Source organism: Ruditapes philippinarum, unplaced genomic scaffold (genome assembly GCF_026571515.1).
Source record: "Ruditapes philippinarum isolate M1 unplaced genomic scaffold, ASM2657151v2 ctg2363_1_1_1_1, whole genome shotgun sequence".
NCBI classification, from domain to species: Eukaryota; Metazoa; Mollusca; class Bivalvia; order Venerida; family Veneridae; genus Ruditapes; species Ruditapes philippinarum.
This window is the reverse complement of record NW_026853553.1, coordinates 76,228-220,406: the sequence shown is the minus strand read 5'-3', so window position 1 is coordinate 220,406 and position 144,179 is coordinate 76,228. Positions and strand designations below refer to the sequence as shown.

At 32.3% G+C, this 144,179-nt stretch overlaps 4 protein-coding genes across 4 annotated transcripts; 1 reads left to right on the top strand and 3 right to left on the bottom strand.

The window, feature by feature from the left end:
• The first annotated feature begins 64,329 nt into the window (after positions 1 to 64,329).
• On the top strand, positions 64,330 to 70,750 carry LOC132737181 (uncharacterized). Its single transcript, XM_060724438.1, has 10 exons — positions 64,330 to 64,482; positions 64,995 to 65,132; positions 65,339 to 65,473; positions 66,526 to 66,660; positions 67,316 to 67,401; positions 67,684 to 67,910; positions 68,321 to 68,475; positions 68,982 to 69,132; positions 69,540 to 69,754; positions 70,297 to 70,750. The coding sequence occupies exons 1-10, from the start codon at positions 64,462 to 64,464 to the stop codon at positions 70,483 to 70,485; spliced, it is 1,452 nt and encodes a 483-aa protein (XP_060580421.1). The 5' UTR covers positions 64,330 to 64,461; the 3' UTR covers positions 70,486 to 70,750.
• Positions 70,751 to 71,828: 1,078 nt separating this feature from the next.
• On the bottom strand, positions 71,829 to 75,624 carry LOC132737182 (caspase-3-like). The gene is made up of 4 exons (XM_060724439.1): positions 75,285 to 75,624; positions 74,584 to 74,883; positions 73,847 to 74,030; positions 71,829 to 72,500 (listed from the first exon to the last, which is right to left on the bottom strand). The coding sequence occupies exons 2-4, from the start codon at positions 74,875 to 74,877 to the stop codon at positions 71,866 to 71,868; spliced, it is 1,113 nt and encodes a 370-aa protein (XP_060580422.1). The 5' UTR covers positions 74,878 to 74,883; positions 75,285 to 75,624; the 3' UTR covers positions 71,829 to 71,865.
• A 1,258-nt stretch (positions 75,625 to 76,882) lies between these two features.
• Positions 76,883 to 125,396, bottom strand: LOC132737180 (phosphatidylinositol 4-kinase type 2-alpha-like). The gene is made up of 9 exons (XM_060724437.1): positions 124,971 to 125,396; positions 95,690 to 95,890; positions 94,905 to 95,036; positions 92,778 to 92,931; positions 91,124 to 91,188; positions 89,224 to 89,323; positions 87,035 to 87,168; positions 85,919 to 85,978; positions 76,883 to 83,472 (listed from the first exon to the last, which is right to left on the bottom strand). Exons 1-9 carry the CDS (start codon positions 125,322 to 125,324, stop codon positions 83,314 to 83,316), a joined length of 1,359 nt encoding a protein of 452 aa, XP_060580420.1. The 5' UTR covers positions 125,325 to 125,396; the 3' UTR covers positions 76,883 to 83,313.
• Positions 114,168 to 120,133, bottom strand: LOC132737179 (zinc finger MYM-type protein 1-like). The gene is made up of 6 exons (XM_060724436.1): positions 119,646 to 120,133; positions 118,421 to 119,196; positions 117,534 to 117,909; positions 117,121 to 117,337; positions 115,977 to 116,237; positions 114,168 to 114,695 (listed from the first exon to the last, which is right to left on the bottom strand). Exons 1-6 carry the CDS (start codon positions 119,822 to 119,824, stop codon positions 114,249 to 114,251), a joined length of 2,256 nt encoding a protein of 751 aa, XP_060580419.1. The 5' UTR covers positions 119,825 to 120,133; the 3' UTR covers positions 114,168 to 114,248.
• Positions 125,397 to 144,179: the final 18,783 nt, after the last annotated feature.

Here is a 144,179-nt window from a genome sequence, read left to right as displayed (position 1 = left end):
CATTAATAATCACATATTTAATCACTTGTTGTTGAATGGAATGGAATATGTGCGTATTTACCATTTTGTCATTTAACCTAAATTAGCTTATATATTTTCATATATATACAACAATCTATATTGGTCTGACTTGAGCTTGCGTGAAAATAGACGATGCAATGACAAAAAATAATACAATTTATTTTCGTCATTTATTGATTGGCACATTTACGTGTGAAACTTTAATTTAATTATCATGCAAGGTTTAAAACTTGAACCTTTAGTTACCTTAGAAACAGAGCTATAACGTCAATTTCCTTAATTTTCACGGCACGAGACTCTTTTAGCATTTTAAAATTTTAAATTTTAAGCTGATCTAGATCTACGGACAGCAAAACAGACATAGCTCGAAAATCTAATTTCCCACTTTCAAATGTTTCCCCCCCCCCCCAATAATTTGTTGTTTTAAGCTAATTTAATATTTGTCACAATGTGTAAATGATTGGCTATTTAACTTGTTAAGAACATTGTCACAATATGTAATACATCAAAAAAATAATTTTAGACAAACTCATCAGCAACTGTCTTTAAAATTTGAAAATTTACTTATGGGGCGTCCATGGCTAAATGGTTAAAAGGTCGTTGACATCAAACCATTTGCTGTGGGTTCGAATCCCGACAGGGACTTTGGATTCTTTCATGTAAGGAAGATATCCAGCGAGTCTAAGGAACGTCAGTAGTTCTACTTAGGTGCCCGTTCGTGCCTGAAGGGCACGGCAGGGCACCTGAGGTCTTCCTCCACCAGTAGAGCTGGAACGTCGTCATGTGACCTATACTGTGTCGGTGTGACGTAAAACCTAATTAAACAAAAACAATCAAACAAAATTTTACTTTAAAAATATAAAATACAACATAGAACAAGTCATTGGTCATGAGACATTTTAGAATTAGAAATTTTAAAAAGGAAAGCTTTTATACTTCATAATCAAAGATAATAATATAACAAGAAAATGAGATGTTTTCATAAAAAGTTGAACACAACAGCACAACTTTTCATCTTTCAGAGTTGCTTTAAGACATAAAAGTTATTATTGCGAATTTCCAGGAATACTTTTGCAGTTTGTCAAATTGCACATACATAATTAATTAGTGTAATTGAATCGCCTATCCTTTTCCGAGGCACGAGAAAAGATAATTGAGACAAAAATACCGGGAATGTAATGTCAATAATTTAAGGATGGTTGCAGATCTGTTAGTCCCAATCGACTGTTGTAATCAATCAATAATCAATTTCAGCAAATCTCATTTTTTTTTTCAGGCAATCACCTCTGTTCGTATTAACTATATTTTAGCCTGTTCTGTGTTTAACTTATTAATTCTACATTTCAAATTGTGATTCATCTCTTACGAGATGAGATTCGGTTATCAGACATATAAAACCCATGCACTACATGTACGGCAACCAAAAAATATTACATTTTTCCGAGGGGCTTGGAGAACATACTTTTTCATTATCGCTAAATTAAAATTCATATGATCTAAGCCAATGTGTTTCAATTTGAATGGTTGATCTACAGCTCTGAATATTCTAATTAGTACTAGTTCTGAACATTTTAATTAGTACTAGTTAAAAAGTACCAAAAAATGTAAAGCCATAGAATGTGCTCGTCTTGAAGTAGAAAACTAGAAAACATAGACAGAAGTTGACCATAAAAGGCTACTGTAAGACTTATTATTAAATTAAGAGCAATTTTACGACTTTTTTTCTGCCGCCATGCGTGTTGGCTTTGTGCAATTGCACTATTTGTACATTTGCAAACACATGATTAATTTTCTTTATTGAACTGCATTTCTCTTTCCCCTGGCATGGGAACATAAATTGATACAAAAATCATGATAGCTATATCAACTACGAAGGGATGGATATACAGCTTGTAATTACATTTAATTGTTGTAATCAATCAAAAATCTTAAAACAGAATCCAATTACAGGCGAACTGAATTACGTTTCAGACAAGCAGCTTCTTTTTGATTAGTTTTCACCGACTTTTGAGAGGATTTTGACTTCGCACTTTAAATTGTTTTTTAAATGTATTTAAATATAATAACATTCTAAATGTTTTTTGTTGTTTTTTTTTGTTTTTTGTTTTTTTTTTGTATGAGAAAAGTACAACTTCTTTTTAAATTACATTTCAAGCTAGACAATGTTTTATCTAGTTAAAAAGCTGCGAAATATCACTATATGTGCCGATAAAATCCAAGTATATGGATTGTGAATGAGTGAGTGACGTCATTAGAATGTTCTTGCAGGAACTTCTTTCGAAATATTAGTACTTTCGCTTGAAGACGTATGCAATTAAGTATTTTATAAGAAAAAGAAGTTCCGTGTACTGTAACCAATGTTGCACCTTTATTGCTTCACTGTAATTAATATAATTCTTAGCAATAACTGCTCTGAATCTGAAGTGTATGTTGTTGATTTTATTATTAACTGGTGATAGCAGTCCGTCCTTTTTATTTTTCATGCTAAAAAAACCAAATGTGTGTACGCTGTATGGGCGATATTCCTTTTCGGTTGATTTTAGAAATATTAACAATAGTACAATTGGTACAATGTTTTGTTTTATGTCTTTTAAATACTATATTATCATGTTTCTTTGGATTATCAAGGGAATATTAAGATTTGTCTGATAATCCTTTAAATATATTGTTTTACTGTAATTCTTACCATCTGTAATAGCCGTGCTTCGTTTTTTTTTTCATTGAAATTACAATTTGGTAGGAGATCAAAGATTAATGGATGGACGTACATGATCTCATTTTTATATTTATTCATCATTTTATTATATTTTAGCGTGGAAGGTTAATCTGTCGAATGGACAAACTGACGGAAAGAAACACAAAGTTGTCATAACTAGATACTATGTTTTTGAAGATACGTTCTTATAGGTAAATATATGAAAATCACTGTCTTGAGCTTATAGCATCTTAATGTTTTTTAACGTTTGTTTCCTGTGTTGGATTTATTTGTAAGTAAAAAATGATAAACATTTCCATACCAACAAGGCGATTGAAATTGCAAAACATTATTAAAAAAAAAACAGTTTAACTGATACAATCAAACATTAAGACGATACAGAATCATAACAAATTAAAATAGACGTGTTTTTGATTTTCTAATTAATGTCATTTTCAATAATATTTGCCCAGCATTATGTAGTTCTTACATTTCTATTTCTGTACAACTTTTGTAGTTTTATAAATTGCATGAAAACAGTATTAATTAATAATTGTCACGTTTACCATATTTCAAGGATTGTTTATGAGCTGCTTGTTAAAAATTTGTTAACGTTTTTGAAACAGTATCAAAATGGTTATTTTTATTAAATTTGGGTATTTTTCAAAACCAGCTTTTTGTGAATTTTATTTCTAGTAATATTTTAAATAAACCTATCATATTTTCATTATTGCATGTGAATATGATATAATATTTCTGATCAGTCGAGATTAACAATATTATCGCCAGTTTGAATCCATCGATTTCTTAGAAATTATTTGGTCACAAACGATATTTTTAAAAAATTATATAAGCAAATATATTGTGACCGTGTATTAATTGCTACCTTGAAAAATATAAACGAAACATGCTGTTGTATTTTAATTCAAGTTCCCGTCTACATGCGCATAAATGTTGCATGTATGATCAAACAATGTTATGTATTAGTCTGAAATAAAATTTACTAAAATCACCATGGAAAATAGTGATAATATTTCCTTAAATTACCACAATGATTGACATTGAAAGAATTTCTATTGTTATTATCATGCAAGTTTTGAACTTGAAAATTGTTGTCACCTTGGTATCATGACGTCAGTTTAGTAATGATATTTCCTAAATCGTAGTTGTTTTTTTATGTTTTGCAAAACCAAAAAATAAGTTAATTGAAAGCTAAAATACAACTCTACTGGAAGCACTGAAATATCTAATGCTATTTTAAGGATTTTGTTACAAATTGCCTCCAATTATGACGACTTTGATAATTTGCTCTTTTGCGAAAATGAAAGATAGGTTACCCATTACATAAGTAGAGAATGATTGTCCCCTACTACTTGTTATAGCCTTCCAGCAATTAAAAAAATCTTAATACTCGAATGTAGAGGAAATGATGTTGAAATATTTTTACTAGTTATGAAGAATCCTCCATTTGAATGTCAAGAATAATAAAAATACATTATCATTAAACTGGATTTCTGATTTACCAAACAATATAAAGATACACGAACATAATCTCGTTACAAACCTTTATGTTTCATCAAATTAATTAATCTTGTTTTAATGTTTTAGAGTGATCCAGTTCACGGACAGCTTATCAGGCCAAAAGCCAAACAGACGGAGGGCAAACTCTAGTTCCCATCGTTGTTTAAACAAAAAGGGGATCAATGAGAATTTTGAAGACACGTTCTTATGAGCCCGCAATTACTGTAACTATTTGTATTTCTTACTTATAGGTAAAGAATGTAATGACAAATATTGCCTGAACTTATTTTTTACAACACGCTAAAAACACGTTACAAAAAGTCATATTAACTATTATTATTGTCTGTATAAATATGATGCACTATCAAAAAATTTGTTTGTTTTGGCAACTTGACATTATTTATTTGCACAATGAAAAGAATTAAAAGATTCATAAAGTACATTTCTGATCGAATTTACGATATGGACATTATGATTTCATAAATGTATGTTAATACAACAACAACATTTTACTGGCATAAATAGCTATAAACATGAAATAATGTATACAGTAGTACAGGTTCAAATACAAATAAAAAGATTAGCACAGGAGGTTAAAATAAGAAATGCAAAATAAAGATATTTGCTTAAACCAATTTATTCTCTAAGTGGCGTGGTGGATTTTCATTTTTTTAATGAAGTCCATCTTCAAGTATAATGTTTAAGTTATTTTTTATCTCCTTTCTGTTTGCTTGGGCCAAACCAAAAGAAAATTATTTTTCGACCATTCGAATATATAACATTTATGTACATATCATGACAATTTCATAATGGTATATTAGAGTACATGTCAGAGGTTTACATTTGTCAAACACTAACGTTAACTAACGCTTTCATGTATCAAAAATTGTTCTCGAAAAATAGATTAATAGTGTAGTGAATTTGAACCACAATGTCTGAAATTACTTTTAATGTTCTTAATTTTTATGTTTTTAACAATGCGTTTTATTAATAAACTGTCTTTATAATTTTATAGTAGAGCTGAAAGGAATATTTTCACGTGTATTGGCATTTAAAGGTTAATTCCCTGGCTAATTGTTTCGCTTCTAGTGTAGCATTGTGACAAGACAACATTTTAAAGATAATGCGTGGAAATGTTATTTCAGTAATTGAACAAAAAAATTAAACGAGTTTCACGACCTGATATTTGGAAATAATTGTCATTTATAAAAATGGTTGAAATCATTTCTGGCAAACATTTTCTTTGAGTGTCTGAAAAATGATTGAAACTTTATCAAAATGTTTTTATAACAATGAATATTTAAGTAATTTCGTCTTACATAGAATTTATTCTATTTTTAAACTGTTCATGCTATTGTGTTTAACATCGAAATTCTTTTGATGGGTATCGTTAACAATATAACACGAATCACTAATTATAATTAGGCTCGTAATTGCGCCATTGCACGTACGAGAAAGTACGACAATTTCTTCTTCTAATAATAATAATTATAATAATACTAATACTAATAATGATAATAATAATAGTAATATCTTTATTTAAAGAAGGTTACACATTAAGAAAATACAACATCAATTATATATGTCTTATTTCCAATGTGGCCTTCTGAAATAGGATAACAACAACAGAACATGTACGTATAGGTAGAAAAAAATAATGTATTAATTTGTGAAATTTTTAGAATAAATCAAATCATATACTTTCGACAGACATTCAACATTTCGTTTCAAGATATATGTATATTGCATCATTTGCTCGTACGTTCGTTAGTTCGTTCGTTTATTCATCCATTAATTAATTAATTAATTCATTCATTAATTCATTAATTCATTCATTCATTCATTCATTCATTCATTCATTCATTCATTCATTCATTCATTCATTCATTCATTCATTCACTCACTCATTCATTCATATGAACATCAAGATATGCTTTGTATTTTTCTTTAAAACATTTAAGATTATTAACATTACGAATATTTAAAGGTATATTGTTCCAAGTGTTCATGCCATAATAAAAAAATGTGTTTTCAATATAATTTGTTTTAGGTCTTGTCAATAATACAATATCTTTTCGTGACCTAGATCTTAAGTTATATATTTTGTTGTCGGATAAAGTCATCAGTTCTGTCATATAAGTCGGTGCCATGTTATTTAAAGTTTTAAAAAGAAGCACCGCCGTGTGGTATTTACATCTGTCAAGGAACGGTAACCAGTTAAGAGTTTCGAATAGATTTATTGACGGAGATCTTTGTGGTTGCTGTAAAATGATTTTAGCAATTCGTTTTTGTAATTTACAAACATTATTTATGTAGTTTGTGTTTCCTTAACCCCATATAATACAACAATAGTCCATAATGGGCAATATATACATTGAAAAACAATAATTTCATATCAAAGTGCAAAAAATACGATATTTTTTCAATAAGGCAATTTTTCCGTTAAGTTTTTTACAAACATTGTCAATTTGCAAGTGCCATTTTAAGTTGTTATCTATGCAAATACCCAAGACGTTTTGATCAGTTACATTTTCAAGAGCTATTTCATTAATCTTAAGATACAATTTTCTCATAATATTTACTTTTTGTCTTGTTCCTATTACCATACATTTTGATTTATCTGGATTTAAGGCCATATTATTTATTTTGCACCATTTGTCCATGCTATTTAAATGATCTTGAAGTTTTATTTCTACTTTTGATATATTTTCTCCGGACTTATAAAGAGTAGAATCGTCTGCGTATAAATCAATTTTTATATCATTACCAAAGAAAGCTATGTCATTTATGTATATTAGAAATAATAAAGGTCCTAATATTGAGCCTTGTGGAACAACGGAAATTATTTTCATTGTCTGAGATTGAAGATTACCTATCTCAACCAGTTGTATTCTGTTAGAAAGATATGACTTAAAAAACTTAACGGCATTTTCAGAAAAATGATAAAGTTTAAGTTTATGCAAAAGTATTTCATGGTCAACCAAATCAAAGGCTTTCTTTAAGTCTAAGAATACAATCCCTATATTTTTTCCACTGTCAACATCTTTTAACTATCTTTTCACTTATGAAAGACATTCATGTTGATTCAAATTTGTTGCCCGGCAATATATGTTTTATGATGTTAGTTAAATGTAGGAGTAGGAAACTATTTCATGTATTGATATATTTGAATGTTAATTATAGTCTGATGCAAAAGTGTTGTTTCATGTCTTGTGAACAAATCCTTTGAATCCGTTTATTTCTAACATTTCTTCAATGAACTACCATGAATGTATCGTACATAATCAATTCTCGTAATTGATTTGCCTATCCCTTTTTCCTGGCATGGGAAAAGATAAATGATACAAATTTCCTCCGTGAATGTAACACGTTAACCACATAATTAACGTTATCTGATTGCAACAATATGCCACCATACTATATGTATATACGAAAGATACACAGCTTGGCAAACAAGTAAAACTGAATAAAAATATCAAATGTGAAACTAGTGTTTGTCTTAACTACACACGAGTCTTTTATTTGATCTAAACGATTGTTTCTATCATGTTCATTATTATTCAATAATTGTATTCAATAGATATTTGCATTTTATCTCTAAAATATCTTGAGAAACAATCAAATTTATATATCACAGAAAATCAATATCTCTCTAATATTTTATACTATATTACATTAACACAAAAAATTCCTGTAAATGTTAAGACATTTAAATCTAATGCTATTAATAATGTGAACAAAACGTTAACATAACTAAGCATTCTCTAAACCAATCAGATCATTGTCCTCCCAAATAAACCAAACAATTTCATATTGCAGGGAAGCGAAGACATAGAATTGTGTTAGTTTAAAAGAAATGATATAGAAATATTCAGACAGCACATACTAACAATTTCTTTTCAAACTAAAAAATTCAGTTGTTTAAATATATAATGAAATCATTAAAGTTCATTAATAATCACATATTTAATCACTTTTTGTTGAATGGAATGGAATATTGTGCGTAGTTACCATTTTGTCGTTAAAAATTTAGTTTATATATTTTCATATATACACAACAATTTATATTGGTATGGCTTGAGCTTGCATGTTAATTGACGATGTATCGACAAAAAATAATACTAATTGTTTTCGTCATTTCAACAATTGACACATTTACGTGTGAAACTTTAATTCAATTAGTATGCAAAGTTTTAACTTGAACCTTTAGTTACCTTATTAACAGAGCAATAACGTCAATTTCCTGAATTTTCACGGCACGAGACTCTTTTAGAATTTTAAAAGGAAACGATAAGGCTATAACATTAAGGCGAAATGATACATAATGAAAAAAGGGACAGGGTGATCAGTTTATTTAGTACATTGTGAAATGATTGAATACAATAAAATGAATAAGAATCTCACTAAAATGACATATTCATTTTCTTTAGCGTTTGCTGTGGAATTAAGTTAACCCTAAGTTCGTAAACGTTTTAAAATTATGTATTGCTTAACGATATTTTTTTAATGTTTGATGTTTTAAAATTATATAGTAGTACTTTTTTTATCAAAATACACACGAACCGGAGCTAGCGGTTACATTTAAGATGTACTACAATGAAATATATGGTAGATGTTCGACTTTAAACTTTATACGACCTTTCATTGATTTAAAATAAACAAGTATCGAAGTAATTAATGCTTTTACTATTTCTTGGTTCTCTTAAATGGTATATAGGTCTTATTCTGATATAATGTGTTACAAAAAGTAATGTATTTTATCACTACATAATAGCTACATGGTATTTTACATTGAAGTAAATTGTATGAACTGTTAAAACCAATTTATATACTATTTATATTTGTATATAAGCTGATAACATTACAACTGCATTGACGTAATTACAGTATTTACAATCCATTCATGAACGACAAATGACATGCGTCATTTTGAATTGTCTGATTTAAGCATATTTGAGATAATGTTATCAAACTTGTGGGAGGCCTTGTGTCGCGTTTATGACATTTTCAAACTACAAGCTTTAAGTAATTTTAAATTACTACACAGCCTGTGTTCGCTGCTTCTTTTTAATTGGCATAAAATTACTTGAAAATTACTTAATTATTCATGTGAAACATTATTCAAAAGATGGTTTCATTTGTGTTCTGTAAAGTTGTTACGCACTTGACTAGAAATCAAGGGGTCGAAGGCACTAACAATACTAATGGTCATGATGATACCTTAATAACCAAGGTCCTATGCATAAGTGTTCTGCATTTCCTAGGTTATAGAACCAGGGTCGTCTCTGAAAGTCACTAGGGCGTGGAAGATTTGAACCAACTGAATTTTGTCCGTAAACTGTCAAGGGGAGAATCAATGTACATTATTACATAATTCAAGATTTTAAGTCCTCTATTGAAAAACAAAGTATATTTTTCAACAATCTATTTTTTATTTGACATTATTATGTCTGTTTGTTTGGAAAATGTTTGTATTTTACTTTTCATCAAGGACTTCCTAATAGACAAATCACATTTTTCATTTAACGCTTGGTGATGTCACAACATAGAATGACAATGACTTTAATCGTTATTAGAATTAAGTATCTTTCATCATAAATATGTCGTTTTATTTTAATTTATGTACGACTCAAAGAATATATAAATAAATCATGAACGTTTATCACGTGGGCAAAACGCAATAATGTTTTTATGATATTTCTTTCTCCATGAAATAGCAATTTTAAGGATGGTTAAAATGATTTTACATACATTTTTCATGACTCTTGTCTGAAGCTGAAATGAGATAGTGCCCGTTATTTGATCATCCCACAAATGATTCATTTCTGTAAATGTTTAAGGATAGAACCATAACCTAAAATTGTTTATTCAAAAAGCTATAACTATCAGAAACCAATTTTATGTTTGAGGATAGAAATCTTTTTACATCATACATGAAATTTTTAAGTATCAAAAATTAAAGCTTATTTGTAAAGCTTCACTTTTTCTATTAATAACATAAATGTTACTGTATTGAACATTGACAAATAAATTTATGTGTTTATGTGGAGAAAATAGCAATAACGCAAAACGCGGCACAATATTGAGGTTATAGAAATAATGGTAAATGAAAAGTATTGTTCGAGCTGAGACAAATATAGACCCTTATACATAAACATTGTGTTTATTCAAGACTTTAGATATATTTGCATATATGTTGATACGACGATGGTCATTAAATAAGACACATTTGTGTCTTTCCACTTCGTGTGATTGAATGTTTGTACCATCTACGATATTCATGTCTTTTATAACACCTCTATTTTAATATGAAAAGAAACAACACAAACAATCACCACTTATTACACTGTTTTTTGTGTTTTTAAAAAGAACTCGTCGTTAAATTCGCTTAATTTCTTATCTCATTTTAAAGCTTTTTTTACTAACGGTATTGTTAAACATTATACTATGTGGACCTGTGACGAAGTTTGTAGAGCACTCTCTTTTCTTTTAGACAACATTTATGTCAGGTTTGGTAATACCCTATTTAAACAGATCATAGGAATTCCTATGGGTACTAATTGTGCACCCCTGGTCGCCGATTTGTTTTTGTACTGCTATGAAAGAGACTTTATGTTGAGTCTCTCTGAAGAGAAACAACAAGATGTTATAGTCGCATTTAATAATACTTCCAGATACCTTGATGATATTTTTAATTTAGATAATCCTTATTTTGATCAAATGGTGTCTGACATTTATCCGCATGAACTACAACTTAATAAAACGAACTCTTGAAATTTTAGTACATCATTTTTGGATCTTCATATTACTATCAACAACAATTCTATTCACACGAAAATCTATGATAAAAGAGATGACTTTGACTTTTGTATAGTTAATTATCCACATTTAGATGGAGACGTACCCCATGCAACATCTTACGGGGTTTATGTTTCTCAGTTAATTAGATTCGCTAGAGCTTGTAGCAACATAGTTTCTACATGATCATTTTAGTGTTTTACTTATTTAACCTTTTGTAACCATGACAACTGTTAGAATTTCACTTGGCGGGGATTCATTTTATTTACACTGTCTCGTTTATAGGAACATGGTGGGGCTAAGAGCGAGGTTTGGTGCACCATTAACCGGTTTAAACTCCCCAGCAGTCATTATTATGCTGCTGACCGTTCCAAGGCGGCGCCCCACTGTGTTCCTCAGATGTATGTCTATGTTGTTTCATACTGTTTTGGTGACACTTTTGCTTGTGTCCCTTGTTGTTTTCTCGTCTACGGTAAGTATCTTCCCCATTGCCTCTAGTTTTTATTTCTTTGATTAACCCCCCCCCCCTTCCCCCGGTCTCCTGTCCCCTTCCCCTTTGTGGGCCTATTATTCTTTTCTTTGAATTCCTAATCAGTTACAGATTATTTATCATTTAATGATTTACCTGTCCGTGCTCTGTCTTTGCCCTGTCCTGTTTTTGTTTGGGGTCCGCCTGGGCTCCTTGCCTTTGGTTCTTGTTGCTGGGTCATATGGGGGTTGCGTTCATTGAACGCCGCCTTTCCTTGTTGATCTTGTTTATCATATTTTATTGGTTATTCCATTCTAGTTACTTTTGTTAAGAAATTTAGAATTATCGTTTTGTTGATGGATGTACGTTTTAAGTATTAAACATTAATTCATAATTGTCATACTATACGTACATTACCTTCATGTGACTATAAATCACTATAAATCACAGGAATGAGGTTTTTGAGTAGGAAGTTTGGAAGTTCATCTTCGGACATATGTTGTACTCATTTGTTTAGATTATAAAATAAAGTAAATAAATATAAACTGATACTACAGTCACTTTTAAAACAACTATATATTTGATGAAATTTCATGTATACCCTTACGAAAAGAATCGGAATAAAAATTAAGCTCGGTAGATGATCGATTTATAGCTCATAGCTCTTTATTGTTGTTCTTCATAAAAAGTTACATAACCTCATATTAAAAAATATATTTATATTCAGATAGGGATTTTTTTTTAAAAAAACGTAACAACAATGTTATTTACATTTTCGTGTAAAAGTAACCATGGGTTCTAATATTTATGTCTATTTGAATGGCTATTCTTTTTGAAAGAGTATCTTATTACAAATTCATTAAGAAGTTTTCTCATTTCCGTAAAACTGGTGAAATTTTATTGCTCCTAATGTATTGCTATTGACGTCATAAGACATTCCCTTGCACTAGGAGTGTTTAACAATTACATTTGTATTTCCTGTGAATTACTACGCATGGTTTTAATGATAAACAAAATGTGTTCGGCGGTATACCTTGTGGTCTAGGGTTCAGGAACAGAACAGAACAGTCTAGGGTTCAGGAACAGAACAGAACAGTCTAGGGTTCAGGAACAGAACAGAACAGTCTAGGGTTCAGGAACAGAACAGAACAGTCTAGGGTTCAGGAACAGAACAGAACAGTCTAGGGTTCAGAGAAAGGGTCAGTTCCTTTTTACCTTTCATGTTAATTTACTCATACTGTAATTTAGGCAAATAGTTGGATACTTTTGTTTGTAAAGCGAGTGTTGTTCAATGCATCTTAACATTATTGCAATAAATTAAAATTGATTATAACATAATTGCAATATATTAAAACTGACCTTAAAATTATTGCAACGGTTTAAAAGTATAAAAGTATTAAAACTCAGTTTAAATCAATGCTCAGCATTAAAATTTAGCTTAATATGATTGTACAACGTTAGATACTAAAAAATGTGAAATTTTCAGTACTTGGTTGTTTGCAATACTCTTATCAAAGACTTTCCTAATTCATTAAAGATTAGTATTTTCTGATTAAGATCCAAATTGTTAACTAAATCATTATAAATAAGCCTGTCCAAGAACAATCTCGACGCAGTGACCTCCCCTTCAATGGTCGGCATAGTACTGATAAAGGGAAGTAACCGTTTAGAGGAGTTTGATCCAAGACCAGACTCAATCAAACCGAGTCTGCAATTTGCATGTTATTTTGTTGTGATAAACGCTTTCGAGTGATAACTTTGTTTCCAGATTTTTATTCTGCACAACAGCAGGTTTAAAATGCAGTGTGGCAAGTGAAAAAAGTTGCCCCATACTTCATTTCAGTGTTGTTATATTGTTCTGGTCCTTCGGGATCTTTGATGTCAGCACTATAAAGTGTTGAGAATTGAGAACCTCTCAAGCCGGTGCTACGGAGCCTGAGGGATGTTGCACTTATTCATTATCCCTCATGTACAGACTCAATCAAACCGAGTCTGCAGTTTTCATGTAATTTTATTGTGATTAATGCTTCTAAAGATCACTTTGTTGTCATATTTTTGTTTAATCTACTGTGTTATAATTAGATATATGGCTGTAAAATAATCCTATCATAAAAACATCAGTCATAGCGTACTTGATAAATAGTCATAAATGGTCAACATTGATTTTGTTTTGTTTTTGGCTTCAAGCACTAAATAATCATATATTTCTTTTCTTGACTGTTACACGTAGAGTTGCACATATGACGTTTTATTAATAAATTCAAAAACTGTCTAATAAAAACTTATGAAATATATGTGACTGTATTTTAAGCATTTAATATTCAATTCAATTCAATTCAATTCGTTTATTTGTATATATGGCCTCCGGCCCAAACACAATTTATACAACATCACATATATAATACATACATTCCATGTGAATATTGGACAATTTAAGTTTTAGAAATAGATGAACGGAATGTAAAAGCAGAAAATCTTACGTCAATCATAACGTTCTTAAACAAATCCTATTTAGATGTTACAAAAGCATAATTAGAACTTTTTTACTTCTAATTGGGAGTTTAAAAAGCCTAATAAGGAGAAATAAAAGGCTTAATTGGATATAAGCTCCCAATTTTGTCAAGAAAAGAACAATAAATTAGAACTAATCAGACTTTTATCTCTCCTCATAACATACACTAGCACAAAAAATCATACACAGTAAAGAAATAGGACGGGTACAAACATTTGAATGCCATTGCATCATACAAAAGACCATTATACAAAAAGAGTAAATTATAGTGAATATGAATTGAATGATACAATGCTCTCCTTCGAAAATCATAGACCTTTCGAACAATTATACTAGTATGCTTATTTATGCACCACATCAAAATTGTAAACTGCTGACTTAATTCTAACATGGCTGCGCATATAAAATAATACATTGAATTACTAATAAAGATAAAAAGAAGAAATTAAATTATGCAAATATCAATGATTTATTCCTGACACAGAATACCCGGTGAAAGCAATGATCATTGATTAACATATCGGAAAAAAAACAAGTTCTTTTTGCAATCATCCCTTGATTAACTGCAGTACCATATCATGCTTGAAAGCACGTGTTCTCGTGCCAGAACAAAGGGATAAGTAATTGAATGAAGAGAACATTTGCATTAATAGAGTTATACAAACTGAAAAAATGATCTTTAGAAATAACACTTTCGAATATCGCTGTCCCGGCAACTATATATACATATATGCTCATTCATACAAATGATGTCACAAAATCACAAATGCCATAACTTATCAAGTAAACATTTGACAAATGGTCCCATACATAAATGGTGCTAAATAAGAAAACAGTGTCAAAATGCCCAAAAAAAACTTTCCCCTTAAAATTAAAAATGGGTTTCCCCGGACGGGATATTCGAAAGTTTTTTATCACAAAAGGGATCTTTTTTTTTAAAGTTTTTTCCCACTTTTTTTCATTGCAAAGTAGGTTGTAAAATTTTTTTCCCAAAACGGGTTTAAATTTTAAAAGTGTAAAAGGGATATATTTTTATTACTTTTAGATAAGTTATAATCTTTAAATAAAATACCATTAACAGAACAAGACCAATGCAGTGATAGTGAGAGAATGAATACAAAATAATTTTTGTATCTACTTTTTCAGGTAACAAGCATCTAAGATTTCTCTATAACCATTATCTAAACATTATAAAATTCATGTTGACCCTTTCTTAAGAAGTAAAAATGTATTTGTTTCTGAGCCATAATGTGCATTTAACATGAGTATTCTGGTAATTGTAATAACCATGATAATTGTCTCGTTTTCTGTCATGTTGTTCTGTATGTAGTGGGGGTTTATGTCAATCCAACATTCAATGAGGTTTATATATTTATTCTATTAAGAATAAAACCTGTAACAAATTAAATAACATTAAGACATCACATTACAGAACAAATATTTTACTAGACAAATACATTTCACAAAATACATAATAAAAAATATTATACAACAATTAAAATAACAATAAAAACAATTTCACAAATAATAAATATATACATACCAGGCTTAGTAATAGAAGAAATCTAATGTAATAATTAATAGAAATAAAAAGCAAGTATTTCTATAGAGAAATTACTGCAATGCAGTGAAAAATAAATGTTTACACTTCGAATGCGAGACAAGGAGTGGTCAGTTACCAAGAAATATTAGATCTCCTAGAACCAAATCACCTGAATATAGCTTGCATACCAAAATCAATCATTCATCACTCAACTTGCAAAAGCAGTTCAATCACCCATAACAAAAGGAACACATAAGACCACAATAAATTTGGTCTAGCTTTTAAGGGAAATTACCGTATTTATTATAAAAAGAGAACTCAAGACCATTGTAACCGTATCTACTTTTTCAGGTAACAAGCATCAAATATTTCTCTATCACCATTTACTAAACATGATAAAATTCATGCTTGCACTTTCTAAAGATGTAAACATTTATTTGTTTCTGAGCCATGATGTGCCATCAACATGAGCATTAAGTTTGTTGTAGTATATCACTGTCCCAATGCTAATTATCATTATATTGTTTTTTTTCTGTCATGCTGTTCTGTAAATGAGCCTGACAGAATTAAACGTATATGTTGTTGTTGGTGTTAACAGACGAGATAAATATAACAATCCATATTTCTCCATTATTTTATCGCATTAACTAAAAGGAATATATTTCTGTTTCATTAATTCGAGATTTTTGCATTTTGTAGAATTTTGATACACGTAATGTTTTATTAAAATGATATTTTCTGCATTCATACAATCATAGTATTGAAAATATTTCAAAACTGACGTTTTCAATTTAACATGATGAGTCCCACCAGAGATCATTTTGTTATCGTTACGCTATTTGTTTATCGTTGGTTGCTAGCACACATTGTTTTTAACCATCTGTTACATGTTTAAGATAACGAATCAGTTATTGTGAGATGATATTAGATTCAATGGGAATAACGGATGAAATATTGATATTATTGCAACCATCCCTAAGCCAGACAATTCATGACATTCATTTGATCATGACGGGACGGGATAGGCTAAATGTATCATAATTTATTAAATAACATGAATAAATGTTTTAGATTTGCATTTATCGTATAAAACGAATTGTACATAATTGTGTATTTCATTTAATTGAGAATACATTTGACAAAAATAAATGGTTATTTTCTTAATCGTAAAGCATACAAAATTAGATAATGTGACCAACAAAATATGCTTTACCTATGTCATAAATAAATACAAAACATAATTTGTTTTCGATTTTCCTTAAACGTTTTTTTTTTCGATTTAGCTCCCATGCAAAAGTTCGGTATAATTAGAAACCCAAATTTTACTTTCTTTAATTACACAAAATTTTGGGTTAAATGGGCCCCAAAATGTGGGATTTGGTACTGCCCGTACAAGGGATAGTTCTTTGTTTTTATAAAATATTAAAAGAGATAACTGTTATTTCATATATTATTTTATTTCGCTATGAAGGATCAAATTTTTAAATAATGTGGAATATAGTTAAAGTTTGAACGTGTATCTTTTAAAAGCAAGGGGACTTGAAATGTTAATATTAAGAAGGAAGAATACTACAGGACGGCATGAATAAAAGAGGATTTTTTTATTGTAAATGAAGGTTTAAAGAAAAAAAGGCACTTCTCATTAATGTTAAGTTTACAGGCACAATAAAGCTCAGAAATTCATATTTATTGAAGCATTTAGAAATGTCAAACATATGTTAAATAATGTGTTAATAGTGAATTTAGAGCATGTTAGATGTTAAACAGCCTAGGAAAGAAACGCTGAATGTGCAGTAATGTTTCATAAAGGTAACAAAAAAGTAAACAAAGTTGTATTTTGACTTCCATACACAATACTATTCCTCTATTAGATAATTATATAACTTGCCAAACAAAAAAATTTAAAGGAGCGAAGATAGTTCATCAATATGTCAAATGAGTATGTTTTTGCAAATTATAAGAAGATTCCAAAAATAAACATTTTTTTGTTTGAGAAAATAAACTAATATGTCATTAAAGTAGCAAAATGTAAACAAAGTAGTATTTTGATTTCCATAAAAAATACTAACTCACTGTAATTGTACTTATTACCAAAAAGCAACAGATGAAAAAGATGGTTCAAGTAATTGGCCAATAAGTAATTTATTTGATGCTATAAAAGTAAACAAAAATTTAAAAAAAAAATTGAGAAATAAAAATATTATTGAAAAAAGAAAAAAATGATTGGCTATCAAATTTATTGTTTACAAAGCTGCATGCGTCCGTGTTTCCCGTTATGGAAAATAAAATGACGTCAGTTTAATTTTAATTCTGCTGACAGTACAAACGCTTTCAAAAATACTTTACCTGCATCAGATTAATTCATGCCGTGCTGAGTGACCTTTCAGGTTTCTTTTTCAATAACAGCTTTATGACATTTTTGGTATTTAAACTTATATTTATGAACAGCTGTAACCATACAATTTTCCTTTTTAAGTTTGAATTGACGAAATAAGTGTTATTCTAAATGGGACCCTTATAGAGGTTACATTTGCGTCATATACAAAATTATATCACTTAGCCACAGGAATATTACATTAAATAAAAACACATTTATTTGAATAAATTAAAATCAACGCTTTGTGCAATGTAATAATTTTCGCGTGACAATGGTTATATAAATTTTGGAATTCTATCATGCTTACTAGATAGTAACATGTATTATAAAAGTGATTACTCTCCTTGTATGTGCCTAAGATGTTGCATTTTAAGGGTTAAGACACCTGAATTATAGCCATAGTTTATCCCTGCATGCTGAAAAGAGGCGACTTAATGGGTTCTTCGAAATACTGGGCTGGAGGTTATAAAACTATTTTCCAAGTTCTGTCTCAAATCTTTGAATTTTCGTTGGTCAGTGAACATTTTGTGGCATTTTCTGACCAATCAAACACTTGAGATCTGAGTTTGAGCTCGAAGAATTTCTTTATAATCTTCGACCCAGGTGTCTATGCAATTCAGTTTCAGCAGATGAGGTGGTTTTGACTCGTGGTGTGGCAACAGATTTATAACACCTGATGTTAGACAAAATCATTTTCTTTTTCCTGTTTCGGGCCTTTATGACATATATTGTGTTCGTGCGCCGTTAAGCCATCAAACAAAAAGAGATTGCGATATTGAGAGTAAATAACCCTTGCGACATTTAGCGGTCATGACTTGTGTTCGACATTAAGCATTTGAAGTGCAACAGTTACCGTAGGAGCCATTTCAAAATTTAACGTTCATTGCGACATTTAGCATCAGCCTTGCGACATTTAACGTCAGGCGATGCGATAGTGTTATAGTAAACGCGTTTTTATTTAGTAAGTTATATTGAAATCATGAAGCAATCACCCATATTCACGCCCGTTTAACTCACAACGAGTGAAAAATGTCCATCGGTAAAAATGTTGTGAGCAACTTCCGTTCCTCGTTGTGAGCACCCATCTATGACGTGTGACACGAATAACAATGTGAGTTTTTCATAATTTTTGAAGATTACAGACATTTATGTGAAAATATCGGAATGCAGTTAGCTACCGATGTGTTTTCCGTGTATGCACATGTAAAGATATTGCCTGTTGGTGGACAATTTGATGGAAATACCGTGCGACGCAGTCACTCGGGGTAGCTGGAAAACTGGAGACAACTTCTCTCCGGACCAAATTTAACATTGAAAACGTCGATTCTGGTGACGTTTTTTTTTGCATTCTAACCTTAAACAGATGCCCACAAGTCTTCAGCGTAAATTATCACCTGAAAGTTTTCATAGAAACGAAGATATACCCTGTTTTGCTTTAATCCTCGTTGTGAGCACCATAACCTCGTTGTGAGCAAGACAAGTGCAGTGCGTGTCTGGTTTTAATATGTAATTCAGATGGTGAAAATATAATTTTCAATCTACCAAAGCAATTAAAACTTTTTTGCACAGCAGCATTTCTTTGCAAGACGTTGTGCATACCCCGAAGGAAGACATATAAGTTTTGAACTGTCTATCCGTCAGTCCGTCCGAAAACTTTAACATTGACCATAACTTCCTTATTAGTAAACGGATTTGGTTCATATTTGAACACAAAAATCAAAAGAAAAGTTGGGGTCATGTCTCTTGCAAAAACATTCTTTTCAGTGAAACACACTGTAAAATCAGCTAACCAAAAATTGTACTAGTGGTGTAACACCTAAGAAGTCAAGAAGATTTCTAAAAATGCCACTATTTCTGTATTTCATGATGAAAATGCTTTTTAAATGTCAAACACAGACTGTCATGAGCTTTCTAAGAAAGACAGTGCAACTAAAATCATGAAAAATGCTCTAGCTGAGAACTATTTGAATCTGTTATTATGCGACTATCGTTTTTCGCGGAGGATTACTTATTTAGTGTGTTTATCTTTTAACACTACACAAGTATACTTTCTTAGCGTAATAGATAATGATAAACAAAAAAAAACTTCATATACCTACGATTTTGCAAATGTTTCGCTGTTGGTTCAAATGGTGGTGAACTAATAAGGGGATGTAAATTATTTATTTATTTGCATATTCTTCGTGTGTGTGGTATAAAATAGATAAATACAGAATCCCTAAAGAAAGCCCAACACGGCAAAATTGAAAATGTTGCAGGCTCGGTTTGATTGAGCCTGTTCATGGACGGTACTGGAAAGTGCAAGTTACCGTCCACGCCCCCTAGCACCGGCTTAAGCAGAATTCAACATTTAAACATGAAATAGTAAAATTTTGAATTTAGAAACATCCGCAGATGTGTTCATACGGCATGTATGTAAAACATGCATGTATTTATCCTGAGCTTCATTCATGTTAATAGACTGACCAAGTTATGTAGAAAAAGAACTATTGCAAAGAAATGCTGCTGTGCAAAAACGTTTAAATTGCTTTGGTGGATTGAAAATTATATTTTCACCATCTGAATTACATATTAAAACAAGACATGCACTGCGCTTGTCTTGCTCACAACGAGGTTAAGGTGCTCACAACGAGGATTAGAGCATCTGCTTTCGGTTAGAATGCACAAAACTTCACCAGAATCGACGTTTTCAATGTTAAATTTGTTCCGGAGAGAAGTTGTCTCCAGTTTTCCAGCTACCCCGAGTGACTGCGTCGCACGGTATTTCCGTCAAATTGTCCACCAACAGGCAATATCTTTACATGTGCATACTCGGAAAACACATCGGTAGCTAACTGCATTCCGATATTTTCACATAAATGTCTGTAATCTTCAAAAATTATGAAAAACTCACATTGTTATTCGTGTCACACGCCATAGATGGGTGCTCACAACGAGGAACGGAAGTTGCTCACAACATTTTTACCGATGGACATTTTTCACTCGTTGTGAGTTAAACGGGCGTGATATTGTTATAAAGAAGCCCGTCTTAACGAAACATCTAGGGTATAATTATCATAACGCTTGTATCATAAACAGTATAATCGTTTCTATTTCCTTACGTTCAGTTTCAGTCACATTGACCTTACCAAATGAATGTGTTCAAGGTAAGTAACACCTGTAAGTCAAACATCAATCAAATTGTCCTGATAAACTTGGGTAATTGGTGACTCCTCCGACCACAAGTATAAATCATACAAGTAAACATCAGTATCTAAACAGATTTGAATTTTATTCAACTTTTACCATAAAAAGTGACAAGTTATTTTTACAATATTTACCCCATCTTTGATCAACTCTCTTAAATGAATTAAAATACCACGGCTATCTCGTTAAACTCTCTCAAAATTTCAATGATTATAATGATCTAATGATTAAAACAAATATATCCAACATTATTAATGAAGGGGGACTACAAGTACATCTTTCAGATAAAGATGACACAATGTCATAATTTTATTCAATATCAAAATGTCCTTGTCAGTAATTTCTTTCTTTCGTAAATCCATTACAATTCCAGGCGTCATTCCTCAGTATCCTGTGGTCATTCGTTCGGCGTTACCTCCATTCCACCAACAATAATGTTATTGTGCATGCTCTCAGATTGAAGATAATGCCAGTTCGTTTTGCATTTTCCTCCAAAGCTTGTTCAAATAAATTTAAAAAATATCAACTTTTGTTTCTTCTGAGTTTCTCCTATTTCTTTGCCATAAGACCTATTTTACTTAAAATAGACTGAAACAATGTACGAGTTATGAATTATGTTTGCCTAACAAAAAAGTTATAAGAAAAGTCTACGAATTTTTTGAACGTCCCTCGTATATACATGTATATCAGCATTACTTGGACTGTTTTCGCCGCGGGGATTACTTGACATATTTAGCTTATGTTTCGATAAAAGTTCTAGCTATAATATACTATGACTTTGAGAGTTTGTGTTTGGCGCGATATGATATGGAATGCGTCGATGTGCCATTTAACCCAAACACGCAAACTCTCAGTGTAACAGTTTCAACATCTTAGTACTTTATACACTACTATTTCTATCGCTACCATTGGAACAGTTTCAGTAGCAAGAAAATCAATTGCTAACGGTACTATTACTAGTTCTAGAAAACATAAGTATTTGCATTTTCACTATTACCATATCAACAGCTGTCAATACCAATCCTACTTCTATCACTCCTGACAGAACTTCTACTAGGTCTTCTGTCAATTTTTACTGCTACATTATCAACAAAAAACACTACAAATGCCAACTACCACAGCTTAGGCAAAAATACGACTTCTAAATATAAAAACTAGTTTTAACTCTGAAAATTTGTATGACACAAAATTGCTAATATTTTCTTAAATGTTTGCCTCTCCTCTGCAATAGAAAAAAACTGGGAACATTGCTCAATATTGGTCGTCAAAACGGGGCTAAAAACAAATCCGAAACAACTCTGATTAAAAAGATGAAATACATAGCTTAATAACGTCAACTTGGCGAAACGTCCGTCAGTATATTTTATTATCAGTCCTGTATGTTCGTCTGTCAGTTAGTCAATATGTATGTCTTTCCGATTACATTTATTGCAACATCATCATTGATAAACAGATAAAAATGCTCTATATCTATATTGATGTTAATTCATTTAACTCTTTACCTGTAACAATAATGTCATGGTTAATCAGGTTAAAATATAATTTTAACTAATTTTATAACACATTAATATTGATTGCATTGAGTACAGCAATGAAAAGGCACACACTCGTCGTAAAACGTTCCCGTGTACGAAACGGAACGCAAAATGTTAATATGTGAACAGGGTAACACTCCTTTCCTTGTTGATCTTGTTTATCATATTTTAGTCTCTTGCAACGAACGTTTTGTGGTGTTACGTTGCTGCTATATACGCTATAGAAAATATAAATGCTTGTTTCTCACTTTTCGTAATTTGGGGCTACTTTTTTATTTTAATGAGTTGTTAAGAAAGAAAACGTAAAAAAAATATGGTTATTTTATTATTCCGCATATAAAGTTACGAAAACATTCCATATATCATAAGCTGATCACATTCACTTTGGCTAGCATTTTCACTTTCTGAACAAGATTCATTGGTTTTAGATTCTTACTTTAAAGGATAACGTTAGATATTTATAAAGAACTATGTACCATAATAACTAATTATGAATCAGGTAGCAACGATTTTAACTGCACGAAAGACCTGTGGGGACATTTCAACATCATGAACTCCCGATTTCATCTCCGTGACTTCTTGAAGTCTTGAATTCTTTCTTTATGTTTAAATCGTGAATACGAGCGTATATGAAGTTGAAATTGTGAATTCGTGAAGATGAACCCAAGAATTCAAGAAGTTGAAATGTAACCACCGGTCTTTCGTACAACTGGCATAAAATAAATATGATAATGTATAAGAATACCAAACAAAAATACAATGTGAACTTATTAACAGATTACTCTATTAAAACAGTAATGAATGTCCAAAATTATAATCTGCATATAAAAAAGATCGTCGAAAACTGCGCAATTGACACTCTTGTGACAAAAAGTTACGTCTGAAAACAAAAAATAAACAATACGTATGTGTGATGTCTGAAAGTAGAAATAGTAGAAATAGGAAAAATTTAATTGTTTTTTCCGTGAACAAAGCACAGGGTGAATTCTTTACTAGAATCTAACACCGTAGGGGACGTGCTGTCGTATCGCGCTTTCCGGTTACAGTATAGAATGTTCAAGGAGGTTATTTTTATTTCCGTCCATACTACAAGTAGTAAAGTTTCTTAAAGATGTTTTTGTGCTTCGCTTGTAAGGAGCCGGATCCAAAATGAAGTCATATTGTTCATCAGACCCTGCACCGCAGTATTTCCTCTATATTGGCTCATAAATGTGCATATTTGACAGTTTGAAAAATCAAACCAAGAGACCGACACATTTTTTCTCCCATTCTAAAATCATCTAAGTTAAACCTACAAAACGTTCGTTTTTTGTGTTTAGAAACGATTATAAAAGGATGTGTCCATAATGTAATGGACAAAACCATTTATCATTATAGGGAAAATATTAAAAAAAGTAGGAAAACGCGGAAACTAATGCACGCAAATTTCATTTTTTTCCTCAAGAGTCAGCAATAAACAGTTAAATAAAAGCAATAGCGAAATAGAGAAAACAAGAATCCTAAAGAAAGCTCAACACGACAATGGTGTCGTTCATTGAACGTCGTCTTCCTTTGTTGATCTTGTTTTTCATTTACATGTATTTTGCATGCACTATCAAATAAAGTCTGCAACATTTCAGTTTTGTCGTTTTAACCGTTCTTTAGGGATGCGATCGAATGACAGTCCCTTAGCACCTTCGTAAGCAGAATTCAACATTTAAAATGAAATTGGTGAAATTTTGAATTTAAAAACATCCGCATATGTTAACTTAAACGTTATCTTAGTCGATAATTTAATGAAATATACCGTACAGAAAATGAGTTTTTAAATCATTTGCATACTTGATGACCTTCCTAAAAAGTATTAGTAATACGTATTCCAGAATTTTTTACGTAGGAACCTTCCTATTTCCTTCATTTATTTGAGAATATTGACGTAAATACTTAACACATTTGTACTGATATTAAAACAAATAACCGGACAAGTTAAAGTTCTCGGCTGATAAATACAACATAACTACAAAAGCAAAATATACCTGAAGAAATCTCAACACGGCAGAATTAAACCTGTTGCAGGCACGGTTTGATTTTAGGCTCTTGTTGGACGGTAGTGGTTATTGCAAAGGACCGGTGACCAGTCGCGTCAGTCTAGTCGTGACTGGTCAGTCGGCGGCTCCTCGGAGACAGGTTGGCGTGTGATTGGTGATGTCATGCACTGCTATATATTGTTTTCGATTATTGATCGGTGTTCACTACCAGCAGCCCATTAAATGTTCTTGAACCGATAACTTAACTAAATGAGATGACCGGTTAGGGACCTACCGTCTTGTGTTACAGGCCTTTTGACGAACTTATCATTTACAGAAAGTTTGAAGCAGAAAATAAGATTCATTGATGCATTATATATTATATTTTGTACTCAAAAGTGAATATCTATGAGAAAAAAATAGAAATCAGGCCACATCGATTTCAAATGGCCCGAAACTGTGTTTACCATGTCTTTCAAAGCAATACAGAATCGTCCGCAAGTTTTTTTTTCAATTATCATATTTCCATTAGAATAATTATTTTTATTTTTGAGAATTTTGCAGACGACAATTTATATTTTAATGTAAATGATTGAGTGATTCAAATGTCACTTTAATCTGCCTAGACCCGTATAATTAAAAAATGAATTATTAGGTTCATAAATAAATACTTTGCATATATTTTACAAATTTAAAAACATATTTAATATTATTGAAATTGTAAGAATAAACAATGGTAAGACTTAAACAAAAACCTTTATAGAGAATAAGGAATTAAGTAAAACTGATTTAATATTATGCTTATAAAGATTGTAAAAGTGGAAAGGTAATCTAGAGCATGATATATGTTTTTAAAATTATTTAAATAATACAAAGATATTTTCATTTATCAAAAAAAGAAACGTTTCTAAGTAGAATTTAAAGGGATACTCAATCAAATTAATGACAAAAATATCAAAATTATCTTATGTACTCAAATCACACTAAAATGGCATTTGTTAAAGTCCAATCATGAATTTCTTTATAAATTTTATATATTTTGGGCTTGAAGCGTAAATATATTTTTATATGTTGAACGAAATAAATTACCGAGTATTTTTAAAACAAGCCATGTGACTTTAACAAACCCTGGAAGTTACAAAAACTCAAAAATATTCAGGGTATTATATGACTGAAACAAATCTAAATCTTTCCTTTGACATTTCCAGAGTTCACTATGACAACTATTTGAAATATTAACGCTCCTACCTGACCAATGTTGGTCAAATTAGGAAACCATCATTTCATTCTTTAAGGAGAAAAGTTGTGTTCCTGTGACTGCCTAGTGTATTCATTTTGAGGACATTTACAGATGAATGAATAAAAAATTCAAAACGAAGGAAAGAAAAAAATGCCTGTGTCTCCCTTTAAAACAATATTACACTATATGCCTATACCCATTCAACAACAACCACCAAAGGACTGTCGTGTTGATAAGGATTGCAAAACATATATGTCATTTTGCTGATTAAATTATGATTAAATTTGTAATCAGATTTTATAAGACCGAGGTAAGCGTTTCACATATCAGAAAATAACAAAATGACACAAAGATCCTGTAACACATTTTTTCATGGTTTTATTTCATAAATATGATGCTCAAATAAAGATTTGTCAATATTGTAAGGTTCAATAAGCATTATTTATAAAGATATTACCGAATTTAACATTTCATGTAAATATAGGAAGGTAATTAGAAATTTATTTTCTATAAATTCTAAGTCAAATTTTCCAATAAGAAATGAATGCATATAATTTATTGATTAAGTATAATGTGCACAGATATTTGCAGTACACATTTTACATATTCTTCGATGTTTGAAAATTGTTTTATTTGCAAAATTATATACATATATAATTTTTTGTAAGTGTGGTATACCCACAGTGACAATATCTTAAACCAAACACAAATGATCGCTGTGTATTCTTTGCATACTTTGCAAAACATGTTGTCGATTCTATTTCGCAAAATTACATCGATTTAGTGTAAAAAATTGTATTTTGACTTTTAACATCGTCTTTGACATCTGCCCGAAGATCATTAAAACGAACACTGTCCAAATGATATCTTATTTGTTTTTCTTAAAAATATTAATCGGATTAAACAGTGGATCTTACAGTGTTGATGCTAAACGAGTTTGTTGTGTTTGGTATGATAAAGTTGACGTACAGAATGTTGTTATTTGTATTCAAAATTTTACTTTTTTATGTCTGTTTACATGTTGAATTCTGCTTAATGCCGGTGCTAGGGGGGGGGGGGGGGCGTGCACGGTTACTTGAATTTTCCATTTCCATCCATGAATAGGCTTAATCAAACAGAGCTTGCAGCATCTTTCAATTTTGTCGATTTTTTGTTCTTTAGGGATTCTTTAATTCTCTCTATTTTAACCGTGTTGATGCTGAATTAGTTTGTTTGGTAAAATAAAAATGGCGTACAGAATGTTGTTATGATAAAAGATGTATTCTTAATTAAAAATTTCACCATTTTTATGTTTAAATTTTGAATTTTTCTAAAGCCGCCGCCATGGGGCGTGGACGGTACCTTGCACTTTCCAGTATTCTCAATCAAACCGGACTTGCAAGATTTTTCAATTTGTCTTTTTGGGCGTTCTTCAGGGAATCTGTTTTTCTCTATTTCATTGCTTATATAATGTCATCATAGTAAGGTATTTGTAAAAATGTACGATAAATTTGCATCCCACTACTTATAACAAGAAGAAATTACTAGTACTTCAAAAGAAAATGCAACATGTTTATATTTCACAAAGCAATGCATAGCGGTGTACATGATCTTCATCATCAAAAGATATTAGATTGACAACCGTAAATTTTCACTGTGAGAAAATCGTGTGCAGAGGATCGGCGTAAAAAAGAATCTTTCTTTCTAGAGACTGCAATACAAATCTAGTTCGCAAATGTTATGAAACATCATTATATAAAAAAATCCAACTAGTTATAAAACTTTGAAATGTCACGAAAAACTGTATATCAGGGATCGTCACCTGACATGTCTTTTGAAATGAGTCACGCGCATATTTTCATAAATGTCAATCCCCAGGCAGATTTTGATTAAGTTTTTTTTCTTCAAAGTTATTAACAGTGAGTGATAAATCTAAGGATATGATCTTAGATACATTTCTTTCTTCAACAACTTATTTTGATACATAAACTGATAGTTCGCTTAGGAATAGTCCCAATGCACCACTGTACGAACGCACGCACGCACAAACACATCACGTTTACACAGTACAGGGTAAAAGTGAATTCTAAGACTGTTATCAATTTGAATAAATTATGTAAATGAGAAAAAAGGGTTACTATATTCACATATAATTTCAATACAACACAAAAAGAAAGAGTTTGTTGAATGAGTAGAGTAAATATAGCATGCGAATCTTACAGTGCAGGTATTTAATGTTTTTACAGACGACTTTAAGATGTTCCTATTGCTATAAAACGGGGTGTGGTTGGGGTGATAAATTTCAAAATTTAAACTAAAACAATGGACTTGAAAACAATGTCTGTGCGTACCCAAACCTAGAACCCCGGACATATAATAAAACATATAATGATCCAAACCGTGTATTATAATTTGTATGTTTTTTTTAAAGAACAATATAGAAACAGAAACGTTTAACTAGTTAGAATTATATTATTAACTAAGACAAAACTATTTAATTAAAGTACATTCTGCACATATGTTGTTGTCCAATGAATCATATATATAATCAATGATGTTTATTCTTTATGAAACATCTGGTACCAAAGCACCCTTATTATTATTGATTTTGAGCTAACAGCTATTCAAGAAAGTTTTAAATAAAAACGTTATTTTCTCAATAGGTTCAACTGAATGTCCCGCTGGAATGTTCTACAAGCAAATGTATCAGTAAACGTCAACCACTACATTTGCCTAAACTGAATGTTGAGTGTTACGCCAATAACCGAGCCATGTTAACATTTCAACTGAACATTCAGCGGAATAGCACGGTATAATATACATGTATTATCTTTGAAGCTTATAACGCTATCATTATACATCAAATATACTTGTACACCCTCATATAATTATCATTGTATACCACACATTTTATATACTGATCATTGCGCAGTATCGATTTGACACGATGTATAATAAAAATAAGTAATAATTTGTCAATATGTTATCAAAAATGATCCCAGAAAATTGCAGATTCGGTTTATTTAGTCTGTACATGAAGGATAATGAAAATGTGCAACGTCTTATTTGACCTATGGGCTGCTGAGCTATATTTTGTTCATTAGATATCATCTTAATAAGCAGCATACTTATTTCAAAGTCTGTCCACGAATACCAAAGCTATGCACAAAAATAATCAATTCACAATTATCACATCTGACATACATGCGTGATCTTGACCTTTGAACTGGAATCTGGGCCCTATATCATCATCATGTCCTAAATATTTATGCCAAAATTATTTAAAAATCCATCCAGGAATTCATGACCGGACACAATCACCAATGTACTTTTATGAACAAATTCACAACATGACTTTGGAATATAAGTGTGACCTTGACCTTTCACCCGAGTCCTTCACGCGACACGCGACATGCCATAATTATGTCTAACTATGTCAAACACAATTATGCATTATAAGTTTTAAATCCATTCATTAATGACCGGGCAAATTTCGGACGGAAGGACGGGCAGACAGACGTTACAAAAACTATATGTCTTCCCAATTTGATGGGCATAAAAATGATATGGTATAACTCAAAAACAATGCAAATGATGGTATTTGTGAAAAAGAAAGGTACATGTATGTAAACAACTTATCTCTAGCAAAAGGAACTCCATTGAGATTTTTGTTTACGTAACAGATGTCGAAATTTATTTATCATCTTTGAATCAACGAAAGTGTATAATACTGATTGACCTGACGTTACGCTATATGGACTTTTGTCCGAGTGATGTTCCAGTTAAAAATTCAAGTATCCAAAGGCGAAAAAAACAGGTACAATTCTGCAACTTTTATTATTCACTAATCTTATTGAACTTTTGCAAAAGTTTATTTCCTTCGATTATGAAAGTGGCTGTAATCCCTGAAACAGCAACACCTCATCCACAAGTTGCGGATAGAATTCTTTCATTGTTTTAACAATAAAATATCGCTACAAATCCATATATAGCATGTGGACTTTTTTATTGAAACATACAACAGGAAGAATTACAATACCTTAGCATCCTTCAAGTATAAGGCAAAGTACAAGCCGAAACGAAATATTTGTAATACAAAAGTTTTAATTACACTATATAATAATCCTTGGAGATTAATATTTAGCTTTCTGGTTATATTGTATCGGGAATCAAATGTGATTCTGTTTCAAATATTTTTTTAAAATTCCCATTTACGAAAATAAAAAAGTTATAAGTGCTAAATATTTTTCATTGTCGTTGTGGACATATTCATTTTTGGTTGTTTGTGCTCCGTACACTCTGATCAAAGAAAAATGGCTTCTGTTCTTGTGTAATTTTACTGTGGGAAATGGTATCAGACAAAAACATATTTAAAAGTGTTTAACAAATAAACTACATGTAATTTAAGAACAGCTAGATGACACAATGAATTTGTTTTAAAAGTCAAGTGGATTGAAATAAAATAGAAATAAACCTACTGCGTGGAAAATCCCATCCTGGAAAATAGACATTACGTCATTTGAAAAGAATTACATGTTATTATCTTTAACAATATAATCTTTTTGTCTAAAACCGTCTTAACAAAAATATCACATTTTTGTCGGAAACATATTTCTATGGTTTAATTTGCTATTCACAAAACAGTGGGAGCTGATCATGTTTCTGTTTCAAGTTATGAAATTGTCGTTTATGATAAAAGGTTGACTGTGGTAATAGCATTTAATGTTAGGTTTGAACTTGACCGTGACAGATATTTTATGTAATGCATATGTTTTATCTAAAGTAATAAGTTTAATATGCCATTTGTTGTGAAATATTATTTTTTATTGATTTAGAGAACGCCGTTCTCCCTTGTTCTTTGTTTTCATTTTGTCGTTATTATAGCGTTCATGTTTCACTTGTTTCTTCTATTGAAAAACAAAAGATTTTTAGTTATTCAATGAGTGTCATTATACATCACATTGAATCGGTATTTTACATTTAATAACTTGAATTGACGACTATAACCCCACAAAAGAACAAAATGCTTCAAGTACAGTCATTATTACTAAGTGAATGTCTGCATCCGAGAAAGCAAAATAATTGATCTTGTTAATTAATAAATATTGATTATGATTAAAATTATAAGAATACCTTTCGATTCATGACAAAATGAAGGAAAGCAAGTTACTTGTGATTCTACAATTAAAGATAAGTATTTTATAATAACAACACAATACATATTTGAATAACAACACAATTCATATTTGAATAACAACACAATTCATATTTGAATAACAACACAATTAATATTTGAATAACAACACAATTCATAATTAAATAACAACATAATTCCTATTTAAATAACAACACAATTCATATTTGAATAACAACACAATTGATATTTGAATAACAACACAATTCATATTTGAATAACAACACAATTCATATTTGAATAACAACACAATTCATATTTTAATTACAACACAATTCATATTTGAGTTACAACATAATTCATATTTGAATAACAACACAATTAATATTTGATGTGCACTATCTTGCATGAAGGAAGTAGGGGCGTCCGCGGCCAAGTGGTTTATGTCGTTGACGGCAAACTACTTTCCTCTCACCGTTGTAGGTCAAATCCTGCCAGAGGCTTTGGATTCCATTATGTGAGGAAACTATCCCGCTAGATTACGAAACGTCGGTGGTTCGGTTTACACTCCGCACGTGCCTGAATTAATGCACAGAGGTACACCTGGGGTCTTCCTTTACAGCTAAAATGTCGCCATACCACCTGTATTGGTGCGACTTAAAACCATCAATAAAACAGATAAAATGACTTGTAAATATAGTGTTGGTACTAAAATGAATTAATGGGCAGGACATAAAATGGTTGTACATTTGATTCAAGCGAAAGGAATGGTTGTAAACTTGACAAAATGGCGACCACGGTAATAAATTTTGAATTGCCTAAATATTGATTACTATTATTTTAAGAAATGACACGTTTGTCCGCTAAAAAAATGCATACTATATGACACATAAGTCTGTAAACAAAGTGTGCTTGAACATGCAATTTTTGTGTATTGAACGTTACTTTCGAACATTCGAACTAAACCATTTGTACAGTATTAACAGAAACATTTTGTTTCTTGTTTGATGTACATTAAAACTTACAAAGTCGAATAAATGAGGAGAATAACCGACCAGAATAGTAACTTGTCAAAATATGAACATGACCATTTTATATCATCAATAACTTCGTCAAAACAGAAGCTAGGGTGCTGAAACCTACAACCGAGTGTATCATAAAAAACAACAACATTTACCTGGGAAAAAATCATGCACGCGTTTCATAATTTCACGCCGTGATCGCCATATTGTCAAATTTGCAATTCGCTCGCTTGAACCAAGTGTGCAACCACTTAACGCCCTGCACTTTGTCTCTTGAACGTGTTATGAATAACGTTTAAAAATATTTCATTTTAATAAGAGCACAACATGGTACAAATAAAATAACTTTTTTTTTGTTATTTCGCTTAAAGTTTAATGTCAGGTCACCTAATAATTTAAAAGAGTGTACATTTTTCTTTTCTACTTTAAAAAGTGACCTTTGACCAAAGTTTTACCGAAGTAGATGTATATAAATGTTTCATTAACGGATATTAAAAGTCATATAAATGATCTGGGGGTTTGTCTTACAAATATAACTCGCACTTATTTTCTTGCAATACAAAGTGGTTGAATGAACAATACTATTCCATGACCCTTACAAACAAGTCATACTAATTTTGAACTGACTAACCTTTCCATAAAACTATATACTTTCTTGTTTTTCTTCCATTGTGTTCAGAAAAGCTATGTTATTTTTCTGCCAGTTGTCATAATTGTAACACTATAAGGCTAATAAAGATGACAAGGATTGGCAAGCAACATGTACCAAGTAACCTTTCAATTCCAATATAGGGTCAAATTTTAGAAAAAGTTCTTGCATATTAGAATATGAAAGTTTACATATCAATTGTTGTTATAATTGTCTTTTATGTTCTTAAGCTTCTAAATGTAATTAACATGCTTTATTGGTAGTAATTCACACTGTTCGATATCTCAATAGCACACGATGAAAACTTGTGCCTTATTTCAGATACCGTAAGTTATGGAGGTTCACTTGGTTCTATGACCATAGGCAAACAATACATCATCAATGGTAAATGACTTTATGATAACACACGCTGGAAAGTAAAAATGCGTTTAGATAAGGGATAAAGTATGAGAAATATGGAATATGGCACCCAGAACGATTTGTCTGAAACATGTTGACTACATAAATCTGTCCCTGAGTTACAACACTCGTGATTTTATAACTTTGTGATGCCTGGAACAATACAAAATAAATCCATATTTTGGCATGTGGCCGAGTTACAATAATGCATGCGGATCAGTACTGACATCGGTATTCTCATTTCATGCTATATAACAGGTACAGATTCGAACTCGACTGTGATGAAGAAATATCATAACCTGTGGTTACATCTCGGGTTTTCCGACTTTTCTTCACTGAAAATGGTATCGCCTATTTTGGGTTTACACCCTCGATGTCGCCCCAGGCCATGATATTTCCACATGACAGACTCATCGCTATACTATACTACATGTCCATTTAATTCGTCTTTAGTCAACATAACTATGGGTATAAAAAAAGGAATGTCAAACTATCATGTACATTGCTTGAACTATTTTTCATGCATCCCTAAATTTAATTTGAAAGGGTTTTATATTTTGTTTACTTATGCTTTTTTTTCATTAATAGGGGAAAAGTTGCTGTTACAGCTAGAGAGCTATATCTAATTATCAATATGGTTGTTTAGAATTTATGAAATACTTTTGTTCATCAACAAAAGTTGACAATGAATAATGATAAGTGACAACACTATGAGTTTTTACTGCACATGTAGTTTTGTTTAAAAGCAGCCAAATGCTGGTACATGTATTCAAGAAAAATAAACTTGAGATTAATGACTGGTTTTGCGGTATTTATAAACATATTTCTACTGCCTGACTATCTATAGTCACACAGTAACGGTTATTTTTGCACATTCTCGCTTATAATTTTGGCACTCTTCGTAGACTGCTGTGTCGTTTGAAATGACTGTGTGATTTACTTTCTTTGTTCAGTCTACAATACTTTTTTATACATTTTAGGTTTTAACTGTTTAACGCAGACTTTTTGTATTTATGTGCACTGTCAGGCTTAATCTAAACCATTTACCAATTATTTAAGCATGCACAGTAATGAGAGCCAGTGAAGTACTGGTTATTTTGTTTACTAGTAGCTTTTAACCAAGGCCAAGGCAGGAACACTCTCACTTAATAATACAGTGGAAATTTTCGTTTTCGTATCAAATAAAAAGAAAATAAGAAAGGAAATGAAGTGAAACGGGTACTTACTGTTTGTAGACATTGAATTTCCTCGTGAGCAATAGGTTCATGAAATCTGTCTGGTGTTTCTTGAGGTGTGTCTTTTCTTGAAGACGACTTTTCAACGCCCGCGATTCTTCGTCAGACAGATTAATACTTCACTAGGAATGGTGGAATTGTTCCGCGTGGTAACACTTCATCAGATATATCTGAGAACATGTTAGTGTATGGCTCTGATAACGTCCCTGTCTCATCACATTAATCCAAAATATTTTCACATAAATGATTTTTGTCTTTCTCCGTGTGCGGAGGATTTAACACTTGAATAACCACCTTATTAGGTACACGCCATTACCGGGACGTTGAATGTTTCAAGTAAAGTACGTTGTGGGAACTGTTTTGGTCAGTTGAATTATAAGGTATATTTAGTTGTCTGCATCTCAATCCAGAGATCATTCGTTCGAGTCCCAATCAGGAGACGAACATATCTTCATATGACACCAGTACTGCTTGGTTTCAGGAAGGGGACTCGAAAGTGATTATATAAGTTGCAAGAACTTGTTTTGCAATCGAGCTTAAATAAATATGTTAAACAAACCCAATCAACCATTTGGTATGTTGGTGTATTGTTTGAGGCAGAAAGTTCTCGTATTTGTCCATGTCCGAGAAATAACGAAAACTCGGCCAATATGGGGCCTCGTCTCCATTATTTCTCGGGCGACCTTTCTCACTTGCATACTTCTATTTAGATTTAATTTTGAGATTTTTGAACGGTTTAATGGCCGTATACAAACGATTATTATTTTTTTATTATTATTAGTATATTATATACAAACAGCCGTTTTATAAGGCCATGTGACTTGTTAAAAATCTTACTTTAATGTACTTGTATAGCATTTTTTCTTCCATTTATTCGGTTTTTTTTCAATTCTTGCTTTTTAATCTAATTGTTGACTGAATTGATGATTGTTTCTAACAAAGATCCAACCTACAAAACTATGATGGTTTACTTTTATGTTGTTGTTGCTGTTGTTTATTTGCTTAGTCAAAATGTACTTTAAAAAATTTCCGGTTAAAATTCAACATGTGCTGAATCATTGTGACGTTGGTTAATGACACCAGAACACAATCCTATTGATAAATTGACGTTTTTGAGGTCATGCCCTCACAAAACCTGTGAATTTTGTTTTATAACCATGCTTACTTCCTTTCAATGGCAAGACTTAGTAAACAAGTTGTTTTCTCTCTTTCTCTCTCTTTTTCTGCTGGAATTTCAAAATAGAAACGCTTCGTGATCCAGATATATATTTTCAAGGTGACCTCTGTCTTAAAATTGTTCCAAAATGTGCTTTGTTACTCTATGTGGAAGTTACTTAAGTATTCAAATATATTGAGCATGGAAAAGATGGGCCCTTAAAGGTTAAAATGAATTTAGACAAAGTAGGAAAAGTCTGTGAACGGGAAAGTCAAATAAAAAACTCATTCATTTCTTATTTTACAGTTTCCGTATTAAGGATGTCATTCGGCATTTCATTAACCACTTCCACATTCAATCGGAACACCTCGACAATTATTCTCAAGTCGAAATTTTCGATCGTTCCGTTATCAAAATACCCTGCCGATTAACATTGCGTTACATAATCAAAGCACAGAAGGCGCTGAATTTGTTTGGGTCTCAGAATGTAAGAAAGGTACAGGTTGTGAGATTATATGTAATTGTATAGTGCCACCAATGCTTTCCAGCGTTTTAATTGTAGTAAATTGGCTATAAGATTAATTGCAACACTGATATTCAATCCAATGTTTATTTGACTTAAACAATTTGAAAAAAATTAGTTGCCTTTACTGGGATTTGAACTCCAGACCTCTCGCTTCCTATATAAGCGAGCGCGAAAACCCTTCAGCCACGGTGAATTTATATGTGAACGGCCTGAAGAAAACCATATTATTCTAAAATCAGGGCTTGTACGACTTTAACTGTTGTTTAACACAAATGTAAATAATCCTGGAGTTTACTATAAGGCATGTATATTTATAAAGAATAAAAGGGCTGCAAGTTATGTGGTATTTTCTGATCTTTGCCAATCTAAATCGTACTGTATATCTGTTGTAAGTTTATTTTTATGTATTATAATTCATTTTGCAAAGGCACCAGAGTTTGATACATACGGAATTCTGCATGAACTAGAGTTGCATCAAAAATATTTTATGTTCATTTTTTACGACAGCTACACTTTAATCCTTGCATATCATGGCAACTTCCTTAACAAAGACACTTAAAAAAAGAATTTAAAAAAAAAGTTTCCTCGACTGGGATTTGAACTCCAGACCTCTCACTCACTAAGCGAGCGCGTTTACCCTGCACCACGGAGAAGTTATACAAACAATGTCTGAATATTATTGGGTCATTCTTAATTTAGAACTACCATTGCATTTCGGGTTTGTAATCCTTATATAATTTCGAGGTATTTTGTTCAGGATAAACTGTTGTTTAAATTGAAGTGAATAAATTTAGCGAAAATCTTCTCGCCCCAAACAGTCCGACATGTAGAATCTCATATATTCCACTACTCGGTTTGGTGTAGTATTCGGTAATCGATAGTATTTTCATTGATAAAATCATATTCATCGGCGTAATTTGTGATTGTGCATTTATTGACAATTCTATAAGCCAACGCTAGTTTGACACTTTGAATGCGTTGTAATTTGTTGGATACTTGTAACAAAATGAAAATATTTCTTTCTTTTAAATCGCTAGTTTTAAGCTGTTTTGAGAACTACTTGTTGTTATGCTTGTCGTAAACTTCTGTGTTTAGAATGAATGTCCGCTTTGTATTTACTTATTTTCGATCAGAAAATACAATCAACAATATTAGAAATCTTCAAACATTCGGGAATTATTTTGCTTGAAAATTAATGTGCCTGTCTTTGACCATCTTTACGCAGTGATCTCCCCTGAATTTTTCGACGTTAGTGTACATATAAAGGGAAGTAACCGCTTCAAAAAAAGTGGACTACTTTCGGCATTTGCAATTAACAGCATTAGACTCTGAAATTTCGCTACCATTATTTGTTTGGTCTGACCACGGATTTATATTACAATCCGTGGTCTGACGACCCAAACAAATAAAAATGACGGCGCCCAACTTGAAATGAGACAGAAAATTTCACTAATAGATACAAGTATAGATTTCTATATTTTTTTATATTTGATTTTCTTTTAGATATACATGTCTATAGCAGGACAAGCCAAATCCCGTACTTTGACTTTCCCGTATGAATGAGTTTTGCACTCGCCTGCAGATAATGCAAATTTTACCACAGTATTTGCTGGCAAGTAATTGTATTATGCTTTATGTAAGCATGTGTAAGCACGCTTTTTACTATATGTATTGTTTAAATAATGAACATCAATTACAGGAAAGACAGGCATCGCACCAATGTTACCAATATTATGAAAACTGACGTTCTTATTAACGGAAACAACATGTGCTCGTTTCTTTATTGAACATTTCATCGTTCTTTAATATTTTTCAAACGGACAGTCAATTTAGGTGATGTAATAACTTATAAACGCCTTAATTACGGAATCCCTCAACGGCAAAAATGGAAATGTTGCATGTTTGGATTGAATGAACCTGTTGTAAAAAAATGTATTTATCAAACGAACTTTTAAGAAATGTCAAATAACAAATTACTGCCCACCTTCTGGTTGTCAAATTGACATTAAGTACATGATAGAAATCGGTAGGGTATAATTGCAAAAAAAATATTCTCGACCCAAGGTGTTGACATAATACGCCTCAATTGAAAGATCATATTTCTTTGAAACACATTTAGCGTTTAATTTTGCCTGTAATGAAACAGTAGGGGCATAGCATTTTAGAATAAGCACGTAGTAATGCATTAAGGTGGAAAATGAGATCTATGAATAGTTTGAACTTGACCATGAACATTGTAATTTGGTAACAAACACTTTTTTTAGAATTTGTCACATATTACTGTACATATACAGTACATATTGAAATATATCATTCATTAATTTATATTAGAAATAAATATTGCAAACGAATGCCCAGTTTGTAATTTGTCATTAGTATTTTAATTCTTATGATTTGTTGGCATATTTGATCATAGATTACAAGAATAGTTAGCTTATTAATCTTAAACATTTTTGAACCTTACTTTTAATTTGAGAAAAATATGGTAGTATATGTCCTTAAAAGCAAATAGTGCATGTGCGATTTCATTGCTTTACGATTAAAGCCCTACTTAAAATGGCAACATAATATTTTGTTCTGCGGCATTTCTTTTCTGTTTCCGCACAAAATGCATGTGTGTTAAGCAACAAATTATAGCTTTATCAAGAATAGGCCATAAGATTATGGAAACAATATAATTTTACTGTTGATAAATCTTATAAAATATATTTCATAAGATACTGCTTAATACTTTTTTAAATAATACTCATTTCTGTCTGCTTGAAAGAAAAAAACATTTACAGGAATCCTTAAATACATAATATCAGTATATTAGAAAATAAAGTTGTAAGCATAAATGAAGGTGGTACAAAATATCGGTGTAAATTTAAAACTTTTGAATAATATCAAATAGAGCTTAATCTTTTTTATCTATGCGTAGCGTACAACATTTATACTTTTAAATGGGACATAAAATTTGCATTACCAGAATAATATCGTTGTTGATGCAACACCTGAATTTTACTTGTTTAAATGATTAATCTTTACCATGCCTAATATTTAAAATTGACTAGTCCATTCTGGACAAAACCTTTCATGTAAAAATATTTTTGAAATGCGCACTGATTAAATAGCGAACATATCGTCCATTATTGACGATAATTAGACGGCACGGATGTGCTAACTTGTCTTTGTCAGCACATATCGTATGGGTAGAATCAATTGTCATCAGCAGGCTAAAGGTTAATCAAGATGGAGAAAATAAGAGTCCCTAAAGAAAGTCCAAAACGGCAAAATTGAAAATGTTGCAGGCTCGGTTTCATTGAGCCTGTCCGTGGACGGTACTGTCAAGTGCAAACTATCCTCTACGCCCCCTAGTACCGACTTAAGCAGAACTCAACATTTAAATATGCAAAAGTAAAATTTTGAATTTATAAACATCGGCAGATGTGTTTATACGGCGATTATCATGGAACCTTCAATGCGACACTTCCGTGCCATTCCATACAAAGCGGCGTATGGTCCCCAAGTAAAAGAAAGCGTGTGCTCTTAACGACAAAAGAATTGGCGGGAATTTTGAAAGGGGATCAGAGGTTATGATCCCTGCATATCACAGATAAGACGTCAAAAGTTAAATAGCAGGCAACATATTCTAAGAGCGGTTCAACATTAATCAAGTAGGAATATCACCTAACTAGATAATGCCAAATATTTAAAACAAAAAATACCTAAGCGCAACAACAATGTCGTGCTGAACGTTCTTAAATGATCGGAATAATAACATATACCCTAATTGAATGTACCAGCTTCCACAGGCCACAAACAACGCTGATGTAGCGGCTCTCATTTTCAATTTATTAAACAACCTTTAAGCATATTTTTGTTTTCCTCTTTTACAATTGATCGTTTTGTTTAATAAATATATATTTATTTCTTGATTTGACCAATTGTCTGATTCTATAAACCTTTTTCAACTTATTTTCCTCATATAAAATGTATTGATTTGTAAACTTTTGAAAATGTGCTAATTTGACAGTGAAACTGGTTTACAGTTTTTTACATTTGAACGTATTTAAATGGCGTCAGACGACAATCCCTGTACAGGTATTCTTGCATATCAGACTGTTGTTTCTATTAGTTTTATCCATGCCGGAAATCTCACCCAAACCGCAACAGATGAAAGATATTACTTTTCATCTAGGCCACTCCTTACACACCAAATTATTAAGTGTTTTATATGGTGAAATAGGGGAATGCATTTTCTGACATATACTTAATGTCAAAGAAAATACCTTAGGCAATGGAAAATGATGTAAGCTAGTACTCGTATACATTGACTATTTCATATACATCATAATTATATTCTTATCAGGGAATGAAATGATCAAAAACAAGCCCTGAAGATTTATACATGTATGTACATTCCAAACTGTACAAGCAAGAAGGCATGTCCAATTTAATCACCAGAAACGATGAAACCAGCATATATTAGGGGTATTTACTACTGTTATTCCGTATTAAACTTAACCGACGCCGCATTACAAACGGAATTCAACGTTATTTCCTTTTAACTAATTAGCTGATTTACTCTTACCACGCTCCATATTGTAAAATTGACTTGTCCATTTTTCGTTTATGGTAAATTGCACATCTTTTAATCTAATAAAAACGAACATTCATTACCTTTGGGAAAATTTAAAAATAAGTTCTTGCACTCCATAATCAGTGCCACGCCGGCTGATTTTGGTCTGCAATTTTCGAATGTGCAGATTAAGTTCCCGTGACATAGGCCAGTCATAATAGAAACTATGGTAAAACTAATTCCTTCACAAATGTTTTCACGATTAAATAAAAGATAAACATTATCTACATTTTAAGAAAAAAGTCCTCAAAAAATCTCCTTGCAGAATCCTGAAAAATCGATCATAAAGATTTAGTAAAAATCGATATTTAAATGTGTCTCTTAAATTACACCATACTTTAATGTTATGCACGTTCGGTGACGTCACGCTTATTATATTTTCGTTGAAAGATCTGAAGTAACTTCAATATCAGCATTCCTAGTGCAAAGGTGAGTAATTTTAGTCATTTTTATATTCTTCTGTATAAATTTTAGGGAAAAATATGTCAGTAGATAGATATAATTGACCACCAATCAATCGATTATGCAGATGACAAAATGTGTCATATAATTTCGCGATTTTAAACACAATTTTGCATAAAGTAATCATTAAAAGAGAGTTTATCTTTTACTCACTGTTCTACATTGTTTTCTTTTGTACAATTATCTAAAATGACACTGAATTAACCACACATCTTACTGGGTATTTAAAAAAATGTATATGCACAAGTTATGTAAATTTTTCTTTGCTACGGAAGCGTGTTTTGACCAAAATCACGAAAATCTAGGGATATTTTTAAAATGTTAGATTTGACTTATTTCAAAGTGTTGGCATGTTTTATGAATTGTGGAAATCATAATTAAATCAAATAATATGTTAACTTGATGTAAACAAACGTATTTTGTAATACATTATGTATTTCTAAGCGAAATTATAATATTCCAGCATGTTCTATGAAAAATAGACAGTGTATCCAATAGGGTGTAATCAAGCTAAAACTATTACCTATTAATGAGGAAATTGTTACTGGAACTATATACATTACTTTTACTTCTAAACAGAAGACATGGATTTAAAACCCAAAAAATTATGCCAATTATTTGATTCTTTTGTAGGCTCAATCATATCATATGCATCTGAGAGTATGGGGTTATAGCAAATCAATAGATAATTGAGCATATTCACTTGAAATATTGTAAAAGAATTTTAAATGTTAGAGCCAATACAAGCAATGTTCGTATATACGGCAAACTCGGCCGTTACCCATTGTATATAAATCGATACGTAAGAATAATTAATTTTTGGTGCAAATTGATAAATACTGACAATATAATTTTACGGAAAACATATGAATTAAGTTTATCTGATTTTTATAATTAGGTAAAAAAAAACTGGGTATCAAATGTTAAAGAAATGCTAGATATAGCCCGGGTCTCCACGATACCGGTGTACATATTTTACACAAGGTGTTTTTCAGATAAAATTTTACTGACTTGAAAAAAAGAAGGAATTAATTAACAACTTCATTAACATTTCATCCTCTTAAAAATACATTACATAGTTCTGTTACTTTGAAATTCACGCTCACTACAAATGTAAACAATGGTCGACCATTTTGTATGACGTAGAAAAACAGACATCATGCTACCGGTGCAGTGGTAAAAATGTTGTTTATATGGAAAGCCATTGCACTTTTAATAGCAAAAATATCATTTTAGCTTTCTTGTATTCCTATCTAAAAAATAAGTTTAAAACAACATAGAAACGTGTGTTTAAATAGTTTACTGTTCATCTTTTATTACCCCCAAGGGATCTCTGTATTAGAATCTTACACTCCCAATTACAGGTGTATATTATACCATGTGGCTGGCTTCAAAAATTCCCCCTTCACTTTATTTTAGTGTTGTTGTGATTTTTTGGTCCTTTTATATCATTGAATCTATTTTATTTTTATATGATGAAGATAAAATATCAATATGGCACTTTACACAGGCTTCCTTAACAGACTAAATGAAACTGACTTTTCAATTTTTCACAAACAGTTTTATATGCATCAATGGCTTTCCATAGATTAATTTTTTCCCGCCAAAAATGATGTCAAAAGGTCAATTGACATGTAATGGAGGTAAGAATGACGTCAACACCTGTTATTTTTTATTTTTTTGGGAAAAAATGTGTTTTGTAGAGAGACCGATTTATGCAATGGAAGAAAAGGATAGTAAATAAAAAATAAGGTAGGATATGTAAAATATTTTCTTCAGAAACTCATTAAAATGTTTAAAAACTTTGAAATAGCAAATATTACTAGAGCATGTCAATATAAACACTCGGTAGGTGGCGTTGACAATAATGTCGCGAGATATGTGAATACACCGGTACCGTGTAGCCACCGGTATCATGGGGTTCGAGTATATATGGTTTATCCGAATACTATTTTGAAAATAATATCTTAGATAGTAAATTATTTCCAACAATATTTAAACAAAGAGTTATATTGATAATTATATACAAATATGGCAATCATCTCTAGAAAATAATTCTGTTTTAGAACTTTATAAAAATTAAAAAGAATTATATTCATTCGAAAACTATCTTAACATATTACCAAAGGATCTTAGATTTTACATCACAATAATTAGAATGTCTGCACATATACAAAGAGTACAAACGGGTAGATATGGTCAAAATAGAATCCCAAGGAGTGAAAAATATTGTTAATGTTGTAGTACTATGGATTTAGAAGACGAATACCATTGTTTTGATATGCCCATGCTATGTTGACATAAGGAAAAAAAATATGTGAAACGATATTATTAAAAATGTCCATCAATGTGTAAATTTATTGAACTAATTTCTTCTAATAATAAAATTATACTTACTAATCTAGCTAAATATTTGAGAGAATCGATTAAAATCAGGAACATTATTGTAAGTACTTACAACTGAATTTTGATATTTTGTTACAAATTTATACTGAAAATTCAATTGATTTGTTGTATGCGTAACAAAAATGTTTTATAAGTGGTTAGAATATTCTCTTAATCCATTATTGTTCATTTTCCAGCTTTTACTATATATTAAATCCTATATTATTTGTTAACGTGACATCTTTACAATTTGTGTATTTATATTGTAGTGATGATGCACTATGTACGAATCCAAAATAAAATTCTGTTCTGTTCTTTACAAAGTTTTATATCTAATGTTTTAACTATTTTTTATTCTATCTTTCTAGACAATTTGGATAAGTCTAATAGTCTAATGTCAAAATGCAATAGATTTATCTTACCAAAATGGTTTTAAAACACAAAATTTACTTAAATACTAAAATGACATATTTGAAGAGAAAAATAAAATGAGGTGTTAACAGACCAGACTTCAAAATTGCATTTGATATAGATTTTATAATCATATCTTTTCCGATCCTAAACCATTTTATTAGTCCCCTACCGGTTTAACCGGAGGGGACTTTAGGTTTACCCTCCGTCCGTCTGTCCGTCTGTCTGTCTGTCTGTCTGTCAGTCCGTCCGTCCACAAAACTGGATCCCGCGATAACGCAAAAAGTACTGAAAATATTTTTATGAAACTTGATATATGGATAGATGGCAGTATGGAGATTATGCACGTCTTTTTTTTTCTTCCTATGTTGAAAATTCTGGTTGCTATGGCAACAAATAGTCTGAAAATATGGCAAATTAACACATAAACTGGATCCATGATAACTCAAAAAGTACTGAAAAATATTTTTATGAAACTTGAAATATGGGTAGATGGCAGTCTGGAGATTATGCACATATTTTTCTTTTCTTCTTATGTTGAAAATTCTGGTTGCTATGGCAACAAATAGCCTGAATTTCAAGATTTCTGATTTAAATTTTTCAGCTTTTACACTATATGTTCTTTATTTCTTAAGGTGTTTACTTCAAACTTTAAATATAAGTTTCTGGTCATCAACCACATCATATGTGACAAGGTTTATAACTCTAGCACAAAAAATATCAGTATTACCTCCCTTGAACTTAGATTTTTTAGGGGAAAAAATGTTGTCTTTTTTAAATAACTTCTTTATTTCCTAATGTATCTACTTCAAACTTCATATATATGTTTCTTATTATCACTCGACATTTTTGAGAAGGTTAAATACTCTAGCAAGACTATTTCCAGAATTATGTCCCCTTGAACTTAGATTTTTTTCGAAAAACTGGTATTTTCACTCCAACTTTTTCATTCCTTATAGGATTTTAACTTTAAAATCCACATCGTAATAATATGAAACAAGGTTGTATAAACATAATTTCTTACTAAGCATGGAAACTTAAAACATTACTGTGATATGACAAACTTATTTTATAATGTTTTGTGGTTTGATATTTTCAATACAGACTTCATCCTCAAATTCATTATAAATGGCAATACACAGGAGTGTATGACAATTAAAAGAACTTTTTTGAGGACCGGTAGGGGACTAACTGTATTGCCTGCAATACTATCAAATGCTTGTTCTTATTGTACCATATTAAATCTGCTTAATTGTTTTTCTTTCTAAATGCTGTGTAGCTTGATATCTACCTTATGATACCAGTGCCAGTTGTATGTATTTTTTTAAGTATTGCTTTCCCTGTTGTTGTCAAGCATTTATAGAACAGCTGTTGCATAATTTGTTAGAAGATGGATAGACAAGTTACTTCTACACAAGGGGTAATGGGATGTGAGAGTATACATAGATATATCTTATTGAATGAATGAAAACAAAACAATTGGGTGTCTTTCAGGTTTGTTTATATAACAGAAATTGATATATCAACACAAATTTACATCATTATTTTACAGCATGATTATAATAAATGCACATACAAAATAGTTTGCTCATACCAACATTTTCTTAGGCGATTCCCTATTATATCATTTCAATACTATTTCTTTTTAATATCTTTTTGATAATGTTTAATGGACTTTATATATCTTATTTTCAGAGGAAGGGCTAAACATAGTATGGGATGAATGATTGCAGAAGACAATATTAAGCGAGAGTCCAGCCTTTTTATATTTTGGCGAACATAAATCAATCCGTTGATTGGATGTGGCAAGAGCTTCTCCATATTTCAAGTTAGGAGAAGCTAAATGGGCTCTGTTTGAAAAGATCCAGCATTTCTGAGGTAAATCAATGAAAAACCCTCTATATTTTTAATACACTGTACCAGATTCAATTTTGTGTACTACTGCATAGATAATCTTTCTAAAGGGAATTCACATTTGTAAAAGCTAAATGGTTTTCTTTTAAAAGTGCTTTATTTTAAGTGTCCAAAACTGCAGTTTCCCTACATTCTCGGAATTACTAAGATCAGAGATTTGTTTGTTGGTTTTTATGTCACATCGACACTTTACAGGTCATATAATAACTTTCAAGCTTAACTGGTGAAGGAAAAAGTGTGACATAGGTATTTGTTTTAGCACGTAGAACCACCAATATTCTATAAGCTAGTTTGGGATAGCTATGTCAGATAATAGATTCCAAAAGCCAAGGCAGGACTCGAACCTACATCGTTAACACCGTAAGAAGAAAGTGTTTTGAAGTCAGTGACCTTAAACGCTCGACCAAAACTTCTAATTTAGTTATCTGTATGAAAGTATAGGTGCCGTTTTGTGCAGTATTTCCTACTTATATGGCACATTATGATGTTTCACAGTCAGCGCTTCTTTCAGCCGAATTTACACGCTCTAAATTTGTTATAACAGTATAACATGGAACATATTTTCTGAAAAAGAAAGCTGAGGCACGTTTTTGCTGAGGCTAAACGTGCCTCATTAATGTATAAATTATTTGTAGATAATTCAATATAAAAATATAAACACAATCCTATCTTGCTACATTTTCAGTTATACATAAAATTGTTTTATTTTAAAAGCAGAATGCATAGTTCGCATTTTTATTTATCATATTATGTTGTAACAATTTTACAGATGCGAAACAACGTGTTTCTGTGAAAAGGGCAGGCTAAAGGTTTCAACAGCACCGGCCGAAAAAGTGGAGCTAAAACTTCAGCATTGAACAAGGGCAGGGCAATATGTATATATACATGTGTAGCGTTGTCATACTATATGGATAGTCGGGCCTCGGTGACAAAAAATGATGAAATAACATTGTGTTTTTTCAGTGTCTTAACATTCAGAAGATTTATTTTAAAATGTCTTTTTACAATAATTTTTTTACAAAAATTCCATGGTAAAGGAAGTGCAATTTAGCATTGGTAAGATATTTACTTGAAGGATTGATTTTCAGAACAGAAATGCAAATACAATGTATATAAATAATAATTATTCGTGTAAAATGTATTGCAATTTTGAATTATAATATGAATTTAGATAGATTCATACAACTTTATTCTTCGTAGAGCTAATTTGTAAGAATATTTAATGGAATCTGACTTAAAGTAAAAAAAAAAATTTTATCATTAGTGGGTGGGGTAATGTTTTATACCAGTCTATAGATTATGCAGTGTTGCGACTTTTTGAATGTAATGAACATTGGTTGAAGTGTTTTAGATTAAATAAAGCATGTTTGTGTATTACATGTATTAATGTGTTACTTTGTTAATGACCATATTTGCGTAGAATATCTGGGTTATTTAATTTCACAGATTTTTCTAATTGAAAACACATGATTTCAAAACATGACATTTTTAGCATTTTATACTTCGAATTTTTTTGAGGACTTTTTTCCTGTAGCAACACATATATAGTAGATAACAAATATGCAAATATCTTTTCTGAAGGAATTTGTTTGAGGTTGGGTCTTATTTTTGGCTAAAATGCCTAGCCTAACAGGCTAAGGGTTAATTAACATATTAATAAAAACATCTGAAGCTGTTTTTGTTTGTGAGTTCACACTCAAGTGAATACATATTGATCAATTTATGAACAATAGAGTTACACAAAAGACAGTCTAATGTAAATACAGATTCAGACAACTCATACAGCAAAACTGAGGACATGCTTGTATATAAAAATATTTTGCCCACCTACTGGTAGATCCATTAACATTAAAAATATGGTAGAAATTGGAATGGTTTTATATTTTCCAACACCACGGGATTGTACTTAATTTGAGACAATTAAAAGATCATATTTCTTGGAAACAAATTAGTTTTTAATCTCGCTTGAAATAAAACAGTGGGAGCAGATCTTATTTCCAAAAAACAAGATCTAGAATTGACGAAGTATCATAGTCGGTAAATGATTGTATGTTATGGTTTGAACTTGACCATGAATGTTTTATATGGAAACATAATATTTTTATAATAATCATTATGTCATTTATTACTTTATATAATATTCAATTTTATTGTTATTGTGTTTACATTAAATTCTCAATGTCAATTATTATTGGCGGCGTAGTCTAGAACTCTCATTAAATATAAAATGAGGTCATAACAACCTTGACAGAAATGACATAGGAAGCTAGATAAGTTGCTTTTTATACAAGTCTATCAAAACAAAATAGGAATGATATAAATTTTATTTGCAACTGAACTATCGGCACTTTTCGTATAAATTAAAATACAGTCTCGATTGAAAGCACATATGCCTATGAATTGATACATATATTCTTCTATATGTAATGTTAACATTTGTTTTTTTAATGTTTTTATAATGGATTTAGATAATGCAAGATGATTACCATCTGCATATTGTGTGCTTGAAGGGAAAAAATCTCAGAAAAGTAGCAAAATGAAGTGATATTTTCACTTTCATACATAATTATAGTTGATCACTTTAATTATTTTACAAGTTGGCAAATGCTATAGAAGCAAAATATATCTTAGCTAAATGATCAATGAGTACTCCTTTTGAAAAGAATACCAAAAGGAAAAACCTTTGAAAGTAGAAATTAAAATATTTTTTCGAGCGTCCAGAGCCAAAAATATTTCAAGAAAATCAAACTTAGAAAATGTACATAGATAAACTGAAAATTAAAATGATTCAAGTCTCAAGTAATAATTTACATGTTAACATGTTATGTGCGATAAATGACTGATTTTGCAGTATTTATCACTATATTTCTACTGCCATACTAACTCAGTAACAGCTATTTTTTCAAAGTTTGACCTCTTTTTTGGTACTTTACGTGTGTGGTAAGTGCCGTTTGTAATGTATAAATTATTTCCTTTGTTCACTTCACAATATTTTACCATGAAATACATTTTTAAAACTTTAATGAAAAGCATGAATCTGGAGACATACTGTTTTAATTCTGATTTTGAAATCTTTAATGCGTTCAAAACGAATTTCAGCTATTAAGATTAAGAGACTCAGAATCTGTTATCAAAAACCACTAAGGATTTCATGTCATATTTCTATGATATAAATATGACGTATACACAAAGCTGTCGTAGGGTTAAGCCGGTGCTAAGAGAGTGAGAGATGTTGCGCTTTTACATTAACTGTCATGAACAGAATCAATCAAACCGAGTCTGCAATTGTCATATAAAATTTTCATTCCATTGCTTCCGAGGAATCATCCCTTTTTCAGATTTTTAGTGTAGGAACATCCGCATATGTGTTTGGAATAATTACTGAATCGCAATAGTTATCTTATAATTCGAAAAGCTAATAAAACATGAATATATTTCATTAGAAATCGTCATTCGATAAATTCATGTCAAGGACATTGTGCTTCGAGATGTAACTCCAGCGTTATCTTAAGCAATATTTTGTCAATGAAAAATGCCAATCCTAAAGATGACATTGTTCAAATCAATATAATGGGATTGTCCGAGACTTCCTGGAAGTCATGTTAATATCTGTCAATATGGACAACCTGTTATACTGATTCTATAGCCTTATTATCAAGTCATAGGAAGTGTATGTCACATCGAGTTAAAGAAGAAAATTGTTGTACCAAACAACAAATGCATAAATGGACTGATATTGTTGTTTATAGGTATAATATTATTACTATAATCAAGTTAGCCGATTTGTTGGTATGGTTTATATATGATTGCCTCTACAAAACCTTTATTAAACGTGCTTATTCAGAGGTGTAGCTGTTACTTTTTTGAAGGTATAAACCTGTTAACAGGGGCCAGGAGTGGGAATGGAGTGCTCCAAGTACGTCTTTTACGCGCTTGGTGTGTATTAGTAGTCTATTCAGTCATGCACGTGTAAGCCTGAGTCGACAGGGTATTTTTGGAATAGGACATTCAATTCTTGGAATAGGACTTTGAAATATTCTTTAATAAGTATGCCTGCCTATGCCTGCCTTTTTTCTTAATAAAAACTGACTTCCTGAGTACTTCTTTACATTCTGTTTTATCAGTGTTCTAAAATCCAAACACTTTTATAAATATTGTTTACGTGAAACCTTATTAAGGGTTATAATATGATACTTCAGTATATCACCTCCATTCATTGTTGATTGCTATCAAAATATAGGGAAAATGTGTGCAGCGCTATAAAATCTCTTTAATTACTTTTGATCTTTCGGTCCGTTTGTAAGTGGTTTATTGCGCGTGCGTACGTGTGTGTGTGCGTGCATACATGCGTGTTTTCCCAAATAATTAGTATCGCATAGCCGCGCGAAAACCGTTTCCTGTTGGCCATATTACCTGTCAAATATCTTTAAAACTTATTATTATTATCAATACATGATTGTATCTGATATGTTTAATCCCCTATCCTTAACATGATAGAACAAGGTGTGTTTTATATCAAATATAGTGATAATAACTTACAATATCAGTGTCAAAGTAACAAAGGAAGGAGTGTTAGAAATATTCATCAGGGAATATCAAGCTATAAAAGCAGGCGAATAACTTGTTAAGGTGACAACAAATATTGACAAACACAGGAAGGGGATTTTTTTATAAGTAAACATGTTTTCTTAACTTTTACACCTTTGTACCTCATATACCACTACAATGCAAATGAATGCATTTCCAACATGATTACTTTGCTATACACTCGAAAACAGACAAGCATTTATTAAATGAAGTTAGCTATATAACGTTCCTCCAATTGTGCATTTACTGTATACCAAAATAAAAGTAACAGAAAAGAGAAATTATAACAAAATAGCAAATTATTTTATCCAAGATTCTGTTTTTTTATTTAATTTTCATTTAAAAAGAAATTAATTTTAACTTTCATATTTCGAAACAACACAAAATAAAAATAAAAGGTGTTTCCTTCTTTAAAAACTTATATTACTTTTATTATCATTATTATTATTATTATTATCATCATTGATACAGTATACCTCTTAAAGTATTGTTTGGCCTATTTATAATGGTAACTAGTATGTAGTTGTCTATAAGTCAGGGACACTATCTCGAATATGTTGTTGAACAAACCAGTAATGAGGAATGAGTTTAATGTTTCTTGATCAATTAAATAACGGCTTGCCCCTAACAGGGTATTTCTAGTATCACCATGTTTGGACTAAAATGCCCCCCAAACTCCAAAGAAATTTACAGTTTTGATATTTTTTAATTTTTTCGGAGATTTATTTTAACGGTGTGGTCCAACTTTAGTTACGCATTTCTTTGATGAAGAATAAAATGTCTTGAAGATACCATCGTGTGATACATTTTGAATATTCTAAAGTAGATGTAGGACAAACAGTTGCTAAATGACTTGAATAATGATTGTATAAATTAAATACAAATTTTAGATGCAACCGTCATGTAGTCCTGATTTAACGTACTTTTTGCAGGAAACGTTTTGTGGTGTTTTGGTATGCTCTCTCTGTGTTTTAGGGATTGGGTAAATGTTTTGTGTGTGTGTGGAGGGGGGAGTATGTTCTGTGTTTTTAATTTGTTTTTGTATTTCCTATGATGTTTTTGAATGTTCTGTTGTTGTTTTGTATTTATTTTGTTATTTGTTTTATTGTTTTGTTGTGTTTTATTTTTGGTTTGTTTAGGTTTTGTGTGTGATTGCTTTTTTGCTGTTGTTGTTGTTGTTGTTTTATGTTCTATGTCTATATTCTGAAGGTCAGTTACTAATACATTATATAGATATATGATTTATTACCATAAGTCAATCACATTTAAAACTTTGTTTCCTCCTGAGTGTCTATCTCTTACCCTTTGTTATCCGATTTTATTTCAAGAGCATCCACTCTTGTTTGTTTATTTTATTTTCTTAGGGTCATTGTCTTGTGTTATACAGAAATACAATGCTGTATTTCACTTCAAAGCGGTTTTGTCAACGGAAAATATGATTCTACTTTACCATGTAGGTAGTGCTTTATGAAAGGTGCGTGTTTTTCTGAAGACTTGTCACGTATTCTGCATAGGCTCCGGAAACTTCATAAAGTTATTTTGATGATTAAACTATATGAATTAGAATTAAACAATATGCGAGATGATAATTATTTATCTTTGAGATAGTGAGTGCTACTTACCGAAGTCAAGACTATGTTTTAGTTAAACACCGGATTTGTCTGCATAATCATGAGAGTTAACATATACGGCCCGTCGTGTTCTGCTTTTTTTCAAAATAAAGATAACCGTAATTTTAACATTAAATTGCATACGCAATACCGTAGTCAATAATGTTGTTTTTTCAAACACCATTTCATATTGCAAACCACTACAATTGTAAAATATATGATATGTGGGCTTTTATTTGAACAATCTTTGTAGACACTTACTAGAAGATGTTTCATGTTTATTATCTAAACTCTAGCTATTCGGGTTTTTTCGAAGAAGATTTTTAAGTTTTTGCTATACACATATAAGGAAAATCAATGTCCCCCGGGGCGGGGCCAATTTTGACCCCAGGGCTCTAATTTGAACAAACTTGGTAGACATCCATTAGAACATGTTTCATGCTAAATATCTTAGCTCTAGCTCTATGGGTTCTTAAAAAGAAGATTTTTAAGTTTTTACTATATTCATATAGGGAAAATCAACGACCCCCTGGGGCGCGGCCAATTTTGACCTCATGGCTCTTATTTGAACAAACTTGGTAGACACTCATTAGAAAATGTTTCATGCTAAATATCTTAGCTCTAGATCTTTGGGTTCTTTAAAAGAAGATTTTTTAAGTTTTTACTATATACATATAGGGAAAATCAATGACCCCCTGGGGTGGGGCCAATTTTGACCCAAGGGCTTTTATTTGAACGAACTTGGTAGACACTCACTAGAAGATGTTTCATGCCAAATATCTAAGCTCTAGCTCTTTGGGTTTTTTTTAGAAGAAGATATTTAAAGTTTTTTTCTTTTGGTTGCCATGGCAACCAGAGTTCTGCATGTAATTAAATTCTTTGAACAATTTTTAAAGGTGACCACCAAAGGAACATTCCTGTGAAGTTTGGATGAAATTGGCTTAGTTGTTTATGAGGAGATGTCATTTAAAGTAAAAGTTTACGGACGACGGACGGACGCCGGACGAAAACCGATCACAAAAGCTCACCCTGTCACAAAGTGACAGGTGAGCTAAAAATGTATCAAATGCTTAAAACATATGTGAACCATAGAAGATTAAAATGCTATGAAATAAATCACATTTCATCTATCTTTAGTAAAGTATATGTGTTACATTAATATACACTAGGTTATTACCTATCAAAAGTTTGTTCAGACCTGAATCCCATGATAAACATCTCTCATCTACATCTGATAAGAATGAGATGTGGTTTATAACTAATTAGGTCGTGATGTCCATTTCCCACAGTATCAATGTAATTAAAAAAGGCGTGTCATAAATAAATGGAGCTTTTTAGCCATGACTTTATATATCAAATAGTAGAACTTAGAATTCATTTGCGCCAACTGGCACATCCAATGCGCCAAAAGTATATATTATGTGCCACGATAAAGCCAATTTTCAGCGCTAACTTTTATATAATCTTTTGCAAAATTATTCATTCACATGCAACAATTATTTCCTTTTCCCTTTAAATATCAAAGACTTAATTTTGTCTCTTTCGTTAACCGATTCATAGCAACGCTGCCCCCTACTCACCAAGAAGAGGTAGAAGTATGCCAAAATGTTGCCAAATGACTTGAATGATTATTGTATAAATTAAATACAAATTTTAGTTTCAACCGTCATGTAGTCCTGATTTAACGTTCTTTATACATAAATAATATGTACATTCATCAGTTTATCTTTCAATTGTAATTAGCTAATTGAAATTCATTGAATAAGAATGATGACCAAATATTCCACTAGGGAAAATCAAACTGTGTAAGCAAAGTCGGCAATCAACTTAGCACCAACTTAGAACTCAACACACAAGTTTCAAATTGTTGTATCTTATATGAAACAATCGTTTCAATTACAAATGAAACATATTAAGTTTACACCAATTTATTTTAGTTCGATTGTGTTGAAAGCAATAAGCTTACTTAAACACTCTCAGATCCGTTTCTGGAACCAACTAGTACTAAGCAATGAGTGTTAAGTTTCTTGCTCAAGGAAACAACGGCTTGCCCCTGACGGGATTTGAATCCACTTAGATTACTTCTACGACGCATTAACCACTCCACCACGCCGCCACTCTATATAACATGTTTTTGTCAAAATAGCGTTATATCTTTTCTACATATGCCATCGTAAACTCTATGTTATTGATTAGGTGGAATATACGGTATGTTCTGAAGGCCAATGACATTGTATATTAATCTGACTTTCTCCCAGAAGTCAATAACATATAAAACTTACTATACCCATGCTGGTCTGTCTCTTACCCTTTCTTTTTATCCGATTTTGTTTCAGGGGCATGTACTCTTTTGATCTTTCAAGTACTTTTTAGGGTTCATTGCTCTATTTAATACGATAGAAAATATTTGATTCGAACGCTTTATTGTCATTGAAAATATTTGATTTAACTTCATGGGGTAAAAAGTGTTCAAATTAAGGTGAAAATTATTTGTTTTCTCATGTTACAGAGTTCCTGGAACTTTTGAATATTCCATTAAATCAAAGAATACAACAATGGGAAATGGCAATTGATTGCCTTTGTAAATAGTCAGCGCTTCTTCACCGACATAATTTTCTTTTTATAAAATAAGTACAAGGGTGTTTGCTTATTCATGCACATTGTGGCGCTGTTATATGTCGCAACGACGCGCTAAATGTCCCAATTGTCGTTAAATGTCGCGCTATTGCCGCTATATGAAACAACCGCCGTCAAATGTCGCAAAATATTTTGCCGTTAAATGTCGCACCATATTCCCATATCGTTAAATGTCACAACATTACCTTTAAATGTCGCAATGTCAAAATTTATGTTGAATAACTGGTATAATGTCAATATTAGCTTCATGTAAGTGATTTGGAAACTAACTATCTATCAGATAGGAAAGGACTTGATGTACAAATAATCGGTTTAAATGGAAGTCATCTTAGTCGGTTTTACAAATATGGATCTAACACACCGAAAGATTATTCTAGAAAGATTCAATAAGAATTCAATTTCAGCTCATAATCTGTATAAGTATGTTTGCCTGCGGTTTCATTCGTATTACAGGTATAATACTTTGTGTATTATCATTTTGCCACAATCAGATTACAGTAACTGTTTTACAAATTGTATCATCACTAAATCACAATATTTAATACTGTCATCCGGTTGTTAATCTCCTGCATGGGGGCATGGCAGAGATCTTTATGTATCAACATGCTTGAATGACATAAACGTTTAGACCGCCTCCGTGGTCGAGGGGTTAGAGTCGATGACTTCTAATCCAGTTACCTCTCTGGCGTGGGTTCGATCCCCGGGAGATGCTTTGGTAGTATAGTACGCAGGAAGGTAGTCTAGTACTGGTGTACCTCTCCAGGAACGACGGTTAAGAAACTACCCACCTATATGACTGAAATACTGCTGGAAAAAGGCGTAAAATGAAACACACAAACATGAACGTTAAAATAGCATATTTGATTGGCTTATAATCAAATATATCATCATATATAATAATGATTTTAAATGATAAATGTTTTTAATGTTTTAGAAATTGGTAATGCTTAATTGAAAAGATAGTATTTAAGAAAAAGTAACTGTACCTGCATTTCAAAGCTAAATACAGCTATGTAATACATTGAATACCTACCTAATTTTGTCAAGTAAAACTCTCTTATTTTATTTAATCATTTATTGCACTATGACCTTTGTATCTTAACATTAGACACATCTTCACATTGTCATTCATTTGACATGCTGAAATTTGACCTTGACCCCAAATTCACTTAACACTACTGCATTATGGCAAAGTTCAATTCTATACACTTCTGTTATATTAATGTATATATTTTGTTTCCTTCAAAAGTGACAAATTAAAGGCTTTGATAATTCTGAAAAAAAGGAAAAAGGAAATAATTGTTGCATGTGATAAAATGATTTTCCAAAAGATGATATAATAGTTGGCGCTTAAAGTTGGCTTTATCGTTGCACAAAAGCTAGGCAATGGGATGTGTCCGATCAAACTTTTGATAGGTAATATTCTGGTGTATATTAATGTAACACATAAATTTTATTAACCATAGATTAAATGTTATTTCCTTCATAACATTTTAGTCTTCTATGGTTCACATATGTTTTAAGCATTTTATACATTTTTGACACTACTAGCACATATCATATTTTTTATAATTGTAGTGGTTTTCAGGATGAAATGGTGTTTGAAAAAATACATTATTGACTACGTATTGCGTATGCAATTTAATGTTAAAATTATGGTAATCTTTACTTTGAAAAAAATCATTTTGTTAAAATTTCTCTTTCATTTGGAATTCATTTAATGCACAATTGGAGGAACGTTATATTGCTTGCTAACTTTATTTGATAAACTGCTTGTCTGTTATCGAGTGTATAGCAAAGTTATCAAAATCAGAATTAAAACAGTATGTCTCCAGATTCATGCTTTTCATTAAAGTTTTAAAAAATGTATTTCATGGTAAAATATTGTGAAGTGAACAAAGGAAATAATTTATACATTACAAACGGCACTTACCACACACATAAAGTACCAAACAAAGAGGTCAAACTTTGCAAAAATAGCTGTTACTGCGATAGTAATGCAGTAGAAATATATTGATAAATACTGCAAAATCAGTCATTTATTTCACATAACATGTTTACATGTAAATTATTATTTGAGTCTTGAATCATTTTAACTTTCAGTTTATTTTAAGTACATTTTCTTAAGTTTGATTTTCTTGAAATATTTTGGCCCATCTGGACGCTTTCAGCTTTTAATCCGAAAAAATATTTTAATTTCTACATTTCAAAGGCTTTTCATTTTGGTATTCTATTCATTGATCATTTAGCTAAGATATATTTTGTTTCTAAAGCATTTGCCAACTTGTAAATTAAAGTGATCAACTATAATTCTGTATGAAAGTGAAAATATCACTTCATTTTGCTTCTTTTATGAGAAATTGTTTCCCTTCAAGCACACAATATGCAGATGGTAATCATCTTGCATTATCTAAATCCATTAGAAAAACATTATAAAAACAAATGTTAACGTTAGATATAGAAGAAGATATGTATTAATTCACAGGCATATGTGCTTTCAATCGAGACTGTATTTTACTTTATACGAAAAGTGCCGATAGTTCAGTTGCAAATAAAATTTACATCATTCCTATTTTGTTTTGATAGAGATGTATAAAGAGCAACTTATCTAGCTTCCTATGACATTTCTGTCAAGGTTGTTATGACCTCATTTTATATTAAATGAGAGTTCTAGACTACATCGCCAATAATAATTGACATTGAGAATTTAATGTAAACACAATAACAATTAAATTGTATATAAAGTAATAAATGACATAATTATTTTGTAACTTCTGACAAAGAATATTGTGTTCCCATATTGAACATTCATGGTCAAGTTCAAAACATACATAAATATCATTTCCCACCCTTAATGCATCCTATATATCTTCCTTTTTAGGAAATATGATCTGCTCCCACTGTTTCATTAAAGGCGAAATTCGAAAACTAAATGTGTTTCCAAGAAATATGATCTTTGAATTGTCTCGTTTTAAGTAAACACCTGGTGTTGGGAAATATAATACCGTTCAAATTTCTATCACATTTTTTAATGTCAATTGAATACCAGTAGGTGGGCAAAATATGTTTATATAATAATACATTTCCTCAGTTTTGCGGTATGACTTGTCTGAAACGACGCCCTTTTTGAAAGTAATATATGTTTATATTAGACTTTCTAATGTGTAACTCTAATGTTTATATATTCATAAATATGTACAGACTTGAGTGTGAATTCACAAACAAAAACATAGTTTCAAATGCTATTTTTAATATGCTAATTAACCCTTAACCTGCGACGTAAACTTAATCTACCCATTTGAAAATTGCAGACCAAAATGAGCCGTTGTGGCACTAATCATGGTTGTTCACGGCTTGCTATTCAAGTATTTATTTTGAAATTTTCCAAAAGTAGTAAATTTTCGTTTTTACAAGACTGAAAGATCTGCAACTAAACATGAGCGATAGATGAACAAGTCAAATATGGAACGTGGTTAGAGTTAATCTGTTAATTAAAAGGCCTTGACATGTATAACTTTGGCAATGCGGCGCCGATTAAGTTAAATACGTAATAACTGTACTGGGAGGTATTCGGACAAAACTGCAAGCTCTATCCTTTTAAGTGATTATATTACATAAACCTTGTTGCTTGTACAGTTTGGAATATACGCCTGAACCTTCAGGTATTTTTTATCATTTCAAATTAGGGAATATAATTATGATGTTTATGATATAGTTAATGTATTTACACCGTTCTCGATACGATCGCCAAGGGTATTGTCTTTGACATTAAGGCACATTTTACCTCAGAAATGCTTCTCAAAAGCTTTTTAAATTTTGTGTACTTTCTATAGTATCCGAAATGTTACTCATTGGCCAATTGCCTGAACCATCTTGTTCATCTTATGGTATTTTGCAGTACAGTTATAGTGAATGGAAGTCAAAATACTGCTTTGTTTACATTTTATGACAAATTATTGCACATCTTTTGCTACTTTCTTCATGTAAGAAGCATCTAACATACTCGTAAACCATTCTTTAAACATTATTAAATTAATGTTTGCACTTTCTTAAGAAGTAAAAACAAAATTTACTTCCGAGGCATACTGGACTTTTAAGTATATACAAAAATATACATTCCCGTGTTTCTCTATATAAAACACTTATTTTGTTGCCTAAAGTAAGGTGTGACCTAAACAGGGACTGTCGACTGTCGCCATTAACATTCGTTCAAATGACAACAACGTTCGCCAGTTTCACTGTCAAGTGAGCACATTTTCAAAACTTGGCGAATCAATTCAATTTATACGGTGAAAATAAAGTAGAAATGATCATGTTTTGTCAAATCAAGAAATGAAGATATATTTAATAAACAAAACGATCAATTGGAAAAAAAGTTTGAAAATATGCTTTAAGGCTGTTTAATAAGATGAGAATGAAAGCAGCCGAGTTGTTTAACCTTTAGCCTGCTGGTCTCAACTGGTGCTACCCATGAAACCTGTGCTGACAAAAACAAGTTAGTACATCCGTGCCATCTAATTATCGTCAGTTACTGACGCTCTGTTCGCTATTCAGTCAGTGCGTATTTCGAAAATATTTTACATGAAGGATTTTGTCGAGATAGAAATATGGACAAGTAAATTTTAAATATTTATAATCGTGGTAAGAATTAATCATTTAAACAATAAAATCTGTTTTCATGTTGCATCAACAACGATATTTTTCTCGAAATGCAATTGTTTGTCCCATTTGGAAGAGTAAATGCTGAACACATGGATCAAAAAATTGATAAAATATGAAGAAAACGATAACTTCTATTTTATATTATTAAAAAGTTTTTAATTTATAGTAATGTTCTGTACCATCTTCAGGTATGCATCCAACTTTATTTACTAAATATATTGACATTATATATTTAAAGATTATGCCTTAAAATGTTTTCAAGCAGACTGATAGGAATATAACCTTAATGGTCATAAAGCTTTATTTTATAAAATATTTTTTAAAAACTTATCAAAAGTAAAACTATATTGTTTTTATAATCTTATGGCCAGTTCTTAAAACAGCTGTAATAAAGAATGTCTTTGTTACTTAACACACATGAATGATGTGGTAAACAGAAAAAAATGCTGCAAAATGAAATATTGGGTTTTAATCGTTTAGCAATGATTTCGTGTTTTTAAGGACATCTACTACCATATTTCTCTCGTACAAAAATGTTTGACGTTAGCCCTTAGATGATAATTTTATATATATTTAAGATTAATTTGCCACTTGTACTTGTTACTTTAGATCGAATACGCCAACAAATCATAATAATGACAAAATTACAAACTGTGCATTCGTTTACAAATGAATTAATGCTTTATATATTTCCGTATTTTTTACCAGTAAAGAAACCAACGAATAAAATGAGAGGATGTATTATCTCCATATGATAATTACATTTAATGATTTCATGTACTTAATCTAAATGACAACGACAAAGTAATGAAAATACATTAATATTGAAATGTACAGAAATATGTGACAAATTCTGGTTTATAAAAGTGTTTGTTACCAAACTAATTTCTCCATGGTCAAGTTCAAACTATTCATAGATCTCATTTTCCACCTTTAATGCATTAACTACGTCAATTCTTAAATGCTAATTCTAAATTGCTATGCCCCCACTGTTTCATTAAAGGCAAAATTAAACGCTAAATGTGTTTCCCAGAAATATTATCCTTCAATTGAGTCGTTTTAAGCAAACACCTGGGGTCACGATTTTTATCATTATATAAATTTGCCAACAAGTAGGTGAGCAGTAATTTGTTATTTGATTCGGACAAGCTGGAAACTATTTGTTAAAGACATTCTTTTACAACGAAGCCTTCATGAACAGGTTCTCTTAGTTTGAGCCTGCACCATTTTCCATTTTGCCGTTTAATGCGTTCTTGGTTCTTGAAATATGTGAAGAAAAAAAAAACTATGACATGTTCAATAAAGTAACGAGCACATACTTCATCAATGTGCTTCCGTTAATAAGAATGTCGGGTTCATGATATTGATAACATTGGTGTGATGCGTGTCTTTCCAGTAATTGATGTTCATTTTTTTAATACAGTAAAAAGCTTTCATCCATATACTTACATAAAGCATAGATACTTACTAGATATTTGTGAATTATAAAGTCCGAGCGGGGTCATAGGCCCCGCGAGGTCTGTAGTGTTCTTAGATACATGTATGACGTGTATAAGTTAATTTGGAATCATAACAAAATCAATGTCTAATTCAAACACGTTTGAGAATTTTTTTAAGTTAGCTGGGCGCTGCCGTTTCAAAAATATTGGACTGATTTGAGCTATAATTAGGTTTATGGACGCTTTGAAACAACATGTAATGAAAGCACCTACACAATTCAGACTGTTGCTAGAGGACGTGGCAGTTTTCTGTCCTGAATTACACTTCCGGTAGAAGTATGATGTATAAAAATCATTAACAATTTTGTTCGCAACATGACGCCGGCAAAGACTGTGGCGAAACTTGCGAATCCGGAACTCATTCATATTCAAGTATCAACATTAATAAGTGAATGTGTGTTAAAAGGTGCCATCTTTATTGTTTCAAGTAATTTAGACCAAAAAGAAAATACATGCTGATCAATTATGTCAGTTTGCCTTGCATTTTTAGACCTATAAGAATCTATCTATGAATATAAATGTTTCTGTCACTTCCGTTTAGTATATATAAACAAAGCACGTTTACATTACTTTGGAACAATAATATTATAATAACACAAGGTTCACCTTGGTGTTTTTGTAAGAATATATATGGAACACGATCCTTTTCTGTTTAAATATTTTCCAGGAGAGAAAACAACTTGTTTACTAAGTTTTGCCGAAGGAAATGAAGTAAGCATGACACCATGGTTATAAAACTAAATTAACAGAATTTGTGAGAGCATGAAATCAGAAAACGTCAATTTTTAGTAGGATTGTGTTCTGGGGTCATAAGCAAATGGTCTACGTTCACCAACGTCACAATAATTCAGCACATTTTGAATTTTAATGGGATAGGTACATTTTGACAAAGCAAATAAACAACAACAACATACAATTGAGAACACCATAGTTTTTTAGGTTGTATCTTTGTAAGAAACAATCATCAATTCAGTCGTGTATTAGATAAAACAGCACAGAACGAACCAATGGGAAAAGAGCCAAAATTTATATAGTAATGTATTATAATTATACATTATACATGTAGATATAATCTGCCATATAAGACTCCATTGCTATACATGTTCAGGTGTTTTTATATATCAGAATTACCTCTAAAGCAATGTAATTTATACATCAAAATTTAGTCTAAAGCGATGTTCATTTGTATTTCATACCTAAAATTTATTATATATTGTGGCAAAAACTATTCCTTACATTTTATTTTACAGCTATCCTAAAAATTTTATTGTAGAATGATAAGAACTATCCTTTACATTTTATTTTAGACTGACAAATGAGATTCACCTACTTTTTTTCATCTTGTTCCGGCAGATGGATCGGGACATTCCTTTACATTTCCATTCAAATGGTTGTCTTTAATGGCATCATTTAGCGGCGGTTGCAACATTTAGTGGCAATGGTGCTACATTTAGCGGCAATGGGCTAGTGTGACATTTAGCGGCGCCACGCATTTATATATATAACAGTTATTTTGCTTTTTCGTCGTAAAATAGCATAACTGAACTGTAACATTGCAAACGCATAAAAGAGTTTACAAATGCCAAAACACAATAAACAAGACACTAATTATAAAGGGATAATAATTGTGTGAATTAAAAAAATGTATCAAGTGTTTTATACACACATAAAACCACATTGCTTTCGAAAGATTATTTGTTTACAGGCACGGCATTAAAAATGACATATCATGCTTAATTTACTAATTCTAATGTAAATACAGCTCATATCTAATTTATACTTGTTAATGACTGACCACTCCCAGCTTCTATTAGATGAAGTAGAAGAAGGGTTCTTTAAGAAACATTTTTTTTTATTTCTATTTTGATAAGGTTAATTGCAGAGGGATATCTCTGGAAGCTTTTCTTTATCATTTAGCAGACTTATATAGATATATACATGTTTGTCTATTAGCAAAACTGTAAACTACAAGAAGTCCTATTCCGCATTTTATAAGAGGATCGAAACTAATTCATATACTTTAACAACGATATTAACCGTGGTTGCTATCCCAATCATAGTCAAACAACTTCTTATTGTAGGTTTTTACAAAATATATAATTCATTGGTCAAACAAGGCGTGTACGAGCAATTTATAATTAAAAAATCAACGATGAAAGGGAGATTTTTCTGCTGTCACTACAATGTTTTGTAGTGACTAAATTGTGCAATTATCAGATGCAAGATACTTTTTTGTGCGGAATAAGGAGTATGGTTGGATTTAGGTGCTACCGCTCTAGTATGATAGCTATCATTCCTCTTACGTAATACATAGTAGTTTTGCTTGCATGAATAGTTATAGACTACATAAATTCAATGAAGTACTCGGCTAACGATTTGTGTATATGAAGCGCCAGAAGGTTGAACGTAAATCCGACCATACTCCTTATTTCAAACAAAATTATATCTTTCATCTGATAATTTATTTTGATATATATATTTTTTGAAAATGACGTCATTTTTTTGACATATTTTTCATTCTCTTTCTTTTTCGAATCATATCGAAATTGTACGGTATTGTATGCATTGTTGTACTAATAAGAGTCGACAAAACGCCAAAATCACACTCAAAACAGTAGTCAAGCCATCACTTTCACGGATGATCTTAGAAAATAAGCAAATTCGAGGAAATAATCTTGATAAGGGATAAAGTATAGTCTTTGCAGCCGTATACGGCTATTTCTTTTTTAAGTTTGGTTAAGTAAAGAAAAAATTGACCCATTTACTTACCGCATTAGAAATCCTGTCAGGTATCCGCCATTTATTGCACAATTCTGCGTTTCTTTTTACACGAATCGTGCGTTCTTTTCACATGCCAGCGTTACTGGACACAAGTAAAACGCATGTATGATATAAATGGGCAGGATATAAGATTGTATGATTGAGTTACTGATAGTTTTCGGACTTATATACACTTATCATGAGCTGTTCCTATTAATTTCCGAACAAAGGTTATTTGAAAATCCATCGTATGCATGATCTTAGTGGTCTAGTACCGGACGAAATTGTTAAAAAATATTCTCTTTGACTGCATGACCGATGTTAAAAGTGCTCCCATACTAATAGCAAACAATCATGAAATTGGATCACATGATTAAACGTATAAAATATTAAACTACGACTGGAAAAGAAACATTCTTCATTTTTTTACCAATTATCAGTTATTATATTATTTAACTTGTTATACATGTATGTAACAACCATTCTGAAATGTGGTCAAATCAATATTTGACCAGTTTATATTGCAGGTCAATTTTTAACGTATGGGTGGGTAAAAATAATTGATAAATCATCTGTTGTAAAAAAATCACATTGGTTATTTTTCAACGGGGTCAAAATTCAATATTATGTATACATTAAAACTGTTCTGCAGTCATTCTTATCTATTAATAGCTTACAGGTGTACTCGATTAAATTTAAAATGGGTCAATAATTCATTCAACTGATTGAACAATTTAAATCAGAATTATAAATAGCTTAACTCTGCAGAAGAAACAGACCATGTACAAACAAAATTACACGTGTCGGTTTTTCTACTTTCTGTTTACGGCCATTTTTAAACATAAAATTTTGAACTTTACTGTATGGCTCCTTAATTAATCAATTTAAGGACTAATTCAAAGACGTTGCCATGACCTCTGTCAAGTGTCTGGTGAGTCATTTGATCTCAAATTATCTAGTTTTATTTCTTTTTTATTAATTTTAATCAATTTCATTTTGATAAACCACCCGTTTTGGGGTATTTATGTTAATCTACGAATAACACATGACTAAAGATGTGTAAAAGTATATATCATGTATAATTTTAACCAAATCTGATTCAATGGCGGTATACATATTGTATTTTAAACATAATAGTATGATTAATGTACTGTTTACTTTTATATCTACAAATTTGGACTTTTACACGATATAATGATTTACATGATCTGACCAAATATCCAATGAAAATAAACAGAACAGAACAGAACAGAAATTTTATTACATACATGTATGTACTTGGTTTAAAAGAACCTCCTCTCCATATTAAACATACAAATACAACATTATCGCAAAGTTCAGTTGTAAAGAAACAAAAAAATACTTTTGCCTCTAATATATTTAATGTTGTATTTATGCGGTGGCATATCTTGTTTTCACAAATGCAATCTAATTAATTTTCAGATCGTCTTGATTCTTCTAATCACTGTGGCGTGGACCAGCAAGGGTGATGGTGATCTAGATGCCAGCAAATCGTGTGCTGCTGAAGGAGGATGCCCTGGGGGAGCAGAGCAAGATGAGACCACCGTGAAGATTCCAGAAGTAAGAAACTAACTTAATAATGAAAAGTTTTTGTTATTGTCAAATCAACATTCAGTACATCAATCTATTCTCAAGGAACAAGCATTACCTTTTTTATTTGCTGGTGGAAACAACTTTCATATTAATTTAACAGAAAGTTTTTCAGAAGAAGATGGTTCTAGTTTTAAGCTACTTGAATCTAAAAAGGCATATTTCAATCATTTTAGGATTTACCATTAAAGATGAAAACATCTTTTCATACGATTGCGGCAGTGGAAGTGTATAGGGCTTTACGAGCAGTAGCACAATCGTTGGAATTTGCGTACTTAAGTTTAGCCGACCACCCTGAACAGTCGAAAAAGGCAAGCAGTTTTATAAGCATACAGTTAAACATGTAATTAGGACAAAAAAACAAAAACATACAGGCCTGGCAGCGGGATCTTTACCAGAGATTTGATTCCTGCTATTCCTTAGGGGTAGAGGTTCAGACTTACAGTTTGCTAACGCATATCATTTAAAGTTACATTATACACATAAGACCAGTTGAAAAAAAAATTCTTCCGGAATTCATAATTTCAACATCACGAATTCCCGTGTTCAGTTTTTACTTAAAGAATTCACGTTTTCCATGAAATCCCGATGATTACAACTGCATAAATTCACGATTTCAAGGTGGAGGAAGACGTCAGGCACAAATGCATTATTTCAGGCATTAATCGGCACCTGAGTAGAACTGTCCCTAAGCTAGCTGGATGGCTTCCTCACATGGAAGAATCGGCCGTCCGTGGGCACGTGGTTAAGGTCGTTGACTTAAAACCACTTGCCACCATCGGTGTGGGTTGTTGTGGATTTTCGTATTTTTTTCTTTTATGAAATTTACTAAATTTCTAAAATGATTTAAATAGGTTCGAATCCCGACAGGAACTTTTGATCCAGTTGAAATCGTGAATTCATGAATTTATTAAATTAGAATCACTTAATTCAAAACGTGAACTTGAATTCATGGAGTTAAAACGTTGAAATCACGAATTTCATGAATTTATGACGTTGAAATCGTAAGTTTATGAAGTTTATGCCGTTATTTTCGTGAATTTATGACTTCTATATGTTGAAATTTTGAATTCGTTAATTTGAAACCCTTCCTGTCTTTTGTAGTAATGAGAGGTACCTTTTTCATTTTAGTAGATCAGGCTACAAAACACGTTTCACTATTTATTCTATCACAAATAGACCAAAGTCCCAAGTAATTTTTATATAAAAAAAGATACACCTATTAAGATAATAATTATAGCAACAAAAGTTTTTTTTCATTTTTATATCTGATTATTCTTCTTCATATTTACGCAAAGAAAAAAAAAACATTTTAGCTTAAAAAGTGAGCTGTTTTGTTATATGTAAAGTATGCTTATTTTAGGTTCGCATGACGGCAGCTACAGCACAAATGCTCCACCTCCAGTCGGCAGAATTGATGGATAAATTTTCAGTCACCTCAGCGCATATAGTCGAAACTATGATACCTATTATTTTAGATGCTGTTTTGGACCTAAAGGTAATGTATGGAGACCTAGCCACGACCTCTTTACCCAATTTTCCGCTGTCAAGTGAAATTGAATTGGTACATTTCAAAAAAGATTGACTATTGTAATGGTAATTTACCAACCATTGATAATGATACAATACATTTTTTAGAAAACGACTGCCCCTCTCTTTTTAAGAATTGAATATTACCGTTATACATACTGAATGATAGTAATAGAAATTTCCGTTTGTTACAGGATTATTGATAACTGTGTCATAGTTAAATATAAAACCCAGGACCCTCGTAATACTGCTCTGCGGCTCTACCGCATCACCGCTTACACATCTTTTCCCCTAAATAGCGAGCAGTTCTGAACCGTGACATTCTTCCCTGAAATATTGAAATTCGTCATCGAATTTCCAAAGGTTACAGAGCAATGTGAATTTAACTTTGAGCTATACTAGTATTCAGTCACGGTTCCCCGTTGAGAGCCAAACGTCAGAGGGTAAGAAAAATGTGCAGTCTTACCGGGACTCGTACCGGGGACCATCGAAACATGTTCCGCGGCTGTACAAACTGAGCTATCCGGCCGCTTAGACATTTTCCCTCTAAATAGTGAACAGTTCTGAACCGTGTCTTTACCACACATATTTAATAGATTAAGGATTGAAAGGCTATTTTGTAGGACGAAGAGCTCGTAAAAGATGCTTTAGACATGATAATAGAACAAGCTGAGGATATGAAACAAGAAGCCGAAAAAATGAGAGACGGGTATGAATAGTTAATGCGGTAACATTAACCTCTTATATATGATAATTTATGGTCAACATTTGGAATTCTATCATCTATGGTATTTAAGATATATAGCTTATGGTAACATTTACGTTGATAATATACTAGTAGTTTGTGATAACATTTACATTTTATATCATATAATGTATGATTAAATTTAATCCTTATGAAAAACAGTTCTTGGTAACATTTACATATTTTATGTTAAGACCGTGATTTTTTATTTATATATTCGTATTCTACTTCTAAAATGTCTGACAGTTACAAAGACGCCTATACAGGTCTTCAAGAAAATATTGGTGATGTGCTTATTTGGAACCAGCATGTTGACAACGAAAAGAAACGTCTTAAGGAAGATATGGAAACCGAAAAAAATAATTTACGAGCTGCTAAACGGGCACAAGAGGAATTGGACGAGGAAAAGCAGGCAATCGATAACAATCTAGAAATGTTACAATCAGATAGAGCAATGTTTAGAGAACAAGCCGGTAAGTTAAGTTAAATGACGTTACAATTATAGGAAACTAATATTTGTCATTTGTTACATGTAAGAGAAACCATGGTTTCCCTAATTCCCTTGTAACCATTCGGTAGAATGGTTAGCTGAATAGGACTGTGAATTAGGCGATACAGGTTCGATTCCAAGACAGTACAGGTCACTTCCACTGTGATTGATTATGAAATCCTTTCTACGGTCATTCGAACTGTATCTCGGCTCTGGCATGTATTCCTTGTGACAGTGAATGTAATTTGAATATATTTTCACCTACTAATGTATGGAAAGTAACCTCATGGCGAACTCATTTCGATTCGACGAGCTGATGTTTTTCTCATTATTACATGATCCTTAATGCATTTACAATACAGGATTTAGGCATGCATTTATAATCTTTTTAAGGAATGGCTGGTGGAAACATGGCAGCTAATGGTAACGATGGGTTCATTGAAGGTATGAAAGTAGGAGCATCAGTCGCCGGTGGTATCGGAGCATTTGTAGGCGGAGTTTTAGGCGGGATAAGTGATCTTTTTAATCGAGACAAACGGATGGAAGAGGTATACATTGATGAAAAAGGGTCTTCTGTGGTTTATCAATGCCATTATATATGTTTCAGTCACAGCTAATGGCATTGTGACCACATTCGTGCAACCCCACATGCACATTACTATGTATGCAGCCGGTCCACGATGATGATGATGTCATTATCATCGATTGGGACGATTGGAGCTCCGACTTGGATGACCCGGTGTTCAACCTCCAGCTTGGGTCCAGCAAGAAGAAGTGGGCCATGCTCGAGTACTGCCCTGTCTGTTGAGGTACTCACACCTACAGCGAGTGCCATTAAACGAAATATGCCAACAAACGGCATGTGCTGACCATAGTGTGTTTAATTGTTATAATTTTTGTTTCATGGTAAAGAGGATATATAACGCATTAATATAGCGTTTGTTATATGAACTTTTAATAAATATTATTTAATCCGGGTATTTCTGGATCATCACTCGTAATATATTAAGATTGTTATTTAAAAGTGTGATGTTTTTTCCCTAACACTTTCCAGTTCAAAGTATTGATGGGAGCATACATGGAGGCACAGCGGGCGGTTGAGCGTGGTTTTGACAGGAAAAGGAATGTTTTAAGTCGAATCCATGAGCAGCGTACACTTGCATATAAACATTTAGGCGATTTAAAAAAGTTAGCAATACAAGACGGTAACTAGCATACTGATTTTAAAGAAAATTTTCTTTAACGCCGATTCGTAACAATACTTTTCTTGATGAATTTCTCGAGATATTTGAACGAAATATGAAACGGAAAGTGAATAACCACTGCCAAACAGCACAGATTCATGTCAGCTTGCACGCCTGTTAGGTCTGGCCATGTTCTTTAATGTTAATAGCTCTTTGTATTTTGATATCGAAATCCATATAACTCTTTATAGACTGTTCGAAATTCAAAGATGAGAAAAATCTATTCCGTAAAATCAGGAAGTAATAGTTGCAAGGTGAACGTGTCAGACTAGAAACACATTGAATGCGGATTCTCTGGCCGCATAAGTTCGAACCCCCATCATAGCTGCACAATAAAGGCTTCACTGACCGGGTATCTACTTTTACAGCAAATTATGGCGATGTGAAGATGATTCAGAATGCCCTAGACCAGCTGAAAACAGCTCAGATAGAATTTACACGGATTATCCAGCACTGGTCTGCCATAGTTACAACACTGAGTGTTCTAAAATCCAACTCTAAACCTGGAAAACTGTTCCTAAAGAAAATTGAAGATCCAAAATATGTTGAAAGATTTCAGACAACACTGGAACATGAAAAACAGGTGAAAGATATTGGTTTATATCACGTGATATCGTTTTGTTAATAATGATAGACAATTTTAATTCATTAATGTTAAAGCTGTATATCAGATGAGTCAGAATATTTCAAGAAAATCAATCTTGAGAAAAATGAAGGAAGAATTTAAGAAAAGTAAAAAGATTCATGATCAAAGTAATGATTTACATGTTATTTGCGATTAATGACTGACTTTTCAGTATATTTCCAATATTGCTACTGTGTGACAATCGCAGTGAGGGCTATTTTGCATATTTTGACCTCTTTTTGATAATTTACGTGGATTGTAACCTTTGCAGTTATCGTTAGCCGAATTGCTTTCCAGCATGAAAAAATCTAAAACTGAGACTCGAACCCGCAGCGCTGTATTGCACATGAGTCAGTCACTGTTAGTGACCGTTACAACTTGCCCACATTGGAACAAGGTTCTGAACATGGGAAAAATTCGTCTTTTCATATATTTTTAGGAAACACAAATTGGAATTTATTTTATTTAAACTTATTAAATATATTCATGTTTTGTTTAAGGGATGGGCATTTTTTAGGAATATTTGCGATTCTTTCGTGAGATCTAGCAGACGAGATATTTACGAGTTGTACAAATTCCTGTCAGCGGATATAGATAGAATGGCTGCATCGAAACGATCTGAACGTCAACAAGAAATACTGAAAGAATACGAGAGTGACATTGAGATTACTTTTCCTGTATTGAAATAAGACAACTTTTCCTGTATTGAAATAAGACAACTTTTCCTGTATTGAAATAAGACACATTTACTGTATTGAAATAAGACAACTTTTTCTGTAATTGAAATTAGACTAAGATATACTATACTCACCTTTAGGTAAAATAATTTTATCACAGAATTTGTTGAAATCTATGAAATTTTTACTATATCTTGTCTAATTTGGATAAAAGAATGTGCAAACTATGTATGGGAAGCTGCATTCTCTAATACAGGTGAAGTAAAGTTGGTCCTTTCTTTAAAAAAAAGCCAGTTGTTTTAATGACACAATATATTCTTATTTTGGCCTCCTATAGCGTGTAGAGTTTAAAACATAACTTATTTACTTTGTGTGTTGATTTTATTTTTACAAAGAAACAGTGTGGCAATTCTCAATATTTTCAATATCTAATTTGATCATAATATATCTTTAAATCATAGAATAACAGCCAAGTTTAACATAAATAAGTTTCAACTATGCACTACGAGCTTGTGTTAAAAAAAAAAGACCGCGTACCAACTATACAAGTATATTAAAGATAAATTTTCTTACTACAGTATGAAAATATGGAATATTATAATATTCCATATAAATTTAAAATAAGTACCTCATTACAGTCTTTCAAATATTGATATAAACGCTTTCCAATGGATATTTTTTATAATCTGTTATCATCTTTATATATCACGAGTGTCGTAGAATGTTTTGTAAAATTCAAATTTTTGCTAATATGTTATTTGTGTTTTATAAGCCCATGCAATGGGCCGGGTGTATACAAGTGTTAGTTCATGTATTATATGTTCATTGCTTTGTATGTTTACATATGAAATATTTTTTATATTTATACTTACTTTACTTAAAATCAATAAATTTATTAAACCAATAGATTAATTAATGAAGGTTTTAGTATTTTTGTGATAACTTGTACTGTTACTGTTGCTTTTTAGGTTTTTATTTGTTTCTCTAGCTAGTTTGTATTTAGTTTGTATTAACTTTGTATACTAATATGTTACCTTCCTGAAATAAAGATTTTTATTATTATTATTATTATTATTATTATTATTATTATTATTATCATCACCATCATCATCATCATTGAATCAGCTGAAAAGAAAAGGTGTTTTGAATATATGTATAACCGTATTATTCTTGAAAATGGGAAAATATTTGCTGCATTCGCACATACTATTACTTTGTATACATAGTTTTACATGGTCGACTCTGAACTAAACAGCACGTTGGATATATGGACAAAGGACTGACACTAAGAGGTGATAGATAATGGTTCCATGCATTACTTACATATGTTTCTGGAGAAATTAAACAAAAAAGTGCTGCGTGTGTAAACATTATAATCACTGGTAGTTAGTATCAAAAGAACAATTTCTTTTTCTTTACTGTTGAGAAGTACAGGTCTTTAGTTAACATTGATGTAATACATGGGATCTGCTTCATTTTGTGAAAGTCTTTATTTTCTGGATTGAACGACTGGAAGTTGTAGGCAACTTTTTTGTTCACAAGCGTCAATAGTTTTCTGATTTCCATTGTTTTTCCGAAGTCTTTTAACGCCTCAGATAGCGCCTGTATAAACCAAGAACCATTGGCACCATTTCTCCAAGAATAGTAGCCGGGAATCGTTGAATAAGCAAACAGGAAGTCCGCCTCTACCGGAAGTTTCACCATCGCTGGTTTCCCTTGCTCACCTATGCCTTTTGCGTCAGCCACATTGACATTCACGCCGGCATCCGTCTGGTACCCGCGACATGCTTGAATGATAAATAGTTTAGGCTTTCCAACAAGAGATGGGCACTTATCTCCTTTAAAATATTTGGTTAGTTCTGTGATCTCTACAGGTTTATCAGTTCCATACACAACGCCTTCTTCTCCATGACTTAGAATAACGCAAATAAAACAGTCACATTCACTGTAATCTTTGGCGGCCATCTTGGAACACACGCTTTTCATCGAATAGGCAGATAGATCAGGGTACGCATGGACTGCAAATCCTGGAAATACATGACAACTTGTTATCAACTTACATGAAAAACTGGGAATATCATAGTTCAATATCATCCATAATGACAGGGGTTATACATGTATATTTTAATCTATAATGTATCAGTAATTGAAAAAATCAAAACATTCAATGAAATGGTCTATATTTTACTGCTACAAGTACTTGAGAAATGACAGAAAATTAAATCTTTACTGTTTCTGTTCCATATCACATCAAAGTTTAAATGTTTCTGATATGTCATGAGACAGAAATATTTGCGAGTAAGCGAGATAAATCAGAGCAATTAATGATGTGTTCATAAATTGAGTTGCTTCCCTTAGAACGTAGGTACTGTATGATAAATAGAAGATTGATGAAAGGTTGCAATTTGGTGATTGCAGAGAAAAAATCAAACTTGACTTGTGTTTTGATATTACATACTTGCTAGATGCAACGTAACCTTTTACCGCATGAGCATATTGCGAAAAATGGCTGTTTTCTTTGAAAAACATCCTGTTACAAGTTCAAACTACCTTGATGTACGTTTTTGATAGGGCGGCGCCGAAAACATTTCTCAAAGGAAAAACAGTTTTTTTCACTATTTGAGGCCTAAAAAGGGGGATGAAAAGCCGTCAAAACACGTCTATATGAGGTATGAGGTAAAATGTTAAATTGTTTAAAAGGGGGGAACTATTTTAATAATGAGTTGATTGCAGCGAAAATCAAACATGATCTGACACTTGATATAACATACTTACATGCCAAATATAAACACAAACACTGAAATCCTTCATAAGCTTAAAACTGACTTAAAGGGGCAATGTCTTGACTTAACTGCAGCCAAAATCGAATTGGCCCATAGTTTTTAACATACTGAAATTGCAAATATATAAACACAATCACGAAAATCCCTCTCAAGTAATGCTGCTGAAACAATCTGTCTACGGTCGGATAAACGGACGTAACCTTACCCAGCGTTGTCCGTCCAAGGACGACAACGCCAACAGTAATACGTCCCGAAGTGGTCGGGGGTATAACAAGCAATTACTAGCACATTCGGCTGTTCACATCATGGTCTCTGTACCAGAGCGCACAAGCAGCCACCAACTTTTCAACATAATCATTTGAAGGACAAAGGGCATGCAATACATCAACCAATACTGGTTTTTGCCATCAACATTTTTATCTTCAATGTATAACAAGATTCCAAACAACTTCTTGAGCTGCAAACCCCGGTGTCTTTAAACTAAATGGTGTCTTTAAACTTAACGTTCTGAGGAATAAAACGATTTAGCTAAAACTTTTAATCTAGATTTTATATATGCGTTTATATCATGAAACTATACATGCATGTACCTAATTCAGAGAGCCTTTTCTTCATGCTGTCATCGTCCACACTAGAGCCGTCCCTATTCCCGAGCCCCTGGCGCCTGAGTTGAATGCTGAATTTCTCATTGTTAATCAATAGTGCATGGCCCCTGTATTTATAGTTCATATCGTATACATCTAGTTTTGGATCAACAGACAGTATCGTGTTTACCTAGTGGTATATAAGAAAATCAAAATTATTAGCGAAAACAAAATTTATTTTACTTTAATGCTCGAACGCTTTAGTGAAAAGAAAATTTATCTAATTGACAGAAATAATATATAAAACATATCTTGCTCTATCATTTGTTTGCACAAGGTTGTACTAAATGCGAATGACTGCATCGTATTAATTTATGTTGATGTTTTATTATATCCGCCTAGAAAAACAAGTATTAATAATTTTATTATATTCTTGTCATCATAAGTCCTGACATGTTGAATTTGAAAATGTTCGATATTAAAGATTTTATTTGTGGCACGATTTTGTTTGGTTACCGAAAAAGTTAATGCGAATCTTCAACCTAGTCATAAAATTGTGGTCGGTCCATAGAATCATACATGTAATTACGTTCGTAGGTCATATTATCTTATAGTGGGGGCATCGGTGTGAAATGTACACACAAAACACTAACATTAGAGTTTCGGTGGAGCAGCGGCGATTCGAACTCGAGGCACCTCATGATAAATAACAAACTAGTAGCGTTAATCCATTTCATACTCACTTTTTCCGCTGAATCAGTACTACCTAGACACCCTAGCATTCTGGCATCTGTTGATGCAGCCCCGTGGTCATCGCCGCGTGCTTCTAGATCATCAACATTCTCTTCTATATCCAATGGTTTGGCGTCATGTTGTGTCGTCTGCTCACCATGTGCTACGTCTTGAGCGCCACCTATACTCACAGAGTTTTCATTCGTATATGATCCATCGAAAGTTCCACCACCCGTGTCAACATGAGCGTCAGTCTCGTCTGCTTTTAAAACTAATGTATTTATGTCGTCTGCTATTTCATCCATTGTCGTCTGCAGGAAATAAATCCAATATATTGAGATTGTTCTTAGTACTAGATTTTGTAATCTACTTCATTTTTAAATATTTCAGAAGTATAACTATACGTAACGTGTGTTTTTGTTCACCTAAATTACACCAGGTAACTTAAATGAAAAATGAAACACAAATGAATAAATACATCCAAACTTGATATTTGTATTTCGGTAATCCAGAAACACATAACTTGTAAATATGCTACTCGTGTACGTGTTTTATAAAATTTTACGAATCGGTTACATTACAGTAGTCCCAGTGAAAAATAGTTGGTATTTAACAAATAGCAATCGATTCGGCGCGTACTCACACAGACATTCAGCTGCATATAATAAATTCTAGCAGTCATAAAGCAGTGTTTAAACGTGTATAAACATACCTTACTCCGTAAAAGTTTATCGTAATCCAACAAAAACTGTTGTTAATTAAAACCAGTCTGCAACACAAAAATGTTGAAAAACGATGGGACTGTGTTTCATCGATATACCAAATGTTCAATTACAAACGCATTACATTACATGTATATGATAAAATAAACCTGCCTTAAGGGCTGTTTACTGTGTGTTTAATGCATCGTAAATTCGCAACACTTTAGATGATCATGTTACTATAATTAGACCATGACAACATAGCCATGATTTATTATTTTTCTGTCGCAATAAAATCCAGTACTTAAACGTGTTCTTGGATGTTAAAATAAATTACTTTCAAAACACTCAACGTTAGTAAATAACACTTGAATTATTTATATTTTTACTGGATTGAACATTGACTCAGCGTATACAATAGTGACTTAAATAGTGAAGTATGGATCAGCGTTACGGATTAGCGTTTATCGTTGATTTAAACATAACATGAAGCACTGAAAATATATTACATGAATAGGTTTAAAGTGAAAAGCTTCAAAATCAAAATATTTAGTCATAATGGTCTTGGGAGGTTATTATACCTAAATTATGTATGAGCCAAATTTCTCTATTTGCAGCATTAACCCATTACTTCATGAGCATTTTGTGAAAAATGGCTGTTTTCATTGAAAAGTCTCCCGTTACAAGTTCAAATTGCTATAATACAATAAAAACTGCTTCAACACTAATCAAACTTGGCACAAATGTTGACTGGACCATTGCCCTTGCAACAACATGCTCAGGCTTAAATTTTCTGTTACCATGAAAACGAGGGGACATCTCAAAATTGCCAAAAATCACTATTTTGCGTTGATTTTTTCCATCAAAATTGATTTCAAAGTGCTGCAACTTCTCAATGGATTGAGATAGAGTCAAATGCTTTTCAGCGTTGGTTACACGTTACCTTATGATCAATCTGGGGTCATTTACAGCCTCTCACAAGTCATAAATTTTCTTGGCGATGAGGGGGACTCCGCCCCCCCCCCTTCAAACCCCCCAAACAGAAGGGGGCACATCCCCCTTCTGGCAACCCCCTGATGCATCTTTTGGTTGGGGGCCGCGCCGAAAAAGAGGTCACTTATTTTAACAACATTTCTCAAACAAAAACAAGTGTTTGGGGCCTAAATAAGGCATTTTTTCATCATTTGAGACAACAAAAAAAGGGGGGGGGGTGTGAAAAAGGCGTTAAAAGGCGTGTATATGAAGTAATGGGTTAAACGCAATTTGAATAACTTGACGGACCATAAAATAACTCTATTGTACATTTCAAATACAAATTTCTCAAAATTTGTACTTTTTTGTTGTCAACTTCCCTCACCGTGGTATGTCTCTTTGAATTTCGGCGGGAACTCTCGTTGAATACGGTTATTCAAAATCATCTTAGTCCAGCGCTACCACTATCGACTCTTTCCATATTTTTTTCTTTCAAGTATCGTTGTCTGCAGTGCAGTAGCCATCATGTTTTAGATAACCATAATAGATAAATGGAAGTTGTCCTGTGGCAAAATTATGTCACTTGGTTCTTCAAAAAGCTATACAATCTCTCTTTTAAAAAAAACAACACAAAACGAAAAGTGACAAGTTTTTTAATCAAATATTTTTCCTAATGGAATTAATGATATATAATCAGAAAACATTACACAATTCCTGTACACTCAGTTTATCAAGAATACATTAAATCATATATGCACATAATTTTATGTTCAGCAAATAAACAGAAACTAACATATACATAATTATTATGCTAACTATCAGCTTTTTGTTTCATGTAGTTTCAGAACTAACCAACTCTGTCAACTATATATTTAAAACAAATCTGAAAATGAAGATATTCTATTGGTTAATTTGAAATATGTGTGCTGAAAATCCACCAATCAGATTTCAGAATTTGAAACCGGTAATTGTCTTCTTCATTTGTATAACTGAATGGGAAGTAAATTAATTAAGCATCTGAAAACATAAACATGTAAATGTATATGATTTCAAACTTCCAAAGATACTAGTTTTCAGAAAATACACTAAAATGAAGCCAACTTTCCGGTAAGAAAGTGTCAAACAGAAAAATGGCACATCTATGATCTATGTTATAAAAAGTCTGAATTTACCAAATTTTAACACAACTTCTAGCTCTCCTATTGAAGTCTATTGAGCAAGCAATCATCACTGTTTTAACCCACACCACACTAAATATTTTAAATGGACTTATCCATCTTTCAATTCAGACAAAACCATTCATCCCTTTTAGGCAATATTCAAAATAAGATTAAAATACTAACTGAATGGCCAGTGCAAACCATGATCAGACAACACAGATGTGATGTGGGGACTGATGTTGGTCGGCACTGGTCACATGGGTAGAATGTGTTACTGCAAGCAGGCTAAAGGTTATTCACAGAACATACAAGCCGCGTCATGACAAAACCAACTTAATGGGTTTTCGACCAGCATGGATCCAGACCAGCCTACGCATCCGCGCAGTCTGATCAGGATCCATGCTGTTCGCTTTCAGTTTCTCTTCTTGTTATAGGGTTTGTAAGCAATCAGCATGGATCCTGCTCAGACTGCGCGGATGCTCAGACTGGTCTGGATCCATGCTGGTCGCAAACCCATTATGTTGGTTTTGTCATGACACGGCTCATACAGTAAATTGAAATTGATATGCGTTTTCTAAAACACACACCATAATTTCTCATCTGCAAATCATTAGAACTATTCTCTTCATATTTTATTTCTAGAGAAGCAATCTCCCATGAATTACTATACCTTCAATAGACGATAATTTGGAGATTTCTAACAAAGTTCAATGATTGTATAACTAATGGATTATTCACAAAATGCTGTCCTAATGATACATACATCAATAGACTTACATGTATATATATATAAAATTTACAATTCATAACAGTAAAACCTGTGAACATATGCCATCCAAAGGAAAGACCAAAACTGACCTTTAAAGACAAGTGGTCTTTATATGGAGGTTGCTCTGTTCCATTTAATGAAAGAAGGGCTGATGAAGAGTGGCCTTTATGTACAGGGTGATCTTTATTTGGAGGTGGTCTTCAACACAGGTTTAACAGTATTTTGTTTTGACATGAACTCATTTATAAACCACTTGCCCACTAACATAACATTGGTAAATTCCTATCCCTTCTAATAAATATAGTTTTTAATAACAGATTACCGGTAGTATTCTGTTGAAATGCACCTTCATTTTTTCAAATCAATATATATATGTTCATATTGTAACTTTCTATGATAAAACATCCTTTCACAATAACAGGCATCAGCCAGAACTTAGATTGTACCTTTGACCCTTGGATTAGACATTCTTATAGAAAGTCAACACATGTAAGTTACCCTGTATCGGGACCTTAAAAGGCAAGCTTAACAAATGTCATAAGATGTCTGAAATATTATGTAATGGTACACTTTGATATATTCCTTAACCAGGAAAAAAAACTGGAAAGTCAAGATACGACAACATGTTATTTAATTCTAAATGAAGTAAATAATTTAAGTTATTACTAACCAATGATGACAACTGATATAATGAGTTATTAAACAATGAAGTTTTGTAGGAAAATGGCGAGCTTTACAGTTTACTGATATTTACAGTTCACGCTCTCAGTACAGTTGTACCTGTTTATTATATACATACTATAAGCAATACTTACTTATTGTTTAAATTCCCCAGTTACTCATCATCTTCACATGTAGACATGTGAAGTTAAATATCACACAGAAATAAATCACAAATATAAACAAGCAAAAAAAATCTTTATAATACTCCTTTATACAAGATAAGAACTGATCAATGCAAACAAAATAACAAGAAAAAATTGTTCCCCGAAACCTACAAACAAATTTTTTATGATAAAAAAAATGAATTTAACTGTACAAAGTAAATAAGAAAACTTATTTGGTTAAAGAAAAAACCCTCTGAAAGTGTCTTTTAACTTGAACATGTCTTTTCTTGTTTGTTCTTTATTGCCTTACATTAAGTATACACTTTACATGATATATAAACATAACATTGTATTAACTTTATATAATGTACACTTAAAACATTTACATAAATTATTATCTCTACTTGAATTATTTATTTTCTTTCGTTATTTGGTATTTCATAACGTTATAAATAAGGTATTAATATATGAGAACCTATAAATTTCCAGATTTAGGAATAAAAAAATCCCACAAGTTCCTCAGTCCCAAATCTGTTCAAAAGTTACCCAGATGTAAGGAAACATATCAGAACTTTTAAATTTGTCATTGAAGGTCAAGGTCATTCTATGAGTTAGTACCAAATTATCATACAGGTATATGTACATTGTATGTAAAAAATAAAGTTACCACAGTAAAAGTGGCAGTTATCATGTTGTTACCACAATAAAAGTGGCAGTTAACATGCTGTTACCACAATAAAAGCAGCAATTATCATGTTGTTACCACAGTAAAAGAGGCAATTATTATATTGTTACCACTGTGAAAGTGGCAGTTATCATGTATGAAGGTTCTAGCTTATAGAACAATGTTACAGCCAAGAGAAAATATGTCTGATAACAATAAAACAAACTGGGAAATAATACCAATGTGCATGATCTGTTAATGCTAGGCCACAAACACATCAAAATATGACAATAATCAATTGAAGATAAGCTGCAATACATGTAGTACAAAAAAGACTGAAGAGATCATGTTGAGTTATTGTGTATGAATATGTCAATATGTACATTATCTTGTCATAGATCCATAACCTGTCTAATTCTAATTTATCAGATTTGTGGATTATAATAAAAATTTCACCCCACTATATTTGTTAACCAAAGAGTACATGTCAATGTTTGTAATTGAATCTTTTGTTATTCAAATAAACGGTCAGAGTTGGGATCTATCAATCAGTTACCCCAATCATAAAAATGTGATTGTCCAAAAAATGATGTCCAAGAAAAAAAAATCCTTATGACAATAAAAAATTCAAAATTTGGTTATTCTCCCAACTTGCCATTATTTTTTATTAACAATGTATTAAAAGCGTCCAATTTGGCAGATCTAGACCCATTCTCTCTAAGGATGAAAAAACAACAACAACAAAAACACCCACTGATAATCATGTACAGTCAACTCTTCAGATCACTCATCTATGCACATACTTGTATTTATATGACACTGTTATAACTGAATAGAGATATTCATGTATACAGAACAGCAGTTTTACCAAAATTTATGAGAAAAACGTTATTGCACGAAAAATGTTTAATAATTATGGTGTTCGGGACTTATTCAATAAATGGTATGCAATAAAAGACTAGATAATTGTTTCTGTCTTTGGATAATGGTATTATCATTTCAAGTTTCAAGTGACCCACCCCTACACGCCCCAGTCTCAACCTCATTTAGTATTACATATGTAACACTGTCCAAACCCCGACATATTTTGTACAGCATATAACATTCATGGCATAAAAAACAGGCCTTTCTCTCACTCTGCTTACAATACAAAGCCTGGTCAGATAGCACAATTGTGGCTGACTGGACTGATTCTATACTAATGGAATAAGTAACCCTTTACCACCACTAGATTTAACCTTTACCACACTAAATATTGTAAATGGACTTGTCCATCTTTCAATCTGGATAAAACCATTCATCATTTTTAAAAATATTTTTCTGTTTTAAGTGCATGCTGGTGCATGTATGAAATTCAAATTTTATGTTTTTAGGCTTTTGGACCTTAGTGGAGTTCCTTTAAGCATATAATACCAGTAACATATATTTCATACCATTAAAGAAAATAAAATGCAGATTGTTCTCAAGTTATCTTTAACCTGCTAAATTTGTGTTATATTATGGATTTGAACTGCTTTAAAGGGACTCCACTGAGGGTTTTTGACATGACAGAACTGGAAATATTTTTTAAAATCTGTGTACTCAAATTGTGCTAAGAATCGCTAAAAAAGTTGATATTTAATTCAATTCCGGGTGTATTTTGTCAATTTTAAGTGCTTCACTTCATCTATCCAAGAATTCCAAATTTTATGTTTTTAGGCTTTATGACCTCAGCTGAGGTCCTTAACTTAAATTTGATAACCGTCCATTACAAAATTAAGATATTTCAAAATACAAAATTTGAACATACCAACAATATAGAGCATGGTCAGACTGTACAGGTGTGCAGACGAAGGATTTTGCAGGCTGGCCTGGCTCTATACTGGTGACAAAGGCGTATCACTATCACTCCAGTAGGTGAAGATAAGAAAAATATTATAGAGTTGAAACAGGCATCTCTTAGCACATAATATAATTTATATACACAAATAAAGAAAAACAGATTTTAAATTATGAGGTATTAACAAATAATTTGTAGATACAAAGTTCAGCATTATCATTCTAACAGCAAGCATACATTGTATAATATGGAATGAAAAATCAACACTTTTTAATTTCAAGAAAAACATAAAATTTTGGTGACTCCAATGGATTCCCCTTGATGCTTTTATTCCCTTGTTTTTTTTCTTATTCCCTTGATTTTTGTTTCTTTATCTTATTCCCTAAGTATATGTCTATTAATCTCATTCCCTTAAGTATTTGTCTATTAATCTCATTCCCTTAGTATTTGTTTTTTTTTTATCATATTCCATCTGCATTTTTCCCCCTTTTCTTTACTCAGACCTTTTTTTTAATTTTTTTTATTCACCCAGTATTTGTTTCTTTATTGTATTGCCATTTGCATTTATTTTCCTTTTTTTACTCAGAATTTTTTTCTAATTTTCTTATTTCCCCATTATGTGTTTTTTTTTCTTATTCCCTTTAGTGTTTAATATTATAATAAAAACTTAACACTGCAATTCAAACTCAATATAGAAATGAATCAAATCACTGGCCTCTATTTTCAAATTGAAAATTAAAATCAGTATTGCTAAAAACATATTTGAAATTAGCTACAAATGGTAATTAAACAGTAAGCCAAGACTTTAAGTACCATGTTACATGTACACTGAGCATTATTTAAACATATAACAATAAATAACACATTCACTCACACATAAATAATTTAATTGTAGTAAGTCAACAATGAGTGGTCTCCCTTAGACTTTATTTATACAACCAAATTTAAGAATATTTTGTACATACAAGTAATCCACTGCTTTTCTTAGGTCAACAACAAACTTCAAATTACAAAATGTTCAGTCTACTAAGCAATGATTCTAATGTTCTACATTTATTACATTTATAAAGTCATAATCAGGTGTTCTTGTACCAAGGTCAGTAATTGTATAATAGCTCAAAACTTTTTCTCTCTCTTCCTGCACCAGACAAAATTCTTTCTGTCAGTTACAGAAATGTTTCTCCTTGATAATATGATGTCATTGATTTCTCTATGGTGTTCCACACTAATATTTCCATGATTTTTCAAATATTATCTTCAAATGTGATACCTTCTACATAGTTTTTCTCAAAAATGTTTTTTATCCCTGTATTAAACACTAATTATTCCAAAAATTATGCCTTTTAACACTAACTTATAAACCACATGTATGAACGACCCATTTTTCTCTATGACTTCAAAAAATTTCAAAGACGACACACCACTCCTTTTTCCTAGAAATGTCATAACATTCATTTTCCCAAAAGATGCAGCAATTACACTCATTTTTTCTTTTTTTTATTTGCAAAAGATACAATTCCAGTAATTTTCCTAAAGATGTTATAAAATTCATTTTCCCAAAAAATGCTTTTACACTCACTTATTTTTTTAAAAATCTCTTCCACTCACTGTTCCCAAACATGCTTTTCAACATATTTTATCATTGTCTTTTCATTTCTCAAAACACAACTTTCATAAACATTCTATTGCTGCATTATTTTTTCTGATGATTTGAAAAAATGAAGCTTTTATTTTGTTTCAATGAAGCTCCATACACATGTACATTTTTCAAGCAATCCTTCTCAAAACTAACAGCATATCAAACATTATTGTACAAGATATACCCTAAGTTAGCACCATGAAAAGAATGGAGTTCTATGCTGGAAACTTTGAGTGTATGAATGACTATCTGTCCGTTCTTTTTTGTTACGTTCTACAGTAACTACAGGCATTTGCACTAGTTGAACCGGAGATTTGTCGTCCTTTAATGCTTGAGTAAGATTCAAAATCTAAAAATAAAAGAAGAAACAACATGACAGACTTAAATGACACAAAAATTGAAGGTAAAAATCACACAGGTAAAGTCAGTTGTCATCAGTAGACTAAGAGGTTAATATAATACAAGTATATATTTCATCAGATGTTGAAAAGTATTCCGGTATTTGATTGTTTTGATTGGGTTTTACATCACACTTACACAGTATAGGTCATATTGCAATATTCTAGCTTTACTGGTGGAGAAGACCTCAGGTGCCCTTCTGTGCATTATTTCAGGCACAAACCGGCACTTGTGTAAAACCACCGATGTTTCCGTAAGCTAACTGGACAACTTCCTCACATGAAAAGTATTCCATTAAATGTCTGAAGCATTACATGTTCAAATAACATGTATTAATTTTAGCTTTTTTTAATCAATAAGCATACATGTACATGTATATAAATAATATCCAGGTAGGTGATTCTATTTTATAGGACTACAATGTTTGTAACATCTATTTTCATTGGATAATCTGAATACTGATATTATCCATATACACTGCTACTGTTAATTATTAAATTTTCATTTTTTAGGATTGTGCAGTATGATACTGTATAAGTGGATATTTCAGCATGTCGAGAAGTTAGCAAATTTAAAATTCCAGACATTTTGCATGAGGAAATATTAGTGAATTGTGCTAGGACAGGTTGGTTGATATTTAAGCTAGAGGAAAATTTAGAGATTTTTCTCAATTTGCGATATTCACCAATATTTCCGTGTCGCTAACTTAACCACTTATACGGTATTTTGTTATAAAGATTCTTTACAGGTATAAATGGTTTTTTGCTATATAACCCTTGTTTACTGGCTTGAGTCATATATAATTACAACCATTTATAATGGGCCATATAACCTGTCAAAAGTCTTTATAACAAAATTTATGTAATTACAAATATCAAATTGAAAGGAAAACTATGTTTCAGATGGCTAAAGCTGGGGAACGAATATCTGTAATGCTTATGCCAGCACTTTGCTCTCACTTGAAACTTTATTTTAAAACTAGAAATGTGTCATCATGCCACGGATGCGGTGGCATGCAGCCAAAATTTCAGATGGTGCATTAAATTTTTTTTTCATTTTAAGTTCAAAGCCCTTAAAACTTTTCAATGTTAACACAAACCATTTTCATACACTGTTCAAGGCACTGAAATTATTCAGTCTTAACCTTTTAAAAATAGCATTTTGCATTTTTGTAGCCAAAATAATGGCTAAAAGTATGAGTGCTGAAACTGAAAGTTCAAAATTTTTCCTACATTCAGAAAAGATAAGTTTGTCTAAAATCATTGAACCACTTAAACTGCTTATTCCTAAGATGTATCTATATTATTTTCAAAGTGAAAGGGACATAACTCTGCCAAAAAATCATCAAAGCATGACCAAATTCCAACTTGACCTGCCCATTCCTTTGACATATCTATATGTCAAATTTAAATTGAATATGTAACACTGTTGGGTAGATAATGAACAGAAACTGTAAATTTCATAATATTTTCAAAGTAAAAGGGGCATTAGTCTGCCAAAAATCATTGAACCATGACCAAATTTGAACTTGACCTGCGCATTCCTTTGATGCATTAGTATGTCAAGTTTGAGTTGAATGTGTTGTACCTTTGGGGAGATAATGAACGGAAACTGAAAATTTCATATTATTTTCAAAGTAAAAGGGGCATAACTCTGCCAAAAATCATCGAACCATGACCATATTCGAACTTGACCTGTATTTTCTCATGACATATCCATATGTCAAGTTTGAGTTGAATGTGTTGTACCGTTGGGGAGATAATGAACGGAAACTTAAAATTTCATATTATTTTCAAAGTAAAAGGGGCATAACTCTGCCAAAAATCATCGAACCATGACCAAATTCGAACTTGACCTGTATTTTCTCATGACATATCCATATGTCAAGTTTGAGTTGAATGTGTTGTACCGTTGGGGAGATAATGAATGGAAACTGAAAATTTCATATTATTTTTCAAAGTAAAAGGGGCATAACTCTGCCAAATATCATCGAACCATGACCAAATTCGAACTTGACCTGTATTTTCTCATGGCATATCCATATGTCAAGTTTGAGTTGAATGTGTTGTACCGTTGGGGAGATAATGAATGGAAACTGATATTTCATATTATTTTCAAAGTAAAAGGGGCATAACTCTGCCAAAAATCATCGAACCATGACCAAATTCGAACTTGACCTGTATTTTCTCATGATATATCCATATGTCAAATTTGAGTTGAATGTGTGCAACCGTTCTTAAGATAATGAACGGAAACTGATGATGACGGAATGACAGAATGACGGAAGGACGGAAAGGACGGAAGGATGGAAGGACGGAAGGACGGAATGACGGAACAGGGTAACACTATATGCCCCGGCCATTACATGGCGGGGGCATAAATATATAAAACAATACCTGTCCCCTCATCACAGACATCTGTTTATTGAAAGTATGATTATCAAAACCTTTATCAGTCTGAAATATACACAACACAATTATATATTTAATTGAAGTTTATCATCATTGTCGAGGACTGAAATAAACAATATCAAAAGTATGCATTTTATTGTATTTGTCATTATTTCCCAACACAAAATCTCCAACATTTTTTAAAAAAGAGCTGAAAACATTAAATGAATTTTTTGGAAAAAAACCTTTTGGGCCCGTAAACAATTTCCCTTTTCTTAATTAATGAAAAAAGTAAATTAAAACTATGTTGTCAAAATTTTAACTTTTTTGTGTTTCTCCCAGCATAAAATTTTGTATTCGGGCACAAAACATAAAGATGTTTTTCCTGCTTTACATCATAGAAAAAAGAGGCCCAGTGTTCAAAAGGCTTATCAAATTAGGGAAAAAACAATCAAAATTCTTATTTTAAAATTGCTCCAAAAACTTTTAAAGTTATTTGGTTAAAATTTAGGGCCCCCTTAAGGGGAGGGTAATTCACTTCAAAATGAAAAGAGCTTTTTTAAAAGTTAAAACCCAAAAGTTTAAATATGTTAAAACTGATCCTAACTTTTGTCAAAGTAAAATCAAATAAATCTCTTTGACAGATTTTTATTGTTTTGTTTTTTTGTTTTTTATTTTTCATTTTTTTTTACTTTGGTTGGGTTTTACATCACACCAACACAGAATAGGTCATATGGCAACTTTTCAGATTTAACTCTGTAGAGATAGACCTCTGGTGCCTCTCTGAACGTTATTTCAGTCACCAAAGAGCACCTGAATAGAGCCACCAACATTGCGTAAGCTAGCTAATCAACTTTCTCACATGTATAATCCAATGACGCTTGCACAACTCGAACTTACAACAACTGTAACTATTTAGCCACGGACACCCCAAGCTTTTGACATAATAGGTGCTTCAGTTTACTGATTAGCTCTTGAAAGTCCATGTATGTGTATATTCATAAATAAATATTTATTTTTGTAGATATAAAAACACATGAACACTCTTGAAAGATGCATTTCTACCAATGAAAAACAAATATTCATTTGAAAACTTATAGGTTTTATAATAAAATGGCTTACTTTAAATAGATCTTTAAGTTCATCACAGAGTTCCTGGACAAAGTTCATATCTGAGAGCTGTGGTAATACAAGATCCTTGATTTCCTGTGAAAATGGCACCTTAGCTTGTGGCAACCAAGCCCAATGGTATGGATCTAAAAATAGCCATGATGACATTCATAGATATTTACATAGGTACTGTAATCATTAATGATACATGTTTGTATATAACTTTTAAATAAAAATTTTACTTTTGTTTGCATAAATTTTTTTACGTAAACTGACATTTTAAAGACTGGCTAATACTATCAAATACATTAAAGACAATGTTTAAAGCAGCATGCCTCCAAATTCATGCTAATTTTCATGAAAAAAAAAATGTATTTAAATGTAAAATATTGTGAAGTGAACATAGAAAGAAATTTAAACATTGTTAACAGCACTAAAAATCCTTGAAAATTACCAAACAGAGGTGAAAAATATGCAAAAATAGCCCTGACTGCATAAATCACACAGAAATATTGTGGTAAAAACTGCAATATCCTAGTTAATAATGATCAAAATTGTAAGTCATCATTTTCAAAGATAAAGACTCAAATTACACTGAATAACACTGAATAATGAATTATACTGAATACTTAATTATATTTTAATACTGAATAGTAAATTATATTTTAATACTGAATAACACCGAATACTGAATAATGTTGAACACTGAATTTTACTAAAATACTGAAATATTACTTACTGAATAAACTGAGTATTTTACTTAAACAAGCCAGAAAAATATCAACAAAATTCGGATTTAACATTTAGTTAACAAAACTGACCAAAGAAACAAGAAGTAAAATATAAATTACATTCACATGACTATAAAATTATATGTATATTAATTAATGTACAAACTTTACTTAAAGGACAATGTACAAGATTTTCTTGTTTTCTGGAATATCTCAAAATACTCTATAATAGTTTTAGCTAGACAGTTAATGTAACTTAAGATCTTACAACTTGATTTAAGGCCATAAAACTGTCTGCTTCCGTATTTGTCAAGAAAATCTGCTCTCAAATACCAGAAAGGCTTACAGTCAATTACATTTTAGTTAGGGAACTATTAGCCACATACAGTTTGTTTTCCAGAAATATTCGCTGATGTAAAATTGTTCAATTAATTTTTATCTTGTTTTTAGTTGCATTTCAAGTATATCTCATAATAATAACTTTTATGACTGACTGGTAAAGGATAACTTGAGGTGCCCTTTGTACAATTTTTCAGGCAAAAGTGGGTAACTGAGGAGAACCACTGACCTTCAGCATGCCAGCTATATAACATCTTTACATTAAAGAATCCAAAGTTTGTAGCTGGGTTTGAACTCCGACCTCCACCCCTCAACTGTGATGAGAGTGTGTTCAAATGCTAATCAAAATGCCTCTTATGGTAAATTTTAAACTTCACTGATTTGTTTTATACTTAATGTAAGATTGATTTCTAATATTTTAACAAAGTAGTTCAAACTTCAAAGGATAGTTTTATCTCTTCATTGTACGAACTTGACCATAACCTGGTACTCTGGCATTTTCAAATAACTTTTCATGTTTATGACAGTCAGCTAGCACAGTGTATCAGGCATTATAGAACAGACACAAATATGTGTTTTCTAAAATTTAAACCATAGTAAAGTGTGACATAGACATTGAGACCATACAGTTGCTTCATACATCTATGTCAATGGGGTGAACTTTTCATGTTTCAAGAAACAACCTGAAAATAAGATATGGAGTGAGCACATAAAGATAAAGGCCATTCCTTTATGCCTTTCTTACACAGAAGCAGGAGAATGCCAAAGTGAAGGTTACAAGATTGTGAGATTCATATTCTTAAAAGGTTAAAAAAACATCTTGGCTTTCAACTTTAAAATTTCAAGTGTGACCTTGACCTTGAGCAGGTTTGTCTGCATCATCAATTTTGCACCTTGCTTCTATGTGGAAACCTTTAACCAACATTCAAACAAACTCCTAAAGTTTAGAAGTAATGAACAGACTTTGAAAATGATACAGAAAAGGTAGACAAACATAAACAGGTGGAAAGACAAATAAAAGACCCCCACAATCCAATTCAACTGTGGGAATTAATTATTCAGGGTAAGCATATGGTAGAATAAATAATTTAAAAAAAAGTTTTGTTTAAAAGCATTAAAATAGTAACTTACATGCCCTCCATTCGTCTGGATGTTTGAATGGAAATGCTAGACCATTGTCAATGGCTGCTATAGAAATGTCTGGATTTTCAACAAAACTCCATTCCGTATCCTAAATCAAGATAAACAACAAAACTATGATTGTAATGGAAAATGAAATCTTAAAAGTTGTCAGAAGCAGCAAAAATGAAAACACTCACTCCAAATTGCTTTTTCTGAACCTGTTAATGGACAGTAGTTTAGTTATGCATGCTACAGTTCATAACCTCAGGCACCTGCTTAGGAAGAATTCAATATTTAAATATATAAGGGGATGCTGAAGAATAAAGGTTGCTAAATGCATGTTACCATAGGAGGGAGATTAACTGCACCCAGAGTGGCACAATTGTGATTCTGTGATTTATGCAACAAACATGTTAATATAAGAAAGTTCTAAGCTCAGGGCCCATAAGTTAATCAATATGCTTATTTAGTAACTTAATCTAGACAGCAGAGTTTCAATCCATACATACACACACTTTTTACAGACAATAAGTACATGGACGTGCAATAAAGATATCACTGTCTACAAAAAATATGAAATTGTTAAATTTTCATCAATCAAAAGTGCTTTAAACGTTTTTTTTTCTTCTCAGTATTTTTAAAAAACATTAACCATACCCTTGGGGATAGGGAATTTTGCAGTGTCTTGCTCAAACTGAGAATTTATGTCATAATCAGAAGCCTTTATTAGCTTAACTCATAAAACTCCTAGAGCCAAATGGGATTAGCCTCTGTCACTGGTGAAGTACCTGGCCAGCCTGCACATCCATGCAGTCTGACCAGGCACTATACAGTTGGAAGCTTTTTTCTGTATTTTGATACCAAAATCCCTTGATTTTCAAATGGACTGTTCCAAATGCAAAGCACGGACAATCTATTACACAAATTCAGAAGATTAAGTATGTGAACATTATCCTTATTTGTACATGATATAAGACCACACATTAACAGAGAATTTCAGTTTAAGAATTGTTAAACAAAAGATATCATTGTCAAATGACTTATGACCAAATATCACTAATAAAATCGGCCAATCAAAACCCCCCATTGTTAAGGTATCACATCCTGAAGTCCCTTTATCTTCTAACACATTGATTTCTTTTCACATCAAGCTGTCTGATAGACTTACATTCTGATATGTTTATCTATTCACTAAGTTTTTTTTACTATTTAGATGGTTAACTTCCACACAGTTTCTGTCTAGACAATAAAAAAAACTCAAAGGACTGAAATGTAAGTTATACAATATTGTCAACATCTTATTTTTTCCCTGTGCTTTGACAAGCTTATAAGTTTTAATATTGTATCCAGTTAATTGTATTTAAAAGATTTATACAGATTCTTTAATCAAGCTTTAATATTCCTATTAGTGACAAACATATTAACAAACATCAGTGGAACATATTATAATTAAGGGGAGAAGTGGCGAAGTTCTTAATGTGTCTGCCTCTCAACTAAGGTATCATGGGTTCGAGCCCTAGATGGGTCACAGTTCCAAGAAGCGGACTCGAAAGTGATTAATATAAGTTGCAAGAACTTGTATTGACCTCAAGCTTAAATCAATATGTTTAAACAAAACACATCATGTTGGCCTAAGAATGAGAATATATTTTGGTCATACATAGTTTCACAATTCCATACAATTATTCTCTTTTATCCTTATCAAATTAACTTAATATGTCTCTTAACAGTTTCAATTTGTTTAAACAATTGATCTACATGTAGAATTCATATGAACTTGTTTAAAAATACATTTTAATTACATTGATTTTCATTGGTCAATCATCAAGTATACATTATCTGTATACATTGCCAATAAAACATATATGTATATTAATCATGCCAATTAATATATGGAAACATATGTTACCCCTTTTCTATCTGAACTAGCTGAAGCAGGCTCATATTTTATCAACCAATTATCATTACCTCTATCTGAAATATATAACAGCAAATAACATATATATATATAGATATATAATCAATCTTAATAATTATGACTTATTTTCACTGCTGGCTATAACTTGTTTTAGCCACTTATTGCATGAAACCTTTAAGCCATTATAATAACTTAAAAAGAACTCTATGAAGTGAAAATGTTTCATAAATTTAAGCCTCTCACCTGGAATTGCAATAACTCAGGTGGCAAATGGAAGAGTGACCCTTGTTTTTTTTCTAAGAGTTTTAAAAGTAATTTAACATTGCAATATCTCAAAATTGCCATTGGAGTTACTAACACAGTCCAAAGGACTATGATTTAGATTCAAATTCTAAATTACTTCATTCTTCATTCAAATTATAAGAACCTGCATGTGATATCTGAATAATGTTAAAACAAAATATTGAACAATTGGTAAACAAGAAAGATAACCCAAACTTTTTAAGACCATAATGGGGACTGAATTCTCAATTTTTAAAAATGAATTCAATTTAAAGCTTAACCTATTTAGTAAAAGAAACAAAACAATCAGGATCTTACAGACATACTGAAATATAGACAGACAGCATGTTTGATTTTACACAGAGCTTGACCATGTAGAAATTTTCTAAGTCAACAAAAATGAATAACTCAGTAAACTTATATGCTTGACTTATGTGCCTTCATCATTGACACAAAATTATTACACATAACACATGTATGAAGTTTCAAAAAAAACTTTCCAGAGATTGGGGAAACAGAACTTGCAAGCAAAATCTTAACCTGAAGTCATTTACATATTGATCATCTATTCATTTAATGGAAGATAGCTTTGTGCAATATTGACCCATCAATTTTTCCACATGGCAGACAATTCTGTTCGCTATAATAATATGAGAGAATAGAAAAGCTTTGTTCCATGAAGATAATTGTCAATTTCCATCCAATTTCTTTCTCACTATGTTTGTACTTTAACATTCTCACTTCTAATATAAAGCTATATTCCTAACATAATAGTGATGAAAACAGGACAACTTTGTAAGAGAATTATTTCTAGCAAAACCAAGAATCTTTATATAAATTGTAGGCAGTGTGCCACTTAAATGAAAATGTTCAATGTTCCACACAGGAATCAATCTAATACCATATAAGTCACTGTATCTCATGCAATAATGTATTTCTTTTTCTAATGATATGATTTCAACAATCATAAATTTACTTGTATTTCTAATGACATAATGATATTATAAAACAATAATGTATTTACCTGTATTTCTAATGATATGACATAATCATTATGTGTTTACCTGTATTTCTAATAATATGATACACTAATAATGTATTTACCTGAATTTCTAATGCTATGGAAAATAATGTTTTTACCTGTTTCTAATGTTATCAACAATAATGTATTTACCTGTATTTCTATAATGTATTACCTGCTGTATTTCTAATATGATATAATTATAAGGTATTTACCTGTATTTCTCATGATATGATATTATCGCCTCGGTCAATATTAATTTTTTTCAGTACATAGCTAAAAAGTCCATATTTGTATAATATTTCTAATGATATGATGTAGTAATAATAATAATATATTTACCTGTATTTCTAATGATATAATCTAAGACTACTAATCGTTCGAATAAATGTTGAAATTTTCTCGCCGTTGATTCTGGTAAAGCTTCATTATCAAATCTACGTAACCAGAAGTCTGCATCTTTATAACCATTTACAAATAGTTGAAACGATCCTGCCTGAAAATAGTAACAGTAAACGCTCTTAATTCATTCATAATATACAATTATGTCCATTGTAAAATAGCAATCATAGTTATATGGATAGGATAAAGGATAAGCATTTCAAAGGATCAAAACTTCATAAAAACAAGTGATCAAAAACTAAGATAGTGAAAAGTGATTATGTAATGCAAGATTTAGTATTAATCAAGCAAAAAACAGACAGTTATTTTACAAAATATTTCATCTCAATTACTTTTGCACATGGAAACATGGACAATCCACCGGCTATTACTCCTTAACTCACATATGATTATTAGACCTAAATAAATTTTATCATATGTCCCTAACATTTTTTTTCTCTCACTTTTTGAAAATGGACATGTGTTTTTTAAAAGCTCCTCCATTTGTATTGGGATAAAATGTTGTCTTACAGATATGTGTTTCATTTAGAGCATCTGATAACACTAATATCAGTTCTAATCTTATCTGCCTTGCTTCCTTAATTAATTAAGACAGAGTAAAAGAGAAGTGACAAGTAATAATTAAATCATTACTCTATTTTTAGAAATGGACTAGCCTCACTTTGAATCTGATATTGTCCCTTACTCAAAGGTAACAAAAAAACAATTTGTTTTTGTCACCAGAGCCAGGGTAGCTTGCGAATCTGTGCGGTCTGACTAGGCTCTACTAGTATATAAGAGGTAGTTCAGTTTTTATTTGTTTGGGTCGTCATATAAGAATCTTACACCGGCTGCCGGTACAGACCGGAATATCTAGCTCGAGGGTGACTGTTTACGGCGGTAACAAGGCTCTGCCGAGTTTCCGCCGTAAACAGTCACCCGAGAGCTAGATATTCCTGTCTGTACCGACAGCAGGTGTTTGATTCTTTTTCTTGCATATAACATATCAATTATTTTTAAACAGAAATTACAAAAACGGATATTCTCATAACGCACTTTTTACTTATAGTAGCGTATGAACTGACAATTTCATTCATAACGGTTAAGTGACGTCATCCTAAGAACACAATTCATTCATAAAAGGCTCGCGTCAATGACGTCATTTAAAACACGCGACTTGTCTTACATGGGGGGTGTAAGATAGAGTTTTCTAGCACCGGTGTAAACGGTAGATAATCCTGTCTGATATGCAAGAATATAAGAATCTTACACCGGCTGCCGGTACAGACCGGAATATCTAGCTCGAGGGTAACTGTTTACAGCGGTAACGAGGCTCTGCCGAGTTTCCGCTAAACAGTTACCCTAGAGCTAGAAATTCACGTCTGTACCAACAGCCGGTGTTTGATTCTTTTTCTTGCATATTGCATGTCAATTATTTTCAGAACAGAAATTATGAAAACTGATATTCTCATTACGCACTTTTTTCTTATAGTAGCGTATGAACATACAACTTCATTCATAACGGAAATATGACGTCATCCTAAGAAGGCGAATCATTCATAAAAGGCGCGCGTCAATGACGTCATTTAACGCACGCGACTTGTCTTACATGGGGGGTGTAAGACAGAGTTTTCTAGCACCGGTGAAAACGGTAGATAATCCTGTCTGAGATGCAAGAATTTAATGTGATTAAGAGTGGCGGCAGACCAAGCAAATAATGGTAGCGAAATTTCAGACCCTGATGTGCTTATTTGCAAAATCCAAAGTCCAAACTCCTGGAAGTGGTTGCTTCCCTTTATAAGTACACGAACGCCATAAAATTAAGGGGAGATCACTGCGTAAAGATGTCAAATGACAGGCGCATTAATTTTCAAGCGTTCTCGGGGAAGAAAAAATAATTCCCGATTGGTCGAAGATTTCTAATATTGTGTTATTCTTTACAAATATACATGCTAAATATATTAAGCTCCATGATCATCAGCTCACCTGGTCAGACTGCAATGATATATAGGCTGGTCTGGCCCTATACTGGTGGTATAGGCAAGACATTACTGCCACTAGCACTCAAAAGATTAAATAAACTCTTACCTTTGCAGGGAGGCCAATCCTATTAAACCTACGACCTATTTGTGAAAAATTCCTATTGATCATTTTCTTTGTACTTGCTTTAGCTCTGTCTATTGCATTATAGTTGAATGTCTGACTGCATAATCTTACAACCTGAAAATAACAAAAATATTTTAGGCATCATACTTAAAACAGGCATTTCTTTTCATTACATGTATTACACTTTATCTAAACATATTAAGGAACATCAAAATGATGATTTCCTGTAAAATTTAAGAAAATAATTATGCAATATGACTTAATCTTATTAAGTAAAGACTTTATTTAATGAGGCTTACACATTCTGTTTACCTGATGTTGGCCTCAAATTCAAACTATTTATATTTTCAAGCAAAGTCTATGAACTCCTCAATTCATTACTTTATGTACAAGCAGTCACATGAGTAAAACCAACAAACTTTTATTCCCTGCCTGGAATACTTCACCACAAAAAAAACTATTCAAAAATAAGAGATTCCGAGAGTTTGCTTACAGCAGTGAGGAGCAACCTTTATTGTGGTGAACAACCCCCTTAATTAAGGGGAGCTGTGGCCTAGTGATCAAGGTGTCTGTCTCTCAACCCAGGGACCATGGGTTTATGCCCTATTCGACTCATGATCATGTTTCTTTATTTGACACTAGTACTATTTAGTTCCATGCAGGAAGCTGACTCGAATGTAAGTCTCAAAAACTTGTTTTGCAATGGAGCTAAAATAAATATGTCTCAACTAACAACCTAAATAATTATTATAAGAGTATTATCATACCCTTGTTGTTGGAACAACATTTAACTGTAATTTCTGGTCGACTACACTTGCCCCAGCTTCAGACAGATACCCTTGATTGGGAACCAGACAACTCCTCCCAAAGCAACAAGGACAGCATAATTTGTGTAACCATTTTGTCCATTTTGGATTCAACTGACCATATGGTTCTTCATCTTTTGGTTTGAATACAGCTATGGTTTTCTGAAAATACAATTATATTATCTATTAGATGTTAAAACCTAGAAATATTGTGCAAATTTGATTGTGTCTTGGTCACTCACTGCCAGGTGAACATTAAAACTCAGCTTTTCACTAAATGTCACAAAAGAGCCACATTGAAAATGTATTGGCAATAGCTAAACAGTGTTTTTTTTCACCAAAATATTCGGCGAAATTTTGTTTTTTTCACCCTTCAAAGCTGAAATTTCCCCTATACAACAGCCCAAATTTGTCTGCAATGAATATCATTTTTTTTGCAACTAACTGCCGAAAAATGTTTTATTTTATGCCTGTAACACTGTTAAGCAAGGATGTTTACAAATCATTCACGGGTAGGTAAGGGAAGCTACTCCCGGCATCCCAACAAGTTTAACGATCAATATTTTAGATCGGTATACAGTCAACTATCGTTATCTCGACATCGCTTTTCTCGATATTTCGTTATCTCGATGAAATTTTGAAAGTCCCGATTTTCTTCCCTATTTATCTATATTGGAAATATTTGTTTATCTCGATATTTCTATTTCGATATTTTCAGTATCTCGATGTAAAATTTCAGCCCCAACAGTTATTTTCACACTATTATCCTTTGTTTATCTCGACTAATAGTTTTCTTTCGTCTGTTCCCGTCAGACGTGTGAAAAACACAATCTAGACGATAATTGCTCAATTAACAGCGCGTGTCATAATGCCGATTATGTTTGTAACAAGTTTAGCTGTTTTTATAAAAGTTAATCTATATAGCGTGTTGATTGACTTATGTCCAAAATGAGTGAATTTTACATTCTTTTTAAATATTCGAACACTGTATCAATTCATTATGACTTTAAATGTAAATGAAAAAGTAAAAGTATAGAAACGCTATCGTTGCAATATTGTTCACAACATCACCACCAAATCAATCAGCGGTCGAACAATCTCGAGCAAGACCCGATAAATAACCCGGGAGGATATCCGAATCAACCATATCCGATTCACTATATTGGTGTATTACTGAGTAAACCTCACTATGTGTTTTTATCACAGACACCCGTTGTTCCGCTGGTAAACATCCGCTAATGTTACTTTGTCAAATATTGACTAGTGCTATGAAAACAAGACATAGGGATATTATAGTTTATTTGACATAAGGTATGCACATGTCTTTTGTAAAAATTAGTTTCGCTTTATTCTAACCCTAACATGTTTATCTCGACATTTCGTTATCTCGATATTTTTTGGACGGTCCCAATGACTTCGAGATAACGAGAGTCGACTGTATTAACAAAAAGCAACATATTTTAAATGTGTGTTGCAAGAGTTGCTTCCCTTTTCTACCAGAAAGAAAAGAATATAAAATAAATAAACAAATAAAATTCCCCCTCCTATTGCATTTTTCCCCCTCCAAAGGGCACCGACCCCTTTCCCCAAAAAGTGAGAAAAAAACACTGCCACATGACCTATCTTTTGTTTGTTTGGTTTTACGGCACACCAACACAGTTTAGGTCATTATTATGGCGCTGAAACAGGAAAGATAATTTTTGATAATTTCGGGTGTTACAAACTAAGCAACACCAGGGGTTAAAACCACCTCACATGCTGGAGCTTAGAGATGTACATATTCCAATAATTCAAACCAATTAAGTCGCCCTTTACAATCTGAGGCAGGATTAAACGCCGTGGCTGTTATTCTGTTGCCTCAACCCTCAAGTCAACCCCTCAGCCACATGCGGATCACCTTATCCGAGGATGTTCGGTTTCTTAACAAATGTACATGTACCATTTTACTACTTTACATATAAGGTGCTATATATATAGCAGGTGTTGAAGGCATCCTGCATTTACCAGGAACTACACTCCATGAACAGGCTAAATAAAACAGAACTTGTAAAATACTTTTTAATGGCAGCAACATTTCAGGTTCCCACTCCAACTTTTTTTTATTATCATCAATCATACTAGAATAAAGCTGGTCAATTCATTATGTCATAAAAACAGGCTTTATTCAGGTTTACCCTGTTAATGATGAACTTATAAAGATATAAGGTATAAAAATAGAAAAACATTACAACACTAGAAATAAGAATATTTTGTAACAGAGTCAGATTACACTTAGAAATGCTGGTATAATCTGCCAGACTAATTTCTAACCTATTGATTTTTCAAGCCAACTTGTCTCTAGAATTTATTCATTTGATTTTGTAAGATAATGAGCTCATTACCAACAGGTCGGATTTGTATGTTTGCCTGCATACTGAATGTGCAGCATTTTTTTTACCACTAAAATATAAAAATTACAACTGTGAAATAGACGTCTGATTTAAAATTCTAAATAATTTGTCATTAATTTCAGGGGCCCAGGGTGTTCATATGACTAAAAAAAGAAAAAGAATGTTTTTGCAGGCAAAAATAAATCATAGATACATATAATATATGAATTTATCTTTTGCACACAATTTTGTTTATATATTAATGCTCAATTATGGAAAAAGTAAATGTAGCATAATGATAAAGTATGATTCATGTATGGTATATTATAATATGTAGACTGAAACATCTGGTACAAAATATAACTCAAAGATTCAATACAAAATTGCTGTAACATATTTATTAATTTTTATCCTGTATATTACTGTATTGTATTAAACTTGCAACATGTCAATATATATATATTTAATATACATTATATACATAACAAGAGCTGTCGGTAGGACAGCAACGCTCGACTATTCTTCGTGCTTGATAGTAAAAAAAATGCCTGATACAGTTACCTCCTCCTGTGTACAGGTTGGGGTCATGATGGTGAACAAGTGTGCAAAGTTTCAAAGCCATATATCAATGGACTTTGAAAATATTTGAACTATTACAAAAACTTTAACGTAAATTCTAAGTCGAAAAAGGGGCATAATTCTGTCAAAATGCTTAATAGAGTGAACAAGTGTGCAAAGTTTCAAAGCCATATGTCTATGGACTTTGAAAATATTTGAACTATTACAAAAACTTTAACGTAAATTCTAAGTCAAAAAAGGGGCATAATTCTGTCAAAATGCTTGATAGAGTTATCTCCTCCTGTCTACATGTTGGGGTCATGATGGTGAACAAGTGTGCAAAGTTTCAAAGCCATATGTCAATGGACTTTGAAAATATTTGAACTATTACAAAAACTTTAACGTAAATTCTAAGTCGAAAAAGGGGCATAATTCTGTCAAAATGCTTGATAGAGTTACCTCCTCCTGTCTACAGGTTGGGGTCATGATGGTGAACAAGTGTGCAAAGTTTCAAAGCCATATGTCAATGGACTTTGAAAATATTTGAACTATTACAAAAACTTTAACGTAAATTCTAAGTCAAAAAAGGGCATAATTCTGTCAAAATGCTTGATAGAGTTACCTCCTCCTGTCTACAGATTGGGGTCATGATGGTGAACAAGTGTGCAAAGTTTGAAAGCCATATGTCAATGGACTTTGAAAATATTTGAACTATTACAAAAACTTTAACGTAAATTCTAAGTCGAAAAAGGGGCATAATTCTGTCAAAATGCTTGATAGAGTTACCTCCTCCTGTCTACAGGTTGGGGTCATGATGGTGAACAAGTGTGCAAAGTTTCAAAGCCATATGTCAATGGACTTTGAAAATATTTGAACTATTACAAAAACTTTAACATAAGTGGTTACGCCGACGCCGACGCTCGGGTGACTACAATAGCTCTACTTATTCTTATCGAATAGTCGAGCTAAAAATATATACCTGTATATCTAAATATACATGTATACTAGACAAGTGTTTAAAACAGTATAACAGCATGTCGCAATAATATAAAAGTGATATTACACAAGACACATAATCTTGACGTGGAACTTGTGTTTCATTCATGTCAATTTTATGAGGATAAAATCTAACGTGGAGCCAAAGCGATCTGTACGAGTAAAACCCGTGAACGCAAAATACTAGAAATAGATCAGGATAATCCTTATAATAACCCTTTTATTATAAACTTTGTCAAATTCTAACTATTTATAGAGAAAAAAACATGGTTGATGTCAGAATGGGAAGGTTTATCTGGTTGAGTGAGAAAGTGTATATCTTGGTTTTACTATTTTAATATATAAGCGTCTTAATTTGGGTTTTTCCCAAACCATTGACCCCCAAATAATAGGCAAAACCAGGGGACGAAAAGGGTTTGGGGAGTAAAAAATAATTTACCCCAAGGCTTATATAAAACCATTTGCAGGAATATTTATTAAACCATTACAAAATTTTCCCATAAGGGCCGGGCCAATTCTTTTCCGGGGTATCACAGGAAATCATATTGGGAGTGTGATCTTAAAGCTTTTCTGTTCCTGAACAGCAATGATACCAGACGTTAACAATGAAGGCCACTATGATGAACATGTATACAGAGACTGTTTCTGAATGTTACAATACTTAATTTGTTAAAGCTTTTATTTGACAATATTTTCCGGTGAAGAAATTTAAGTATGCATGTTTAAAGGTAGTTTATTAAACCTTATTATGTCAACTATGTTAAAACTAGAAATGTGTCAATAGGACAATTGGATGCCCAAACATTCTACTTTTTTTCAGTCTTATATTATACTAAGCTGACCTACAGCAGGACACTAGGAAAAACAGACAAAGGGAATTATACATGACTTCCTGTACCTCTAAGTGGTTGGGGCAAAAAATGACATCAAATTTTCCCAATGTTGACATTGATTTTCTCCAATATTGAGCTGCAAGAAATCCAAATCTCAATTTATATCCTAGAGTCATAATGCTTACAAGCAAAACCCCAGTTGCAAAACTACACATGCTGATAGATTCATGAATCTTAGTGAGACAATTTTTTCTATAGGTGAATGTGATAACATTTTAGAACTGTTTGTACTAATTAAGTCAAGGGCAATTAATTACTTTACAAATACTCAATAATATACAAGCAAAACACCACATGCACAACACTGTAATGTACATTTTATGTCAATCTCCATTTTTTATTATGTATAATGCAAATCCGAGCTTAAATATGGACTCCCTAAGCTGATTAAAACTTAGTATATTTGTTTATTTAAGTTTGAATAAAAGCAATATTGTACTATTTTAAAAAAAAAAAATAAAAATAGCCTCTAGGCTTAAATATTTTATCTCCTCTGCAAAACATTTAAGTTGTTTTATTTAAAATATTTTGACAGATAATAGCCCCTTTTTCAACCATTTTAAATTAAATTGTCAAGAATTTTAAATTAAACATATGCACAAAATAGATTTATACACTGTAATCCTGTTCTGGTACTTTGTAGCTTTTAATCGAATGGGGTTTATCTAAAACTCCCTTAGGATATCTTCATATTGTAGAGTTAAAATGTTCCATTTCATTTACAAATAAATTATAAAAGCATATCACATTACAAACCTGTGGCAAACCCTGAATTATGTATAGCAAATCTTACATATTTTCTCCTGATGTTGAGTCACAAAGAAAAATCCATTCAAATACATGTTGTAAGTCAAGTAAACGAAGAGCAATGAATTATCCATCGATCCATCCTCCCACCCACCCCTTTCTAGCCACCAACCAAAAATTATAATAATAATTCAAACTATACATGTATATAAATCAGAGGCCTAATTGAAGCTACATTAATGTCATATGAATTATAAAGAAAAGAAAACACATTTGGAATCTTTGTTGAACTAAAAGCCTGCTGGCAGAAATTAAATGTACCCCAGGGATTTTTTTTGCTTATTTTGTAGCCAATATTCGGTCATATTCCCAAATGGAAATAATATATTATTTTCCCAATGCGCAGGAAAAAATTCCCAATTGAAAGTAAAAAAATTAAAATATTGAATAACAAATTGTAAAAAGCTTTCTTCACTGTTATGGTGGTAAAATGTTTGAAGGTGCCATCCTAGACAGTGATTCTTTGCATTCATTTAATCTCTGCTACATTTAAGTCATGCATTTTTTCCTAATTTTTAACAAAACCTCCCTGAAATTCCCAATTCCATGGGTATGGGTCATTTTCCCAAAATCCTGGAAAAAAAACTGTACCCATGTAAGCAATGCATGTCAAGATGAGACGGCACATCCGGCTGCACTGTTGGCTATTCAGTCAATGCTTTATATGAAATTTTCCCTACAAATGATGAATGATCTTGTCTAGGATAAAAGAAAAGGACAAGTCTATTTTGCAGTATGATCCTATGAAAGTCAAAGTGTACCACTTTTGTTATAATAATGCCTGCATGTACAGACAAATGTGATCATCATTAACTATATCAGTTACTGTGTTTGACCTCACTAACATCCCATGAAATCCCTTCAAATCTGAACATTTTTATCAAGCATTTCTTTCAGGATTGTTAATATTAATAAATATCATAATTTAATTAAATATGCATTCATCCATTGACAGGCCTCAAAGTTTATCTAAAACTTCATTTTTGTTTTAAAAACAAGCTGAGGGCCATCTTTTACAGGCAACATTTGCAATTTTCCGGAACTACAATTTTATTCACTTTATAAAAAGATAGGATTTGAGATTTGCAGACCAAGTTGTCAGCATTCTGGAGTTTTTTTTTTTTTGCAAGTGGCCAGTAAAATACATGTATTGCCGATCTGTGACCAATTATATTACAATTATTGATTCTCTCTCATTTAATTACAAGGACATCCTATTTCTGTAATGAACAGGCCATCATTCTGTACTAATGTTGGAAGCCATCGCAAAGCAAAAACCATTCGTGTATAATAATGTATCATCACAATAATCACATCACGTCAAATACTAATGCACATCGAAACCTGTTATTTCAGATCTAGAGAAAAGATAAATGTACAACGAAATAACATAATATTGTCAGATTTTTTTTTTACTCTGATATCTGATTGAAAAGACAATATTGCTTTACCCAGTTTCACCACTAAATATCTTAAATGGTCTTGTCTGTCTTTCAATCTGAACAAGACTATTCATCGTTTTTGGGGTAAATTTCAAATATATGTACTGACTGAATAGCTAACAGTGCTTCAGACCATGTCAGATCAGATAGCACATGTTGTCTGATCTTGATCTGCAATGGTCTCCATCATCAGTGAAATTAGTTTCCAGAATCAAGCTATGGGGTTAATAAAGTGCATGTAAATTAATATCTAACTTTCTTTGGAGAAAGAAATCTTACAGGATTGCTTTTATTACAGACACATTAAGAATAAGATAACTGGAAAGCTGCTGTTATTAATTACTAAATAAATCAAACAGAAAAATAATTCCAGAATATTTTCACAAGACTGGTTGTCCAATATGATTATGATGATACTTAAGGAAAAAGGCCATAATGAAGTAAGTCCACACCAGACAGATTATGAAGCATAGTAAAGACAGATGTAAAACTCTAAGACAAGATTAAATGCCCCCTTTATCCCTGACTGCTGTCAAGACTTAAAATACATGTATTCTTTAAACACTATGCCCTGATGTCATAGATATAGTAAACGGGTGCTGGATCATCTATATTATGTATAATACAATAAAAGGGTACTGGATAGTAATTTCATACATATTTGAAGATCAACTGGAGATTAATTTTTGATAATTTTACCATTATTGAAAAGACAATTGAGCTAAATGCTTGTGTCATTATTACAACAAAAGTTTAATTTTCACACACATAAAAAGACAAGGAATAAGTAAAAGGGTAAGACATGCAGTGGTTTTCACATTTAGTCTAAGCTCGCAGAAAACATGTGAACTTTGAATATTCCAGGCAATTAAGCTACCTTGCCATATAAAAAGGTTGTAAATGAGTACTTTTCATGTATAGCTTCTATATTCTATCAATTGTTTTAAAATTCATGAAAATGTGAATCATAATTAAATCACAATGTCTATAGCAAAACTATTCTTCATCGATTCAATGTGACAAAATTATTGAACTCAAAGCATGGTAATTTTGTTATAAAATTTTGAAAGATGACAATTTTGTGCTTGCTTTAACCAAAGTTTGAAACCCCCTTAAAAGTCCCCCTTAAATGTTTTTAAAACAAAGTTTTTACTTACACCTATCCCCGCCTTTTAAAAACGAAATAAAACCACTGGGACCCTTTTGGGGACTAAGTTTTTGGTTTTTTTTTCCTATATCGAGGGGAAGTTCACAATTTCAACACAACTGTTTTCCCTATTCAAACATCATCTCTCCAAACTTTTTTCCAAACGGAGAAAAAAAATACGTCTGCGTGCAAAACTTATTTGTCACACTTTTATAAGGGCCCCCGGAATCAACGTTTTTGATTTTTGTCGTGGGACAATTTTTATTTTTACCCAAATCTGACATTTTACATTAAACTTATAAAATGCCTTACAAACAATCAAAACTGTAAATTTGACTGTAAAAAAGTTTCCCAAAATGGTATAAAACTGTTCATTCCTATTCTCCAATTCACATAGTTAGAAACCTTTAACGAATTGACTTGCGATCATTTCCTGTGTAAACTCCATCATGGTAACATTACATCCTTTGAATATTCAAACACTCTGTTTACTATTATCACTTATCTGCTTATTTGTTATCAATTTAACAATTTACAAAATTTTATTGAAAAGTTTAACAGGATCTTTAACCCTGGATTTTTACATCATAAATTTTATAACACATTTCCTCAACTTTTATTCATATATGTGATATTTTGTGTTCAGCAAGTCACAATAACTTATCATTATCAAAGATAACCTTGTAATTATCATGCAGTATCTGTATAATGATAACTGTCACGGACATGGTGTTCCCTATAGTCTACATCTTTTCATCCCACTTAAAATCACACTTCATGTATATTCATAAATACATCTATAATATAATAACATTCTGTACTGTATATACATGTCCAAAAAGCCAATAATTAAGTTATTCAGTCAGGGCTTTAGGCCAAGTACATTACAAGTATTTAATTGTGGTTTGAAAAACCTGTTTTGAGTGATACACAACTGCATATTTAAGTCTATTCTGAGATGTAAAGGCCAGTAATATTTAACTTCAAGATACATTGTCAAATATGTTCAACTATGAAAAGAATTTAAAGCTTGAATATTTGAACCACATTAAAGTCCTCTTCCAGGAAGTAACCTGTACCCTGGTGTATTATATAAAGAAGTAACACAGGTGGAGGTGGTGTAGGTAGGTTTTACTCAGGATCAGGGCAGTAAACCACATTAAATTTACCAGAGCACAGTCCACCCATGGCATCGTTCCTGGACAGGCTGTGAAGCAGTTTTACATTCCACTTTCACAAGGAACTGATAACTTCTGTACATGTCAGAGCAGAGGTACAGTGTGAATGACCATAGAAAGGATTTCATGATCAATCACAACGAAAGTGACCTGCACCGTCCGGGAATCGAATCCGAGCCATCCAATTCACAGTCCAACGCTCTACCTACTGAGCTATCTGGACAGGTGAGGACTTGTGTCCATAGAAATGCCTCAAACCCATAATCCCCAGTTTGGATTTGTCATAACAACACAGTTAATGTCATAAATGATGGCATTCAAACTTAAATGGGAAAAGATCAAAGGTGCTCTAGTTATCATGCATTAACATTGTGCCCTTTTGTACATTAATGGGTCATGGTATCTTTACAGAAAAGTTTGACTGCAGCTCTTACAAAAAATAACTAAAAATAAAATTTCTGTCTGCACACTCAGACATTGATTAATTATTCATCCTTCTATTGAAAACATGCAATAATGTATATTGAAAATTGGTTACAACTTAGCAGAATTTTAAAGACACAGGACCCCCCAAGATCAGTAAATTTGCTCATTTCTTTAGAAAGGTCAAACATGTGTTTTATAATAGATTTAGAGCAAAATATAATTGAGCCGCGTCATGACAAAACCAACATAGTGCGTTTGCAACCAGCATGGATCCAGACCAGCCTGCGCATCCTCGCAGTCTGATCAGGATCCATGCATGTCGCTATCAGTTTCTCTACTTGCTATAGAGTTGGTAAGCGAACAGCATGGATCCTGATCAGACTGCGCGGATGCTCAGGCTTGTCTTTTTCCATGCTGGTCGCAAACGCACTATGTTAGTTTTGTCGTGACGCGGCTCATATGTTAAACAACAGTGAAAAGAGTGAGCACAGAATATGAAGCCATGTGCTGTAGAGGTAACAGTAGTGTTTTGACTTCCATACAAATTTAAATTAATCAATATAATTATAACAATTGCTAAAAAGCAAAAGATCATCTATATGGGTAGTTATTTGGAAACATTAATATTTCAATAAGTTGCTTTACAAGTACATGTATAGACAACTTCAGTTTATGTGCACTTCAGCACTTCTTTAAATTGAAACTGAAAATACATGCAGAATATGCACAACCATTGTATCACTGTCATACTTTACAATCTATTTTCTAAATGTTCATTATGCAGATAGGAAAGACAGTTACATGCAATTAAATGAAGTGTTAAAGGAAATAATTTTATAATTACTAGTATGCATAACTGTTGACTTGAGTTGAATAAAAATGTAAAATGTTAATAGTTTTTACAGTCATTTTTACTGCAGGCTTACTGTTAACTTTTTCCTAACAATAAATTAATTTTATCATCAAAGTGTTTATATGATGAGAATAAAAAGCTACATGTACATGTATATACAAAATACAGATGTGGAGAAAGCAATGGTTGCCAAATAAGGTTTTATAATACTGAAGATTTCATGTAATAGCATTGACTATTGTATACTTATTTCACTTTTTAACATATTTTAAGATTTCATGTTATAACCTTGACCCTTCTATACTTATTTCACTTCTTATGTATTATTTTAAAGAACTTGATATCTTGTCCCCATGATAAACTGATTCTTCATAACAAATTCTACATGTACGTATATGTTGATTCTATACAAATGTTATTCTAAAATAGCTGTTATCTAAAACATCTGCCCTCTCATTGATTGAAAAGAAAAGTTCAGTGACCATAGATCACTATCATAAAGAAACGTTTCATAATTAACAAGAAATTACATGTATTCTGAATGTTTAAATATTGTTAAAGCAAGAATTAAATGTAAAAGTCTTAAATGTTATGAAATAAACTGTCAATTATTTTAATACGGTCAATGTCAATTAAAGGTCTATGTTACGTCATATTTAAACACTAATTTAAAAGCAATTTGCTTAATAAGGTCAGTAAATAACATCTACACAATTCAATCTTAAATTTCTTTACAATATGTTATCCAAAATTTTACTTCAAAATCTAATTTAAAGTAACTTTCTCCATTTCAAATATTCCATTAAATTGTATTTTGTATGTAAACATTGTACGGTATAATTCCACTGGAACAGTCAGTCGTAAAAATACACCGATACAATACATGAAAACATGTGATTAAATGTCCAATAAACAATCTATTGACACGTAGAATCTAGGGCAGTCCACTGAGCATGCTCCAAGCACATTTCCTTAACAAGCGTCTCTTGTAGTAAATACAAGATTTAAATATCCTCATAGGGTGTTATCAGATAACCCAAATCTCCTACTTTAAAGACAACATATCTGAAATTGATTATCAAGACAGACTAAAATAGAACAAGGAAAAACAATCTTTGTGTCAACATTGCTACAATTAAAGGGAAACAAATCTTACTACACTTTGGTTTAACAAAGAGTATGCAATTACTTTCCCTGTGTGGTTACACAGAGGTAAGTTATAAATCAAGCATGTCTGCAAGACTGGTAAATTGCTGGAAGGATTAGATTGAACACAGAAACTGCCATTTTTTTCATGCTTAATCTAAGCTACTTTTATTATACATTCATGATGAAGTATCAAAGCACATAGCAATTGTTGTTTTTTAATAACTAAAAGAGTACTCGGTAACTCACTATTTCTAAATATGCAAGTTTGATACATGTACTTCTGTTTTTTTACTGAAAACATTTATATTTTAAAAACTGCATTGCTTCTATTAATAGGAGTGAAACATCTCATTAAATGGTTTGGCATATTCTAAGAAATATACTTGTCAAGAACTGTAACTATAGTTTCTTTTGCCTTTGAATTGTCCGATATACACAATATAATAATCATTATATAACACAACAGCTGTTGAAATATGTATACATGTACATGTATATTTAAAAGCGCTTAATACAGGTACATGTATGTTTTCTTGTGTTAGATTTTTAGATTTTAAGTTCTTGTTTTTACGATATATGTTAAATTTTAAAACAAGAGGGCCATGATGGCCCTGAGGTCGCTCACCTATATATAGGCCCCCCAAAACCCCCCCCCCCCCCCCCACGTTGCAGGGCCAATTTAACCCAAGGGCTTTTATTTGCACAAACTTGGTAGACACCCATAAGAAGATGTTCCATGCTAAACATCTAAGCTTTTTACTATACACATATAGTTAAAAACAATGACACCCCTGGGGCCGGGCCAGTTTTGACCCCAGGGCTTTTATTTGAACAAACTTTGTAGACACTTACTAGAAGATGTTTCATGCTTAATATCTAAACTCTAGCTATTTGGGTTTTTTCAAAGAAGATTTTAAGTTTTTGCTATACACATATAAAGAAAATCAATGACCCCCGGGGCGGGGCCAATTTTGACCCCAGGTCTTTTATTTGAACAAACTTTGTAGACACTCACTAAAAGATGTTTCATGCTTAATATCTTAACTCTAGCTATTTGGGTTTTTTCAAAGAAGATTTTTTAAGTTTTTGCTATACACATATAAGGAAAATCAATGACCCCGGGGCGGTGCCAATTTTGACCCCAGGGCTTTTATTTGAACAAACTTGGTAGACACTTATTAGAACATGTTTCATGCTTAATATCTTAGCTCTAACTCTTTTGGTTCTTTAAAAGAAGATTTTTTAAGTTTTTACTAAATGCATATAGGGAAAATCAATGACCCCCTGGGGCGGGGCCAATTTTGACCCCAGGGCTTTTATTTGAACAAACTTGGTAGATACCTATTAGAACATGTTTGATGCTCAATATCTTAGCCATAGCTCTTTGAGTTCTTTAAAAGAAGATTTTTTAAGTTTTTACTATAAGCATATAGGGAAAATCAATGACCCCCCCAGGGCGGGGCCAATTTTGACCCCAGGGCTTTTATTTTAACAAACTTGGTAGACACCCATTAGAACATGTTTCATGCTAAATATCTTAGCTCTAGCTCTTTGGGTTCTTTAAAAGAAGATTTTTTAAGTTTTTACTATATGCATATAGGGAAAATCAATGACCCCCCTGGGGCGGACTCAATTTTGACCCCAGGGCTTTTATTTGAACAAACTTGGTAGACACTCACTAGAAGATGTTTCATGTTAAATATCTAAGCTCTAGCTCTTATGGTTTTTTAAAAGAAGATATTTAAAGTTTTTTCTTTCGGTTGCCATGGCAACCAGAGTTCTGCATGGAATTAAATTCTTTGAACAATTTTCAAAGGTGACCACCAAAGGAACATTCCTGTGAAGTTTGGATGAAATTGGCTTAGTGGTTTATGAGGAGATGTCATTTAAAGTAAAAGTTTACGGACGGACGCCGGACGAAAAGCGATCACAAAAGCTCACCCTGTCACATTGTGACAGGTGAGCTAAAAACAGTGTGGTTTTTGTGTTCAAAAGTTGTCTTTTTTGTTTTTGTTTTTTTTACAGATTTAAACATTATTAACCTTCAAATAGCCTGCTGGTGGCAACTCATATACATATAACTCATGCAACCAGTGCAGACTAAGTTTAGCCCTGGTACATCTGCACCACCTGAATATGGTCTGCACTATGCGCTATTTTAGTACTCATAATGAGAATTTTCCCTAAAATTGATAAACAGTTCAGTCCTGAAAATTGACCATTTATGATATTAGGCATGGTATTTTAGAGATTAAGGTGCTAATTCTATGTTGCTACCTCATGTTAAAAAAGAAATCACTGCAGAGACTTACTGACAAGATAAAATACTAGACTTCACTTTCTCTTCGTGCAGAGTGCTGTAGCAGGATCAAACCAACAACCTTAACTTTCTCATGCATATTTGATAAATTTGTATACTTATAAACTTCTTCATATAACATTCACATTATGTGTTTAATACATTTGTGTAGTTATCAGACCCCATACTACATGCATCTTATGTCAACTGATAGGGTTTAAACATTTGTCTGTTCCCTCAGCTGGGTTTCTTTAGCCTCCAAAATGGCTAAGGATGTGGTGAATCATACAATAAATCATTTGTATCAACTTGTCATTGATGTCTGCATACAGCATGTCTAATAAATTTGTATTACACCTTCTAAATTTGTGCAACAGATTTTTCCTGCTTTGAATTTGGAACAGTCCTTCAAATATAAGGCGATTTCTGATTCAATATCAAAATACAAAAAATGAGCTACTAATAGTATAGAGCTAGGTCTGACTTGCCTGGCTTAATAATGGTGGAAAAAGGTAAAATATTTTTGGTTGCAGTCTGGCCTGGCTCATAATCATTTAATGGAGGTAAAGCCAAGGCAAATTAATTTTGGTTCCAGCAGGATAAGGGTTCAATAACTAACTTCTACCCTTTATGTGTTTATATAAAAATTTAACAACAAAACTTAATGACTGTGTTATTAATCATTGATACTTACAAAAAACATAATACAGGAAATGATTTTAAACTGAATACTTGGGTGAAATACAGACAAAGTCATCAGCGTAAGATCTACATTGTCTTCCTCATATAAGCTTATTCAGTTATTATGCCACCGCAGCATCTGCGATGCGGTGGCATATAGCGATTCACCTGTGTGTGTGTTTGTTTGTGTGTGTGTGTGTTATATAGATTATATAGTGAACTTAAAAAATCTTCTTGTGAAAAACCGCTAGTCCAATTTCAACCAAACTTGGCAGGATTGAACCTTGGGTGAAGGCCTTCCAAAGTTGTTCAAAGAATTTCATTCCATGCAGAATTCTGGTTGCCATGGCAACCAAAAGGAATTATAAGAATAAATTTAAAAAATCTTCTTGTAAAGACCCAAGAGGCCTAGAGCTTAGATATTTTGCATAAGGCATTGTCTGGTAGACCTCTACCAAGATTGTTCAAATTATAGCCCTGGGGTCAAAATTGGCCCCGCCCGGGGGTCATTGATTTTCACTATATGTACATATAGTAAAAACTTAAAATACCTTCTTGTCTAAAGGTACCAGGCTTAGAGGTTTGATATTTGGTATATGATATTATCTATAAGTACTCTACCAAAGTTGTTCAAATTTTGCCTCTAGTGTCAAAATGAGCCCCACCCCGGGGGTCATCGGTTTTTCATATATGTATATAGTAAAAACTTTAAAAAATCATCTTCTCTAAATTCACAAAGGCCAGAGGTTAGATATTTTGCATGAAACATTGTGTAGTGAACCTTTAGCAAGATTGTACAAATTATAGCCCCGGGGGTCATAGGTTTTCCTCATATGTATATAGTAAAAACTTAAAAAATCATCTTCTCTAAATTGACAAAGACTAAGGTCCAAGGCTTAGAGGTTTGATATTTGGTATGTGCTATTATCTATAAGTACTCTACCAAAGTTGTTCAAATTTTGCCTTTAGTGTCAAAATTAGCCCTGCCCCGGGGGTCATAGGTTTTCCTCATATGTATATAGTAAAAACTTAAAAAATCATCTTCTCTAAATTGACAAAGACTAGAGGTTAGATATTTTGCATGAAACATTGTGTAGTGAACCTCTAGCAAGACTGAACAAATTATAGCCCTAGGGTCAAAATTGGCCCCACCCCCGGGGGTCATTGATTTTCACTATGTACATATAGTAAAAAATTAAAAAATCTTATTGTCTGAAGGTACAAGGCTTAGAGCTTAAATATTTGGTAAATGATATCATCTATAGGTGCTCTACCAAAGTTGTTCAAATTTTGCCTCTAGTGTCAAAACTAGCCCTGCCCCAGGGTCATAGGTTTGTTTTCCTTACATGTATATAGTAAAAACTTTAACACGATTGCATTTGAGAAAAATGCTATGCCACCGCATTAATACAACACTAAATAGTAGTGTAGGAACAGATTTTTTTTGTTTCTATACAATTGAAGATTGTCATAATGCATATCTAATTCTTATTATCAGATTAGTGGTTAAATCTATTGTTAACTCAATAAAAGATCAGAGTAGGAATATATCAATGCACTTGAGTCTAGTGAATTTGGTGGTGAAGGTCATATTTCACACAGCCTAAAATTTCATGACTGCATCAAAGGACAACATGTAATACACTTTGTCAAAATCAAGGTCAGCTGATATCAAAGTTCACTTTTAATTTTGACACTAGAGGCAAAATTTGAACAACTTTGGTAGAGTACCTAAAGATGATATCATTTAACAAATATTAAAGCTCTAAGCCTAGTACCTTCAGACAATAAGATTTTTTTTGATTTTTTACTATATGTATATATTGAAAAATCAATGACCCCGGGGCGGGGGCAATTTTGACCCCAGGGCTATTATTTGAACATTCTTGCTAGAGTTTCACTTCACAATGTTTCATGCAAAGTATCTAACCTCTAGCATTTGTCAATTGCTAGAAGAATTTTTTTTAAAGTTTTTACTATAAGTTTTTACTATGTAAATATGAGGAAAATCAATGACCCCCGGGGCCGGGCCGATTTTGACCCCAGGGCTATAATTTGAACAATCTGGGTAGAGGTCTATCAGACAATGCCTTATGCAAAATATCTAAGCTCTAGGCCTTTTGGGTCTTTACAAGAAGGTATTTTAAAATTTTACTGTATGTACATATAGTGAAAATCCATAACCCCCGGGGCAGGGCTGATTTTGACCCCAGGGCTATAATTTGAACAATATTGGTAGAGGTCTACCAGACAATGCCTTATGCAAAATATCTAAGCTCTAGGCCTATGGGTCTTTATAAAAAGGTATTTTAAGTTTTTACTATATGTACATATAGTGAAAATCAATGACCCCCGGGGCGGGGCCGATTTTGACCCCAGGGCTATAATTTGAACAATCTTGGTAGAGGTCTACCAGACAATGCCTTATGCAAAATATCTAAGCTCTAGGCCTTTTGGGTCTTTACAAGAAGATTTTTTAAATTTATTCTTATAATTCCTTTTTGTTGCCATGGCAACCAGATTTCTGCATGGAATTAAATTCTTTGAACAACTTTGGAAGCCCTTCACCCAAGGATCAATCCTGCCAAGTTTGGTTGAAATTGGACTAGTGGTTTTTCACAAGAAGATTTTTTAAGTTCACTATATAATCTATATAACACACACACACACAAACAAACAAACAAACACACACACACACACACACACACAGGTGAATCGCTATATGCCACCGCATCGCAGATGCTGCGGTGGCATAAAAAATCTTCTCGAATTGACAAAGGCTAGTAAACATTGTGTAGTGAACCTTTAGCAAGATTATTCAAATTAAAGCCCTGGGGTCAAAATTGGCCCCGCCCCTGGGGATCATTGATTTTCAGTCACTATGTCATAAAGAAAAAAATTAAAAATCTTATTGTCTGAAGGTACTAATCTTATAATAACAGATAGGTAAGTGATCTATGCATTATGGCAATCTGTATAGAATCAAAAAAAAATTGTGTTCCTACATTACTATTTAGTGTTGTATTTATGCGGTGGCATGGCATTTTTTACAAATGCAATCTTGTTTTTATTTATATTTTCGTGACAGAAACTGAAATAATTATGTTCCTTATTCTTAAGTTTTTGGTACAGTTTAGTTAAACTTAAAGCAAAACGCTATTAAAATTGTTACAGTCCTTTTAGATAAATGCATGTGCATGAGATATATTTGAAGACCAGTTTCTGTAAAAGGAAGTTTTCTAATCAAAATGAAAAATATTTTGAAAATAGTAATTTAATAATATATACATGTAGGTTTATGGGTAAACAGTAAAATTACCATCCCTAGTAAAATACTGTAGCACCTCCAGGGGCGTACCTGGAGGTATTTGAAGAATACGCCCATAAAAGTTGGGGGCCAGGGGGCCGCTAGGGCCCCCGGTGGGTCCAGGGCAAAGCCCTGGCCAGGGGTTCAGGGGGCGGGAGGCCCCCGAAAAAAATTGATTAAGCATCATTTTAAAAGGCTGAAATGCCATAAAATAGCTTCTCAAATGTCTTTCCCAGACTAAAACTTAATCAATATAATAAAAAAGTATTAAACGTATTACAACAAAATTACAACAAACGATTAGATTTTATTCCTTCTTCATAACTATTTACTATATATTTATTCATTCATTCTTTTTTATTATAATTTTTATGTTTTTATTTATTTATTTATTCATTTACATCTCTGTTATAATCTACACTTTAAATATCAAAGCCAGTCTTCTTTCTTTTTTAGCCGCAAAAATATCGACAATACGTTCAGCATCAAGCTTCTTTTCCTGGTAAATGTTCAGAAGTCCCAAGCCGGACAGCCTCTCAGTCGTCATGGTTGACCTGAGGTATGATTTAACTCTACGCATTGTAGAGAACGATCTCTCTGCAGTAGCGGTAGAGACCGGCACTACCATAAGAAGTGCCAAGCATTTCCTGATATTTGGATACAATGCTTCACTTGTAACTTTTAATGAATCCTTTAAGTTTTCTGGAGTCGTTTCTCGTTGGGCAGCTAGTGTTGGATCAGTCCACCACGTCCTCCACAAGACACATTCACGGAGGAATGTATCTTCGTCAACATCCAAGCATGTCTGTAGACCCCTGTATAGTTCTCGGCACTGTGATACAGGAAGACCAGACTTTGAAACCTATAAAATAATCGATAATTTCAATATTCCAATTTAAGCAAAGAATCAATTCTTTAAATGAAATAATGTTAAAAGAAGATTTCCTCGTTATATATGTAGTAGTAATGGATTCAATGAGCATTTTCATATCTGCAGTACATGTCTTAGTAATCAAGAATAAAGTTGATTTAAACATGTTTACAAATTATCATGAAAGCTACAATATAATGTGATTAAGTATTTGTCAAAATATATGTCGACATACAATTTCTCTCAGCATCACTCAGTACTGTTCACACAACGAAACATATAAAATGCCCAATTTTATACAATATTTTCTATTAAAATGCTAACTGGAGAGATACTGGGTTTTATTGGTGAATTAAAACCCACATCACCAACAGTATATCATTTACACTGTGACCGAACTTGTTTTGGTGTACGCTTCAATTTTCATGATTCCAAAAATTTTGTAAATTAACTTGTTAATGGTACGGAAGCTTATCAGGGCCTACAGTTGATAAGATGTTTTACGCTAAGTTAACTTTTTTTATTCGCATTGATAAGATGTTTTCGAATGTCTCAATAAAATTTACTGACAAAGATGAGAAGATTTAAGGCATTGCAACTGAACTTTTCTCGATATGCTCTCCGGCAAAAATCCTGTCGAAACTTCGTGATTTCACGACTATGCTGAAATATTTAGTAAGACGCAATGACGTTTACTCACATTGACAAATAGCTCAGGTAATTCAACAAAAGTTTTTTGGGAATGATTAAAAACTTATACGTATTACGTATTTATCATATAACGTCTTCACTTCATGGAATGTTTTTGGTCAAAACAAGAAGAAACAAGTTGACGTGACGTGAAACTTGTACTTACGTGGGGGCCCTGATAAGCTTCGGTACTCGATTCAAATGTCATTATTTCTCTAAAAAAGTTAAACGTTTCACCGCAATGTTATAACTATAAGCTTTAAATACGTTTGTTTGAATAGCGTTTTTCGCACAGACGTTGAATGTCTGACGAGCGTCGTTCAAATCAGTAATTGAAAATTGCGTTTTTTATACATTTTAAGGCATCTTGAAAAGAAAATGTGTTAGTTTCTAATGAATATGCTATTTATCACACATAGAAGTGAAAAAATATTCACATTTTCACACGTGCTATATTGCAATTTTCTGACTTCTCTGTGTAATAGCATATTTACTCAAAATTAACAATAAATCGTCTATACATCAATGTTTATTGATCTATTATAAATATGAAAACATGTCAATATAAAAGCATTTACTGACCTGACTTGGGATTAGCATTTGTGCGTTGTATCTAGGATTTGCTTGTAAAAGGCGATTCTCCAGCTCTGTTAACAGATGGTCAAGAAAAGGGTAATACATATTAATTTTCCAGAATTGCGATGATGTATCACTTGGGCCATTTGGGCGATTTCTCTGACGTCCGACGTTTCTTGGAATGCAGGGATCGACTCCTACATTCGAAGCAAGATCCACAGCTTTCTGGTACAAAGAATCCCAAACAGCAGTGTCGCCCCTTTCATTCTGTAAGATAATTCGAAAATATCAAAGCGTCACAATTATGTCTATAAGAAAGATATCTAGAGCGTTTATAAAATATTGATCGTTCTGTTGAGGCTCAGTGCAAACTACCTAACCTGAAATATTCTCCATACAAGTGAAAAGTCTTTGCTGTACCTAATTACGGTTTTAACACCGTTAAAGTAAATTACGTTTGATTCATATTTATTTCATGCTGTCCAGAGGTTTACTGTAATATATCAGATGATTATGAGAACATAAACCACAAATATAATTTTCACTGAAGCCGGACAAGACCTGAATGCAGATGAAAAGAATATCATGCGTAAATGGAATGACTGGCAAAAAATGCCGTCATACATATACATTTTGCCTAAATAAAGGAAAAGAAAGTTGATGTCATCATACATCATGTTAAAAATTTAATAAACTTAGAGAAATTTAACAGAGCTATATTACAAAAGCATGATTATTTGTTTTAATTATAAGATTGAAATATATTTCATTCGGGAACACCAGCGTATTCTATTTTCACTCGTGGCTACGCGACTCGTGAATATATTGCATCTGGTGTTCACTCAGGTTTGTGCAAAACAAACATATACCGGTATATCCTTTATGTAATACAAAGTGGGACATAAAAAATCAATCCTCATGACTATATCTACACCTTCACATGTAAATGAGTCTATTTTATCATAAGAAATATAATCCGTTCTGATAAAAACATTTGACTTCATAAGTTCTTGCTGTATTTGTGAACATAGGTGTACATGTGAGCTATGTAGATCTCATACAGTATAAAGAAAGAAAACATTTCTATTTATAAATCGTATCACTTAAATTTTTTGTATCATTAAGAATATGAATAAAATGACCAACTTGCCTTCAATGTAGCAATCACCACTCTAGTTTCTGTGGCAGCTCTTAAGAGGTCACAGGCTTTCTGCTGTAGCATGGTTGATAGTCCAACAAGTGCAGCAAGAACATGCTCCGCTGTTACAAGGGTGATTATAAAATCAAACTTTAGCACGGATAGACTATATGCAGCTGCCTTCGTGTCGCCATTCGCACCCAGGTCCTCCAGTGATGTTACTACAGTTCTTAAACAAAATTGAATGTGAATCAAACATATATAAATATATATAAAATAATTAAATGCGTAAATATTTCATCATTTAATACACACATGTTTTATTTCAATAGATATGTGTTTAATGTAAGACATTTGTCATTAAAGCATCTCGGCAAAGAATTCATAATTTATGCTTATATTGAATGTATCAAACACAGTGATACCTGTATGAGCATAAAAACGTGTGAAGAGCATCGGCCCTAGCTGCCCAACGTGTCTCACATAACGACTGAAGCTTCTGTCGCTCTTCCATTTCTTCACGGCTGGTGGGGTCACATCCGAGAGTTTCTTGAAAATTTAGCAAACGTTTTGCGGACATGTTAAAAGCAAACGCTACTGTCTGCACCGTGGCCATCATATTTCTAACATACGTGCAGTTGGATGCGTGGACAATTGCTAAGTTCAAGCAATGGGCCTTGCAATGGGTATAAACTGCCTCAGGATATTGTTGGCGGATCCTGGCTTGGACACCTCTATATAACCCGGACATATTTGAGGCCCCGTCGTATCCCTGACCCCTTATATAGTCCATCTGTACTCCTGTATGAATAAAGAAGTAATCATATCATTACAATTATAATAACCTTGATTATTATTATCAACATTATCATCCTTATTTCAGCCTTAATATTCATCATCATCATTATCATCATCATCATCATCAACATCATCATCATTATTATTATTATTATTATTATTCATTTAAACAGCATTTTAAAGAGATTTTCTATAAACTGTTAAAAACTGTTCTTTTAATATCTTTGTTTTATATTGCATACAATAATATACTATAAAATGTAAAAAATGTACAAAAGAGATTTGTTAAAACAGGTTGAGTGAAAGGACCCCCCCCCCCGAAAAAATATCTGCATTGTAAAGATGCCAAACTTTTATTAATTTGTAAATCAAAGTAGGCACGGAAATTAATATTTTCAGTTTTAAATTGTGTTTAAACATGGATCTCAGAAAGTTATTTTAGATACTAAACTGTCGTAAATAAAGATATAATGTTATTTATTCAGTTTATTGTGTCAAATTTCTCAATCATTACCTAAACATCTGAGGTTTTCAAGAAAGGCGTTAGCCAATGCCTCCCCCGTGGTACTCTTGCACTCGGAGAAACCAAGGAATTCTTCCCTGATCTCGCTGCCCTTCAGATATCGCACACAAAGAGCCATTTGCTCCATTGTAGCGCAGTCTGTTGCCTCGTCTGCTATCAGGCTGAACATTTGAGACTGATTACATTCGGTGACGATTTCATCAGAAATAAGTTTGCCACATATGGCAATTATCTCGTTCTGAATCTTTGGAGAAGTGTAGCGCGTCCTTGGGTCTCTATTTTCCAGATGGTCTTTCAGAACTGGATTATTTTTAGCCTGAAATTCTAGTAGTGCTTGAAAGTTCCCCTTTCTGTCAGAATCAGCATCTTCGCGGTGACCACGGATTGGAATGTTTTGCTTTCCACAAAGCATAAGGGTATCGACAATCAGTGCCATAATTTTTCGGTTTTTCTCAACCAAAGCATTATATGCTGAGGATATACTGCACTCAATATCCTTTTGTTGTCGATTCTGTATCGCTACAAAGTTTTCTGCAGCAATTGAACTAGAGATATGAATATCAGATTTCCCGTGCTTATCTAAAATCTTTTTTATGTTACTCCAGTCTGTAACTACAGTTGTTGTCAGTGCCTTGCTGCGGGGATCAGAACCAGAAAATAGAAAACACGGGGCACAAAAGACCCCATCCAGCTTTACAGAATACCTCAGCCAGCTATAAGACGTAAACCAAGCCGGTTGTGGCGTCCTAAATCTTCCACTAGCATACCTGAATGTTAAAAAATTATTGAGTGTAAAAATTTTTACCGAATTATAAAAAAAAGACAAGAATGTCATTGAAAATTAAAATTATCATATTTAGATCTAGATTCTACTTATGCAAAATATAAAAAAAAATATATAGATTTCTAATAAAGAAAAAAAAATCACGCTGAAAGGTTTTGAACCGACAGCTCAATTCTTCGAAACCACCGAGCGGCATCCGCTCTAACCACTGAGCTATATAGCCAATATAAATTTATAGGTTGATATTAAGTATATAATATTATAAAGTCGTCAGATGACATTAAACTATTCAGCCGTATGTTAATTTAATTGTTCTCCATACGCTAATCATTTAAATCTCAAATGAATATTTTTACGCGATAATTTGAATAAAGCTACTTTTTGATTATTTATAGATTCTAATTATAGGTAGAATGAGAAGCTAGAATCTACCTTGATGGGAATTTAAAGGCCTGCACATCATTCCATGGTTGAGTCAAAAGAACGAGCTTCTTGTTAACTTCTTTGAAGCTTTCTCCATCTCCAAAAGGATCAGGATAGGGCGGAATGAAATCTCCATCTTTAAAAGACATTTTAAAATTCCCGCCTTGAAAACTTGTAGCGCTAAACATTCATTCGGATCCCGAATAGAAACAACGATAAAAACCATCTTCGCTAGAGTTGCTTCCCGTTGACAAAGTAGAACTGCCGAGTACCGTATTTACGGTATTAGGCTACTTGAAATCTATACGTTTATTTCCATGTCTTTGTACATTACTTCACAGGATCGATCTAGTCAGTTTTGAGCTTAAATTTCAAGGGACCTACACTATGCCCCTTGATTTTTATTCCATTTTTGGAATTTCTAACTTTATCAATTTTTTGAATTTTGCTTGAATTTATACGCCCTGGCGTATTGGCGTATCGGTAGGTACGCCCCTGACCTCAAGTAACAGAATATTTAGGAGGGATGATAATAGTTTGACTGTAAGAATAGCTCTTATTTGCATTAGGGAATATTAACATTACAAATAAGTTAGAGGTAAAAACTATTGATCACTCTTTAAGTTTAGTGAAAAAATAAAATTTTCTTTCCATAATAATTAAGGTTGCTGACATTTAAATTCTGAGCATTGATATAAATGAAAAAAAATATATACATCAATACTGTCATAATAATTAATATACATGTAATGTTCACTTTTGTTTCTACATGTAAATCATACTTTTTACATTGGTGAAAAAATCACTTCCTTATTTATATTGTCTCCTAACAGAATTGATACAGAAAACAAGAGATGCCAGTAGGATAGTATGCTCTACTAATCTCAGTGCTTGATAGTAAAACCAGAGCCTGGATAATGAAGAATTTTCTAAAGTCAAAAAGGGCAATAATTCAAGTTAAAATCCATAATAGGGTCATGGGCCTTGAACAGTGACATCTGGTGCTCTCAAATAAGTGTTTGAAGTTTAACCCTTTACTACATATAGACGTGTTTTGATGGCATTTTGACCCCCCCCCCCCTTTTTTTTTGAGGCCTCAAACAGTGAAAAAATACCCTATTTAGGCCCCAAACACTGTTTTTCGTTGGAAAATGTTGTTAAAAAGTGATAATTTTTTTCGACGCTGACCCCTATCAAAAAGGTATATCAGGGGGTTGCCAGAAGGGGGATGTGCCCTCTTCTGTTTTGGGGGTTTGAAGGGGGGTGGTAGTCCCCCACATCGCCAAGAAAGTTTTGGACTTGTGAGAGGCTAAAAATGACCACAGGTTGATCGTAAGGTAATGTGTAACCAAAGTTGAAAAGCCTTTGACTCTATCTCAATCTATTGAGAAGTTGCAGCACTTTGAAATCAATCTTGATGGAAATAATCAATGCAAAATAGTGATTTTTGGCAATTTTGAGATGTCCCCTTGTTGCCATGGTAACAGGAAAGTTAAGACTGAACATGTTGTTACAAAGGCAATGGTCCAGTCAATATTTGTGCCAAGTTTGATTAGTATTGAAGCATTTTCATATATTCATAGCAGTTTGAACTTGTAGCAGGAGGCTTTTCAATGAAAACGGCCATTTTTCACAATATGCTCTCATGAGGGAAAGGGTTAATGTTACATTTAATAAATTTTATAAAAACAGAAAGAGCGACATTTCATTAATAAATTGGGTTTCATATCAACTCCAGATCTTATTTTGGTGTCCAGACAACCAAAATGAGTTTTATAAGCATAAAAATCTGCAACCTCATTGTGGCAAAATTGGAAGTTCAATTTCTGTTTGCATAAGAAACTCCCCCCTTCGGATCATCCATACATCAATATTAAATCAACAAACATGATTATAAGTTCAACTGTATATTTCCACGTTTGTAACGGATGTTAATTAATCTTTTTTATGATAGAATTATTTTTTTCTGAATGCCAGGCCTAATGCACCGTGAAGGTTAAAGCGTGTTTGCACATGAAAATCTTATATTTGCTGTGTTCCGAATAACAACTATAACACTGTGACTTAGCGCATACACAAGCTGATTAAAGTCTTCATTTGCATGTTTTTAAAATTTGTATACGAACTTTAGTGTTACCATGAGGTTTTCCGCTAAAAATTGTAATTCATGAACAATTTTTGATGATATTTACAACAATACTGTTAAAAAGGTTAATGAAACTGTAGAATGCTTGGTTTTTAGGCCGAAGGCACATTTGGAGATAACGACTTGCATGCAAAAACATAACCAAAGTGTGGCAGGAACAGCAATGCCAACACTGACGTCTGAGTGAGTACAATAGCCCTCCCTATTCTTTAAACAGTCAAGTTAAAAATGTTCCCAGTCTTGGTTTAAGAAATCACAATCAGTGGCATATATCTATTGAGCTAACCAGGAAGGCTTATTTGATTTCAATGTTTATTTACCTTATAGAAAAGTGATAATCAATATATTAACTGATATACCTTTTGTATATCTTACATATCCTGTATTATAAATTACACTATTACAACTGACAATAAAAAAAAGGTTTCTGATAAAAATAAATAATGAGAAGAGGTCACATACACAGTAGATTCTAGATTAAAGTTTGATTGTTTACAAAAACTGTAAATAAACTTGATAAACAAAACTTCCCGCTGAGTTCTAAAAATAGAAGCAAAGTTCATTAAAAATGTAACATGGGTATAGAAGATTTCAAACTTTTAAATAACGATAGACAATAACTTATTCATTAAGGTTACATGGGTATAGATGTTTTCAAACTTCATCTATAAACAATAGCTTATGATGGACAAATCACTATTAAGTTATACATTGTAGTGTGTGTAGTATGATCATCCTAATAAATCTGCTTACTGCAAAACTTTAAAATATTATAAGGATATCGCTATTAACAAATTAATTTACACCCTTTGTATTTATAATGCACAGGTTAATAAGAATATTTTGAAATATTAAAAGATCAGACAACATGATACATTGGCAATTTGCATTCTAAGGATTACACATTATTTTTATGTTATTTAATAATTATACCTCCGCTAGGTTCTTTAGTAAAGAGAGCTTTATGGGATCCGCTAGAAATATGTGTAAACCTTCAAAATGATACAAGTCTGCTAATTTCACAAATCCCTATTGGATGGAAGAGAACAAGTTCTCAAGTTCATTACGCCAAAATGTGTCTAAATAAACACTTGGTTACATTTTTTTCCAGTCTTTTCAACTAGAGGTGTCATTGATAAGGATTTTTGTATCGATATATCGGTAATGAATTATCGGCGATACAGCGATTTATCGATTGCCAGGCTAAATTTTAGCTTTCAAGTCTTTTTAAATGTTTCCTAAGGACACTGACAAAGCAGTTATATATAGACAAATGCAAAAAAGATAAACTATGAAAACTGAACAATTTGTTTCTTTTTTTATACAGCTAAAAATGAAAACTAATGACTAGTAACTATACTATAAGCCTTTTCCATTTTACTTTTGTTGTTGTTGTTGCTATTACGTAGTTACTGATCATGCTAAATCCCGTCCATGCCGCTCTAATAAAGTCTGGTTTAATTGGCAAATTGTAGTGTTTAGAACCTGAATAATTATTAAAGTTTAACATTTTGTAATCATAATTTTTACAAAGAAACACTGACAATTTTTTCTTGGCATTTTCCCTTTTTAAAATCTGAATTGAGGGGTCTTGACATCCACTTAGCAGACGTGCAAGATTACAACGAAATTTGGCAGCATTCGTTAAAAACACTGGGAGGTAACTTTGGCATTGATTTCCGTTTTCACTTTTAGAAAAAAAATGTTTCTGGCATCCATAACTTTACATGTCGCTTTTATTTTGACGTTTTGCGACAGTAAACAGGTCTGTCAGTTCTATAAAACCTGTTCGCTGAAGTCTCTTTAGCTAAAAATATATGTGCATTGGATATCCGATATTTAAAAAATGGAATCGATATCAAATCGGATAACAAAGATCGCTGATACACCGATATCGATTGAATCGATGACACCCCTATTTTCAACCCACCATAGAATGATTACTGGTTGTTAAGGCACCTAGAAATATGTGAATTTATCCAGCATAACTTAAGACGCAACAAAAACCTATACTTAAAATAAAATGTATATTTCTACATACATTTTTTTAACTAAATCTATCTACATCACAGGTGTCAGATGTACATTTGTTCTTGGGTTAGGTTCTACATGTACATCACACAAATGGCACAAACGGGCAACTCAGTAGATCTCAGTAAAACCACTACCTTCTGTTAGCTAGCTGGATGGCTTCCTCACATGGGATTCAAATCCACAGCACTGAGAAAGTAGTTTAAAGTCAACTACCTTAACCACTTGGCAATTGACTTCTCATAAGTGAAACAAAATTTTGAATAAACATTATGCTGTAAAGCATATGATATTTATTGAATAAAACAGAACTTGTCATACATGTACCCTAAATGAAACTGAACACTATGATCAGTTGGTGTTTTGACTACATGGATGGAATGATACGGGGAAGTCAAAAGTAGGGTCCGATAAGCAGGCCCGACTTTTGCTTGCCCGGCTATAGACTACACATGTATATTTAAAAGGAAATCAAATAAAAAACAATCTAAAAATATACAGATTTCTATACCTATCAGTGAAATTTTCAGTGTCATATCTTGTAGGGTACCACCATTTGCATTAAACTCTATTATACGGGGAAGTCAAAGACCGGGCCTGCGAAGCGGGTCCGGGCTTTGGCTTGCCCGGCTATAGACTACATGTGTATATTTAAAAGAAAATGAAATGAAAAACAATTAAAAAATATACAGAATTCTATACCTATCAATGAAATTTTCAGTGTCAGTTCTAGTCGGGCGCCGCCATTTACAATGTAACTCAATGATAAAAGGCGGGGTATTCCGATAACGGAACAAATCTCAACTTTTCGGATAAATGATAATCGTCGAGTGTTCCGAGTGAAAACGGAAGCGGTGCATGTAATACTGAATGACAACTTTAAAACGGAAAGAATGAAAGGAATTTTTAACAACTTCCCCGTTCATAGGCTTTGCCTAATTTCATATTAATAGGTTGGGTATTCCCATAATGGAACAATCGCAACTTTTCGGCTCAATAATAACCGTCGTCGTCGAGGTGTTCCAAGTGAAAACAGAAGCGGTGCATGAAAAAAATAAATGACATCTTTAAAATGGAAAATGTGAAATAAAAATGAATTATTTTAAGCAACTTTCCAATTCCTTGGCTTTTCCTAAGTTCATATTAGATAGACTTACGTTATTTTTATCTTTGACAAAGTAGCTTCCACTGGATCCCTGGAAAATACGCACAGGATAATGACCAAATTCTATAGCGTCTTCAGCTTGTCTGACTATGTCCTGGAATATTGGATCATCTGGGAAGTTGTTTTCAAAATCACCATATTCCAACTCTAGTGATCTCGGTGCAAGTAGTGGGGAATTTTCACCGGTCCCTTCACCGGCCCGGGAGTCTCTAGTCGGAGAACGGGGAGAACGCTCATTTCGAGGGGCATACGCTACTTTCACATTTGTAACATCAGGTTGCGGACTAAAATCCATTTGATCGTCATCGGAAGGGATAACACAAGTTAGGGGACGGTCGATATTCATGTGATCCCGTGACTTGGCCAATTTGTCAAATCGCGAAACAACATAACTTTTAACCCGGAAGTAAACAGATAGTAATAATTCTAATACCAATCACGTATGATACCGTACACTATAATGGTTACGAAGTACTAAATTATTACACCAACCACTTGACTGTAGAACTTTTCATTAATCTTTAATATTATCAAAAATGCATGCAGCTTTATATCTCTGTAATAAAGTCTCTGCAAAAGTTAACTTAATAAATGCCGAAAAAGTTAATTAGATAATGCAAAGTAAATGATTATAAACATAGAATGTTTTACAAATCAGGGTCTTTCAAATTTCAATTTCTATTTGAAAGACCCTGTACAAATGGAGGTAATCAAAATATTAAATATTTTCTAAATTGGTAATTGTATTAAATTGATATCAGCTTTTAATCATTCAAATTTCATATAATACTTTGAATTTCACGTATTTTTAAGACCATTGATAATAAACTTGACGACTTTTACAGGGATCTCGGGTTTATTCACCTCTCTTTCACTGATAATATCAATTGTCTTTCCAGTGAGACTTTTAAAACCAAGGTCCCATATGTCAGTACTCTACAATGGGCATGTAAAAGAACCATGATTGGCCATGAAATTGGTGTATCATGCCCACCCCAAAAATAATGACTGACTTTTCAATGGTGTTGCAAAATGGGCAACCACACATGACAGTTATTTATAAAAAAAAAAATCAAATGATGAAAATGTTGAAAGAAAATATTTGCCTATTAGATACTCAAACCTTGATGGCTTCTAAAAACATGCCAGGCTTTAGGTGTAATTAATGGAAAGTTATGTAATTGTTGTTTATGAAAGTGAAAAGCAACATATTTAGTTGTGTCTTTGACAGCATAATGCTAAATATTTCAGAACACTGAATATTTGTAATATTGAAGATCAGTATATGAAATACAATAATAACTGAGTGCAGATAATGTTTGATTTTTTCCTACATTGTATGTGATGCTTTCTCTAGAAAATCTGCTTTGTACTTAATTTCAAAGCCAGCTTAACATAACGTTTGATACTATTTTACTTTACAACACCACGGAACATTTATCATTATAGCATTAACATCGCACAAACCTGTGTTTACCACGGTGGTGAACAGACTCGGACCTTTTATTATCACAGCCTCCTCCCAGCAAAGATCTTTTTGAATTAATGTCATCACAACAATGGACAGTGCTATTATTTAAATTCTGACTGATTTTGACATGACTTCACTTAATGCAAATTAAAATTCCACGGAATATTGACCTGTGTATCCTTCACATACACGCATGTACTAAAATAATCCGTATTTCTTGTACAATGACAAACTGAAAGAGGTAGCACATTAAGATTGAGGACTGTGCATCACTATCATGAAGTATAAATCATACATTACGACTTTTTTTGTCCGATTTTAACAAGGTCAGTAATTGCGGTGTATTTATTTTTTGTCAATTGTCAGAGTTGTTTCCCCTGGACCTTTAATAATTGTTTCCCGCAATACAGTAATATTTTAAGAATTGGACTTTTAATGAATTTCAGGTATCGGGATAATTTTTGTAAACAGGCTATGCCATGTTTTTATGGCAAAATGCCATAGAACTGCTTATGATAATGTGTATATAAAATATTTTCCCCACTAGAAGAATGGACATAACTTGTACTGGCGAATACCTCCAAATCCAAGCCGCCTAAGTAAATGCTGCTTTTAGAAAAAGTGAATATTACCTAATCTAAGTATAGTAGATCTATATGCACTGCACATTATGTTTAATTGCTTTAAAAGAAACATCCGTTGTATTCCAGACAAGTTCACCTTTGTCATCTGCAAGCAGAGGACGTGTAAATGTTTGATCCGCATGTCTTTCAAGTGAGATAATTTAATTGTTCAATGAATTGAGATATTGCGCTGGTAGCTGTGGAAGCATAAATACATTCGACCTTTCTTCATCACAATTCTGCTTTATTTAGTTGCGTCAGTTAAATTCTAAATTACGGCTGTGACCTTCTATCCTTATTTTGAGAACATACATGTACGCCGCTTGTCATAGACTTACACTGAATCGTCACATCGAGGGTACCATGATTACTGCCGTATATATACATTTGTAGATAATTCAGAATTTTACCATTAACATGATAATAATTCAGTCAGTGGCGGGGGAATAAGGAACAAGGCAAGAAAAAACACAGAAACAAAGAAATAGCATTCAAATAGCTTGGCTCAATCCTTGTAATATTTAAGCCCTTGTTTATGCAATGGGGGAAACATTTCACGAAGGATAAGTTGACACAGAACAAAGTATTGGTATAGAGTCCAGTAACAGTAGCAGTAGAAATAAGCAACTTCTATCAGTTATAACTGCAATAAATTGCGTAAGCTCATTTTTGATATGCTTCTGTGATATGTATATCAGAGAAGCAGCTACTGTTACTGGACTCTATACCAACTAATTACACTAGGCGTTGAGATATTATATATTATATACATGTACCCCAGTACCCAAAATTAAACAAATATGGGCAATATCTGTAGAAGCGAAATTCTGACCCTGAACAAAAACATCGCAGACAATAATATTTTGACTATATATACATGTATAGATGAATGGATTGGTGGGTGGGTGGATGAATGGGTGGATTCTAGGCTTGTTATGCACTGAGAGTTCGGACCCGGACATATGTCACCATTCATGAATAGTGGTTACGTCACATGTATAATGATTACGTCACATGTCTAAATATAGAACGTCAAACAGAAATTTTACATTCGGAACTGCCTCGGCTATTATCTATAATAACCTCGGAAACAATACGGATTGAAAGTAGTTCTACCACGTGGTTTAAGATGTATACAGAAACAGAGATAATGTAAAACGAATGTATATATTTGACATCTAATGTGTGTCCTTATCCGAAGACTGACGGAAAGGGCCGAGTAGTTGCGATTGAGAAATTTTATAGATTTCATTTCAGGGTTGTTATATTTTCTGGTCCTTCGGGATCATTGATGCCAACACTATAAAGTGTTGAGAATTGAGTACCGCTCAAGCCGGTGCTAGGGGACGTGAGGGATGTTGCACTTATTCATTATCCCTCATGTACAGACTCAATTAAACCGAGTCTGCAATTCTTATGTTAATTTGTTGTGATTAATGCTTCCGAGGGATCACTTTGTTTCCAGAATTTTATAGCATAATAACACACATTTTCGGGTTTTCTATGTTCAATAGGGAAAAATGTGGGTCGTGTTAGAATATAAAATAAGTAATAACTTACTTAGATTAACTGTTAGCTTAGATAATCGCAAATTACCTTCTAACACACAGTAGTGGTTGTAATAGTGAATGTTTTACTCTTTTTGTATGTCTAATTAATGTGCACGCGGCGTCTAGTAGATATGCATTCGTTCAGTCAGCAATTAGGAAAATTTTAGTCTTGTTTTTTGTTAATTTTTTTTGTTCTAACAAAATTACAGTTTTCAGATAAAAATAGCTTTTCTGATGATCAACATGTCCCCGATTGTCATGGATACAAAAGTGATCAATTTATTCTAATATTTACTACAAGGTCAAGTTCTTTGATTCTTATCAGTCGGTAATTAAACTGTGACTGTTTTCTAACTTGTAAAGATCCGGCAATTACCAAAGGACTGTTTGTATCAACCCTGCCGTCACTATTGTTCCTCCGGCAGTGATGTAACTTTTCTCTGCCGTCACTATTGTCCTTCCGGCAGTGATGTAACTTTTTCCTAGCACTATAAAAGGGCTGGGGAATCCATTTTAGTGGTCTTCTTAATTTTAGGAATCGGGTATGGGAAGTTTTCAGAAAGATAACTTTTAAACTTAGAGAAATGGGAATTTAAGGGTATGAAAGTTTGGAATGTTTCCTCCAACATGTAAATAATGTATATATTTGTGTATATTGGATTTATCTTGTATATAATCTGAAATAAAAAGTAGCTTAGAAGAAAAATGATTTATTTATTGTGTTATGCTACAGATTGTGTAAATAGTAACTGCTCAAATGTTGAGCTGGTGGCAGCAAATTCTATATGACCAGTTTTATAAAGGTCTAATAAGAGGCCCGACTTAAAACGGTTACACTGGTGGCAGCGGTGGGATTTTGTGGACTTTTAACATGCTTCTAAAGAAGTGGTGGAATAAAAATGTACAGTGTTTTTTTATGACAAATTATAATTCTGGTGGAAAATAAATGGGATTTTCATAAGTGAAAAGAAATAAAAATTAAAAAAAATGAGTGATCCAAAAAGGAAGGTTAATTCATTTGCAGAAATATACAGAAACAGTCCACCTCCAAGAAAACAGTACACCAGGAAATTAACCAAGCCTCTAACATCAGAAATCATGTTTGAAAATATATTGTTCATGAAACCTGTTGGGAAGTCTACAGATCTAGTTCATCAAACCTTCCCTTTGCCTTCAAGGAAGAAGAATATTGGGATTAATAATAAAACAAAAATTAAATGTGCCGGTGTATTATTAGGATTAAAGGTGTTTTAAACCGTTACAATAGATACTAGTAGCCCGATGACCAGGGGTAATAGCTGTAAAGTCGGCGAACGTGCGTATGCATGAAACTTAATTAGACTATAAAATGCAATTACTTACTTTTTTACTTTACAGTGCGCCCTTGGTAGCATCTAAGGTTTTCCATGTAATAATACACACCGTATTACCGGCGGCAGTGATGGCAGATCACTGCAGTGATGGCAGATATCTGAAAATTACCGATCGATACAGGTAGGTTATAAATTTGGTTGGTTTAATTATATTACACAAATACGGCCCATTTCATTGCTATAAAACTATTGTCCATTGAATGGAAATACTGTAAGGTAATTTTGGACTCGTTTTTTCCTGTTTTAAGACTATTTTGAGCAGGTTAAAAGTGACAGCCTCGGAAAAATCCGTGAAAATGTCTGTTTTCTGTTCAAAATATCTCAAGTTTTAAGTAAATGGCAGGATTTCCTGTTATCAACATAGACGTTCATCCATTGTGGTCACGCAAGCCGTATATTTACCCCGTGAGTCTTTTCTTGAAAGTTTTACAGACGCTCAATCTTGTCCGGTCGAAGAAAAAATGCTGCCGTTGTAGGCAGATACATATTATAAATGCTGCCGTCGATGGCAGAAATACCATGAAAGTGGCTAACATTCTGACAGAAAATCAAGTTCAATCTTTTATCAATTCCTCTTTTCTTTGCGTCCTTTTAGTCGGAATTTAGACGTTAAACTATCATTTCTAATATTTTCTCAAGATAGAAAAGTTATTAATGCGGTATGTGCATCGAAAAACCTTATTAGCAACATGCAGTTACAATACAAAAAGTGATGATTTAGTACGACAAAATTGCACTATTAATAGAGAAATGAACATGAAAAACTGCATTTTTCTATATTCATGCATGTGTGCTTGATCTGTTGTGTCTGTCAGTTACATGCATACAATACTATATATGTATCTTAAGTTTAGCAGCGCACTCCCTTTTTAAGACATAACGCCAATTGCATATTACAGCAAGTAACTTCTGTAAGTGGATATTCATTTGCTAGCATATGACATTATTTTCTCGAGGTAATAATGTTCATCGCTTATGACAAATAAAGGATGCAATTTACTTAATCGGCGCAGATTATAAGTTATTAAATTGATGTAATAAATGGGAGACTATTAACCTCGCAACTGGCATCAAAGTATCATAAAACAATGTATGTTAATGTAAAATGGAAAGATAATATTATTGACAGTTCAAATATTTTCCTATATTATCAAGTTCTTGAAAAACACGACAACGTGGATTCATTTCTTTAAATTTTCATGTTTGTAATAGCGTTGTAGTTTGCCTTTGAATTACATTTACTATGCTCGAGAAAATAATGTCATATGCTAGCAAATGCATATCCACTTACAGAAGTTATTTGCTGCAATATGCAATTGGCGTTATGTCTTAAAAAGGGAGTGCGCTGCTAAACTTAAGATATTATATAGTATTGTATGCATGTAACTGACAGACACAACAGATCAAGCACACATGCTTGAATATAGAAAAATGAAGTTTTTCATGTTCATTTCTTTATTTATAGTGCAATTTTGTCGTACTTGTATTGTAACAAGCTTTTTTCGGTGCACATACCGCATTAATAACTTTTCTATCTTGAGAAAATATTAGAAATGATAGTTTAACGTCTCAATTCCGACTAAAAGGACGCAAAGAAAAGAGGAATTGATAAAAGACTGAACTTGATTTTCTGTCAGAATGTTAGCCACTTTCATGGTATTTCTGCCATCGACGGCAGCATTTATAATATGTATCTGCCTACAACGGCAGCATTTTTTCTTCGACCGGACAAGATTGAGCGTCTGTAAAACTTTCAAGAAAAGACTCACGGGGTAGATATTTGGCTTGCGTGACCCCAATGGATGAACGTCTATATTGATAACAGGAAATCCTGCATTTACTTAAAACTTGAGATATTTTGAACAGAAAACAGACATTTTCACGGATTTTTCCGAGGCTGTCACTTTTAACCTGCTCAAAATAGTCTTAAAACTGGAAAAAACGAGTCCAAAATTACCTTACAGTATCTCCATTCAATGGACAATAGTTTTATAGCAATGAAATGGGCCGTATTTGTGTAATATAATTAAACCAACCAAATTTATAACCTACCTGTATCGATCGGTAATTTTCAGATATCTGCCATCACTGCAGTGATCTGCCATCACTGCCGCCGGTAATACGGTGTGTAATAGTAGATCTATAAGCTTTGTCCGTTGAGGGTCCGGTATTTCGACATGGTGATCCTAAATTCGACACCCTAATTAAGGTTTAAGAAATACATTAAAAGTTCTTTTCATTAGCTTCACTTGACATGTATACACAATTAGGCATCAGTATGTAATTTTAAACTGTAAAACACTGATATACCTCCAAATACATTGTAGATCTATACCTGCTTTTCAGAATAAAAAAACACATCACGAAACATTACCATTACATGTTACTAATGAAATGTATTTTTTCTATATGAGAATTTATTAGTGGCATCTAATACCTCAATAATAAACATCGTTAACGGAGTAACATTTATATACTGGAGTAACATTTATATACTCTATTTAATACTTATTCGTCCACAGCCAAATACAATAGACGTACATGGAATGTCATATTTGGTCAGTTTGATTTAAGTTAGTTCTAAATTGGTTTGATTCAGTCACATGAGTAGAAATCACGAACTTCCTTCTAAATTTGGTTCCTAAGTTCGACACTGACGCCTTGGCGGGAAATTAAACTCTAGACAAGCTGTTGAAGGTCAAATTTGAAGAACAACTCCAATAAGTGTGTTTAAAAAGTCAACAATAGCATAATTTGACAAAAATTAAATAGTATTTTTACTGTTACATAGGTCGACCTCTCACACGTTTCCCTAAGAAGCGACTTTTTTTATTTTCGAATTTTTTGAGCCACACTTTCGTACTAACCAATGTCAGCGAAATCGGTGCTTATGTGGTCTGAATTTTTTTCATGACGTCATCAAATGAATGATGAACGTAAATATCGATCAAAATATCAATTAAAACGCTTAATTTTGGGCTTTCATGTGTGTAAAAAAGGTGTCGAATTAATGGATATGTCGAATTAAGGTGCTATTGCTCTAACATTCTTTTTATTTTTATCTTTTTTATTATTTACCAATAAAATAACGTGCCAATGAGCCAGTCTATAATTTAAAACATCTTATATTAATATATATATAATTATATAAACATTGTGGTGTTTAACTTATAAGGGAGACAACTCAACGGTTACAGTGTTACCTCTCTTTTCATTCTATAAAAAAACATATCTTGTATTGTAATATTGCTTTATAGTGAACAGCATAGCAGCGTTTTCTTACTTAAAACCATTATCATAAAATTCTTAGACCTATGAACACAGATTCTTAACCTGTAAAATCATTTACTGGATAAAATCATTTCACATAATTTATTTCACAAATGTACATATATATTAACTTTAACATTAACTTCAGGCTGTAACGAATTGATATAATTTAAAATTTCAGTTATCTGATTTTCTGCACGTCATATTGAAACGTACCGGGGTCTGCTAGCCCGGACACACTTCACTATCGACACGTTGGTTCTTATGAAACACACGTAATAGGTTAAGGAATTTGTTAGGTTAAATCTTTAATAATTTAAAAATAACATTTTTAAGAGACAGTTCTCAGGAATACAACCAGTAAGCGTTACTTTTAAAAATATTGAAGCACATGTTACAATTTTAGTACTGTTTTAAAGAAGAACGACAGCTTACTGTCATCGGACAGTGTTTTAAATTCAAAATGCACCATTTTCGTGTTAGATGTTGAATTCTGCTTAAGCCGGTGCTAGGGGGCGTGGATGGTAACTTGCACTTTCCAGTACCGTCTATGAACAGGCTCAATCAAACCGAGCCTGCAACATTTTCAATTTTGTTGTGTTGAACTTTCTTAAGGGATTCTGTTTTTCTCTATTTTGACGTAGATTTTAAAAACAAACTGGTGGTAAAATTCCATCCGTTTCTCTATAATTCTCTATAATATCACTTTCTCCTATGTTGTACAAAATACCCTCAAATTCGCCAGAAATACCTTAGTAACATATTATGACCGTCCTTGAATAAATTTGATAATTATAATTTATCTCCTGTAACAGCAAAAAGAAACTGATTTTATTATCGAAGTTTATTAAAAAAGCTTTCGAATTGATTCTGATAGATTACATTTCAAGTACACTTATTTATTTCTGTATACATTGTAGTTAAATCTCTCTGTCATTATTCATGTGTACTTTGTATGATATATTATGTAATCAATTTATTGAAAATAAATATGAGCCGTGTCACGACAAAACCAACATAATGGGTTTGCGACCGCTTTGAAACGTGTTACCATGGTTATTCAATATCGTAGGAAACACGTGTTAAGCACAATAAGTTAATAAACTTATGTTTATGTTGTAGAAAACATTTTGCGATCGCTGTACATATAAAAACATTCTAAATTGAATAAAATATGATTTTGCAAGATTATTTGTCCTTTTTCTTTTCCACTTTTTTAATAACACTTCTGTCATTTATCTTGCTGCAGTTTATTTATGGGGAGAAACCTCACCCATTGCAAATTTGGTAGATATAGATTTGTTCGACTAAGGAATGGTTTTATGTCCAGGGCCCGTATTTTCAACGGTTGTACGACCGTTTTTATCGTACAGTGTACGATTGTCGTACGACGAATGTACGATTTTGGCGGTGTCTTATCAAACGTCGCAGATTTTTATAATCGTAAGATTATCGTAAGATCGTGCATTTGTTCTACGATCGCTGAGAAGCAGTCGTAGATCAAACAAATGGCTGCCGTGCTTCCTGTAAATGCTACAAGGCCGTAGAAAAATTATTGATTTGATTTTGTGTGGTAGCCAAAGTACTCATATATATTTTTAGTTCAATTGAACTCTGAAAAGTCCATGGTTCTTATGGAAAGTCAGTGTTGCTTTAAAAAGTCAATGGCTGCTAATTGAGAATCACTAATTGCTATTTGAAGGCACCATTTACTATGAAAGTCAATGGTTGATATAGATAGTCATAGGTTACTATGGAAATTCAGTGGTTGCAATGGAAGTCAATGGTTACAATGGAAAGTCAATGGTTGCAATATAAGTCACTGGTTACTATGGAAAGTCAATGGTTACTATGGCAATTCCCTGAATGTTATGGAAAGTCACCGGGTACTTAAGAAGTCTATGGTGTAAAAGTAACTGATGTGTTGCTATGCAAGTCACTGGTTGCTATGGGAAGTCACTGGTTGCTATGGAAGTCTATGGTTGCTATAGAAAGTCATTGGTTGCTATGAAAATCAATGTTTGCTATGGAAATCACTGATTGCTATTGAAAGTCAATGGTTGCTGTTGAAGTCAATGGTGGCTATGATGGTCAGTAGTTGCTATGGGAAGTCAATGGTTGCTATTAGAGTCTATGGCTTCTATGGAAGTCATTGGTTGCTATAAAAGTCAATGGTTGCTTAGGAATGTCACTAATTGCTATGGTAAGTTAGAGTTTGCTATGTAAATCAATGGTGCTATAGAAAGTCAATGACTGCAATATTGGTTACTGGTTGCTATAGAAAGTTAATGGTTGCGATGGAAAGGCAGTGGTTGCTAAGGAAGTCACTGGATACTATGGAAAGTCAGTTGCTATGGAAAGTTACTGGTTGCTAATGAGGTATATGGCTGCCATGGAAAGTCAATGGAATCTTTATGAGTCATTGATTGCTATGGAAAGTCACTGGTTGCTATGGAAATTCATTGGTTGCTATGTCTAGTCATTTGGTGTTAAAGAAGTCTATGGTTGCTATGGAAAGTCACTGGTTGCTATGGCTAGTCAATTAATGTTGAAAAAGCCTTTGTTTGCTATGGAAAGTCAATGGTTTCTATGTGAGTCACTGATTGCTATGGAGTCACTACTTGCTATGGACAAACATTTGTTGCTAAGGAAGTCACTGGATACTATGGAAAGTCAGTTGCTATTGAAAGTTACTGGTTGCTAATGAGGTATATGGCTGCCATGGAAAGTCAATGGAATCTTTATGAGTCATTGATTGCTATGGGAAGTCACTGGTTGGTATGAAGTCACTGGTTGCTATGAAAGTCACTGATTGCTATGGAGTCACTGGTTGCTATTGAAATGTATGGTTGCTATTGTAAGTCAATGGTTGCTAAGGGGTTCAATGTGAGCTATGGAAAGTCACTTGCTGCTATAAGAAGTCACAATAAGGAATATCTATGTTCCCCCAGTGTGGGAAAGGGCTATAATTTTTGTCCAGGTTCACCGGACTGTTTCATGATAAATATTGTAGGATGTAGCCCTTTTAGTTTTCAAGGAGATTTTTGAATTATTTACTATATATAGGAAAGCTATGACACCCTGGGGGTCAATTTTGACTCAAGGGCCATAATTTGAACAAACTTAGTAGAGGTTTAACGTTTCATGTAAAAAACTAAGCTTTAGCTCTTGTAGTTTGAGAGAAGAAATTCTTTTTTTACATCTCTACTGTATGATATAAGGAAAATCTATGTTCCCCGGGTTGGCCACCATTTTGACCCAAGGGCTGTTTGACCAATTTTTGTAGAGGTCCACCAGACAATGTTTCATATTAAATATCTAAGCTAAAGCCTCTGTAGTATAGTAGTAGTTTTGTATATATACATACAAGAACAAACTTGGAGATACCCACTTGATGTTTTATGGTAAATATCTAAGCTTTAGCTCTTCAGCTTTTTAGAGGAAGATTTTTGTTTGTTTTTGCATATGTACATACATGTATAAATAAAATCAATGACCCACTGGGGGGCAATTTTAACCCCAGGGCTTTTATTTGAACAAACTTGGTTAAGACACCCACTAGAAGATGTTTCATGCTATAAAATAAAATATCTAAGCTCTAGCTCTTTTGTGATTTTTAAAAGACGATATTTTAAGTTTTTTTCTTCTTTTGGTTGCCATTGCAACCAGAGTTCTGCATGGAATTCAATTTTAGAATCGACTACCAAAGGAACATTTCTGTGACGTTTGAATGAGGAGATGTTGTTTAAAGTAAAAGTTTACAGATGGACAATGGACGGAAATTAATAGGAATTTAAAACACAAATCTAGAGCATTGATACTATGATTTAATCAATATGTATAACAAAGAAAATCTTAAAAGCTAACAACATACTCAATATCAGTATTGGTCTATTCGATATTCAACATACATGTATATTGGTCAACTATTAACAAAATGATTCATCTCACAGTATTTCAAGCTGATTTTTTATCTCACATTCAGCCCAAGATTTAAGTCCCAGATAATAGAATCTATTACAGAAATATGCAATGTCAAAAAAAAGCAAAAAAAAAAAAAATGGGGAAAAGGTATACAACAATAAAACCAGCAAATTTTGTACCATCTTCAATTTTTTAAGTGTAATTAAATTAGTTCACTATCTATTGACATCTAGGCTAAAATGTATGTCAAATGTAAATGTTAAATTTCAGTCTCGAAAAGATGTTAGATAAAACAATTACTTGTACCATGAATTGCGAGCAAAATTAACTGTTGAATTACAGAACTTGGCAAATGTATTCCCATTTAATCTTGAGTATGAACAAAACATAATTGAGTCGCGTCATGACAAAACCAACATAATGGGTTTGCGACCAGCATGGATCCAGACCAGCCTGCGCATCCGCGCAGTCTGATCAGGATCCATGCTGTTCGCTATCAGTTTCTCTACTTGTAAAAGAGTTGGTAAGCGAACAGCATAGATCCTGATTAGACTGCGCGGATGCGCAGGCTGGTCTGGATCCATGCTGGTCGCAAACCCATTATGTTGGTTTTGTCATGACGCGGCTCATATAATGTTGTAACTTTACGTTCAAATGTTATCAAAGTATTGTATTTACAGTCTTATGTCAACTTATTTACAAAGTTGTAACTGTAAAAGTTTGTTTGCATGGGAAATTTCACATTTCTTGAATTTTAGAGTGTCTCTAATAATTGTATCTTCAACTAACATTCACAAGCATAAAGGGCTTAACTATTGCATTCCCTGACGATTAAGGGATTTAGTGCCAATCAAATATCATTATATAGGATATCTAGGGTTTTTCTATTTGAAAGACCCTGGGGGAACAATTTCGTAGTTGGATAAAAAAGGAGATTCATAAAAACCTGGACGAAAGTGTTATGAAAAATAAACACCACCGTAAAAAAAAAATGAAAAAAAAAATGAATACAATATCATAAATAATGAATTTTACAGATGTCAAGGTCACACTGTAGTTTAATAACTTTGTGAACTGACCACTTGTATAATGTTTATACATGTTTGATAAGCTTTGTAAAAAGAAGCAAATGCATGTGACAAATAAATGCATGTCATACTTATAAATAAAATAAAAATCATATAAAACAGTAGATTTAAAAAGAAAACACATAAAAAATCCAGCTCTGTGAGCAAAGACAATTATCATAAAAAGTTTGAATTGTCATGAAATAAACAATTACCAGTACCATATTAATTGCGAGCGAAATATACTTTTGAATTAAAAAAAAACATATTGTATATAAAAAGCAATAAAAATGAGTTATTGCAAACTTTTGACCGAAAAAAAAATCCCCTCCCTAAAAAAAAAGAGTTCTTGACTTGATTCACATAAAAATGAGGAAAATGTAAACCACATTGAACTGTCTTATTCAAATCCAGCAATTATTAACCTTAAAAACCCACCAAATATAATAAATAGTTATGAAAAAAATGAGAGAAAAAAAAGTGAGTGCCCATACATTGTATGATTTTAGTAGATTTTTTCACTAGAAAATGCGTAGATTTTTTCACTAGAAAATGCAAGAAAATTCTAGCAAGTACACTATAATGATACAGTAGTGACAAAACAGCATTGCAAAGTGAATCGAGTGACCCAGGTTCGATTCCCTGATGCATGGTGCAGGTCACTTTAGTTGTGATTCATCATAAAATCCTTTCTATAGTCATTCGCACTGTACCTTTGCTCAGGCATGTACAGAAATTATCATTTCCTTGGGAAAGGGAAGGCAACTAGTACTGGTAAACTGCATGACAGCCTGCCCAGGAACGATGAAGTGGCTGACGTGTTCTCTAGTAAATTCAATGTGGCTTACGGTCATCATCCAGATGGTAATATATCTGAACCTCCATATCATTAAACTAGACTTCTAGTGATACATTATAACTCATATAATTCCATAAAAAGACAAAATAAGACAAAATATAGCAGCCATTCTTAAAACAATAAATAAATAAAAAAAAACACATCTAGAATGACTATGACAATACCCTCACATATTATCAACACAATTACACATGTATAACCAAAATAAACAAATATAATCTTTAATAAAAATATTCCATACCTATACCATTATAATAATATGTCAGATTAACTTTGTTAACAATTCAGTTTTGTTCATATAAAACATTATCTCAAAACAACCTATATAGAGTTTAGATATAATTGTAAAAAAAGCCCACCCTGGCGGTAATATCCATCCTGTAAGCAACGGGAGGGGGTTCAAACATCAAAATCATGTGCTCCAGAAACAATTCTAAATGAATGACAATCTTAGGAAAAAATTACCAACAGCTGTTAAAAGTAATAAAGATAAATCAACTAGTAGACAATTTGATTTTTTTGTTCAATTTGGGCCTGGAAGGACAGAGTTAATCTTCAAAAGGAGAGTTGTTTGGAATGTCTTACCTTTATATGATAAAGAAATCTAAATAAATAAATTATGAAACAAGAGGGCCATGATGGCCCTGAAGTCGCTCACCTGTATATAGGCCCCCAGAGGGGGGCCAGTTTAAACCCCAGGGCTTTTATTTGAACAAACTTGGTAGACACCCATTAGAAGATGTTTCATGCTAAACATCTAAGGTTTAGCTGGTCAAGTTTTTTCTTTATTCATATAGTTAAAAACAATGACACACCTGGGGCATGAGGGCCAGTTTTGACCCAATGGCTTTTATTTGAACAATCTTTGTAGACACTTACTAGAAAATGTTTCATGCTTAATATCTTAACTCTAGCTATTCGGGTTTTCTCAAAGAAGATTTTTAAGTTTTTGCTATACACATATAAGGAAAATCAATGTCACCGGGGCGGGGCCAATTTTGACCCCCAGGGCTTTTATTTGAACAAACTTTGTAGACACTCACTAGAAGATGCTTCGTGCTTAATATCTAAACTCTAGCTATTTGAGTTTTTTCAAAAAAGATTTTTTAAGTTTTTGTTTTACACATATAAGGAAAATGACTGACCCCCGGAGCGGGGCCAATTTTGACCCCAGGGCTTTTATTACAACAAACTTGGTAGACACTCACTAGAAGATGTTTCAAGCTTAGTATTTAAACTCTAGCTATTTGTTTTTTTTTTCAAAGAAGATTTTTTATGTTTTTGTTATACACATATAAGAAAAATCAATGACCCCCTGGGGCGGGGCCAATTTTGAACCCAGGGCTCTTATTTGAACAAACTTGGTAGACATCCATTAGAACATGTTTCATGCTAAATATCTTAGCTCTAGCTCTTTGGGTTCTTTAAAAGAAGATTTTTTAAGTTTTTACTAAATGCATATAGGTAAAATCAATGACCCCCTGGGGCGGGGCCAATTTTGACCCCAGGGCTTTTATTTGAACAAACTTGGTAGACACCCATTTGAGGATGTTTCATGCTAAATATCTTAGCTCTAGGTCTTTGGGTTCCTTAAAAGAAGATTTTTAAGTTTTTTCTATATGCATATAGGGAAAATCAATGACCCCCGGGGTGGGGCCAATTTTGACCCCAGGGCTTTTATTTGAACAAACTTGGTAGACACGTATTAGAGGATGTTCCATGCTAAATATCTTAGCTCTAGGTCTTTTGGTTCTTTACAAGAAGATTTTTTAAGTTTTTACTATATGCATGTAGGGAAAATCAATGACCCCCTGGGGCGGGGCCAATTTTGACCCTAGGGCTTTTATTTGAACAACCTTGGTAGACACTCATTAGAGGATGTTTCATGCTAAATATCTTAGCTCTAGGTCTTTGGGTTCTTTAAAATCAAAAAAGAAGATTTTTAAGTTTTTTCTATATGCATATAGGGAAAATCAATGACCCCCTGGGGGGGGGGCCAATTTTGATCCCAGGGCTTTTATTTGAACAAACTTGGTAGACACTCACTAGAAGATGTTTCATGCCAAATATCTAAGCTCTAGCTCTTTGGATTTTTTAGAAGAAGATATTTAAAGTTTTTTCTTTTGGTTGCCATTGCAACCAGAGTTCTGCACGAAATTAAATTCTTTGAACAATTTTCAAAGGTTACCACCAAAGGAACATTCATGTGAAGTTTGTATGAAATTGGCTTAGTGGTTTATGAGGAGATTTCATTTAAAGTAAAAGTGTACGGACGACGGACGGACAGACGAAAAGCGATCACAAAAGCACCCTGTCACTTTGTGACAGGTGAGCTAAAAATGATGTACACTGAAAATGTTATGCCTTTAAAACAAGGCTTTTGAAACCCAAAGCATAAAATTTTTAAAAGCAAACAACTCTTGGAACAGTAAGTAAATTAAATCTCTTGCACAAAGTTTATCAATCTCCAACATTTTGAGGGTTTAAACCCCACTGTGTCAAGGAGTTTGCTGGTTATTTCTCATATTAATCTTCTTTTTTCTTACACTAATTGTAATTGATTTTTAAATAACTTTGTGTAAAGAAAAAAAAAAGATGTAAATGATACATAAAATAAACAGCAAACTCCTTTATAGAGTGGGGTTCTACACTGGAAACTTGGAGATTGATAACCTTAAAGAATATATTCACATAGAATAACTGACTTGTTAGTTGAACATTATTAGATTTTGATACAGTCTGTCCAAAAGATATCAATATAACCAGTCTTCTTCAGAGAAATGCAAAAATAATTTTATCTGCCCAGGTGAGCCCAATATATATATAAAAAAATTTTACTGCTCTATCAAAAATAAGCATTATAATGAGGTTTCAGTGCAAAATACTTTTAAATAAACACACAACATGCAGTTGATTGATATTTGGACAAAATATTTACTACACAGAAAGATTGTCTGAAAAGAGCATATTAAAACAAGCCGTTTACCTGCTGAAAGGTGTGTGATGGATTAACCTCGCTTTAAATTTGAAACTGTCCATTTGAAAATTAAAAATGTTTTCGGAGTTTTCTTATACATGTACTCACATATAGGCAAAATTACAACTGTCCAATAGAATTTCTTGTTGTTAGAATATGATAACAGACTACCATTTAGACCTTAAGACATTTCAATATCAATGCTACCAACAAGAAAGAGGGGAAGAATTTCATAAGACACCTTGTCTTTCATTCTAATCCTGTTTTTTAAGAATATTTGAACTGCTTTGTGTATATTGTAAATTGTAACATGTATTCCGAGAAATAAAATATGTTTAAACTAAGAGCATAGAGCCTCAGGTCAGATTGCATTTAGGATGTGCCCTCAGGTTCTATACTGTTGTGGTCAGCAACATGAATGTACAGGCTGGCCTGGTTCTATACTGGTGGCAAAGGCTGATCATGTTTTGGTTTCAGCAGGTTAAAGCAGCTAAATGACAAGATATTTTTCAATAAAACAAATTTTAAGCACAAAAATTTATCAATACAACACTAGAATCTAACAAAAAACATTCAACCATTTTACACTTAATCCTTTGACCCTATAACTACAGTGAAACCTCAGCAAAGTGGCCCTCTGTAATGCAATAGCCTCTTTACAACAACAGTGTCATCATTTCTTTTTGAAAATAAGAATTCACAACAAAGTAAACCTCTCTTAGAGCAACATCTCTCAATAACAACCAAAATCTTTGTCTTGAAAAGGGTGTTGTTTAATCTGAGGCTTTAATTTCATTTAAGTCATGTTTAATCTCATTAAAATCAGATCATTGTTTCATGGTTTTTATTCTTTTACTCTACGCTAGCAGAAGTTAGTGATATAGGATGTTGTAGATCTACAGAGGTTTTACTATATAACATATATTTCTTAAGTAAAATATTTTTCTTTTGCTATTTTGTAAAACCTTTGTATATACAGCTGGTTTTCTTTTGATAACTAAAGGAGGAAGCTGACTTATTCAGAGTCGACATATCTTTATTCAATTTTGAAGATGTAAATTAGTAATAAAAATTGAAGCATTTAAAAATATTTGTCTTAAAATCCAAAATCCCCAGGGATGTGATGATAAAATTTTTAACAAAAATCTTAAAATATCTTATTATCCTGATGAAGGTCATTATATGACCAAACCCAGTAGATAAATAAAATAATAAAACCCACTATGGTGTTCCTGACGTGATGTTCTTCATCCCTTCCTTGATTTCTTAGTTTAAAAATCTTAAAAAATTTAAACTTGAAAACAAATACTGTATATCCTGTAATATTTTTTCCCTTAAACATCTTTGTTTTTTGAAGAAAAAAAATTTTAAGCAGTTTATTATAAATACAAAGAAATTAGCACACATTTAAAACAGCTGTTGCTTCTATGATTTGATCTAGTGAAAAAAAACAACACAAAAACATTATTTTTTTCTAACAATATTCAACTTTTTTTTAGTACATTGATCCCCCCTTCTCCCATACCCTTATTTGCAGTGTTTATTCTAGGATTTGAAAAACAGGGGGGATTTTTATCTTAAAGTGAGAATTTATTACATTTGTTGATTTTTTTACCTTCTTTCTCTATGTAAAATTTTCCCCCTGCCTCTGAAAAAATGGGGGGGGGGTAATTTCTCAAAAATAGGAGTGAATCCCCCCATTCCCCGTCCTAGAATAGACACTGAATTTGTTCAAGGAAATGCGACACCCCAATGGGTGTTCATTAGAGAAAATATGGTATACAAATTGTAACAAATACACATGTATATGTATTTAATATTGAAAATATTTTCACCATCATAATTATGTTATAATTTATAAGAAACTTAACCAAGCTCATATTTAAATACGGATAATTACATACATAATTCAGCTGGCCAATTTAAATGATTTAATAAATTAAATTTGTATAAAAAAGCAGATTTTACAACATCACAATATTCATTATAAATAAACATGGCATCCTCTAATATACAATGTATATAAAAATCTTAACACATTTATATGAATTACATATATACAGACATTGATCCTCCAGCACTCCTAG

What these genes read in the sequence shown, in the direction of transcription:
- LOC132737182 (XM_060724439.1), bottom strand. Translation starts at nt 74,877, where the DNA reads ATGGATGAAATAGCAGACGACATAAATACATTAGTTTTAAAAGCAGAC. An exon ending in GTACTGATTCAGCGGAAAAA is followed by an intron (nt 74,031 to 74,583) that starts GTGAGTATGAAA and finishes ATATACCACTAG; the next exon opens with GTAAACACGATACTGTCTGT. An exon ending in GAAAAGGCTCTCTGAATTAG is followed by an intron (nt 72,501 to 73,846) that starts GTACATGCATGT and finishes ATGTATTTCCAG; the next exon opens with GATTTGCAGTCCATGCGTAC.
- LOC132737181 (XM_060724438.1), top strand. Translation starts at nt 64,462, where the DNA reads ATGACCTCTGTCAAGTGTCTG. An exon ending in CCACCGTGAAGATTCCAGAA is followed by an intron (nt 65,133 to 65,338) that starts GTAAGAAACTAA and finishes CAATCATTTTAG; the next exon opens with GATTTACCATTAAAGATGAA. An exon ending in AATGTTTAGAGAACAAGCCG is followed by an intron (nt 67,911 to 68,320) that starts GTAAGTTAAGTT and finishes AATCTTTTTAAG; the next exon opens with GAATGGCTGGTGGAAACATG.
- LOC132737180 (XM_060724437.1), bottom strand. Translation starts at nt 125,324, where the DNA reads ATGAATATCGACCGTCCCCTAACTTGTGTTATCCCTTCCGATGACGAT. An exon ending in TCCAGACGAATGGAGGGCAT is followed by an intron (nt 87,169 to 89,223) that starts GTAAGTTACTAT and finishes GGCTATTTTTAG; the next exon opens with ATCCATACCATTGGGCTTGG. An exon ending in AACTTAAAGATCTATTTAAA is followed by an intron (nt 85,979 to 87,034) that starts GTAAGCCATTTT and finishes TGTATATTTCAG; the next exon opens with ACTGATAAAGGTTTTGATAA.
- LOC132737179 (XM_060724436.1), bottom strand. Translation starts at nt 119,824, where the DNA reads ATGTTTAGCGCTACAAGTTTTCAAGGCGGGAATTTTAAAATGTCTTTT. An exon ending in GCCTTTAAATTCCCATCAAG is followed by an intron (nt 119,197 to 119,645) that starts GTAGATTCTAGC and finishes TTTAACATTCAG; the next exon opens with GTATGCTAGTGGAAGATTTA. An exon ending in TGAAAACCTCAGATGTTTAG is followed by an intron (nt 117,910 to 118,420) that starts GTAATGATTGAG and finishes TTATTCATACAG; the next exon opens with GAGTACAGATGGACTATATA.